The sequence below is a fragment of the Oreochromis aureus genome, linkage group 11, assembly GCF_013358895.1.
Source record: "Oreochromis aureus strain Israel breed Guangdong linkage group 11, ZZ_aureus, whole genome shotgun sequence".
In the NCBI taxonomy this organism is placed as follows: Eukaryota; Metazoa; Chordata; class Actinopteri; order Cichliformes; family Cichlidae; genus Oreochromis; species Oreochromis aureus.
Window position 1 is genome coordinate 24,492,841 of NC_052952.1, and position 133,634 is coordinate 24,626,474.

The following is a 133,634-nucleotide window of genomic DNA, read 5'->3' on the forward strand; positions in this document are numbered from 1 at the left end:
AACCACACAGAGCAAACTGGGGAACACTGAGGTTTTCCATGTGTTTTGTGTCTACCTGTGTTGTTTTCCTTTCCTCTTTTGTGATATCTCAGTTGGTTTATTAGATGTAAAACAGGCGGCGGAAAATGAAACTAAAACTTTTGCTTTCATTTTGTTGTAAAAGAAACCGAGTTGTGCATCCTGACCTCATCCTAGTTTCAGCCAACTGCTTGTTTAAACTGTGCAGTCTCCATATCTGATCTGTTTATTGTAAACTAGAAAATGTTTGGTGTCTTGTGATATGTCTATGACGTGTTCTCTCTTTAAAATTAAAGAAATATTTTTTGTCCAAATTCCATTCCCTGGGATTGTGTTTTATAAGACTTATATGTCTCACATAAATAACTTATGACATTGGTGCCTTTCACAGTTTTCTTCAACACGTCGTTTCTCGAGTAGTAAATTATTATATTTAGAAGTGTTTTTGTAATTATGTTGTTAGAAAAATGGAAAGAGGCCAGTTTTATGTGTAAATCCCATTTTGAGTCACATAGGTCTTTTGAGAAATACAATAGACACACATACAAGACAATGTAAAAATGTACAAATTAATCTTCCAAATTCTTTTTCATATTGGAAGACATCCCATTATTTTTAATAATATCATACTGTGAACAATCTCTCTCATCTTTAACATCTAGTTCTGCTTTAAATATAGACCTAGAAGATCCAATATATTTTTCCTGCTTTTGCATAATATATTTTTATCTGTTGTTATACCCTGGACAGGCCACCACTCAATCATAGGTTCAGTAGTTGCCTGAATAAGAGACAAACAACCATTCACTCTCAGATTCACACCTACAGCCAAATTAGAATCAGCAGTTAACCCCACGCATGTCTTTGCAGACACTAAGAGATCAAAAGTCTACACAGAAAGGCCCCAAACTGAAATTTGAATCCAGGACTGTGCTGTGGGGTAATGGTGCTAACTACCACTACCCTGTTAATATAACATAATATAACAGATTGTGATTTTTTTTTCTATATTTTTAGTTATTTAGGGGCTCCATTGTGTAGTGGTTTCCACTACACACAGGGCCTCCAGGATAAAAAAGAAAAAGACAAATCTGGCAAATCAAAAATGTGGCACTGCTGTGACAAATCCTCATGAACAACGGAGCAGCTTCAAGTATCTTCTTCCATATTAGTTTTGTGCATATTTTACTGTTTGTGTGCTGAAAGGAGGTGCTGTGCTCCCGCTAATATCAGAGGCTAACAAATGAATGTAGGTAGTACAGCTACTTTAATTAACTTCAGTTTAGTTACATTTATATATTACAACGCTGGTACAAAGTTGCAATGATAAAGTCCAAGCACTAAAACTTTTACAGTGTGTTTATTAATATGATTATGCTGCAGTACTCAAAAGGTCCATTACATGTTTGCAATCACCTGGATCGTCGTCCTCATTAAAGTCACTGTGGATTAAAGATACAACTGGGCTCTTTACATTCCTCTAAGTTTCCTGCAAGTCTGGAAGCATGACTGTAAACAAATATTGAATGTGAACAGGTGTGCCACCATATGATTGATGATCCATGACCTGCTCACACTGAAGTTTTGTTATCTTGAGATCATGTCAGGCCTCTATCAGACATGTCTGTTTCTTGTCCTTCTGGCTCCCTGCCAAGAAAGAAGGATGACGCCACCTGTTTATGGGAAAAGTGATTTCTCATAATATGGGTGCTTTAAAAAAATCATTTCTTCTTCTTCATTAATATTTTTTATTTCTAATTTTTACTTTATTATTGTTGTTTTTGTTGTTCTCATGTACGAGATCTGAAGTGTACTTTGTTTTTCAAAAGTATCATATGACTCATTTGTTTTTAAAAGTGCGACAGAACTTTGCAAATGATTAATTCAAATCATATTACAGCAGATATTTGAATAGACCACGTGGTCACATGATAATAGTGGTATAAAAATATTGATGTACATGTCTGATGGGTAGTTTTATAATTTATTCAAACCAAATGGCGAAACATGATCCCTAGTCCCTACCTTAGATTTTAATTCCTTTACATTTGATTAACTAGCCAGCTATTGGCTACTGTTCAGATTTTTAGAAATCTGCTAATTAAAATGTATTTAATGAATCATTTATGTCAAAAATGTGTAGGTTAACCCACAAGGTATTACATACACTGGTTGATTTTAGACTCACATTGTCACCCTTAGCATTAAAATTGTGTATACAAAAAACATAACCAACTCCATGATGCAACTATAATACAATATTGGTTTGTAAAGACAGAACTAAAAAAAAAAAAAAAACCCCAAAAGACACAGTTCAGTGGCACAGTTCATCTAATGTCTTTTTTTTCTTTGTAGGACTGTGACTAGTGATCAGTAATAGAGAACTAAAGAGTTAAGTTTAGTTTCACAGTGCCACTCACACTCACCTTTAAGAACTAGAAATGACCTGGACATCAATCACATCTTCTGTTTGGCAAATGTATACGACACAGGTTTGCTCAGGTCCTGAACTTCGCCCAACCACAGCTCAAACAACGCACCTGCTGTTTACTCAGTGCTATTGGTCACTGCATCACAAGTTGTAGCATTTAATCCATAAAGCAGTACAAAATGCATGCAGAGGGTTTTTGATCAACCATGAAAGGCTTCTGACAAGGTATGGCTAGAAATCTTGACCTAAGCACACTGAAATAAAAAGACCAGCAAAGTAGTGAGTCAGGTGTGCACACTGAAACCAGGAAAGAAGAGAAACTCATAGTCTAAGCGTAACTTGATATTTAAGCATAGGTGTATATAGGAGTAGACAGTAATGAGAAGGAACAGCTTCAATCTTGCAAAGAAAGAAAGAAAAAGAAAACAACTACCATGATCTATTGTCCATTCATGCCCACAATTTGTCATTTTGCTGATTGGCCATTATCAGACCTTTCTGAAAAATTTGACAAGCAGGAACCCCAGATGACCAAGAACGACCTTGGTTGTTGCCATATGCCAGTGTATAGGGAACTGGTCATACAATGGACAACTACAAGTCACTGGAAGAAAATGGAGAAGAAAACTGAAGGAATTTTACTAATTGTCGTCCTGGCTTTGAGATAAGATAAGCCCTATTATACTGATGAATCTGTAATCATGACTCAATCATGGTAAATGGCCTGCATTTGTATAGCGCTTTACTCAGTCCCTAAGGACCCCAAAGCGCTTTACACTACATTCAGTCATTCACACACACATTCACACATTCACATTTTATTCAACAATCATGTTGAATAAAATTGAAAAGTCAAATCAATTTTTTTTTTTTTTACTCAGATTTTCAGGCTTTTTCTGCTTTGGAGAGACAACCTTCCATTAGCCATGTTTTAATTGAGAACACAGTGACACTTCTTCTGGCTCTGTCTGCAATGCTGAATAGTGAAAGGAAGTAGGAGAGTCCCTCGTACTCACTTGGCTTGTGAACAAGGTTGCTGTGTTTTTTACGAATCACAGTGGGAGGGCGTCTGTCAACAGCCTCACTAGAGCGCTCACCCTCTGATCCACCACAATGGATGACTTAGGTGTCTAAATGGTGTAGAGTAGTGACCCACAACTTAGGGTCAACACTAGCGTCAGGGCTCTACATGAGAACAAATAAATAAGTGCTGATGTTGGGAGAGATTGGGTGCAATGTTGGGAGACACATTCTAGACTTTCAAATGGTATTAATTATGGTTTGAACTTTGTAGCTTCTGCCTAAACATCAGAAACTGAAACACAAGCATTTTAAGTGAATGTGAAATTATATTATGAGCATAAGTAGTGCATTTCTTTATTTAATCACATTTCTGTTTTGAGGTGACAGACTGGGAGACACTCTGAGGCCACGTCCACACTAATGCGCTTTCGTTTGAAAACGCATCATTTTCTCTCCATTTTGGCCTCCCGTCCACACTGAGACCTTTGTTTTCACCGAACGAAAACGCAGCGTTTTCAAAACGCTCTCGAAAATGCATACTTTTGAAAACAGTGCTTTCTCGTTGCAGTGTAGACAGCAAAAAGGGAGACTTTCGAAAACGATGACACATTTTAGTCATATGTTGCAGTCAAAGATAGCGGAGTGTATTATACAGCAGTTGTTTTGTTTGCTCTCAATTTTGACAGCCCTATTAAAGATTAATATCAGTCTGTACATGCTCCAGATAGCTTTTCTTCAAATTCTTTAATTCTCACTCGCTTTTGCAACTTTGTACTTTTGTGTTACTCGCAGCAACAACGCCACCTCATTGTTAGTCCATTTAAAAAACTCGGTGCTTTTCCTCAAAATTTTGCCGCAACGTTTCAAAGGTCGACTCTTCTTGCATTTCACGCATGCGCAGTACTGGAACGTAAGCGTTTTCAGCCGTTTCAATGTGGATGCGCAACTCTGTGAAAACGACTGAAAACGCTAGTGTGGACGCGGAGCGTTTTCAGACGAAAACGCCGTTTTCAAATCTATCTGGGCTAGTGTGGACGTAGCCTGAGCCTCACGGTGAGGACATCAGTGGGTTTACTGGGTGCACCTGACTCCATTGTTACAGCTGGGACGGTCCATGTAGTTACAAGACTAGGGTAACTAAGGATATCAAAGCCCTCCTCAGTGACAAGAAGAGGACCTTCAGAGCGGGCAATAGAGAGGAGGTAAGAATGATTCAGGCATCATTGAAGGGTTAGATCAGATAGGCTAAGGTCAATTACAGGAGAAAGCTAGAGTGGAAATTCCAGCAGAACAGCATGAGAGACGTGTGACCGATAACCTTCCTCAGCACCATATGGAAGCTCCTGTCAGGCATCATGGTGGCTAAGAAGAACATGCTTATGGCTCAATATATGAGTGGGGCACAGAAAGGGATTGGCAAGAATACCAGAGGCGCTAAAACACCAGCAGTCGCCAGAGACTGCAAGACTGGGCTGACCAGCCTGTGCACTGCCTGGATTGATTCCAAGAAGGCCTATGACTCGATGCCCCACACCTGGATCCTGGAATGCCTAGAGCTATACAAGATCAACAGGACCCTAAGAGCCTTAATCAGGAACTCAATGGGGATGTGGCGTACAACACTAGAGGCCAACTTCAAGCCCATAGGACAAGTCACCATCAAGTGTGGGATCTACCAAGGAGATGCTCTGTCCCCACTGCTGTTTTGCATAGGCCTGAACCCCCTCAGCGAGATCATTGACAAGACTGGCTACAGATACAGACTATGGAATGGAGCAGTTGTCAGCCATCTCCTGTGCATGGATGACATCAAGCTGTATGCCAAGAGTGATTAAAAAACATAAACATAAAACATAAAAAACATAAAAGACCAGAAAGTATAGTGTGTATATTTTTTAAAAACTGAAAAAAAACTAAAAAAAAATACAAAAAGACAACACACATAAAGTAATTCATGTTTTTGCATACAGTTTCTTTAATGACCATTTATTTTGATAATGCTTTGATATTTTATAGAACGAACAAGGAAAAGTAGGTAAGTTCTAATATTTGTTATTTTCCACTATTATTATTGAGTTAAAAAAACAAAGCAAAACAAAAAAACCCAAACATCCAAACCTACATGTCTCTGTGTGAAAAATGACAGCAGGTCTTCTTGGTCCAGCAAAACTGTCCCAGGCAATCACACCACTATATTTTAGTATTGGTATGACTTTCTTTTCTGAAAGGCTGTGTAACTTTTACACCAAATCTAATGGGACACACACCTTCTACAAAGTTCAGCGTTTGTCTCATCAGTTCAGGTAATATTTGCTCAAAAGTATTTGGAATCATCAAGATTTTTTCTGCCAAAACTGAGACGAGCCTTTATGTTCCTTTGGCTCAGCAGTAGTTTCCGACTAGGAACTCTACCATGCAGGCTTTTTTTGGCCAGTCTCTTTCTTATGGTGGAGTCATGAACAGAATCAGAATCAAAATGTCTTTATTGTCATTGTCGCAGATTCAGCGAAATTAAAAGTGGTCTCCAGTCAGTGCATGATCCATAAAAATACGAATAAAAACAATACATTTTAATAAAATCAATAAATAAAATACTTGAAGTGCTAATAAGAATAGTATGAGCAGACATTCACATACACACGTCCACACATGCCTCAGTCAGTGCATAGATCATTTCCAGAGTGGCGTGATGGACATTTTTTTAGTAGCAGCATTCAGACATGTCGCGGTTGGGTAAAAACTGTGTTTGAGTCTATTTGTCAACCCTGACCATTTGTCAAATGTAAAAGTTCACCAAGCAAACAGACTCAGAGATATTCTTTTGGAAGATTATCTAAAAAGGATGACACAGCTTTTCTTGTGCTCTTCTGAATAGAGACCTCTGATGTTGTGCCTGGAATCTGCTGGAACTAGTCTCTCAAGTTTAATAGTTACAGCTCACAGCATTCCTATTACCTCTGGTACCACTGTGGACCGACAACTCACATCCTACTACAATGTGCTGGATAGTCTCCAGGACATCTTTGCACAGCCAGCCTATTCGGTTCTGTCAGCTGTCTTAGACTCCTGCCTCTATGGATCTGGTGCTTAGAGCCTATTCTTGTCATTAGTGCCTCTGTGCTGTCCTTTAGGCCAACATTTTTTAGCCACTGTTGGATTTCCTGATGTCAGCTACATCCTATGTTGTCAGTGGTACATCATATCCAGGGACTTGATCATCCATGATTATTTCTCCTCCTCATCACCATTTGCCTTCAGCCACCTAAAGTACTTTTGGAAAAGAATTCTCAGGGAACCAGATGAACTTCTCCAAGAACTTCTCCATCATCCTGGATTATGGCTCTGACACCCAATAATCCCTTTTTCTCCCTCTGTCCATTGTTCATAGAGCCTCAAGGTGCCTGACTTCAACTGGACACCCCAGTGCATTGTGAGCAATTTTTTGTCTTGACATCAGTGACATATATCCTCTTCTGTGCCCAGCTTATTATTCCAACTAGATATCTGGCCATTAGGATGTATGTATTGAAGGCTTGGATCTTATCCCTACCATTCCTCTGGCTTCTCAACCACTGCCTTACATTTTGGAGGTATTTGGTTGTCATACTTTTCCAGACTTGTGCTGTCAGGCCTTCATTGAATATTAATACTGTAGCTTCTTCATGCCTGAAAGTCAGTGTTAGATATCTGCCTTTGTGATGTTCTGATGGTAAAACTTGGGTTTTGTTTTTGTTTTTTTACATTTTTCCTAGATTCAACTAAAGAAATGGGAACAAATTATGTGTTTGTGACTAAGTGTCTAAAAGTAGAATTTCTGGCTGGTTCTTTGCTAAGTGTAGACAGCACTGGTTCATCCTTTGAGTTAGGTGCCTCATAATGCTGAATGGTTTTTAATCTAGTGGATTAAAAAGTAAACACTCCTTTAAAGAATGGACAGGTACAGTAATTGTAGTGAAAAGCTCTAAAAGACTTTCAGAAAGCCTGGAGAACTGTTGCTCAAGACCACTTTTTAAAAAAGGACAAAACAGTTTGACTTCTTTGGAAACAAAATCTAAAGACGTGAGGGATGACTTAAGATGTTTGCACAGTACTGTCTACATGGCATAGATTACAATGTTTTTTTCCATTGTACTTATACCAGTAACAGACTGACAGCAACTTTTACTGCTTGTCTTTGCCCTTGTTTCAAAAGCCCCACCTATCTGAGCAATGATAATTACTGAATTATCTTAGTGTGTGACAGCAGGGAAGACTCATCTACTAGTGTCAGAAAACCTCTTGACATAATAAAAAGCTTATCATTGTGCTGCCATCAGAAGTTGAATTAGATATATTTCATAATTCATACTCTATCTTCCATGTAATCAGGTTCAAAGTGTCAGTCATGGGAGAAATGTTTTAGATTCACGAGGGCTAGAAAAGATAAGATAAATACAATATTAGCTGAGAACAGAAATATATAGTTGGATGTTGCATTATTACTGTGTCACTACTGATCTGCAGGCTTGTTGAGAGTAACCAAAAGGTCCAGGTATTTCTTGGTGAATATTTTAATGCAGAGGTTATTTAGAGCCAGAAGGAACCAGAATTAAAAGACTCCTGTGAGACAGCGCCATCTAGTGCTTTGAGGAGTGCACTATAAAAATCTTCAATTTCATGCAGCTTTTGACTAATCCATGCATTCATACAAATAAAACCAAACAAAAAAAATTAATACAATCAAAAAACAACAACAACAGAATCTAACCTATTCTTTGAACTCTATTTGACCTCTTCCTCGCTTGTTTCAGGAAACTTCCACCTTCTGCTGATTTCATCATCAAGTGAATTCCAGTATTAAACAACATCAGTTGTGAAATCAAAGTGTGACTGTAACCTGCACTGTTTTAACAGATTTAGTAAATGATTTAAAACTTCCTCCCAGTAACTCACAGCTGTTATAAAAACAAAGAAGGTAAAGCAACCCTACAGCAGAGTCAAACATGGCGAGTGTTACTGTGACATCCTGTTGGAAGAGTCTTCTGCTGGTGGCACTTATGGGTGAGAACATTTCATTTGTCTTCACTGTTATTACTCTATTATTATTCTTTTAAATGCTGACTATGAACATGAATGACAATAGTAACAAAGTAACTGATACAACAGCTAATAAGAGGCTCAAGAATGCAGGTCTCTGTGCTTTGATTCATATTTTATTATAGCAGATGTTTATCACATTTATCCCTACATAACATCTTCTGAGTGTAAAGATTTTACCTCGTGATTTAAGAATACATGGAAGGAACAAAGTGAACAAGGATTGAAAAGTAGCTTTTTCTTCATACTATGTGATCCTGTTTTTGAGGTTGTTGTGCCCAAACTGTGGAACAGCCTTCCTCAGTCACTCAGGTCGGCTGACTATGTTAATTCATTTAAGCGACTGCTGAAAGACAGTTGCTTCTTTAACTTTTGTTTTCTTAAATGTAAATTATAATTATTATTTGTCTGTTAACAAATCTGTGGAAGCAGCAGAACTTTTCTTTTCAAATGTGCTCTGAGAAAAGATGTTTGAATACTGTCAATACCTTCTACCACGTACATGTAGGTTAAGAACTACACTTGACAACTTTGAGTACCTGCTGATACTAATATAAGTCTTACATCATCTTTTTCTCACACTCAAGTTTGGACACACATTTGATCCATTATGGAGTAATGGATTACATATAATTTAATTCTCAGATTGAGTGAATCAGTGATTCTAACCAGTATTGTACCAGTATTGACACAGAGTGGCTTTTACTGGTATGTGTTACAGCCATCCTGACTACTCTCTCTCTCAGGTGTACCAGGTTTGGGGATCACCGTGGAGATTTCTTGGACTGGCAGGGTGACAGCTGGTTCCCCCACTACTTTCACATGCTCATCTAGTTGTTTTCCAAACTGCATCTACACCTGGTCCTTTAATGGCAGCACAGTCAATGGGAGCACGTTAACTTGGACACCAGATGGACTGGATGATACAGTGAAACTGCAATGCACTGTCTTAGATCTACAAACAGGAGAGTACTTAAGTACTGACGCCACTGTAGAAATTATAAGTGAGTACAGCAAGTTAAATGTTACATAAATATGGTGGAAAGTAACAATGGTAACTTTAATTCTGTACTTTTAAAATGTACTTTGGATAAAGGAGTTTTGAAGAACAGAAATGTAGGTAATGAAATTAAGCTGAAATTCTTAGACCACATGCGCGTCTGCTCAGTAGCTTCACGGCCATTTTCAAATCATTAGCTGAGAGGCGACAGGCATGCTTCCTCCTTCCTGTTGGGATTTGCCTCTCACATGCTGTCTGTCTCCTACAAAATACCAGAAAAAAAGGACCAAGCAGCCAGAGTCAGAGGAATCATTACAGCACAAATAATTTAAATGAATCAAAGTAAATTCACCCTCAGATTTCAATAATATGCTGTTTAGATTTTGAATATTTAAACACATTTAAAGCCATTTCTTTGTCTTGATGGAAGGAACACAGTGTGTGTATGGGTCTGAGTTACACATAATTAGCATACATTACGTGGACAAAACTAGTGTGCCACCGATACATTACACCTACCCGTAACATGAGGCCCTGGGCATGCAGTTTTTCAGCTGATGCTAATGCCAAAGGAGGTTTAAAACTCTGCAGTTATTGAGTCAGGAGGGAATATCTAAGAGGAAGGAAATTTCATATATTAACTTGTAGCAATGGTGGCATCTTATTACACTATCTCATTCAAATTCAGTGATGTTTGTAGAACAACACATTCTTTCACAAATATTTGTAAAGGCAGACTGCATGGCTAGGTGCTTGACTTTACACACCTTCGTCAAATGGACTGAAAACCTAAATTCAAAGATTAAGGGGTGTGGCCTAACACTACTGTCGATATTTTTATTCTCCCTTTATCAGTTAAAAACGTTTTTTTCTTTTTTACAGATCAAGTGTCTGTACAGGTCAGTCCGCTGAACACTGTCCCATCTCTCAACCAGTCACTAAATCTCATCTGCCATGATGCCAGATTTGGTGATCCACAAGGTCTATCAGACCTGGTCTGGTATAAAGATGGACAAAAGGTGACCCTGCGTGAAAATATGTGGCTTCAGCAAAACAACCTCACACTTCACTTTGACTCACTGCTGCCTTCTGATGCTGGTTTCTACCAGTGTCAAATTTATCTGCCTACATCACAGACAAGAGTTGTCAGCCTGGGCTATCTGTGTTGGCTCAGCTGTAAGTACAAGGATACAGAGAGACTGAACCAAAACAAGAAAGGCTGTATTTTATCATAACTGCAACAAGCTTTCTTATCTTTTGCAGATGATCAGTGGAACGTCAGCATTAGTGGACCTGACACTGTGTTTCCTGGTCAGTTAAGTGAGTTCACCTGCCTGACCAGCTGCACCTTAAATGTGGAATGCACCGTCACGTGGAAGTTCAGGGGAGGTTTCCCTGTTGGAACCTACCTTTCCATCAATAAAAATGTGGTCAAGTGGACTCCTTCACTACCTGGGACTTTTCAGAACTTCACCTGCGTTGCAGAGAATAAAGCTGCTGGACGTTCTGCTGAGGCCACCAAGATGGTAGAAGTTAAAGGTACACACACCTCTTTAGAGCTTGCTTGTTGCTACTCTTACTGCTAAATCAGTTTCAGTTATTTTCTTTTTCTCCAAACAGATATCTGGCGAACAGATATCCCAATCTCTGGATCAGAGGCGATGCAGCTCAGTGGACTTTTTGCAGGAATCCTCAGTCTGGGACTGTGGGTCCTCTAGGGTTGGGCTCTAGAAACAATTTACTTATATTCACTTCAAAGAGATAGTTCATCCCAGTATCAGCTTTATGCCCAAATAAACACATGACTACACCATGGATTATCATAGAATAGTTACTACAACTAAATGCAGCTGATATCTACTCAACTCAGACTTACACAGTTTTCGTGTGAATATTTTCCCTGCTATTTATTTCTGCAGCAGCTTATTCTTTTTATTATTATTCGTGCAAAAGAAACATATGTGATGTCAATTGTTAGAAAAGTAGAAGCAGTAGTTTTTACTTATGAATTATTGTAAAACATATGAACACACATATGAAAAATAAATTGTGTGCGTTAAGTCACAGTTGGAGTTGATTCCTATTTAACAATTAAAGTTGACACATTATTTCCTTTATGCTCATTTATAGTCTACGTTTTAATTATGACCACAAGGTGTCACCAAAAACACAGAAGCACTGGATTTCAACGACAGTGGAACATAAAATGTAAAATATTTCTATGAATGATATTGCAATAAGTACTCTGACTGTTTGGGGTTTTTTTTCAAAAACAAACTTCAAGATTTATTAAAAATTATTTCGCTGGAATGTAACTCCTTCAGTGAGAAAGGATTTTTGTGAAGTCAGCTTGATAAACAAATTGTGTGACGTCCATCCTGCGCACATGTGGTCAGTGATTCAACAATCTGTTTCATGTTCCTTTGAAACTGAACAATTAATGCAGAGAAGACAACCACACTGAGCAAACTGAGAGCGACTGAGTTTTTCAGGTGTTTTGTTTCTACCTTTGTTATTTTCTTTTATTCTTTTGTCATATCTCAGTTGCTTTATTAGGCGTAAGAATAGGTGGGGAAAATGAAACTAAAACATTTGCTTTCATTTTGTTGTAAAAGAAACCAAAATTTGCATGTTAACCTCATTCTAGTTTCAGTTGAAATGCTGCAAACTCTGTAGTATCTCTGTGTGTGTGTGTGTGTGTGTGTGTGTGTGTGTGTGTGTACATATATATATATATATATATATATACATATCCTGTGTTTAATTATAAACTAGAAAATGTAGGTTGGTGTTTTATGTTATGTCTGTTATGTACTTTCTCTTTTAAATTAAAGAAACAAAAAATATTCCATATTGGAAGACATCACCATTAGGGATGGGTATTGATAAGATTTTAACGATTCCGATTCCATTTTCGATTCTGTTTAACGATTCGATTCTTTATCGATTCTCTTATCGATTCTCTTATCGATTCTTGTTTTTAAAAAAGGAGAACACTAAGGTCGATTAGCTTAGAACTGTTTTATATCTTCTCTTTCAACAAGATAGAAATTTAGGAGTAACATGGCCTTACAAACCCAACAGTGAGATCTTAAGAGATCCACAGCCTACGGCTCTTCAATGGGGTGTCACAGGGTCCCCGGGGAAAATTGTAAACGTAAAATAATAAAATAAATATTCTTCTGTAGCAATAACAAAGTATAACATAAATTATTCTGTAGCAATTACACAAGAATATCCAGTAATCCAGCTGCCCCTCTGTTGGTCTTCCTTGGTCTCTTGTGTTCTGGGGGCCTCTGGATGTCTAGAGTTTTGATCTCCTCCATACCTGCGTCATGCCCTGGAGGACGGGGCAGTGGCCCCCCACACCCTCTAGCAGATCATTACATGAAGGAACCTTTAAAAAAAAACAAAAAAAAACAAGCGCGTTCATGCTCACAGGTGTACACACAGGTGATCACACACAAACTACACCCTTTTTGGCTCTTACCTCAAAGCACACTGTGCGCTGTCGATCTTACGTGCTGCACAATAATGTCTAACATTTAGTATTTACTGTCATATTCCCATAGATCATTGTGATGTTGTTTATTACTCTCGTTTTCTTCTGCTTGCTTTCTTTTCTTTCTCAACAGGTGATCCAGATGATCGATATATGTATTTTTTTGTCTGCTTATTCTGTTGGTTTTGGTTTTTGCCCTTTTTCCCCGTCCCTCTTCCCCGCTGTTTTTCTTTCCTCTTTCTTTCTCCCTTTCTTTCCCCAGTTAAGTCTGTCCCGTATTCAGCAAGTGAAAATAAAATAAACAATAAAAGGTGAATCAAATGGACCATTACGGCAAGGCTGGGATGGTCAATTTGGTAAAGTAAATCCGTTGGGCATCTTTCTTCGCCTTTAGACAATAATTCTGATGGCAAAAGAACCAAACGGGACAGGTAAAAAAAAAAAAAAAGAATATCCAGTAATGTCCCTGTCTACAATTAAACACATTCACTTACCATCTGCTGTGGCAAATGGCTGCAAGGTTTTGACCATAAACTAGTCACTGCTCGGTGACATTCGGGCCTGAAAAGAGACGCTACCGGTAGACTGCAGCGACAACTGCCAGCGAGCGCCAGCCAGACTCTGTCTGTCTGTCTCATCATGGTCACCTAAATGCACAATGGCAGGTTTTGTAATAAAGCAGATCGCGCTAACATAATATGCACTGTTAGTTGATTATTTACCTGCCGCATTAACGGGAGATGACGTGCAAACGTTACCGCTGCTGCTGCTGGGTTGAGATTCACGAGTCCGGAGCGGAATTAAAGACATTCATTTAAATTCATCGCGTGTTTTGTGAGCAAATGCTTTTGCATATTCGTAGTGTTTCCTCCCTTAATGAAATATCTACTTTGCAAGTATTGCAAGTTGCCCTGTTGTCATCCGTTCTCGTAAAGTATAAACAAACTTTTAAGCGTTTGAGCCACTTAGGTGCCGTGTTTCCTGCCAGGTACGCTCCGACGCTCCGCAACGTGGTGACGTCATTCGGGGCGACTGGAATCGATACGGGAATCGTTTGCAAAAATGGCAAACGATTCCAAGGAATTGAAACAGTGGGAACCGGTTCTCAACAAGAACCGGTTTTCGATACCCATCCCTAATCACCATCATTATTCTCATATTACTGTGAACACATGTCTATCATCATCTAGGTCTGCTATTATTTTGCAATTTAGATATTTTTTCCTGCTTTTGCATAATGTATTTGTATCCATCCATTTTCTTCCACATATCCAAGTCAATGTTGCTGGAGCCTATCGCAGCGGTCAGTACACCCTGGACAGGCCACCAGTCAGTCACAGGGTGAACACAAAGAGACAGGAAATCATTCACTCTCACATTGACACTTACGGACAATTTAGAGTCACCAGTTAACCGCAAGCAAGTCTTTGCATGTCTTTGGACCCGGGGCAAACTCAAGCAGACACTAAGAGATAAAAAATCTACACAGAAAGGCCCCAAGCTGGATTTGAATCCAAGACTTGCTGTGGGTTGACGATGCTAACTATCACCCCACTGCACCTGCCTGTTGATATAATATATTGTTAGAGATTTTTTCTCTATTTTATCTTATTTAGGGGCTCCGTTGTGTAGGGGATTCCGCGTTTGTCTAAAGTACAAAAGATCCCGGGGGCATCCAGGATAAAATAGAAAAAAAAAATCTGGTAAATCAGAAATGTGGCACTGCTGTGACAAAGCCTCGTGAACAAGGGAACAGCGGACAGCTTTTAGTTTTGTGCATTTATTCTTTGCTTGCTGAAGGGAGCTTCTGTGCTCCCAGTAATATTAGAGGTTAACAAATGAATGCGTGTAGTACGGTTAATTCAGTGGTTAATTTTATATATTACAATGATGGTACAAAGTTACAGTGATAAAGCCCAAGCACTAAAACATTTACAGTGTGTTTATTAATATGGTTATGATGTGATACTAAAAGTGTTTAGGTTCTATTACACACTTCCATCCATCTGGATCACTGTCCTCAATAAAACCACTGTGGGTTAATAATATAACTGGGTTTTTTAACTTATTCCCTGTACGGGGGCCTTTGTCACTGTGTCACAGGGCCCCACAGGGCCCCACAGGGCCCCACAGGGAACGATTCTGGCTCCGTTCCTCTTCACCATCTACACTGCAGACTTCTCCCACAACTCCACCCAGTGCTTCCTGCAGAAGTTCTCTGATGACTCTGCAATAGTCGGCCTCATCACTGATGGGGACGACAAGGAGTACAGAGGACTGACCCAAGACTTTGTGGACTGGTGCCAGCTGAACTACCTCCAGATCAACACTAATAAAACCAAGGAGCTGGTGGTAGACTTCCGCAGGCACAAACATCCTCCAATGCAACCACTAAACATCCAAGGTATGGAGATTGAGGCTGTGGACAGCTACAGGTACCTTGGTGTTCATCTGAACACCAAACTGGACTGGACTCATATTTCAGACGCCCTCTACAGGAAAGGGCAGAGCAGGCTGTACCTGCTGCAGAGACTCACTCCTGAAGACCTATGACTCTGTGGTGGCCTCAGCCATCGTTTATGGTGTGGTCTGCTGAGGTGGCAAGATCTCTGCCGGGGATAGGAAGAAACTGAACAGGTTGATCCGCAGGGCCAGCTCTGTTCTAGGATGCCCTCTGGACCCAGTGGAGGTGCTGAGTGACAGGAGAATGGTGGCTAAGCTGTCATCCCTGTTGGACAACATCTCCCAGCCCATGTAGGAGACTCTGACAGCCCTGAGCAGCTCCTTCAGTGGGAGACTACGGCACCCACGGTGTGGGACGGAGAGACTTCGCAGGTCTTTCCTCCCCACTGCTGTCAGACTCCACAACAAAGACTTTAACTGATCAAACACACACACCCACACATGTGCAGTAAGACTAAGTGCAATACTCTTTTCTGACAAAGTTGTATTTTTACTCAGTTGTATATAGCATTTGTATTCTATTTTTAACCTATTGTAGATGTTATTTTATTTTATTTTATTTTATTGTATATAGTATTTTATTTTATTTTACTCTATTCTATTCTGTACAGTTGTGTACACTATATTATTCTTATTGTATTCCAGTGTTCTCTAATTTTTGCTATATAACTTTACACTGTCCACTTTTTGCTGTGACAAAACAAATTTCCCACGCTGTGGGACTAATAAAGGTTATCTTATCTTATCCTAGGTTTCCTGCAAGACCTTGAAGCATGACTGTAAACAAATATTGAATCTGACTAGGTGTGCCACCCAAGGATACATTATCTGCTCACACCTGCTCACATTGAAGTTTTTTCGGGGGGGGGTTGAGATGATGTCAGGCCTCCATCAAATGTTTCTGTTTCTTTCCCATCAGGCTCCGTGCCAAGTAAGGAAGGATGACGCTACCTGTTTATGGGAAAAGTGATTTCTGATAATATGGGTGCTGTGATATAAACTCCTCATATGAGGGTATCAAGCAGAAGCTCTTCCTCTTCCTCATGAACATTTATTACCATTTTCTACTTATTTATTGTTGTTTTTGTTGTTCTCATTCTATTTACATGGTCTGACACTTACTTTGTTTTTCAGATGTATCATACAATATACTTGTTTTAAAAAGTACAACAGAACTTTGTAAATGATGAATTCAAAACATATGACACCAGATATGTTTGAATAGACCACACAGTCACACGATGACAGTGATGTTAAAAAATATTAATGCAGAAGTCTGACAAGTAGTTCATACCTTATTCAAACCAAATAGTGAAACATGATTAAGTACCTAGCTTAGCTTTTAATTCCATTACATTTGATTGATTAGCTAGCTAACTATTGGCTATTGGTTATGTCAAAAACTTGTAGATTAAACTACAAAGTATTGCATTCACTGGCTGAAATTAGACCCACCATTTCACCCTTAGCATTAAAATGATGTGTACAAAAACGATTACCAAATGCAGGATGCAGCTATACTACATCATATTTGTTTGTAAAAACATAAGGTTTTTTTTATAAAACTCTGGCATGGCTCATCAAATGTTGTTTTTTCTTTTCTAGGACTCTGAATAGTGATCAGCAATAGGGAACTAAAGAGTTAAGACTATAATTTCATGTCAACAGGGCCCCTCACACTTACCTTTAAGATCTACAAATGACCTGTACATCAATCACATCTTCTGTTTGGCCAGTATACACAGCACAGGTTTGCTCAGATGCTGAACTTCGTCCCGTCATAGCTCAAACAATGCACCTGCTGTTTACTCAGTGCTATTGAGCAGGGCATAATGGTTTGCCTGTGCTTCACATCCAACGTGGGAAAGAGTGTGTGAAAACAATTGGTTGTCTGAAATAATACAGTTTTCTGGTCTAACGCACAACACTGCACATCTTGTTCTATGTCTCTTAATTGTTAACTTGATGACTGTAATGGGTCACTGCATTACAGTTTGAGGCATTCAGTTCAAAAAGCAGTACACAATGCATGCAGAGCTTTTTGATCTACAGTTTGAATGTAAAGTTTATGACAGCGAAACTTGACATAAGCAGAAGTTGTATATCAGGTTTGCACATTGAAACCAGGAAAGAAGAGAAACTCATAGTCTGGGCCTGAGCAGATATGTAAGCATAGGTGAATATAGGCGTAGACAGTAAAGAGGAAGAACCATTTCAACCTTACAAAATGTGGATTAAAAATCATTTTGCTGACTGGCCATTATCAGATCTTCACCTAGGATGGAAATCTAAAAATTTTATCACCTTTCTGAGAAGTTTGACAAGCATGAAACCCAGATGACCTATAACACCTGCAGATAAGACCCGTGGTTGTTGCCATATGCCCATGGGTAGAGGGCTGGTCATACAATGGACAACTATAATTGTGGAGAAGCAGCAAATGCTGAATAAAATTGGAATTCTGTTCATTACATCAGTTATTTGTCTTTCTCAGGTTTGCAGGCTTTCTGGCTTTTGCTGCTTTGGAGATCCATGCCTTCCATCAGTCCTGTTGTAATTAGGGACGCGCTGACACTTTCTCTGTCTCCATCTGCAGCGAACAGTGGAAGCAAGCAGAAAAGTTCCTCATCCTTACTTGGCTTGGGAGCCAGGTTGCGGTTTTTACAAATCACAGTAGGAGGGCGTCTGTCAACATCCTCACTGGAGTGCTCACCATCAGATCCATCACATCTGTCCCACAACTTAGGGTCAACAGTACCTTTACAGTTCTAGGTGAGAATAGATAAATAAGTGCTGATGTTCAAGGTTGGGAGAACCATTTTTGTAGAATTTGAAATGGTTTATTAATAATGGTTTGAAGTTGGTAGTTTCTCACCAAACATTATAACTGAAACAAAAGCATTTAAGGTAAATGCGAAAGTATAAAGTCTCAGGGAAAGGTTGGGAAAAAAGAGCTTTTCCTAAAGTGTTTTTTATTTGTACTTTTTAGTATTAGCATCATTTAAAAAAAAGTTAATCATTTATTCTGAAACATTTCAGCAAGTCACTCTGACACTTGAACCCTTCACCCTGGCTTTCATGCATTATATTTATTACTGACTTTTTATTTTAGGAATGCTGAAGTATGCTTTGAATAAACTGTGATCAGTGTTGAGTAAATACTATGAGATGAAATGCATGTGGGTGTTGTACAAGAAATGAAATCATCTTTTGTGGAAGTCCAGTTTCTGATAATGTGACGTAAGGAAAAAAAAAAAGAAAAGTTTTCTAACCTTAAATGACTTTAAATGACACAGCAAATTGTGTAATGTAAGGCAGAACAAGGATAAATCATATGAGCAAATAAAGGCACCATAATGAATGACATATTCAAAAAGCCAAAGCAAACTTAAAAGAAACTGTGAACACTGGCTAATTCTTACAGTTCTGTAAGGTGACCAAAAACATTTCGACACACTGAGGGTAAGCGGGATGGAAAAACTTGAAAAATATGCTGATTAATTGTTTGCACTAAACATTTTACTGGAGCAGGTTTCTGTTGTAATGAAAAATGATCCCAAAATAATATTGGAAAAGGTTTAATGGAATTCAGGAGGCCCCTGTCTCGTGGTATTTGGACTAACAACCAGCAAAGAGGAAAAACAGCCTGTTCCTTACCGTATGTCTACGTGCTTTTGCTGTTTGTTGTTTTTGGTGTCCTGTTCATCACGTTGCAGTGTCATCTAGTTTCTGCCTGTCCACGTGTCTGTCCAAAGTAAGTATGTTAGTATGCTTCTTTTATCCCAATTGTCATTTCCAGTGTTGAGCAAGTTACATTGAAAAAGTAATTAATTATAGTTACTAGTTACTTCTCCAAACTGAGTTAGTAACTGAGTTACAAGATTCTAAAAGTAACTATTGCTTTACTTTAAAAAAATGTTTAACCCTCAGGGTATAATTGGCCATTTTTAACTACTTTTGATTTTCCCTCCACATTTCACCTTTAAAAACTATTTGCTTTGCCTTGTTTGGTATCATCCTTTTCAGCACAACCTCACGTGTCTGAATTTACAGTTATGTTTTCATTTTGACATACTATATTAACACAATTGATCTAAAATCAGACAAAAACATAAAATCAGAGTAGAAAAAGTTATATTTTTTACATTTTTTTTACTGTAACAACCACGTTTAATGAATCATATTTCATAACTTTAAATGCAAATATAAATTGTCAATTTTAAAGTCCTATGCACAAGTTTTGCAAACAACAAAGTTATTTGCATCATTTACCTTTTACCTTGATTTTTTTAAATAACCATTTCAAACTATTTACAGAACAATCAGCTGTTCTGCATTCAATAAGATGCCACACAAATGATTTGTGCCACTCCCAAAAAATAATTTCTGTCCACTATAAAGAAGAACATCACAGCATGATACCTGCAGGTCTGACAGCAGCAGGTGTATCCTCCTTTTTCTACCTGGAGACAGCAGTCGCCTCATTGTTCTGACACACAACACAAAACTATCCACAACACACCAACTACACAAGACAACACATTAACTACACACTCCAAACACGCTAAACGTCACAAATCTCACATCTCAAAACTCGCTCTCTCTCTTTTTCTGCTGTCTTTCTCTCTCTCTCTCGCTCTCGCCGTCACTCCTAAAACTTCCCCTGTTTGTGTTGTTGTTGTTGTTGTTTTGCTCATAAGCAGAGAGTGCTTGCTAGCGCTGTCCTTAGACAGTAAACGTGACGAAACTATTGAGGAAAAAACGCCGCATATATCATGACTCTGGTTTTACGTGGCCCATCAACACAGTTTATAAACTGGTATATATCACCTTGTTGCTTTGTCTTTAAGTGGTCATATGATTGGCTTACCACGACTACTTTATTCTTCCTCGGTCAAACAGCAGCAATCATGCGATTGTTTTGCCCCCTTAGCTCCAGGTGTTGTGCTACACAGTGATCGTGATTACCGTCCGCGGGAGCGCGCGCAGCTGCCTAAAGCTGTACTTACGTAGTCAGCTACTTCCGTGCAACTGATATAAGATGTGGTAAGCTGAACACAGCTTCAACCGTCTGTATGTTGAAAAATAGTAACGGGCCGCAATTTCTTGTTAGTAACTGTAACGGCGTTGTAACGATGGGAATATTAATTACTTAGATTACTTGTTACTGAAAAAAGTAACGCCGTTAGTAACGCCGTTACTTGTAACGCATTCCCATCACTGGTCATTTCCATGCAACAAGGTTAATGATACGAATCTGCTCAGACCGCACCTTTTATTTGAGTTTACATGTTGTTTGCATCTGGTTATTTGCAGGTGCTCTGGTTTCGTCCCTCAGTCAAAAGATGCCTATTTGGTTAATTGGTAATTTTAAATTGCCTGTCAGTATGGGAGGGTGTGGTTGTCTGCTTTGTTGTGTTAGCTCTGTCATGGTCCTGGGTGTAACCCACCTCTAAGTGAGCTGGGATAGGCTCCAGCCAGAAAATGGATGAATATATAAAGCAGAGAACTTCAGCTTGTCACAGTTTCTTTTTGTTGTAGTTAAAATTTTCAGATAAGGCAATTTGAGAAACAATGTAGGGTATTTAGACCAAAATATTTTGATACTTATGGCAGGGGTTATATATAATTTTTTTATTAATTATTTTAAGTAGGTAATTAAAGCACAAAAATAAATAATCAAATAATAAAAGAAATATATTTTTGTGCGTAAAGTTTTTGCTTTGTTTGTACTGTATACTGTCCTAAAACATCATGGCTAATGATGGTATTAGTTTAGGAAACAATGATGGTGTAAAGTACAGTCATCGTTTAGTTATATCAGTTATATTAAATTATATTACATTTACCAAAACGGAACCAAAAAGGAACATTTTATGTTTAAGAATAATATTTATAAGTACTGTTTGTAAGTACTGATGTATTGTATCATATTTAATAATTAAAATTAATATAATAAAGTGGTCTAAGAATAACTAGAATTAACATTCATTACAATTAATACACTCTAACTGTATGCTTACTGCAAAACCTCATTGTCATGAAATACATTTGTAAACATTTATTTTCATCCGTTTGGCTACCACAGAATGAATTATACATGTGCTGATCAGTGTGAACCCAAGAGTCTGAATGAATTCCACAGCTCATCAATCATCAAGTGCTCAATCTCATTCTCCTTCCATTCTCTTTCTTTTGGATGAACAGCAGCTTTGAGGTTACTTCCAATCACAGAGCTCAGCTCACTGATGAAAACGCTCTCTGTAATCAGTGTAACCTGCTATGACCATGTAGTAAACTTTACCATCAGCTGTGAGTTGGGCAATAGCATATTCACTACTACTGCAGTTTTATATAGTAATATAATCATTGAGCTTCAATACACAATTCTTATTTTTCTGTATGTCTCTCGTCTGCCTAATTGTGATTGCTTTTCTCAGATGGACGAGATAACATAGCACTCAAAATGAACAGATCAAACATTTTTCCTTTTTAGCTGGATCCAATCTGTCCGCGGTCTGTTCTGCATTCTCCAATCCTTCAGCTCAGTTTTAGTGGGTTTTCAAAGGGCTTATAAACATAACAGGCCCATTACTGGAGCTGTTACATGTCAGCAAAGACCAAAGTGGTCCATATTGCTGTCTGGCCTTCAACAATCACACCAACATAAGAAACGACATCACCGCAAATGTGCTCATAGCAAGTGCATTTGTTACTATTACAACAGCAACGTCAGTACTTCTTGGTTTTGTTCCAAACTAACTTTGTTTTGTTTTTTTCTCAACACAAACTGTATTCACTGTGGAGCACTGCCTTCCTTTGCTTTTCACAGATGATAGCACGTTCACTGTGATGGACCGAGCAGCGAAGGAAACTTAGGCACAGGTTAAAGTTAAAAAAAAGAAGAAAAAAAAGGATTTTTTTATTGAACCCCCAAAAATAATTGGTTAAATCATGTAAAAAGAATAGAAGTCTTGGGCCCATAAAAGAGGTCAAAATAACAGAACTCTACTCAAAGTTAACACACAATACTGATAACTCAAACAAACTGAACTAACTTAACGAGACAAAGGGGAAACTTAACAATGGCTGATCAGCCCACAAAAACACAAAAAGGGGTAAAACACACAAAACCTAACTGAAACTAACACAATGAACTCCAATTCCCCCCCATGGTCCTAAATTATGAAATGAGCCAATTTGCAGCTTTCCATCAAGGCTTGCTCCGCCCCTTTTCCACCTGTTGGCTCCTCAATCAAGGGATGGGAGCAGCTGCAACTAAAGTAACTCAGAAAACAAAGATTAAATTATACGTAATAGTGTAAACTAAAATGTGCACACTTATTTTAGAATACTGTGTTATATGGATATGTGAACTAATTCTAAACCAAATCCAGTTGTTCATTGTCCTGTAATTAATTCCTATTTGAAGAAAGACAAATGTGAATGTGATGTTATGTATAAGCCTCTACACTAATATGGTGGCTATTACCACTGTGTGGCTGTAAGTGCAGCCATCACATTCACCCTAAGCACATGAGAGACACAAAAGGGTCTGGAGAAGCTGTGGAGAGTGTTATGCTGCCTGCAGCGTTGTTCAGTATGACTGGTTTGGTGGTGGGTCAGCAATGGTCTGGGGAGGCAAATCCATGGAAGGAGACACAGACCTCTAAAAGCTAAGCAACAGCACTCTGACTGCCCTTTATGTAACAGGATGAAATCTCAGCAAAATGGACTGTCCTGCTGTACTGATAGGTTAACAATTTTACTTTCCATCAAACAATGTGGCATCCCTCAATTATAAGTGCATTCCCCAGTCCATATAAGCAAAGATATCCAGCATTATCCCCCCCCTCCCCCGAAGAACTGCACATCATGTCCTTTCCAGTCTATATATAACCCTCTCTGCAATATAGGGTGTTTGTTCTCATTTTTATGTCCTACCCTCTCTGCTTTTTTTCAGCTCAACTCTCATTAGTACAGGGGGATTTGCCTGGCCCAGTGAGCTGCGGTCAGTCCCCTTTGAAGCCTTCCTGAAACTGCAGCCTCAGTTCATTCTAATACCATCTGCCATTATCTACTAGAAATACTGTCATACCTAAATTAGGATGTGACCTCAGCTAGTTAATGCAACACCCTTGTTTTTGTTATAGCCTTTAACACCACATGTTATTGAGTGCTCCAAAAAAAGAAAAGCAGACATCATGTATATTGAAAATATAAAATTGAGCTAATTGTCAGAGGTATTTGTGAAAGTTTTTTATTTTATTTTATTCTAGTCTTATGGGGGAAAGAAAATTGTAATTTTGTTTACAGATGAATAGGACATTCATCCCGTGTCTCTTTGGTTACTGTAAACAAAGTAGGAGAAGGAGACGATCCAGTTTAGTGAGACAGAGAGTCCATTGTCCTCTACAAATTCTTTAAGTTTTGATATTCGGGGTGCAACTCATAACCAAATAATCCAAACACAAACCTCTCCATAAGAAGGTATTTACAGATATAGATTTGGATGGATCATCATAGCTGAATCTACAAATGCTTAACCCCAAAATTCGTTTTTATTTTGTCCAATTCAGTGGTTTCCATCTCTATTGTGGGAAGAAGTGACTCATCTTTTTTATGAGAATACTAAAATGACGTTCAGAGACCATCATTCCACAGATTTGGTTTGCATTCTAGGTACAGAGTCATGTGTTAAAATTATAAACGCTCTCCACATGTTTCCTTGGTTGGAAAAAGTTGCAGAACAACAGTATACAGTAAATGGACACTCATAGGTGTGCACCTGCAAAGCATCAATATAACAGGGCAAAACAAAGGCGTGGTCATGACTGTGAGGTGGCATGATGATGGTGAAAGCAGGGGAAGGCATTTGCATCAAGAACACAGAGAGCTGCAGTGTTACAGAGTAAATATTAGCTGATTTGAAGGCAGGTAGCAGAGAATATCACAGGATTTTATTCGTCAAAGCCAGATTCAAGTTTAGGGAAAGGATACCAAGGAGCTTAATGGAGTCTCCAGTGGGGTTCATCCTATTCTTGGCTGCAGTAACCTTCACAGGTAAAACTGAATGATAAGTGAAGTTCAATGAGAGTTTTATTGACTATTAAAATAACTACAGGGTCAGAGAATTAGACGATTTATAGACCCTAATATAAATTAAAATTCTTTAAATATACTACTTTGACATATATCAGTACCTTTGTAACTACTTCTGTCCCAGTGTGTGGTGACAACTACGTGGCGACTGAATATTTTACTTGCTTTCTCTTTCTAGATGTGACACGCAGTCAGACATTATATGCCTCTGAGAACCCCGTCGCAGTGGGAAACAATGTTACACTTAGCAGCAATCGCAATATCAGCTCAGGCGGATGGCTATTCAACACCCGCCAAATTGTGATAACACTAAAAGGGTTTGTTGCTATTTCCAAAACTTGGGAAGACAGAGTATTATTTGACCAAAGTACTTCATCACTGACCATACTCTCAGTAAAATTGGAAGACTCTGGAAACTACACACTGCAGGATGTAATCGATGGATTTATTTCTCAGTTAACACTTTCAGTTGAAGGTAAGGGCTCTCTCATTTTTCTTGTCACCAGCACAGATTTCAAGAAGATTTCACTTCCTACATTATACTTCTTGCAAGATTTCTGTATCATTGTCATCATTATTATTATTATTTTTAATTAACTTTGTTGGGATTTATGAAAGAGGCATTGCTAGAGTCTCTTGGTTCCATTATGTTAAGGAGAAAAACAACTCACACTATCACATTGTAGATATATCTCTCTGGAAAAAAAGGAACAAAATTACACTATAAATTTTAATAACACTATCAAAAATATGTTGATCTTGATTTTCAACAATTGTTACAACAAATGTTAACAATTACATTGCCTACAATATATATTTGTAAAAAAGAAAGTAAACCCTCTTTCAGGTTTTACATCAATCAAATAAAAGTTAGGGTAAATACAAACTCAGAACATGACATAACACCAAGTCATTGTTTAACAAGAATTTTAAGAAGTAAATGCAAATAAAAGTATATCCTTGATGAACCAGAGAATTGGACTGACCAATCAACAGACCAGTACTGTCACCCAAGGAGCCCATTTTTTATAAGACTGTTTTGTTTTTATTTGTTTTTATCTAGAACCTGACTTTAATTCAACATATGGGTCACATTTTCATATATATTTGGTGGAGAACACATTTCTTAAATAAAACATGACAAATGCCTTGTTATTTTATTCTCCGCAGAGTCTGTTTACGATGTGACCATTCAGACAAGCACAACCAACCTGGTGGAGTTCAATGACACAGCAGTACTCATGTGCGGTGTGTCCAAAGGCACATCCCTGTCTTATCAGTGGTTCAATGGGAGCTCAATGATCACGACCAATGAAAAAGTTCAACTCAGCAGTGGAAACACCATTCTCACTATCATGAACGTGACCCGCTATGATCAAGGACCGTACAAGTGTAATGTGTCTAATAATGTCAGCAATGACATCAGCGCCCCTGTGAATCTGAACATCAACTGTGAGTTCTAACCAAAAGACACCAATACATGCATACAATCTATAAAACAATCTGCTATCCCAACAATAACCTCTAAAACAATTTATGCCCTGTTCTTTCACCAGACGGTCCAAGTAACACGGAGATGACAGTCATGCCCCTTATGAATATATACAAAGGCGGATCTAATATCACACTGTCGTGCTCAGCGGTCTCCAGTCCTCCAGCAATATTCCAGTGGATGGTTAATGGAGTGTACCTAAACAAAATTGGACCAAAGCTTGAACTAGAGAAAGTTAACGAGAGCATGTCAGGAAATTACACATGCCTAATTCACAATAATGTCACATTCAGATTCAGCAGCCAAACAGCAACAATCCAGATTGTGGGTAAGTTTGGTTTGGTACCTGTTTAAAAATTTACTTTGTTTTACTTTTTACTTTGCTGCTTAGATCTGCTGAGCTGGTAGACCATTAAGACCAAAAAGAAAGAGTTGTGGTTTGTGCCTTTTCCTTTGTACAGTGCAGAGGAATTATCTAGTTGAACATGCCATTATTTTCAGGTCAAATATTTGAGTGAATTTAAATTACTTACTAAACTCCAACAGATCCTGTGACAGCAGTCGTGGTGAAACTTATCAACCCAGCAATATTTGGTGAGACATTTTCTTTGAGCTGTGAAGTGACGGGACCTGTTGACATCATTCATTGGTGGAGAAATGATCAACTTATTTCTGCTGACAATAAAACAAAGTTTGACACGGGCAACAGGAAACTGACTATCAGTTCAACCCAGCATTCAGATGGTGGAGATTATCAGTGTGAGGCTTTCAATTCTGTAAGCAACCAAACCAGCCATCGCTTCACAGTCACAGTTTACTGTAAGTATTTGTATCATTATCAACATAACGATTATCACTGTGATGTCAGTTCTGTATTATCTGAATGCCTGTAGTCACATAAGCATTTTTCAGTGAAAGTAATTTGTGGTGTTCTTTATGTGTTTAGATGGACCAGAGATAGCAAATGTCATGGGACCAAATTTGGCAAAGGCAGGAGACTACGCCACATTCACCTGCAATGCAACATCTAATCCTCCCAGCAGTTATGAATGGTACTTTGAAAATGCTCTGGTCTCCAACAAGTCAGAGTATGTCACACAGTCTCTGACAACCAGCATGAGTGGAAAGTACCTCTGTGTGGCCTTCAACAGCATCAGTGGCAAAAACAGCACTGCCGACATAATGCTTACTGTTGTCGGTAAGACTTACGTGACCTTTTTTTTTTTTGGGGTGTACACAAAATAACTTTTCATTCATAAAAAGGAGACAGGTAGAACTAAAGAGCTATTTTGTGATTTGCTTTGTTTGCAGAGCCGCTGCAAAACATAATAGTAGAAGCACCAATGATGCCTGCCGAAGAAGGTTACTCCTATAACTTAACATGCAACACGGATGTACCTGCTGATTACATTTACTGGATGAAGAATGAGGAGCCATTGAATCAAAACAACAAAATAGTTTTCTACAATGATAACAAAACACTTCACATCAGAATGGTGGAGCGCTATGATAATGCCAGATATGAGTGTATCGCCATTAATGAAGTTTCAAGGAACAAGAGCACTCCTTACATGCTCTTTGTCAACTGTGAGTATAATATTTAGAGATTTTATGCAGTTGAGTGTCATGTTTAAATGAACAATTTTTAAGTTTTACATTTGTAGTTGTTTAGATATTCATCTATCTCCTTTTCTGTTACAGATGGACCAGAAACACCTTTTGTTTATGGGCCAGCTTTTGCTGAAACAGGACATCAAGCTGTCTTCAACTGTTCTGCCGAGTCAGTGCCTCCCAGTACGTTCTACTGGTGGTTCAATGGATCCATTGTGGCCAATACATCAGAGTATACAATCAACATGCTTTCAGTAAATATGAGCGGAGAATACACCTGTATGGCCATTAATAACGTGACAGGAAAAAACAGCACAGATTCCACGACCCTGACAGTGATTGGTATGAAAACTTTAGGATTCAGAGGAATTAGATGAAACATTTTTAACATATGACTCTGGCTGCTATTGTGTTCCAAGAATAAAGAACACTAAAGAAATCTTACTCTCTCAACTCTCATGTTTTGTGTCTACAGAGGCCATAGAGTCAGTGATGATCAAAAACACGACAATTCCAATCAACACTAAAAACTTTACTCTCCCCTGTGAGGTTGTTGGGCCCTATGACACGATCTACTGGATGAAAGATAACATGATGCTCAACATGGACCCCTCTAATGACTCACATATCTCCTATTACATTGAAAACAACATGCTGCACTTCATCCCAGTGACAACGTACAATGACGGGATATATCAGTGTGTTGCTTCCAATAAGGCTGGCCAGCTAAAAAGCCTCCAGTACAGACTACTGGTGAATTGTGAGCATGACAGAAAGCAATGAAAAGTGTTTTTTGTATTTTTTTTCGAAAACTAGTTTTTTTAAATTTTGTACTCATTTTCAAATGCTACACACAAATTGTTTTAATATCTACATCCCTGAGAAAATGTTTGCTGTAAGGAAGATCCAAATGAAGAGTCATGATATTTTTTTTAGCAGTATTTAGACATTTTGGGGATTTAAATACTTAACAAAGCAGCCTACATGTTTTTGGGTTGATGCAAAAAATGTATTTAATTTATTTTCCTTCTTAGAAAGAGGAATGACAGCTAAATAGAGAAATTAAGTGTTATGTGGTTTGCTTTGTTTGCAGATCCAATCCAAAATGTAAAATTAAATGGACCAGTGACCTCTGTCAAAGAAGGTTACGCCTATAATTTGACATGCAATGTAACTGGACCTGCTGACTACATTTACTGGATGAAGAATGGGCAGAGACTGCATGAAGACAACAGAACTTTTTTCCACAAGGATAACCAGACAGTTGAGATTAATCCAGTAAAGCGATATGACACTGGAAACTACTACTGTTTGGCTATTAATGCTGCTGGAAACATGTCCAGCGCTCTTTACATGCTCGTTGTGATCTGTGAGTTTGATATTTTAAGGATTTATGCAACTGAGTGATATGATTTTAACATTTCAAGATTCAAAATATTTGTTGCAAATCAATTATCTGGAAATTCAGTTATGTGAAATACCAAAAGTTCAGGCACAGAAAAATTATTTACAAATACATAAAACATATCAATATTGTATGAAACTTGACAGAAGGTAGTATATAAAAGATGATGCACAGATGTTAAATTATACTTGCATGTCTATGTGCATGTCTGTTGTGCGCTTGGGGGTTTTGAAAAAAGAAAGTGTTCCATAGCATGCCAGTGTGTGATTTATCAATGTTATGTCTATAACCAGAGGACATCAGGGAGAATAGGCTGTTGTGTGGCTGTCGTGGGCCATTTAAAACTCACCGAGATGTGCTAAAGGACGGTGTTGCCTTTGCTAGTGCGGTTAACATACCAGTTTTGGAGTATTGGAGGCCTCATACTAAAGGTTAAATGTGTGCACTGCTGGACCTTTTTAACAACAGCTTTGATGTAAGTTACCTTTGTCATGTCTTTCTGACTAAATGACTGTTGTGTTGTTTGTTTTGTTTGCAGATCCAATAGAAAATGTGGAAGTAAAAGCACCAATGACACCAGCCATAGAAGGTTATTCATATAACTTAACATGCAATGTAACTGGACCTGCCGAATACATTTACTGGATGAAGAATGGGGAGAAACTGCATGATGACAACAGAACTGTTTTCTACATGGAAAATAAGATGCTCCACCTCAGTATGGTGGAGCGCTATGATAATGGAAACTATTGCTGTATGGCTATTAATGCTTTTGGAAACATGACCAGCCCTACTTATAACCTCATTGTCAATTGTGAGTATATTAGAAAGAATAGAATGTATGCTACTAAGTGGTTCAATATCAATGGTGCATCACCTTAAATTAGGTAAATCCATTGTATTTTGGTTCTAAAACATGGATTCTACAAAAAGGGTCTGTTCATAATGTGCAGACTTGCTTCTCATATGCCTAACCACGATTGCCCGATTGATCACTTTTACAAAAAGTGCACTTCAATTTGTATTAGCTTCACATTAATTATAGATTATAATTTACTTAATGCAGCAATTTTACAAAGTCAGCTTTCATTGAGAAAGCACTGGTGTTGCATGCTCTGGTGTGGATAGCAATCACACTACATGCTGAACCGTACCCACACAGCAGTGAAAAACATAATGACTTGACACACAGGTGACCAATTTCATTATAAAACTATCAAAGAGTATTTCAGTCTTGCAACTACAATGTCTCTTAAGACACAGCAGTCAACACAATAAATATACAATGAACTGCACAGCTGACCAGAACCTATCCAAATATGGATAATACTTTACCTAGCTCAAAAGACAAATTTGCATGCAATATAGTCAGGTAGGCTACTCTTTTGCATTAAAGGTAGGACTATGAAATTGCTTCATAATGTTAAATTGCTCGGTAGTAGCTCATACTAAGTCAAAGCGTTATCTTTACCTTATAATACTCCAGTGTTGCTTTGTGCTCAAAGGTTTAGACAATAAATTTCCTCAGGAGGGGCACAGATATTCAAAACATCTGTAAGAACATTCATCAGGGACAGGTGTGTCAGTCTCTTTTGCATCATGCTGATCCATCACCACATTTTTAACCGCAAGTTGAAGAATTATACTTGCATGAGTCCAACTTGAACTTTGTAGTTAACAAAAAAGTTAACACTCTAGATTCTTACTGTTAGAGTAATCTATCCTTTTTTGCTGTTACAGATGGTCCAGAAAAGCCCATTATTTATGGGCCAGCTTTTGCTGAAATAGGACGTCAAGCCGTCTTCAGCTGTTCTGCCATGTCAGTGCCACCCAGCCAATTCTTCTGGTGGTTCAACGGATCAATTGTGTCCAACACGTCAGTGTACACAACTAGCCTCTTGTCTTCCAACATGAGCAGAGAATACACCTGTATGGCCATTAATAATGTGACAGGAAAGAACAGCACAAACTCCACTACGCTCACAGTTGTTGGTATGAACACTTTAAGATTTTTGGGAAATGTGTTGCACATGTGGCTCTGAAACTGATCAAATGCAAATTCTTATTGTGTTCTTAAAGTCTAAATATTTCATGGGGATGTACTCCAGTCAAGATGTCATGCTCTTTTGTGTTTAACACCTTGTATTGTGTGTCTACAGAGGCCATAGAGTCAGTGATGATCAAAAACAAGACAATTCCAATCGACACTAAAAACTTTACTCTCACCTGTGAGGTTGTTGGGTCCTATGACACGATCTACTGGATGAAAGATAACATGATGCTCAACATGGACCCCTCTAATAACTCATATGTGTCCTATGCTACTGAAAACAACATGCTGCATTTCACCCCAGTGACACTGGACAGTGATGGGACATATCAGTGTGTTGCTACCAATAAGGCTGGGGATCATGTGAGCCCCCAGTACAGACTGTGGGTGAACTGTGAGTGTTTGTTGAGGACTAGTTCTAAGAAATCAGTCATTTTGTCAGATTTTGTGCCAAGAAAACAGTATTCATAATTTTGCAGTACATTATTCAAACTAAATCTTTCTTTTTCTAGATGGCCCACTGGGACTGACCATATCCCGTGCAAGTATGTTCATGTACGTGTCCCTGACATGCCAGGCTGATTCTCGACCAGCGTGTGACTTCTCCTGGTTCTTCAACAATCAGTCAACACCTCTACAGAACACACCTAGTATTGTATTCCCTGCAACCAGCCAGAATTTTGGGATTTACACATGCAAGGCATGGAACTCCGTGACTAATATCACAATGTACCAAAATCTTAACGTCACAGGTGAATAAACCACACATCTCATCTCTACTCATTTCTCTTTAACAGGTTCTTGAGCAAGGGGTATTTTACTATAACCTATGACCTCATTAGAAAATAGAGGTGAAATGTACAAAACATTTTAAGACGTTAATGTCAAAAGGCTTCTTCGTAGTGTAGAACATTAAAAAAACTATGATGATCACACCCATCTTATAAAATTGGCCACAGCCAGTGCTATAAGTCTGCAAATGTCCTGTAAGTGTTTTTCTTTCTTTTCCAGTCCTAACCTCAAACATGTCTCTTTGCTTGTCATATTTTCCACCCCCAGCTCACGCCCCTGCCATCCACTTCCCATACCAAGGCAGCCTGATGATGATGGTTCTGTTTGCCTTTTCTGCGCCTGTGTTGTTCAACTGAGTTCTCCACACTGTTAAGTCTTCTGAGAATGAAAGGCTTCTTTTTCTCTCCCTGTTTTTTGACAACAATCTTCTTGCACAATGATTAGGAAAACATAACGTAGTCCATAATCCTAATGTTAGACATACACATTATTTAATTAGTGCAATGCCTACTTTTTATGTTCAATATTATATCTATTAACAGTAAAATGTAGTTTCGCTAGTTTTAATACTGTCATTGCAATCACTCCCCTGGAGCTAGTTCAGTGAATACACTTGAATAGTTTCATAAAGGGAAAGCAAGGAAAGTGTAGTCCTTACAAATTATAATCACTGTGAGCATTTAACCATGGTAATAATATATGTACGTGGATGTTTTATTATACCTTGATTCACCTTATTTGACATGATTACTTTTTTTTAAAATGAATGAAAAAAGACAACATAATATATTTTTTGGAGATTTTATTAAGTGGGATATTTAAAATAATAATGGTCCCATTCAGAAAGTTATAGTGAGTTCAAATTCCAGTGATAAAATTTCTTTTACACTGCATTTGTAAAAAATAATATGTGTATGCATAGAAAATAAGATTGGCAGTCTTACAAAAGCATGCATGTGTAAGAATGGAGGGCTTCTTTGTGTTGCTCATATGGGCACGGAGGGGTTGAAGGATTTATTCATCCTTTGGCATATCTTCATGTTCTTGAACTTTTCAGTCTTGCAGTGTTTTTTCCCTTGCGGTTTGAATGAATCCAGAAAGATAAAGCAATTGGACACAAAAAAAAGAAAATGAATGAAAATTTTAAATCAGATTCTAGAATAATTTAAAATGTGTAGCTTCTATCTGTAATCACACTAAGTCATGATAATAAAGAGAATACAATAACTGATTTTATCACTGATTTTTCTCATCATTTTATTCCTTCCCTATTCCAAAAATCTTAGACGTTATAGGCAACTTACACTTTCCAATGTGTCCAGCAGTATTCAAGCAGTTGCAGGCTTTGTTCATCACACCCATTTCCTTCCCTGAGTGACATATAATAAAAGAAGCTGAATGGGTTAGAAATACTGTATTTTTCTAAGAGAGAGGATGTACTTACATAAAAGTGATACATGTAAAAATGTATACATTCTTCGGTAAAATTCGCATGTCACCTTTACAGGTGCAAGGTCTTTTGTCCTGTCTTTGGATTACTGGACGTGCAGTTGTAAGTAGTTCTCCAACAGCAGATCCTGTAGCACAGTTTATTATAGAAATAACTTTAAAAGATTTATAGTAACAATTTTAATACAGTAAGTATTTAGATACAAACCTGTAACTATCATTAAAGAGCTTGTCTCGTCAAAATGTGTTTAGAAAATAATCTCACATACCGTCAGTGAATCCGCTGACAACCAGGCTCTGTTTCTTCATCTCATGAACACCTTTAACAAATGAAAAAAAATAATAGAAAAGGAGACTTCAGAATAGGGTGCACAGGGTACAAAAAGATTTTTACGAAGTATCATACTATACCTTGGATGCAATCAGTGAATATTACCAGCCCAATAGCCAGCGGCAAAAGCACCCTGGGTCCCATGTTGGAGAAAAGGCAATTCAGTTAACTCGGGGAAAGAAATCCTGCTTGTGCACTGACTTCAGTCCCAGAGAAGGAATGATGGGGTTGGTGTTCCGGCTCTTTATAAAGGATGATGGTGATGAAATCATAGCTGAAGCACATTAATCAACTGGCTGAAAAAACTATTTTACGGTGTGTGGCAGTGACTGACAGAATGATGTACACTTGCCAACAGATAGTGGTTTTGAGTAATGGCTTTTTGCTTTTAGAGAGATTCACAGGGTTACTGTGATGCGGTAAAAAAGCATTTGAATGTCAGATGTGCCCATCTGATAGTCTCTAGTTAAACTTTCCTAATAGGAACCTAATACATCAATACTCTTTTATTATGTGATTATTTTACATTATTGTGCATTTTATATACATTTTATCTTTTTACTGCCTTTTACTGATTCGATAAAAAATGGGATCATATTGTGTCTTCAGGATATATCTGTTACTCTCTTTAAAAAACTGGCTGGCTGCTATCACTTCTGTCAGCATGACTGCAACTGATACATCACTGTTAATATTAAATCATGTTTGCTAATGTCAAGAAGAGCTGTAAGTGCTCTGCTTTTGTTTCATGTGTGATGACAGTTGGAGAAAGGATCAGATTCGTGGTAAAACTCACAGACCAGTGGTAAGGACAAAGTTAGACTTGTTTGCCTTCCTCAAGTTTCTGAAACGTGCCTCTGCGCTCACAAAATATGCGTGAGACAGGAACAAAACAAGTCAAGCAAAAGTAATAAATCTCTTTTACACATCTAACAATCTATATGTACTCTTGATGAACCCAAGGCCTAAAAATGTAGCTCTGCACCAGTGGTACTCAACACACAGATCCAATCAATCTTGTTTTGATATTTAATGCATATCTTTCATCACTTACACAGTTGGCCATCCAATTGTTCATGTAATGTAGCACAGTCCTCACACAAGAGGCCCAGAAGCATGTTAGTGTGAAGTAAAGCCTTTAAATATTTGAAGGAGCCATTACAAAAGACTTCTCAATTCACAGACATCTAAATGTATCAGCACAGCTTCTCGACCTACTCAAACACATCTATCCTTGCAACGAAACAGTCTCTCATATGAATACACTGTTGTTGTTATGGATAAAGGAAAAGATACAAGGGCATTAATGAGATAACATGATATGCTGAAAAGCAAGTAAACTGTAACGGTCAATTGTTTGCAAGTGCAGACAAGCAAAAAAACAAACAAAAAAAACCCCAAAAAACTTTGGTCCTTCAAATGAACAGGTACAAAAAAGAAACCAAACACATCAGACATCGCAATAAAGCTATTGCCAAATAAAGGTAACCTGAAGAACAGTGAAATTGAGATGATTTACAAGGATCTTCTAAGAAGGGCAGTTGTTGTATCTTGTACACAGGCATATTTTGGCTTAAACCTGATACATCCTGCATCCTTTTCCAACAAGCTCCTGTTCCTAAAGTTCAAGAAAGTGCAACCTGTTGTGTGTGTGAAGGATTCATGAGCTATAGCCAAAGGGATAAGATCTGCAGCACAGCAAGCCTTTAACAAGGTGCATTCAGCGGTTTGACCTACAGGATGTCTTCCTTAGAATATAAAGCTGCTGCCTACCTGTGAAATTTATTCATGACCACTGAACATCTGGACTGATGTGTGCTCTAACAGCCATCTCTTCACGTATAGTTGAAGGGTGCTTTATGGTCAGCGCATTAGTCGTGTCGTTTGAAAACAGTGATATCACCACAGCAGTCACCATTAATACTGGTGCTTAGAGCTCAGTTACCCGCTACAGCATTTTCTAAAACAAACTGTCATCACTGAGATAAAACCTCCACATCAGCCCTCTTTAAGAGTAGAAGAAGCTCAAACCAGAAGCTGAGTTTTTAAGAAGTCTTTTTGTCAAGCTGTTGGAGCATCTCCCTCTGTATAATTTGGGAATTACCGGCCATGGTGCAAATGCCACCCACACACAGGTAAAAAAATTGAGAGGTGTGCGACCGGCTAAAATGACACAAAAACTTGCACCAGTGGATGTGACATCACTTTTAGTGAGCGGTGCCAATCATGAGGGCAATAATGGACAGTATAATTAGCTCATTATTATTCTCTTAAACCAGAGGGTCCCCGGATGACAAACAAAATTGTTCAATTGTATTGATTCTGTGTGTCAGAGAAGCTAATGGAACAGGTGCAATATTGGGAATGGAAGTAGGACTTTGTCAATTCATATAAACAAAAACGGTATGGTCACATTGTCTTTAACAGTGGTCACCAACCCAAGCCTTGAAAAGGTCTTCCACAAATAGTTTATGCAGCTCTTAGCCCTTAATAACTGATTCTATCCATCATTACACATCTTAATAATATAAGTGCAATGGTTTCTTGAAACAGGGACAAGGACCACTGTGGTAGTGTACTTTTGTGACCTAGATGCTCAGTTGTCAGTAGGTTCACCTAGCAGGGCCTTGATATGGGCATGCAAGGGTTCACATACAGCTTGATATCCTTTTGGGGTCAGGTGAAGGTAGTCGTACATGTCCTGGTGGGAGATGCTACCATTGGAGTGAACAAAGCCGGGGTCTACATTGAAGAAGGAGGCATGAGGAAGAGATGTTAAGGTGTCCTTTACTAGCTCGTTCACCTCGGCATTTCTATCCCGTAGAGGGTTTGGCATTTTTCCTCTGGGCAGTAAACTCTGGAAAACAAACATTAGCATACTTATTTTTAAATGTTTCATATACCTTTTTTCATAAGTTACTCATCCACGTGTTAGCTGAATTTCCAATTAAGTTTCTGTCCCCAGTACATATACAGTAAATTAATACAGTTAAACCTCAGACCTCTCTGAAGTACAGCTTTTTGCCCCCCTAACATTCACCTGACCAGGTAGAGACTCTTCTGGTTTACTTTAAACTACATATCATATAGCACAAAACCTTGTGATCATATAGCACAAAAACAGATTTTCCCCATTTCAGTTTAGTTTTCATTGTCTAAAAATCTCCAGATTTAGTATAGTTTTCTTTAGCTTCAGTCTTTTTTAAAGAGTTAGCCAATCTTCTTCTTTCTGATATCCACAGTTAATTAACTAGTTTTTATTAAGTTGTTGTGCTAGTGATCTGATGATACAATTTCATTTCATTTGAGTCAGTTGATTTCCAGTTAAACAGATTTTCAAAAGTCTGCCCAAAATATTTCAGTTTCAGTTGCTTTAATAGCATCAGCACCAGCAGCGATTGCAGCTTCTACACAGCGCCTACCAAGATGCTATTCTCTGCAGACTCATTGAAAAGCATGTCTGTAGAGTGCATGCTACACTGTTTTTCCAAATGGGCCTACAGTGTATATTTAAAATGCTTCAATATACTACGTGAAATTGCTCACAGATAATCAAAGTTCCAGATGATGAAGAAGTATCCATAACTTTATACTTCACCTCATTTCAGATAGCTAAGATGCTGCTAAAAGGGGTGACATAGCACTGTACTTTGATGGTTGAATTAACTTCATTAGTCATTGTCAACAAACATGCGGGTGAGCAGATTAACACCCAATACAAGGAATGCATTACGAAAAACACCTACAAGTACAAGCGTGTGGGCATTGGGAAGCTTGTTCTTGATAACTTGGATAATAGCCAAGATGCCTCCACAGATCTGTTCAGGAGTGTGACCGTGATTGTTAGTTCCTACCCACAGCACTACGACCTGCAACAACAAAACACAAAGCAATGCATGACTGAACACATGTCGCTGATATTTTGGCCCAATGTACCTGGAAGTGGGATTTTAACACAGAGTTGAGCACAATCAGTCTTTTGTGTGAATAAACAAGCATGATCATGTTCTCTATTTCTGGCACTGTTTTGAACCTTTGGGCTGATGTTATCCAGTTCACCGTTGCTCAGTCGCCACAGCACATGTTGTGTTGCATCACCACCCACCCCAAAATTAAGGCAATGGAGAGGTGAGAACAACTGACGCCATATCTGCAGACAAACCACAATAATATTGCATTCACATGTTGCACAACAAGTTTTCACACTTTGAAAACATTTATGAGAAAACATAAATCAGTTACATAATGAACAGAGGCACATATATGAATGCAATCTTTGTTTTACCCCAAACTCGTGCATGAGCTGAACAAGAGAGTCTCCAACAAACAGGACATCAGGTTCTTTGTCTTTGCTGTCGGACACAAACCGATTGTGCTACAAAAAGAAAATGTAAAAGATGCAAACTTTTAGACATATATATACATTTTTTTTTTTTACTGCAGTACCAACCATGCACAATATCCACATATATTGGAAGATAAACTTTTTAAAACCTTGTTTTTTTTTTTTAAGAATCAGCATGGTATGTTTCCTTTGATTTTCTGGTGACTACTGACATTTGTGTTCATTTAGAGACATGCTTTAAAATAACTACCCAAATGACTGCCGGTGGCAATGCCAAAAGGCTAACGAGTGGCGAGTCTACTTTCTAGAAGCACTTTGGTATCATCACAGTGCAGTCTTGAATGTAACACCAGCAATTTGTTTTTTACATGAAAGTCCAGGTACAAAAATGTATTTAGAATGTGCTGTTATCTGGATAGAGAAAACTGAGCATATTTTTCTAATGTTTTTTTAAAATCAATTAATGAAATATCTATGTATCTCCCCATGTGTCTGAAAAAAAATACTAATTCGCCAAGACTTTTTTCTTTCTTTCACAAATTAATTGCAAAACTGCACACCCATCACAATCCATTGCATTTTTCATTTATTAGACAGGTCTGAATAATTTATGAAGGCCATTATTACAATAATATGTACTACAATACGTCAGTAGCTGGCTCTTTTCAACTATGAAGCTTCCCTTTATCTTCAGTGATTGCAAAACTAAACATCAGCAACGATGCAAACGGAATAATATAACACCGTACTTTATAAATCCTATAAATAATATAAAAGTCACACACCATAGACATCCATCGTCCATCTCCCTGCGTGTCTTCACAGGGAGTGGGTGTGGCGGCTGGGTTTGGTTCTCCTGCACTCATTCTGCTTTACCTGTGTTGGGAAAACAATCACACTGAGTTCTTCACACTTTCAGCAATGCACACAAACCAATTCATAAATAGCCCATAGCTCTGTTCGCTTGAGAGATCTGTGGAAGCTAACGAGGTTAGCTACAATAGCTAGCTCAACATGCTGGAACACATAAGAGATGTAGTTGAACCAATATAAGAGAAATTGTGAAATAAAATAGGCCTATACTCTGTAGAATGGAAAAGGGTAGAGATTTACATAAAGACTGCATTAAGAGGTATAACTTATCATAGCCTACCACTAAATCAAAAACACTGTTGTCCCCCGAATCACTTTCCGGAAGTGAGGTTCAGTATAGCAGAGCGTACCATTATCATGAGTGGTCAACAACATGCATGGTTTTAAATATTTTAATTTTCCGACGTTTCAACATATAAAATTGTGGTGTGGAACATATGATATGAGAATTCAAAAATAAAGGATTACATAAATAGAAAAATGGAGCAGAGTTGATACTGTGTAACCCCTCGTTTTGTGAACGTGGATTCGTCCAGCTCGTTGGCTTTCTTGGGCGTTACCACTGCGTGTAAAAAACGCAAGGGACTGCGTGTTGCCGAGCAACGATACATTCGGTGTGCGGTAAAAGTAAGCGGTTGTGAACGACTTTGGTAAGTGGAAACTACGTTAATTAATTATTTTTCCTTTTCATTGATTCTTTTTATCTCATGTATTTAAGGCTTTAACTGATTTACAGTTTGCTAAAGTTGGAAATACTTTGCGCTTCTAAGCAGCTACAGCTTAAACTTAATGCACCGCGTGTCACCTTAACTTAATTTACACCTGGGGATAGTAGGTGCTTGCTAATCTCCAAGTTAGCTTGCTGACATGATCCAGACATAAGTTGTGTGAATAAGTTGTGTGTATATATATAAAACAAGTTAATTTATCTTCAGTTAGTTTCCTCGTTTTAGTTCATTTTTCATTTAATTTTCAGTATTAATTCGAGCTGTTTTGAGTTTAAAATAACTGGGGTCAACCATCCAAAGTAACGAACAGTGCACACGAGAAGTGATGAAGCGGTTGTGGACAAGGTGGAGTGGGTGGGGACTAGTGTCAGGTGTGATTGGCGACATAAGAATAGAAGAATAGAAAAGGAAAATTAAGATGATGTTAGTGAGACTTGCGATGATGTATGGTTTGGAGACGGTGGCACTGACAAAAAGACGGGAGGTGGCGCTGAAGATTCTAAAATTTTAGTTGCGAGTGACTAGGAGGGACAAGCGAGGTTGAAATGGCTTGGACATATGGTGAGGAGGGATAGTGGACACAACGGGCAAAGGATGTTAAAGATAGGCAGAAGAAAAAGGAGGACGACTGCAGAGGAGGTTTATGGATGTAATGAAAGCAGCGGGTTGGTGTTACAGAAGTGGGATAGGGTGAGATGGAGGCAGATGTAGGAACGCCCAACAGGGTAAACAGAAGTATAAGTTCTAACTTTTTGTGTGCATACAGTATGAAGGATATTGTCCAGGGCTTTTCCCCCCAGACATTCAGAGTAAAAATAAGTAAATTCACATATAATATAAGCAGTACTTTTGACTTACAGTCATCTCAACACTGCAAGATTTTTATTATTATATATTTTTTTAAAGTTAGTTTTTTTTACACAGGATTGACAACAGATCATGTGAACTTGACAGGCAACTTTGATGGGTGTAGTCAGCTCAAGTCATCTTACTATTCAGTAACTATACAGTTACACACTTTATAAATCCTTACAACCATGCATGGACAGAGAAATGTAACCACAGCTATAAAAGTCTGACCTCGATAGGCCTATCTGCTCAGTATCTTATTTTTTCTCCGGTTATTTGAAATGTTTTTCTTGAAACCTAGTTTTCAGTGTGTACAGCTGCACACATATAGTCAAACTATTGTGTCTGTGACTGTAGCCTGCAGGAACAAGTCAAATAATACATTATTTGTTGGACTGATTTTGTGTCTGTAGTTTAATATGATTTAAAATGTTATGCAAATTAATTCCCTTACAGTTTAATTGCACTAATAATGTTAATGTAAAAGAGACATTTTCCAAATTTTATCTATCTCTGCTAAACTATGCCAAGTATGTTACATGCTTTCATATTATTTTTATGAATTGCTTAGAAAAAATGGCAAGTTGCATTATATATGGTCTACATGTTCAAGTCAAAGCCCACATGATCAGGGATTCAAATTTACATCTAGTCACTTTCACTGAATCATTGGTAAGTTGCTCTTAATTTTACTGGTAGAGTTGACCTCAATGAGCTGCAACCACATCCTGTATTATCAAGCTTTCTTTACTAACTGTGGTTATTTTTCTACAGAATAGGATGCAGCATGAGCCACGTGTGTGGTGAGACCTCTATAAAAAAGGAAAAGTCAACAATTTTCAACAAGATAAAAAGCGTTTCTTTGCAAAAAGATTCAGTGCTCTTCCCAGATATTCAACCCACTATAGTAAGGCAAATGAGGAGAAAAAAATGAAACGACTGAAGACCCGCAAGGAGAGGAGTCAAATAAGAGGTGGCTGGAAAGAGACTTCAAAGATCAAGTCAAATCACCATCATCATCACCATCGCCATCGCCAAAGCAACTTAGATATGGCACATTTGCATAACTGCTGTCATGCTAGTTGTCATTGTTCTTCAAGGAGAAATCCACCATTTCCAAGTATTGTTCCCTCTGTGCAGGAGCCCAGTATCATCACAGACGGCCGCCTGACAGGACACCATGGCCTGTTTAACCATGAGGTGAAGTCTATTGATTTTGAACGCTTGCTAAGTGAACAGCCAAAACTGGAGGAACAAAGAAAAGAAAAGAACACTGTAATTTCACATTCATCTTCAGCATTGCACAATTCTGCTCCAATGTCTACTGATGGTTTGTTGGGAGCTGATACAGATGTTGGGAGCTGTGTGTCATTCAGAAAAAATACAGACCCTGCTTCAAAAGACCACACTGACTGCCAAGAGAAAGAAAAGAAAAACATGCAGTTTGATTCAAAGCAATCAGATGTCACAACAGAGGAGAAACCACAACAACACCTCGCTCTTTCATGTGAAAGTTTTCAAAGCAGCCACTCGTCTAAACACAGCTTCCTCGATGTACTAACAACAGAAACCAAGTGGACATGTGTCGTGTCTGAAAACAGCAGAGAATCACTGCTGACTCCAGTTGTTGACAGAGACAATATAAAGACTTTCAACACAAATGTAAAAGAACGTGTGATTTCTACTCTTGTGCAAACCCCAACTCTCAGTTCAGCCAACAGCTGTGAGATACAGGACAGAACGCAAGATCCAAAGTATGTAATGAAGTTTGTCAGTGCAGTGGCAGCACGTTTGTGTCACCATCTGAAGCTTCCGTCAATGAGCAGGAGAGACGTGCTGTCAGAGAGCAGGGAGGTTCTGTTGAACTCTCTGAGGAAAAGGCATGGACCGTGGCTTCAAGAGAACCTCCTTAGACTTCAGCAACATCGTAGCTTTGCTGTGCATCCCACAAAGAAAGCCCAAGATCATGATCAAGAGCCAACCAGGAAAAATGAAGAGGATCTCTTTGCTGCAGGTGAGCATTAAAATACATTTCCCCATAATATAATGGAAAGCGCAGATTTGTTCAAGATCAGTGTTTTGTTTTTTTAAGTGACAACTATGTGTTGTACTTTATCTATCACTCTGATAGGGGAGATATTCTGGTGCAGGTTGTAACTGACTATGTCTAATGATCTCCGTTTGACCACAGCTATGCTGGTTGACATGGTAATCATTTTAACTGTGTAACTTCCAGCTGATCAAACATCTGTTTGATAGATGTTATTATATTGTGATACAGATTATATGGTCAAAATCTGCTCATTTTAAAAGTGTTTATGGAGTATCTTTGCATTCATTGTTACTTATAAGTACTTAAGTATAAAAGTGTTTGTTAGTAATATATTGCCAAGCTGATTGGTAAGAAATATTTAACTTCATACATTTTCTTTTGTTTGATAGCTTGAACATTTACACTGTTTTTTTATGTTAGTGTATTTTAACCATTTAGTCATTCAAAATAAATTAAACTAGTGATAGTGCATGCTGCATCCTGTATGCTCACACACATTATTTTGTTCTTATGCACACAATACAAACACAACTTAAATATACCAATCGAGAATGCACACAAAGTGTTTCCCTTATAGACTGACCATGACCTCCACCTACATCACGTTTACCCGTTGTCACTTTTTCTCCCCGTTTCTTTTAGTGTTTTTGTGCTGTCATGTACTAAAGAATTTACCCTTGCAGTAATTGTTACTCCCCCTCAGCCTTTAAAATGTAGTACAGTTTAAAGGTAGACCTTGTGTGTTCGGTTCAGATTTAACTTTGGCAGAGAGTTGTTGGTACTCCAGCTAGGACCAGCTTCTCTACCATCAGACTAACAGATGTTTAGTGTAAGTCTGCATCTGTCTATCTATGGTTTTAGAATAATTAACATTTCTTGCACTTCAATGAGTTGTCATTACCTCACCACTGTGCTCTCTTATACTTGTCTGTCGTTGCGCCACCTCTTCCTTCTGTCGAACAGACGTGCAAAAACAGTTACAGAAGAGAAGTGAAACAATGAAAATATTTTTTTCCCCTTAAAAAATGACTGGATAATGCCTTCTGTGCTAAAATAGTTGTAAAGGTTTATTTCCTGTTAAATATCTTTAAACTAATATTTCTGCCGTTTAAAAAAAAAAAAAAAAAAAAAGCAAAAACATTTATCTCAACTCCATGTATTGCATGACAAAGATATTTTTTAATAGGTATCTGTTGTTTGAAGATGGGTCAAAAAAATCAAACCTATCCTTAAAAGTGTTTTGTGTTTGTTTTATGTCAGGAGATGAATTTATGTAAAGAAGAAAGAATACAGAAAAGACACAAACCATCAATTTGGTTTTTACATCATTTTATGTGGTTATTTAAAAAAAAAAAACAGAAGTAGGCATGACATACCTACATTTTTTTCAGTTTTGTTTCCTTATTTTTAGATACCTCTTTTAATATGCCAGCAAATAGACATGCCAGCTGGAAGACCAGTCCACAGCCACACTGCAGTCAAAAACAGGTGAGGCCCTCAGTTTACATTGTCACTCCTACTTAAGTTATTTTCAGATTCCTATAATATAAGATTCTCTGATAATAAATGATGATTCCTTATGTTACATGTCAAGGTTACTGAGTGGCTGGCGAGCCCTGCGGATAGGGCCGACAGTGTTTTGGATGATATCCTCAGACCAAGTCTCTCTCCTCCATTGTTCATGAACTTTCAGACCTGTGAAGCTCCAGAAAGCATTTTGTTTGCTCCTTCTACCACTTTATGCCAGAGAGAAGTGGCTTCTGTACCTGAGATCTGGCAAGGTGGTTTAAATTGGTCAAAGAGCAGAAATTCAGCTATGTTTGGTTCCTTTGAAAATAGCTTCATGGACCAATCCAGCTTATTTGGAAACAGGAGCCTACAGTACTCTGGCAGCAACCCCCAGCCTTTTTTTCCGTACCAATTGCAGCTGCCAGATACATACACAGGAGAGCCAATGCACATTGCCCAGCAGGAAGACCCATTTGGAACTGACAGGTACTCGTGTGTTCCCTCTTTTCCTGCCCCAGTTCAGCATCAGAGCAATCATTTCCAACCTTCGAGCCAGTTCAGTCACCCTTCAGCTTGTTCTCCTCTGAAGTCCCAGCACACTGGTATGATGCACTACCCTCCGTCATTCATTCTTGAGAGAGACCCTGCACCTTCCCTTTCTGCTTTCCTGAGCCCTGAGCAATGGTCCTTCCCTCCTATGAGACTGTACTAATGTGTGGTAAAGCTCTCCATAGAGGCATGGCTATCAATATTTCTATGACTGATTAAAGTACAATTGTCCTTTAATTTATGCACTTCAAGGTTTTTGTTTAGTCAGTGATAAACACGTTATGTTCCCATATTAATATAACCATAGCATTAAGCATAGATGCAATAGCTATCCACTGAAGAGTAGCCTGTCTTCTTCTATTGTCCTGTTTTTGCTGAGTTAAGTAGCCATGCAATTATGCATCATTTTCAACCTTTTGAAGCATTTATGTTTATTTTTGACTTCTGTACAATTAAAAACACAGATGTTATAATGGAATATTATTTGTTTGTGAAAGTTGTGCATCCCTTTAAATGCCAAACAGTAATTTAAAAGAAATTTGTAGAAATTGCATATATACGTCAAACACTGCAAAACATAAAATTAACAAAAGCTGCTCTTACATTTATAACACATTACATTGTATTTTACAACATCATTTCAAGGTTAATTGAGTAAAACAACAAATCACAAATTCTTTTTTTTTTTTTTAAGGTTGCAAGTAAAAGTTTTCATCAGATCTCTCTTCCTTAAAGTCTTCAGCTTCTTTGCTCTCATGAGTTGCAGAACATTCTTCTGTCTCTAGTCTGGTCCCTGTTTTTATTGCTCTACGTAGCTGATTCCAGAACAGTTCCTGCGCCTGTGTTGGGTTAGTACAGTCTGAACCAGGCCACTGCAGGTAAGTCTTTTTTAACATAACTTTCCTCATGCGATGATACGAAGACAGCTGCCTCTCAGAGATTGGCTCCAGAAAAACGAGCAGGAGAACATCTCTGTGCTCATCAAAGAGTCTGTAACTGGCGAGCTGGATTTCCAGAGAACACCACTCACTTTGCAGAAAATTCCTGCTCACCACACAAATGGTTTTCCGGCTACTGTATACAGCAGAAACAATATTGTCCACAATATCACGGCCCAGCTCAAAGTCCCTGTGGTGCAGGCAAAGCTTAAAAGATGACCCACCTCCCTCCAAGTTGGGTAACAATTGGTCCATGACCCATTGTTCATCAGATGAGTTATAGGAAATAAATGCATCATATTTACAATTCTCCTCCTCCTCGTGGAGTCTGCTCCACTGCTCGCTAAACCAGGCCCGAAACACATAGTAGCTGTACTTCATTTTCCAGTAGAGTTTAACATAGAATAAGGGAATGATTGTAAACAAGAAGATTGCAGCTGATGTGCTAAAAAACAGGTACATTCCTATATCTCCACGACAAACTTTAGTGTCAAAATTGTGAAATTTGAGTTTTCGATTGTGTTGGCATGACAGGTTGTACAGGTACACCACCTGAACATCTGTGTTATTCTTTGTATAATTTTGCAAAGGCCCGTTGTTGCAGGTGCAGCTTACAGGATTATCTCGTATGTCAAGGTAACGAAGCATAGGTAGACCCATTAATGCGTCTACAGAAAGAGTCTGCATGGCATTGCGGTTGAGCTGCAGTGAGCGTAACTGTGTAAGATTCCCAAAAACCTCTTTGGAGAAGTTCTGAATGCCCATATTTTCTGCAGCCAATCTGGTCAAATTTCTTAGATTTTTAAAGACCCCTGGTTCTAATTTTTTCACCCCAACACAGCAGTTATCCAGTGTGAGGAAACTTAAGTCTGTTAGGTCATCAAAGGTATCAGGAGCAAGATGGTATATGTTATTGTTGGTGAGATACAAAGATTTCAGTGAGTAGAGGCCACGTAGTAAAGTGCGTGGTAAAACGGTGAGTCCGTTAGGTCGCTGCCGATCTAATTTCAGATCAGTCAGTCTGCTGAGATTCATGAATGGTGACTCATGAGTTTCTGTTACGTAGCAAATCTGATTACTCTGTAAATCTAGCACAGTAAGGGTGTCTTGAAATGCATGGTATAAGACAGGGTCAATGTGTTTTAGCTGGTTTCCATCTAGATAGAGCTTGGACAGGCTTTTTAGTCCATCAAAACCCGATTGCTGAAAATGGGTAATCTTATTACCTCCAAGATCCAGTGTATTTAAAAATTTCAGGTTGAAAAAAGTCCTTTTGAAAATGACAGAAATGCGGTTGTTGCGAAGGTTAAGAATTTGCAAACTGACCAGATCTTCAAATGTGACATTGAACAAATCGGTTAAGAGGTTATTGTCCAAACGAAGTGTCTCGAGCTTTTTTAGTCCCTTGAGAGCGTGTTTATGGAGAAATGCAATAGTGTTTATGTTAAGTTGTAGCGTCCTGAGATTTGGTGTATTATAGAAAGCATAAGGGTCAACTTTTAAGATGCGATTGTAACGATAACTCAGATTTTCCATTTTTTTTAAACGAAATGTTTTGTTTGTTTTACAGTATTTTAGGGAGCAGAGATGGCTGTGCTCTGCTTTGAAGTCTTCTATGTATACATGTCTTTCAAGAAACTCAAGGCAATATGTGTTCTTTAGGTTGTTGCGGGATAGATCTAAAGCCCCTGTGATATTAGGACAATAGGACAGTGTGTTATTTGTAAGTTTCCTAATCCCATTATTACCCAGGTTCAGATTTTTAAGATTTTTCTCTTTCAGCCTTTTTTTCAACAGTATGCATAATTCTTTGAGCATGCTGTCATTGTTCAGTCCTGTACCAGAGAAATCAACATGACTTGGATTGATGTTGCTAATGTTTAAAAACTCCACTATTGTTACATTTGTTGAATGCAAAAGCAAATAATTTATAGTGCTCAAATCAATTTGATCAAAGGCTTTTGTAGGCAGCCGAGAATTGTATGACAAATCTAAAATGTTGATAAAGCTGAGAAATGAAGGTTGACATCCCAGCGTTAAAAGATTATTTTTGCAAACATACAAAACAGTGAGGGACTGGGGCAGTGACACATTTGAGTGTTTGAGAGAGGTCAAATTGTTAAAGCAAAGATCCAGTGTCGTCAGATTTGTCAGATGTGCCACAGACTTAGCAATGCCTGAGAAATCTGACAGAGAGTTTTGTCTCAGGATTAAAGTGTCTAGCTTGAGAACAGATGAAAAAATATCCTCGGGCAGCTGCTTCAATGCATTGTTGGCCATGAAGAGGGAGGTGAGATTCTGCAGGTCCTTAAACAGAGAAGGGTTGAGCTCTGATATTTTGTTTAATGACATGTTTAGAGTCTTCAGTTGATACAAGCCTTGGAAAGCTAACTGACTGATGGTTGTCAAGGAATTATTAGCAATTCTGAGGTGCTGAAGGTCTGCCAGGTTACTAAAGCTGTTGTTAGGAAGGTGCGTCAGACGAGTTCTTAAAATGGTGAGATTGATGGCAGATGGTGGCAGGTCGCTGACAATATCAAAAATATTCATTGCATTTCGATGTATGCAGTTGAAAGTTTTTCCATCAGAATCTGCTTCTGCAATGCAGTTCCTGAAGCTGTAACTACTGATGAGTTGAACAGCTGCAAGAACAATTGTAACTGACAGCAGCTGATGAGTTAGGTTTCCCATTTTGTGTTGTTGCAGTGCAAAGAAACAGTCCTTTAAATAACTTCTGTCGGCTCGTTTTGTTTGTTTAAATATTAAGTTGAAAACGTCTACAAGGCCTCTGGGTTTTTCATCAGGTGAATGTGGTACAGGAATCTGAGAATAGAGAATACTTTCAAATCAGAAAAAATTCTAATATCAGAATGCAAATTCTTGCTTAAGGTACATCATTGATGTTGTCAGCTTTCTCTTAAAATCTGACAAGTACATTTAAACATTACAAAGAAGTAAATTGACAAACTAGCGTTTCATATCTGATTGATTTTTAATCATTTTTAAAATTTTGTAGAAACAGCACACAGGACAACTCATCGCGGCCAAATTATAACAAATAGTTAAGTTGTTTTATATACAGGACTACAAGTGTTGCTGGAGTTTTAATGCCTTCAACCGGCATTTTAATTTAGACTTAGTATTTTTATAATTACTTCACTAACCCAAGCTCAGATTCTTACCTGTTCTTGTTGCTGTTAGCGTTTCTTACTAAAAGCAGTTGCAAGTCTCTAGGAATAGTCTCAGCATAAAAGAATCTTCTAATCCTGAGGTGTGAGGAGCATGTCCCCGAAGAAATATATACGATGAGAACAACTTTGTTCCTCTTTTCTTATGTTTTCATATCCCCTTTCATTATAAATGAATGTTCGCCCTTCTCCTCTTTAGGGTTTCTCTCACGTCATTGTGGTCCACACAGTGCACAATGTTAAAAAGCAACGAATTCATAATTTAATGCTACAGGAATGCAATATAGGGCAAAAATCACAATATCAATAATTTTAGGACGATAACAAAATGCATAGAAAGAGTTGAGAAATAATTATGTATTTTCATATGTGTTAGTTTTAATATTCACCCTTTACAAGCATAAATTCTTGTAATTTTGCAAATAAGATATCATTTATTTCCTTTCCTTAGACGATCCCAGGAAAACTGATAACGTCACAATACGTGAAGTTAATCTAATTCATACTTACTTAAATTAATGCCTTCTCAGACAACTTTTTTTAGGTGGCCGCAAATACACTGAGTCAGAAAGAGGAAGCTGTCTGTAACAATAAGATGTATAGGAAGAGTTGCGAAATAGTTTTCAGAAATGTTTCACATCATGTGTGCCACTTTTAAGATTCACCCTTTATAAGCATAACTTTATAATATTGATATCCTTTCTCAAACTTGCCCAGGAAAACTGAAAACATGTCCCGATATTTGAAGTTACACTAATTTGTACTTACTCAGATTAATGCTTTTCGCCTCACCCTGTGCCTTTAGACAGCTCTGAAGTACATGGTCAGCCAAAAATAAAACGTTCAGTCAGAAAGGGGAAGATGTCGCCAACTTATTCTTCTTCTTTCATAATCCTTTACAGCTGTGTTCAACTATTTAATCACAACACATTAATTCCAATAGTTTTATTGAAATATTGTTTTTGAGTGGATATACAATTTGCATTCAGACAAATCACTTATTATTTAACACAATTATCTTAAACATTAAAAAAAGAAAAATATAACGTGTAAATTGTGAACATTATTGAATTATATTGTAGGTAGTAAAACAGTTCTCAGAAATGATTACATTTCAAAAGAGATCCATATATTTATTGAATAGTTATTTGAGTTTACCAACATAAACTGGTTGATTTTTTTAAGGGTATTTAAGAGCCACTCATGCTGCAATTCCCACATATCCGTCATTATTTTGTTGCTTTGTTGCACAAACTTAGTGTCAGCACAATGAGTCGCTGTCGAACTTTGAGTGAAAGATGTGGGGTTTTCAGCCTCATTCCAAGCCTCCGAGCTCACATGTCAAATATAACAGATATACTATGTAATCCTATTAAACTATAGAATAAAAAAGGAAAAACAAGAAGAAAATGTCAGTTTAGTCCAATTATCTGACTTTTATTCTTATCAAATCCTTTAGCTTTACTACAATGTGTCTATGCCATTTTTTTTATTTTCATAAGATACGGAAACTGAAAAAATACATTTTCATATATTATTTTACTTGGATACTTTGAGGATATCATATCATATCATATATTAAATTTTCAGTTTCCTCTTATCTTCTGCTCACGTGCCATCTGACATAATCCACATGCTGGAATGCAGGCCATTACTAACCAGTCGTCACACACAGAGCCCTGAGGAAAAGCACAGTCACAGTAAACTGGTGACAAACATCATCATATCTTTTTTTACAGAACCTTATTTAGAGTGCTGGGATTTGAAAAATGTAATATAAAACACCATCTAGATTTCATCATGATTAGAATTCTAGTCTTCTTGTTTAATAAATGATTAGACATCTGCAGCACACTTACACCAATGTTGTATCTGTTGCGTATGCTTGTCCGTAAAGCAATCAGGGCGCCAGGAAGGCAGGCCAGGCAGCAGCTTTCGTCGCTGTCCTGAGCCACCTTACAAGCCAGGATGCAGGGAACGAATGTTCCACAAAGACCTGGAGGTGAGAGGTGTATCATCATATTTCAGTTCATGTTACACTGTTGGTAAACTTCAGCATCTTCCCACAAAACTCATATAGACACGTACAGATGCCGCAGTCTTCACAGCAGTCGCATGCATTTGTACTCCACTCTGACGACCCAGAGGTCACCGTGTACTGTGTGACGGTCACCTGAGGTTGTGCATTTATCACGTTTGTCTGGAATTCCATGGCTGCAAGCAGAAGGAAACACACTTGGAGCAAATTAAACATGAAGTTCACTTACTTTACCAGTTTACTTCCTTGTTTATAGAACTTTTGAGACACTTTTACATGGTTTCTTTATAACAAATGTTATATATCCAAATCTGTGTTGTGAAAGCTTCTTAAAATTTTATTCCAACCAAAAACAATTAGATCTTTCTTGATTAGGAGTTTACCCCAAATCAGATATAAAGAAAATCAGTTAGTAGGATGAGTTTAAACTACCTTGATTTGTAGGAAAATTTGCTGTCCACTTCAACTCTTGAACTGAGTATCTGGCTCCTGGAAGCGAGGTCTGAAATTGAAGACTAGGATAGGGTTCACAACCACAGCTCTTATACCCAGTGGCACGGTATGCATAGGTTGTAGTTCAGTTTCTATGCTGATATGAGATGGCAAACAATGACCAAGTAAACAGGCCTGAATGTCTTGTAAAGGAAAAAATGTTTGGTTTTGGGGCGTATCACACACCTAAAACGGTGCACCTAGAATGATGCAGGCTTTATCAGCATAATAGCACTCGAGGGACAAAGCGGGAACTTATTGTACATTTACATATCAACAAGGTTGTGACTTCATGGCAGGTGTGGTGTGTGTACATAACAGGGGACAAGCTGAAAAAATTAAATGAACTGTGACGTTTAAGCACATACTCTGTTGACTACACAAAGTGGCACTCCGTATGTACCAGTGACTCAAAAAATTACTCATGAAAAGCACGGAAACGTTATGCTTGTATAATACAATTTAGCAAAGTATTTCTGACTTCTAGACTCTTCAAATACCACTTTTGTTGCTGTTCGTTATGGGTTTTTTAAAATAAAAAAAATGTAATAAATCTTCAGTTTATATGTACAGTACATTACATTACATTATTAATCAATGCTTCAGTCTTAAATATGACTAACTTATCTCTGTTAATCAACTCTGTACCACAGGCCTTCAATCTGGCAGTAATTAAACCACTACTTAAAAAGCCATCACTTGACCAGCTTTCTTGGCCACTCCAACCTTCCTTTTATCTCAAAAATTCTTGAAAGAGTGGTTGTAATGGTAATGCTAAATGGCTTCTTTGAAGAGTTTCTGTCAGGTTTCAAAACTTTGCAAAGTAAAAAAAATAGTGTTAGTGAAGGTTACAAATGATCTGCTTATGGCCTCTGATAGTAACATCATCCTTTTGCTGTCAGAGGCTATACTTCAGTGCAGCATTCAGTACTGTTGACCACAATATTTTATTAGAGAGATTAGGACAAGTAATAGGTATTAAAGGCACTGCTATGCAGTGGTTTGAATTTTATCTAGACTCCAATTTGTTCATGTAAACCTTCACAAACCGAAGTTTATTATGGAGTTCCACAGGTTTTATACCAGGACCAGTTCTGTTTACATACATGTATATGCTATCATTAGAAGGCATAGCATACATTTTCACTGCTATGCAGGTGATCCCCAGCTTTATCTAGCCCTGAAGCTAGATAGCACACACCAGTTAGTTAAACTGAAGGAATATCTTAAAAACATGGATGACTTCTAACTTTCTGCTTCTAAATTCAGGTAAAACTGAGGACATTGTACTCAGCCCTAAAAATCCTAGAAATATGGTTTCTAACCGGACGCTCTGGATGACAGTACCTTGGTCTCCAGTATCACTGTGAGGAATCTTGCAATTGTTCTTAGCGAGAATATGTCCTTCAATGCGCACATTAAACAAATATGTAGGACTGCTTCCTTCCCTTTGTGCAATATCTTTAAAATTAGAAACATCTTGTCTGATAGTAATGCTGAAAAATGACTTCATGTATTTATTACTTTCTGGCTGGACTATTGGAAATCATTATTATCAGGCTGTCCTAAAAATTTACTGAAAAGTCTTGAGTTTATCCAAAATTCAGCAGCAAGAGTGCTAACAGGAAGCAGAAAGAGAGAGTGTATTTTTCCTATATTATCATCTCTTCACTGGCTCCCTGTTAAATCCAGAATCAAATTTAAACTCTGTCTCCTCACATACCAGGTCTTGCATAATCGGGCCCCATCTTACCTTAATGACCTCATTCATACACCACTCTGCATTTAATTATGAGCTGTTATTAATCTCAGGCTCTCTCCTACACTGTGTCTTTGTCCTGTTTTTCCCTCCTCCCTCCCAGCCAGTCGGGGCAAGTGGCTGCCCCTCCCTGAGCTTGGTTCTGCCGGTGGTTTCTTTCCATTAAAAGGGCGTTTTTCCTTCCCACCATCGCCAAGTGCTTGCTCATAGGGGGCCATCAGATTCTTGGGGTTTTCCCTGTATTATCGTATGGTCTTTACTATATTACAATATAAAGTACCTTAAGGAAACTGTTTTTGTAATTTTGCACTATATAAATAACATTTTTTGAATTGAACTGAATACATTAGTTGACATGATGATTCAGTGTAGTAATAAAAAAATCTGAAATACTGGAACAATATTGTCTCTTCATCACAGCACTGACAAGTTCGTTTTTTAGGGCTTTCTAAAGTCATTGATCAGCACTTGGACCAAGAGGTTTTTGACAAACTCCTCTCCTCACATCAAATTTGTCCCCATACATCCTCATCCTTTACACTGAACACTGAATCTCTTTGAGGTTGCTGAGTTCGCTTCTTTACATAATGCACACCGGTAATGGTACACCTGTCCACTCATCCAACATCATTATTTAATCTGCTGATGACACAATTGTAGTTGAGCTAATCTCAGGTGAAGGTGAGTCAGCATACAGATATGAGATATGCCCATCAGTGTGGTGTTCAGTGAGCATACTAGCTTAGCACACCTATAGGACTAAAGAGTTGATATTGAAATACAGGAAAAGCTTGACTCAAACCCAGCCTTATTTTGTATTGACTGTGGAAAGCTTGTGAGTTCCTCAGTGAGACTCCACTTTCTGCTGTTATAACATAATTCACATCAGTGTGGTATGCACGCTGCTCTGTGGCAGAAAAAAATGGTGCCGCAAGCACTGCTGGAGAAAAAACCACAGGTTGCTATCTGTCAACCCTAGAGGACATTGCCACCTCAGACCAAAAAAAACGTCATCAGGCACTGCTCTCATTCCAGTTAGGGACTTATTCTTCGTCTAAAACATGCACCTCTAGATTGAGAGACCCTTTTTTTTCCAAAGGCTATCTGTGTTCTGAACACTTGCATCCACCAATAAATAAATACACGATAACTGACTCATGCTGCTACTTTTTTATTTCAATAAAGCTGCAAAATACAAGTGTAAAATGTCACATTAATAAAACACTTTTTTTTTTTTTTACATTGGGTCACATGAGAAAAAGTTTGAATTTAAACATGGAAGCATAGTGTTTGAGGGGCTGTCAGAAGAACAAAGGTGTGTGCCTTTGTCTTTACTGCAGTAGCGTATATACAGATATGTTATAAGTAAAAAAGTATTGTTTTTATTTCAAAGTTCTAATTTAAACATTTCTACAAGTAAGATACAAAAACACGTATGATGTTACACAATAGCTTAATTTTCCAGGAGACCTTCGGTTGAGACAGATGTAACCACAACAGTATTCAGTTCCTCTCAAACGAATGCACTGGTCGTTTTTCAAAAATAACACTTATAACGTGAGGGGATATGGCTCACTCAGACTATCCAGCCTCTGTCTAGTTTATGACTCATTTCTTAACAGAATTTTTCAACTTGGATTTGAATGTTCCTGAACCTGACTATGCAATTATCTACTGCTTAAACATACTTTTTTTTCACGTTTTCACTTTAGTTTAAAACTTGTGGACTGACTTTCACCATCAGTGGAGTCTTTTAGTGTCATTGGTGCCCAAACCTCATAAACTTTTAAAGTTTTTTAAAGTTTGCATAGAGACATCATCTGCAGGAAATCATCTCTACCACAGTTCAAGCAAACGATATATTCTGATGCCATCCCCTTAACCCTATGTTTAATTTAACCGCAAAGATAAACGCGAATAATGTCATATCCTGTCTTCTTTTAAAACCTGCACAATCATTGAGCCTTCAGTATCTCTTTCACCAGCCTGCACCAGCTTGTATCCTGTTTTTATAAAAGTTCGGAAGGTAAGCTCTATTCATATATATACATATATATATCCAGCTTTAGTAGTTTTAACTGAATGACTTTAATTATCATATATAAGATTCTCAGTCATCCATTGGGGATATATGGATTTAAATCTGGGACTCTCAGCCATTTGACCTAGAACTGAAGAAGCTTCTTTGATGAGAGGTGAAACATCTTCAAGCAACTTAAAGAAGTCCAGACGCTTTTTTCTTTGCAAACTCCTTTGACTTAATTAAGTCACCCACTGCTTCCTAACACAAGTTTTTTAAAAGTATTTTCATCTTAACTCACTTTAAAATTTATATATTTATACCCTGTGTGTCAGTCGAGTCTTTTAGTATTTAGCATACTAATTTAGTAAAACAGTTTTAGCATTTATTTCTAAATGCTAAAACTTAGTTTTAGCATTTAGAAATGTTAAAACTGTTCTCGGAAGTGAATTTATTTTTAATTCACTTCTTGTTGATCTCGCTGTGTTATTATTGTGTGAATGCTGTAAAGCATTCGCACTATTGAGTTCCTGTTTCTGTTTGTTTGAAGTACCTCTAACATTGTTTCTGCACACAGTTTATGTCCTATTGTCATCCTTTAAACCAGGGGTTGGGGAACTCGAGGCCTCAAGGGCCGGTGTCCTGCGGGTTTGAGATGTGTCCTTGATCCAACACAGCTGATTTTAATGGTTAAATTACTTCGACGTGTCTTGAAGTTCTCCACAGGCCTGGTAATGAACTAATCATGTGATGCAGGTGTGTTGACCCAGGGTGATATCTAAAACCTGCAGGACACCGGCCCTTGAGTAATATATGTAATGCATATTTATAGAGAGATCTTATGTTTTCAGTGAGGGATGGGTTGTTTTTTTCAGAAGTCACCAATGTTTGAAATCACTAAATAAATCTTATAATGCAGTCATGCTGAGCTCTAAACAGTTTTATATTTTCACATTCTGACATAGTAAATTCACAAAAACTGGAAAAGAAAAATACGCCTGAAGAAACAAACAAACAAACAAACAAGTTACTACATTGTAGGTTGAGTGAAATGCTTGATATGTCAAAGCAAGTTGAACTTGCAGCATAGTGGTGAGTGTAAAATTTGTGCCAACAAAGCACTTTCACTTCTCCTTTAGTTGTGGAGGATTTCTTTGCAAAAACAACTTTCTGCTTTTTTAAGCCTGGCTATATATTGTTTTTTACTTTATGATATGTAATCAATTTATGTTTTCAAAGAAGATACATTTTCTTCTAAGTTTTCTTTGCAATGGAATATTTTTCATATGAAGCACAGTAGTCATGCTCAGTCTGTCTGGCCGACGCTTACAGCTAGGTGGAGACATGGATTAAAAATATGTGTAAAAATTTTCCTGAAACAGTCATCAATTCCCACTTTAGCTATGTTTTCATCTGTCTAAAACTGAAAAAAAAAACAATCAGTTCCTGAAATTCGTACTTCTTCTTTCTGATCCTCTGACATCTGGCTACGGCAAGATGTGAAAAGGGATGTTTGGCAAACGTGTTTATGAGAACAGTGTACTCTCATCTCCCTTGGAAGGTTTTAGGTCTTCTGCTGGCTCGCCGTCCAATCCCAGATTCAGCCATGTCAATCACAGTGAGTGGGGATTTTTTTTAAAATTTAGTTATTAATTTCATTTAGTTATTTAGTTGTTATGCATAATTGTTCATTAGGAAACACAAAGTGTTATATGAAACTTGTCCAAAAGCCAGTCTTTTTTTTTTAATTACCCAGGTCTTTGAAATATATTGATGAATTCTGTATCTCTGTCTTGTCACAGGAGTATGATGATTATTATGGAGAAAATGGGACAGACTACAGTACAGATTCTGTTGCATCCCCGTGCTCACAGGAAGACATCTATGGTTTTGCAGAAAAGTACTCCCCTGTGGTATACAGCCTGGTGTTCGTCTTGGCAGTTGTTGGCAACGTGCTGGTGCTGTGTGTGATCAGACGCTACAGAATCTCTCAGAGTGGTGGAGCTTGTGCCTTTTCCTTAACAGACACCTTCCTCCTTCACCTGGCCATTTCTGACCTTCTGCTGGCCTTCACTCTGCCCCTGTTTGCAGTGCAGTGGGCTCACCACTGGATGTTCGGCTTGGCTGTTTGCAAGATCTCAGGTGCTCTCTTCTCCCTAAACCGGTACAGTGGCATCCTCTTCCTGGCCTGCATCAGCTTTGACAGGTACCTGGCCATCGTTCACGCCATCAGCTCAAGTTGGAAACGAAGCACATGCCATGCTCAGTTTGCATGTGCCATCATCTGGGCAGTCTGTCTGGGCTTGAGTGGAATTGACATTTACTTTAAACAAGTGGAGATGATACACATTGTCGGTCAGCAGAGGGGGCCCGTGTGCCAGGTGTGGTTCACTGAAAACCCTTTACAGTGGCAGGTGGGGCTGAAGTTTGTCAGTGTAGTTCTGGGTTTTGGGGTTCCCCTCCTTGTTATGCTCTACTGCTACATCCGGATCTTCAGGTCTCTGTGCAATGCCTCTCGCCGCCAAAAGCGCAAGTCTCTCCGCCTCATCATCTCCTTAGTGTCTGTATTTGTAATCTGTTGGGCTCCATACACCTGCTTCCAGCTGGCAGATAGTCTGCTAAAGCTGGGTGTGTTAAGTGAATCCTGTGAGCTTGGCTATGTGCTTGACGTTGGAACTCTGATCACTGAAAGTCTGGGGCTGTCACACTGTGCCCTCAATCCTCTGCTGTACGGCTTTGTAGGAGTGAAATTCAGGCGGGAGCTAGTCAGAATGTGTAAGGGGCTACTGGGACAGAGGAGCTGGCTGGCAATGGAAGGGTGGCGAGAGCGAAGGCTTCGAAAAGCCACGGGATCGTTCAGTTCTGCAGAGAGTGAAAACACCTCCTATTCTGTCATGGTGTGATTTTAGTCAGAGATACATAAAGAGAAAGGAAGATGAAAATATATTTTTGTGGTTTTGGGTGTGAAGATTGTATAGTAAAGTGAGGTGAAAACTGAAATAAAATGTTCTCAAAATTATTTGCTACATGTTATTGGTGCTTTGCCAAGTTTTTGGAAGTCTGCAGTTTGTATTGTTTTGATTTCTTTTGTGTGTGACATGAGCCATGGAGTAAAACCAATTGCAAAATGCTGATGGTGTCACAAAATATTTCTTGCTAACTTACTGTGAAATTTTTGATTTCTACATACTCCTAAAAAGCTTGATCAGCAGTATTGGGTAAAGTTTGCATAAGTACTCAGAGTCAGATCTCATGTATTTATTCCCAGTAGATTGTAAATTTTAAAAAGATTTTAAATTTATGTCGTAACATGTATAAATCAATCATCCTGTTTGTGTGCTTTAAAATGTTTAGTGTGGCATAAGATGAAATGGTTATGGCTCATCTTAAATTTTGTATGCATCATTGAAACGCAACTTTTATTTTGACTGATGCCGAATACTTTTGTATTAAATGTTTTAAAGAAAATTATTGTTGAGTTGTCTTTTATGTATTTTTTCATTGCTTCCCTACAGGTTTACTTTTTGCCAGGAATGCCATTAACCTCTTTAATCTCGCATGACAATACTGAAAATACCACAAAGCTAATAAACATTATGTTTTGTGCAAGAAAGCACTCTTGGCTGGAAAGCTGAAGGTTGACAGAGCTCACTTCCACGTGCGACTGGAAATTCCAGGAAGACAGATCTTTGTTTGTCTTGCTTATTTTTTATTATAGAAAACTGCATGTGGCACCATGGTGTAGTGGTGAATACATTTGCCTGACATGCAAAATCTCCCCAGTATGTGCCTAGATAAATGGTGGTGCATCAGGAAGATTATTTGCCATAAAAATAAAAAAAAAACCTCTGCCATATCAAATATCACATATGCAGACCCACTTTCTGTGTTGAGTCTTTCAGAAATAAGGGAGCAACTGGACGTAACATCTATTTTACAGAGAACTTCGATGACACACATTTTGGAGCCAGGTGGTCCGAGTTTGACGACAGAAAGAATTTTCACAAATGAGTGACTCATTAGCTCTAAGCCATTGCAACACAGCTGCACTTGCAACATTTACTTGAGGCACACTGTCAAGTTTAACGGAAGATTAACTGTCAAGATAAGAACCTTAACCTTCATAAACCACACTGGTTGCTAAACGTGAAAAGCCACTTACAGGTAACCATGCATTAGTCAACAAATAATAGAAACTGTAACTAAAACATCAACTCTGATCTTTCATGAGCCAAATCCGAGGAGCCGTTACTAGACCCGACATTTGTTTTAATAAGAAGAAAAAGTACCAAAAGGTTCAGAAACACCTTATGTTTGATAACATCATTAATTTAAAAAATATATATTTATTTCAAAAGTATTTGTGTGGTTGTGAGATTTAAATGTGAACAGATCTGACCTTAAAGTACCTTTAATGAAAAAATTTGATGTACATTAAAATTAGACAAAAAAGACAAAAACATTTGAATCTACTTGAGAATTACACATTTCAAAGTCGACAAACTTTTAAAGTGATATTTAGTACACTGTGTGTCTATTATTTGAAGTTAATTTAAATAACACTTACAAAATAGTGGCTGTGTTATGAGACCTGCTTGTTTCTACGAAGACAGATGGCCTTATATTACATTACATTGGCCAACTGAAATGAAACAACACACGAGTGCTACATTAAGTTAAACCGTATGTTTACAATACGGTACAACATGATTTCCTGTTTTGGACCTTTCTATTAGAAAATCCAGACTTCTGCATCAGTATGCAATGTCAGACATAAAATAATACAATAGAAAAAACACATATAAAGTCTGATTACATGTAAGAGGATTGCCCTCTGGTGGAATCTGATTAAACACCAGTGTAGATTAAAATAATTTGCCTGGTGATTCAATAATATAAACAGTGGTGATTATAGAGTCTTGTGGAGTCCTAAAAAAATCACAGCACGTCCTTTCATCACCTTTACATTACTGTGCAAAATTCTTAAGCCTTTGCTTCCAAGGAGTCAGACTTTGGACATGTTTACTCATTTTTCATTTTTCAGTATAGTCCTTGTACCTGTGTCATGGTCTCCTGGTCCTTCTCCAGTTGGAATAATCTGGCAATCTCTGTTGGGCTCACTATGGTGGGTAGGCTACTACTGATAAAGAGGTGATTTCAGATTTACCTGCGTGCTCTCTTTTTACATGCCCTCTGCTGTCAAGAGAAGGAGTTGTTTAAAAGGGAGAAGTCAGGAATCAGCTGTTTTGATAGAATTTGGAAACAGAGTTTCAGAGGAGACAGAGCCACCAAGAGAAGATCACTCACCTGCCCCACTGCCAAAAGCCTGACTCATGCTAAATTACACAAGAACTGGACTGAAAATCAGTGGCAATGGGTCTTATTGAGTACGGAATCCAAATTTTTAAAATGTGGTTCAAATTACCATAAAGTAGTACAGTCCAGCTTTCTATGCCAGGTAAGATAAAGCACATTTACTATCATATCACTCAGATTTTGTATTTCAAAATCAACGCCTTTTGACATTTCCAATGTAAAAGCCTTCAAAAGTCTTCAGGTCTTTAAATGTGGCAGAACTGAGGAGGGAAAAAGCTTCTCAAACTGCAGAGCTTCATGCGAAGTAAGTACATTTATTTGGATATGTCTCAATCAACCTTCAATAGTTACTGACTTTTATAAAGTATTTTAAAGTTATGTTAAAATACTTTATAAATGTTTTATTTGCAGCAAAGTAAGTCTGTTTGCAGTCTTTTTGTATCTGTTTGAATTCCTATGCGTGCACATTTACTGGAAACAGTTGCCCTGAACACTTCTGATTTTATAGAACCTTTGATATTTACTTCACAGTGAGACTGTTTTATAGATTACAAATGCCTATATTCTGCCTAATCCTGCCTCACAGTGCCACCATCTCGAGAACTTACTTGAGTTTTACCCAGAGACAGTGAAACAGAGGAGTGAACGACCTATGTCCTATGGCACAAAGATTGTGCCATAGTTCACACGATGTGATGTCAAAATCATAAAAATTACATATGGTTATGGGGATGAGCAATTAATGTCCCATGGGGCCACATGAGAAAATGGGGCTGCTATGAAGAGCTGCTTGAGTAAGCTGAACTCTGTTCTGCTCATTATTAAGTTTATCCCTTTATAAGTTTATTCGTGTGGCCCTGCACAGCAGTCCCAATTTGTTATGTAACAGCTGGGGGAAATCAATTGCTGAGCCCTGTTCGCACTGCAGAAGTTATGTTTTTAAGTTTACATTTTACAGGCAATTACTGTATTTCTTGGACTATAAAGTGCACTTAACCCATTAAATCCCAAATTTTTCCCTGGAAAATAAGTGCATGCATTTTACTCCTTAAAATTCCCCTACACACAATATGTTTAATTTTGTTAATGTAATAGGGGGTTAAAATGGCAACAGTTGTTGCTTGTGGGATTAAATGGGTTAAGATCCTTTAATTTTCTAAAACCGCTTGATGTATTGTCAGAGCATTACAGCTACTGTAGTCAGGAGCCTCATAGAGTAATACATACTGTGCTTCAACATAATATTATTGTGTGAGTATAAATAGTTTTTTAAGAAGCTGCTTACTCACCATTTCTTCTCCTTTCCAAGTTTCCCTTGCTTGTTTGTTTGTTTCTCACTTTGAAACTCACTAGAATTGTACAAACTCTGTTTTTTGCCTTGTACGCTGTATTTACATTGACATGTTTGCACATGATTGAATTTATCACTGTTTACCTTTGCTTCAGTTTCATCATTGGTCTTTGACTGTGAACTTAATGTAATTAGGTTTACTTAAACAGCATCATGCACCCCACTTGAAAAGGGATTGAGTGGAGTCAGGATTCTGCTTCAGTTTTAGGTTTGTCAGTCCTGACCCTCCTCCCCATCTCACAATTTTACAATATCAACAGCTCCCTCTAGTGTTAGCGGCTCTTATTGTAGTGCTTTGTCAGTTTTGTGCCCCTCAATTTGCCAGGTACAGGTTGTTAGAAAGAAGCAACTCTGAAGTGGGTTTATGGGACCTTTTTTCGTCAAAGGTATAGGTCTCAGAGATTGAGCCTGTGTAGAGCCCTCTCTTTTTGCAGACTATCTTTAGTGTTTTTAGTTGAAGCTCTTGCAGCAAGATCTTTTCAGTGAAGCAGTGAAGTTGTTTTTGACTTGGATTAAGTTTGACTGTGCTCCAGTATTTCCCGTTGAATCCAGATCCTTGGCTGAACATGCAGAACAGGGTCATTGTGCTCAATGGGATGAGATAGCAACACCCTCTGAGCATTAAGACACTCATAGGAAGACGAGGGGATAGCACAATATTTTATCTATAAAAATGAATTTAGTCTTTAAGATTGAAAGTAAAATCCTCGTCTGAGGGTGCTTTCCAAAGTATTATAAAATCAAGGCTATAGCCTCGTGTGGGATCCACATCCCCAAGAAAACCTGTTTTTGGTTTTTGGTTTTCAAAAACAGCCTGGATGTCTAAACAGGAACAAACTCAACTTAATTAACCTGGTTCGACACATAACTGGAAGCTTATATAGGAACTGCTTTCAGTCAGTCAGAATTCTCTGTAAAAGCACCTGAAACATGAAGTTTTTAACTGCTGATTGTTAAAAAAAAACATTATTTACAACTGCGTTGCTGCTCAATTAATCAATAAAGCTTGAACATTAAAAATTCTTCTGCAGCCCCCACCCCCTCCTTTGTTTTACTTCATCAATTTCTACTATGGATTTTGAGATAAGTTTTTCATTATGTTCGTCTGTAGATATTTTCAAAGGTTTGCATTTGCATTGTGTTTTCTTTTCTTGGTAAATTTTACATTATTTTCACCACAAAGATGATGACAACTCATTTTTCTGCCATCTTTCTGGCAAATAAAGAACATTAAACAAACTAGTCAACAGGCTTCAAATAACACCTGAATCACTGAGACTGGTACACCTCATCAAATGAATTTACCAACTGTTTTGAGAGCTTTTTTCTAAAACTCCTTGGATAGCTTTCAACAACAAGTAAGTCAATTTTCAGTGAATAGTCACCCAAGAGTCCTTTAATTGGTCTGTTAACCCTGTGGATGTACTGTAATATTGCAAACAGAATTGTTTATGCATTTTAACATTTCACACAAAAACATAAATAAATGTATTAAAAAATACATTGATCATGTCATCTTGTTTCTATTACAACACTGTCCAGAAATCGGAAAAGCGAAATATTATAACCTGCCAACAAATGCAGGTGTGAGCCCCAAATAGACAAAATAATTTTTGTCCTGTCACGTTCAACTGCTGGTGCACTAGGAAGTACAGAAAACAACAAAATAAACAGTGCTTATTGCAGATTATCTAATATACAAACATACTTTGTATGTGTGGCTGTTAATGTTTTTGTCTTCATGTCCATTTACATGCTATTCATTACAGCCATCCTCAGATAACAAGGGAGTTGCAAGTTTCTACGTTTGCTTGAGGCTCCCTGTCAAGCTTAATGGAAGATTAACTGTCAAAAACCAAACGCTGACTGCTAAAATGTAAAAACACACAGCTGGGAAATAACAAACAGAAAGTTTTGGAAACACCGGGTTAATCTTGTGTTTAATAACTGCATTATTTTTATCTAAAACATTTATTAAGTGCCATGGTCCTTGGTCTTTGACCCAGTGTTTTGAGTTTGTTTTTCTTTGTGCTTAGTTAAGAGTAGTCTTATTTAAGATTTCCTGTGTTTTCCCAGGATAATTCCTCCCTCCTTAATTATTTCATGTGTTTTTAAGCCCGCGGATTTCCTCAGTTATTGGTTGGTTTTACTTCTGTCTCCCATGCTCTGCTCTAGTCCTGCTGCCAAACAGCTGCATATTACATAAAGAAAACAAAGGCTAACACGATAGACAGCTGAAACTAAAATAAAGTAAAGCTTCACTTTCTGTTTTGGACCTTGTTAGAAATTCCAGAATTTTGTGTCACTATGGCAATTTCTGACATAAAATAATGAATTACATGAATGACAAATAACAAATATTAATAATTGGCAATGAAGTGGCATTTTTGAGAAGAAATTAAAGTGTTTATAACTCTTTATGTGCATGAGGGGCTTTAAGCTACCAATCTGTGAGTGGGGGTGTGTCTATGTTAGGAGTTTCCTATGGGGAGATTTCAGAGAACTGACTTCACTTTCTGATCTACAGCTTCTGAGGCACTGATGTATTTTTGTCTGTTCTGTTTTTGTCTCCACAGTATATGGACATGGCACAGCTGCATGTGGAAACTGACGGAATCTTAAAGTTGGAAGACTATTTGGAATATGGCCAGAACAACACCCATGATTATGATTACGATGCAGCAAATACAGTGAATAGCCCTACAGTGTTTACAGTGTTTAACAGTACAGTGGATAATGTTCCTGTGGAAAGAGGCAGTGAGGCAGTGTGGGTCCCTGCTCTGTATGCTGTAGTGTTTTTTATTGGAATCCTGGGAAATATTATTCTCCTGACAGTTCTGGTTCAAAAAAGGAGACTGTGGAGCCTATCGGACACCTTTATTCTCCACCTGAGTTTTGTGGATGTCCTCCTCCTGTTGATGCTGCCCTTCTGGGCTGCACAGATGACTCAGCTTTGTGACTGGTTCTTTGGGACTTTCAGCCAGATGTTTGGGGTTGTTTTCAAGGTAAGAACCAGATGTTGTGTGAAACAGAGACTGAAAGTGAAAACAAGACATTTTCAGTGAAGCTGTGACAAAGCTGAACAGAGTCATTGTACAACAGTATGACAGTGACATCCACTGAGTATGAACAGAGTCATTGTTCTCAACAGTATGACAGTGACATCCACCGAGTATTTAAAATTTTCAAAGAAGAGAACAAGATTAGAAACAGAGGTTTAGAGTAGGACAGAAGTGAAAGGGAAGAAATGAAGTGTAATTTTTATAGATGTTAGAGGTTTGTGTCTTACACTAAAAGTTTTCTCTATCTTCTTCCAGCTCAACTACTACTGTGGGATCTTTCTGCTGGTTTGCATCAGTCTTCAAAACTACCTCTCTGTCATCCATGACATCCAGTTGTATTCCCACGAGAGGCGCTGGTTAGTTCATATCAGCTGCCTGTTAGTCTGGCTTATCTCTGTCCTCCTCACTGCACCTGACTGGATTTTCCTGGTGGGTAAAAATAATTACACAGAAGATAATACTTGTGTTAATATCTACCCTCAGTCTGGAACTGACTGGCAGTTGTGGTCACGCCTGCTACACCATATATTTGGCTTGGTGCTACCTGGAATCATGTTGATGATCTTTTGCTCACATATGCTACGGCGGCAGTGCAGCTGTAATGGCCTCCCAATCCAGAGAAATATCACCGTCATCCTGTCTCTAGTGGTCATATTCTGTCTGTGTTGGATGCCGTACAACTTCATACTTGCTTTGGACACTCTCCAGGACAGACTTCAGGATCCTCCTAACGATTCACATGAAAGTTCTGAAAGTTCACTAAAAACACTTCTCATGGTCACCTCTGCTATAGGCAGCCTTCACGCCAGCCTGAGGCCTCTGCTGTATCTCGGCCTGTGTGGAAACTTCAGGCAACACTTACTGGCCATGCTGAGATGTAATAAAACTGAACCAGAAAGCTCACTTTGGGATCTTGGTGTAGGCCAGAGACAGCAGCCTGATCGCGGTCAGGTTCAGCAGGAAGAGCTGGAAAAGATGATGGCTGTAGAGAATCAGTCAGCTTAGTAAAGATGAACAGACAGAAATGCCCTCTTGTGACTCAGATGTGAGCAAAATACTGTTACACTCCTGACTATGGATTGACAATTAATGAATTAACACTTTAATGGCCACACCAAGAAAAACCATTGAAACTGTTTTTCTTTGTATTTTTTATTCCTTTGACCAAGAATAACAATAATTCAAACTGAATTTAAATAGACGCCTCTCCCAAACGGTTACCTCTAATCAACGTAATCGATGTAACACATACCCTATCTATGTTTTCATCTTGTTTTGCTTTTCCTTTCAGCTGGGTTGCCACAGCAGATTATCTGCTTTCATTTTTCCCTATCCTCAGCATCCATCACTGTCACACCAACCCTCTTCATCGTCTCTTTCACTACATCCATAAATCTCTTCTGTGGATTGCTCCTGATTGGCATCTCCACATTCAGCATCCTTTGTCCAATATATCTCCAATCTCTCCTCTGCACATGTCCAAAGCATCTCAACCATGTCTCTCTTTGTCTACAAACTGGTCAACCTGAGCCATCTCTCTGATGTACTCATTTCTAGTCTTGTTCACTCAAATGAAAATCTGAACATCTCCAGCTCCTGTCCTTTAGTCAGTGCTGCCGAGTAGCCTTCTGACTGAAAGTAAAATCAGCATAAAGGAACATGTTGACTTATTTAATTGTTAATTTGTTATTTTAATTTTATTTTTGCTTTTAAGATTTTTGCTTAAAATGTGTGTTTATGTCTAAAACATTTTTTATAATGTTCCACATGTTCTTTATACAGCTAAAACTTTTACATCAGCAAAAGTGCCATTTATTATTCCGTCATCAACAATATACAGTATTTCCAAACTACGTACATTATTTTCTTCCCATATATAGTAAAATGTACCAATTATCCATATAGTTGATAGTAAATTTTTTAAGAGTTGGTTTTAAATGTGCCAATTTAAAGAAGTGTTTGAACATGCTAAATGAACTGTGTAAATCTCTGTAGATTGTGAATTTCAACTTTGAAAGATGTAGTGCTTTGTGGATAGTTTTTAAAACAAACTCTTTAAGAAATTTTGTGAGGAAAAAACTGCAGTGAATTTAATTATTTCATTAATTAGCAAAAATGTATTTATCTTTTAAAATTGAAAGTAAAAATCCTCATTTAAGAGTGCTTTATAGAAGTATTCCAAGACAAAGTGTATGGTCATGGTTGGCATCCACATCGTCTGGAAATCCTGATTTTTCCAAAAGCAGCATGGATGTCTACACATCAACAAACTCAGTGTAATACACTTGAGTCCCCGAATAAAACAGATGGAGTTGTATACCAGTCTTATTTAAAGGATTGCTTTTATTCAGTCACAGTTCTCTGTAACAGAAAGCATTACAACATTAAAACATTCAATTTTGTACCAGTCACTAGGAAACTGTTACTTACTCTGTACTCTACTGTAACTTTGTACTGTCCACTTTCTGCTGTAGCAAAACAAATTTCCCACATGTGGGACTAATAAAGCTTATCTTATCTTATCTTACACTCATACTGATCAGTATTCATGCTCTTTGAACTTTTCCACATTTTTCACATTGCAATCACAAACCGAAATGTATTTTATTCAGATTTTATCTGATAGACCAACATAAAGTGGTGCAAAATTGTGAAGTGGGAGTAAAATGATACATGGTGTTAAACATTTTTTACAAGTACAAATTTGAAACATGTGGCATGTATTTGTATTCAGTCCCCTGAATCAATACTTTATCAAACCACCTTTTGCTGCAATTACAGCTGCAAGTCTTTGCAGGTATGTCTGTACAAGCTTTGCATATCTACAGACTATATTTTTTGCTCATTCCTTTTTTTCAAAATGTCAATAGAAAATTGTAGTCAGTATAATCTTTTAATAATATAAGTTTGCATATGATAGAATACTGCATGATGACCTCTTTATAACTCAGACTGTTTTGATTCACTGTGACCCGTTATCATGCAGGGAAGGAGCAGTACCTGCTAGATAAGAGCTTAATGAGCAGTTTCACTTTGTACCAGGTAGAGGAGCCTCTCCTGGCACACGCACACACGCCACACACACACACACACATATATCCGCACATGCTCACGCATCAACATTCCATTGAACAAACGTATTACTCTTCTTGTGTATAAATAAAGACCAGGGCAGTGGCAGAGCGCGAGTCTCGGAGCCCTCACTCCAGGTGTGAGTGCTCTGTGGCTGCCCTTGCATGCAAGTAAAACTGTGTGTTTCTCCTCTCTGATTCTCAGCTGAAGAAGTGTCTTAGAGTACATCTCTTAACACAAAATAGCTTCAGTTCGGTCAGACTGGATGGAGAGCCTCTGTTAACAGCAATTTTCTAGTCTCACCAGAGATTCACAATAGTAATTACATCTGGACTCCTGCTTGAGTCATAATCCTTTTGCAGCCTTGAACAGGTTGAACATCATGTGGCTGCCACCACCATGTTTGATGGTGGGGATGGGGTACAGTGTTAGTTTTCCACCACACAGCATTTTGCATGTAGGCATGTCAAGCCTGTCAGTTTAGGTGGATGAGCATGCCTTGGTAGTTTGCAGTTGTGCCACACTCTTTCCATTTTCAGATGAGGGATTAAACATTGCTTTGTGAGATGTTCAGAGTTTGGGAAATGTTTCTATAACCTATCCCTGCTTTAAACTTTTCCATAACTTCATCCCCGTCCTGTCTGGTGCATCCCTTAATCTTCATGATGCTTTTTGTTCACTGATGATGACCAACAAATCTCTGAGACCTTCACAGAACACCTGTATTTAAACTGAGATTAAAGTTCCTAACACTCTTTTCATTGATTACAAAACTCCTGAAGGCAAGGATTTTATTAAGAGGTAACAGCATAACGGGGATATGAATACTTTTTAAAACCACTGCTTAGTCACCCTTTGTTCTGCTTTCCTTGTTTTTACTTTTTGTTCTTAAATTTTTCTGCTGTTGATGTTGTTGTATAGATGTTTTTAATTATGTTTGTTTACATTCTTTGCCAGGTTTGCGTTTTAGGCTATATGTTTTATCTTTATGTATGTATGTAATAATAAGGCTCTCTTTTTTCAAATCTAAGCATTTTTTCACTACAAAGATAACTGAAGACTAATTTTTCTGTCAAAAGAAGAAAATTGAGCAAACTAGTAGACAGGCTTCAAGTTGCAACTGAAACCTGGAGACCAGTAGACCTCATCAACGAAATTTACCAGCTGTAAGATGTTTTAAATGGCTTGCTTCTAAAGCTCTTTGCGCATCTTTAACAACAAGTAAAGTAGTTTCCTTAAATAATTTTGGTCCTGTGGGTGTATTGTAATATTGGGCACAGACTTTCTGATTATAATTAAAAATATTACTCTGGTCTCGGTGTGTCCTTAAAAAGTCTGAAGAAACTGTACAAGAGAAGGCCTAAAAAACCTAAAAATCTAAATCAAATGAATATTATCCATGGAATTATATTTGTCATGACTTTTTTTTTTTATTATTTACGCCAGTGAAATAATTTCTGTTCACGGGCGCAATTTAATTCCTCACGTATAACTCAGTTTTCGCAGTAACCTGAAGTGGCCATTAAAGTGACCAATCACATTAGGACCCCGTCTTCCTTTGTGCGTCGCGTCCAGACAGTCAAAAGTTGTTTTTTCGCGAAAGCAGGATTTCTCGCAGAGAGCTACGCACGAAAGCATAAAACTGGTGTAGCGCATGCAAATCAGACAGTCTCGCGTGCGCAATGGCTTCTTTCTGCGCGTGGTTGCTGAGTACTAAACGTTAAATTTACGCGCAAGGAATTTAATTGCAGCCGTGAATTTAAATTATTTGCTTGGTTTATTTGTTATGGGATAAATATAATTCCATAGAAGTTCAGGAGAGAGGAACAACAGTGAATATTTACAGCCACCTGTAACATATATTTGGCATATTGGTACATCAAACAGCTAGACAAATGATACGTGATATGGGAGAAAATCCGCATTGGATATCCATTATGTAATGTATTTTGTTGTTTTACTGTAGCTTTGTGTCAACATATAGTGTTGTGGAAAAGTCTTGAGCCACCCCTCATTTCGTATATTTTGCTGCCAGCGAGCAACAGATTTTATGAGCAAAAGTTCTCCGGGTTTTTTGAAGGTCTGTCTACGCAGGTAAATATGTTGCAAAATGTGAGAATGTGTAGAAAAAAACGTGTTTTTTGAAATGTTCTTATCTCTTAGTTCTCGCATTTTGCAACATATTTCTCTTTGTATCGATCAAAGTTTGTCTTTGGATATTGGCTGCTTTGTCAGTTATTTTCAGCCCAGTCTTTGTACCAAACCATTTTCAAAGGAATGCATTTTTTTTTTTTAATTCAATTGATCCAAATTTGACAATTTTGATTAAAATCCAATTCCTCGAACGGGTGAAGTCAGGTGACTGAAAACGACTGTGCCCTTGCCCTGCATCCCATTTCACAAAGTCATGTTGTCAACAGCTCCCTCTAGTGGTAGAAGCTCTTTATGTGGGGTTTTGACAGGTTTTTTGCCCTGCACTCTACGTCAACCCAGGCAAAGCGAGAAACATCCGACCAGTACTGATCCTTTAACACTGATTTACTTGGAGTTGAAGGGGTAAGACATACTGAGGTCCTGCTTTTAGTATCATCGTTCCACAGCGCACAGAAAGCTTCTCAAACTCTGCAGCTGAAGCTCTTTATGTGAAGTAAGTGCATTTGTTTGCAAATATCAGGTCGCCTTTAATATGTATTTTAACACTATGAACATTTTACTTGCAGCCATGGAAGTTACTGATAATTCTGTCTACTGTCTGTTTGCAACAACTGTGTGCGCAAGCTTAGCGTTCCTTATCTTTAACTCCTGACTCTTCTGGTTTTGTAGAAGCTTTATTTTAACAACCGTAAAAAGCAAAGCTGGGAGGCAGTTTTATAGATTAAAGATGTGTGTGTGTGAGTGAGTGAGTGAGTGAGTGAGTGAGGAGAACTGTACTTTCCGTTTATGTCAGCCCCACAATTGCCAAATCACCAAATCACAACATGTGAGCTGTTGTATGTTTGTGCATTTACTATAAGCTGGGCTTACCAAAGGGAAACGGAGTACTGTTGTACTTTCCTTTTATGTCCACTCCACGATTGCTACATCACACCATATGAGTTGGGATGTGCTTGTGTATTATAAAGGCTCATCTGGGCTTCCCAAAGGGAAATGTCAGGGAACTGACTTCACTTTTACCCGGAGAGAAAGAGAGAGAGAGGAATCTATTCTGACATAGAGTTTCTGAGGCACTGCAGCATTTTTGTCTTCTCTCTGTGTTTCAACACTTGTGTTTTGACTTTTTGTTTTTGTTCAACAGAACATGAATATGAGTATGGATGATCTGGATGTGAACAGTGGAATTGACTATGACCCAAACATCACCTATGACTATCCAGGGGATGAGTCTTTTGTGAAAAGAGGCAGTGAGGCAGTGTGGGTCCCTGCTCTGTATGCCATAGTGTTTTTTGTTGGCATACTGGGAAATATCATTCTCCTGACAGTTCTGGTTCAAAAGAGAAGACTGTGGAGCCTATCAGACACCTTTATTCTCCACCTGAGTATCGTGGACATCCTCCTCCTGTTAATGCTGCCCTTCTGGGCTGCACAGACAACTCAGCTTTGTGACCGGTTTTGGGGAATTTTGAACCGGGTCTTTGGGGTCGTTTTCAAGGTAAGGGCCAGATGTTGTGTGGAACAGAGACTGAAAGTGAAAGTAAGACATTTTCTGTGAAGCTGTGAGAAAGTTGTTTTGCCTTGGATTATATTTGGCTGCACTCCATCATTTCCTGCTGTTTGTAGATTCTTGGCAGAACGTGCAGAACAGAATCATTATACTCAACAGTATGACACGTGACATCCTCTGAGTACTTAAAAATGTTTAAGATGAGAACAAGATTAGAAACAGCAGTTTAGAGTAGGACAGAAGTGAAAGGGAAGAAATGAAGTGTAATTTTTATAGATGTTAGAGGTTTGTGTCTTACACTAAGTTTCTCTATCTTATTCTAGCTCAACTACTACTGTGGGATCTTTCTGCTGTTTTGCATCAGTCTTCAAAACTACCTCTCTGTCATCCATGGCATCCAGTTGTATTCCCACGGGAGGCGCTGGTTAGTTCATATCAGCTGCCTGTCAGCCTGGCTTATCTCTGTCCTCCTCACTGCACCTGACTGGATTTTCCTGGTGGGTAAAAATAATTACACAGAAGATAATACTTGTGTTAATATCTACCCTCAATCTGGAACTGACTGGCAGTTGTGGTCACGCCTACTCCACCACATATTTGGCTTGGTGCTACCTGCATTCATGCTGATGATCTTCTTACATATGCTATGGCAGCAGTGCAGCTCTAATGGGGCCCGAATGCAGAGAAATATCACCGTCATCCTGTCTCTCGTGGTCGTATTCTGTCTGTGTTGGATGCCGTACAACTTCATACTTGTTTTGGACACTCTCCAGAACAGACTTCAGAAACATCCTAACAATTCACATGAAAGTTCTGAAGGTTCACTAAAAACACTTCTTGTGGTCACCTCTGCTATAGGCTGCCTTCATGCCAGCCTGAGGCCTCTGATGTATCTCGGCCTGTGTGGAAACTTCAGGCAACACTTACTGGCCATGTTGAGATGTAATAAAACTGAACCAAAAGGCTCACTCTGGGATCTTGGTGTAGGCCAGAGACAGCAGCCTGATCAACAGCAAGAGCTGAAACAGATGACGGTTGTAGAGAATCCGTTAGCTTATTGAAGATGAGCAGAGAAACATGCTCTCTTCTGACTCAGATCTGAGCAGCATGTTGTTTCACTCCTGAGAGGATGTGAATTCAATCTCATATCAAGGCATGGAGGACTTTATTCTGTGTAACTGACAAGTAGATATTTATCTACAAAAACTACTTTCACATTTCACTATAATGCTAAGGTTGTGGAGATCCATCATGGTGACACATACTCATCCAAAAGCACAAAATGTATATCTTTCTTATTATTTTAAATAAAAATATATAGTTTTTTTTTATCAATAGTGAAATATCTGTGTTGTTAGTGAACTGATTTCAACACATTTATCATTAAGCTAATGCTGTAATCATTGAAAGTCGATATAATGCAAACTGTTATCTGTGATAGTATTATTGACTTCTTACATTAAACACATAAACACATTTTGTAACTTTATTGCCATAAGTTTCATGTTTCTTTTTATGTCATTGGTGGGCAACTCCAGGCCTCGAGGGTCGGTGTCCTGCAGGTTTTAGATATCACCCTGGGTCAACACACCTGAATCAAATAATTAGTTCATTACCAGGCCTGTAGACAACTTCAATGTTGTGGAGGTAATTTAGCCATTTGAATCAGCTGTGTTGGATCAAGGACACACTGATCCAACACAGTGGCCATAATTTCAGCATCACATGTCATTTACTTTCTTGCAGTATGCACTGTAAAAAATCTCTCTGCATGACGTATATATCTCTAATATATATTCTGCAGATTTGTTTTGTTGTTATTTGTTTCCATATATACCAAAATGTAGCAAATATCCATATTGATTTTTTATCCATAGTTATTTTGTTGTAGTTTGTTTTAAATAAAGCATTTTTGAAGCACAATGGAGACATTGTTCAAATGAACTGTGCATAGTAAATGTGAATTTTGAAAGATGTTTTCACTTTTACGACGCTGACTGTATGAAGAGTTTTTAAAGACAAAATTTAATTATATGAAAAATAAGCATTTTGTCTATGAAAATAAATTTAGCCTTTAGTATTGTAAGTAAAATCCTCACCTGATGATACTTTCCAGGAATATTCCAACTATGAAGGGTATAGTTCAGGGTGGGATCCACATCCCCTGGAAATCCTGTTATAGTTAAAAGGATGTCTAAAAATGAACAGACTTTAACTGAACTCACTTAGGTCTCCAAATAACACAAGTGGAGATGTACACCTCCACTTGTGTTATTTGGAGACGTTCAAAGGATTGCTTTCAGTCACTTAGAATTACAGCAAACGCCAATTTGTACTTTTTCTTCGTCAGTTTCTACTGTGGATTTTGTTATATGTTTTTAATTATGTTTGTTTGTACATATTTTTACAGGTTTGAGTTTTAGGCTTGATGTCTTACATATATGCGTATTATCAAGTTATTTTTTGTAAGTTTTAGGTTGTTTTCAACACAAAGATGAATGAAAGCCAATTCTTCTGCCATCTTTCCTCCAAATAAAGTAAATCAAACAAACTAGAGGCTTCAAACAGGACCTGAATCATGGAGTACACAGAGGAATTTACCAACTGTTCTTCGTTTTTTCAACTGTTGTGCACTGTTTTGATAGCTGTTTCCAACGCAATAGTTTTATCAGCAAGTGAGTCCAATTTCATAGAATGATCACCAAAGATTCCTTTAATTAGTCTGTTGGCCGTGTGGGTGTACTTTAATGCTGCAGCAGACTTGATTGTGCTAGGTTTATGTTACACTGCTAATAAATGCAGTGTAACATACAGAAAACAACAAAGTAGCCACTTCTTCTTTCAGGTTATCTAACACAAAAAATATACAAACATACACTGAATGTGCTGATGTTTTTGGCTTCGTGTCCATTCATGTCCGTTTTGTAGGCTTGATAAGATTTGTTTGATATCAAGGGGGGTTGGAGGTTTTGGCAGATTGACCAGAACACAGAGACCTGGGAATGCTCAGGCACCGATACCGGAATTCCACACCCACGAAGGCATACAGAATTAGATATTGTGACCGAACAAGCTTTGTTGCTTGTGTCAAAATGACATGTTTCCAGAGTGTGATGTTGTACAGCGTTCAACAGAGGAAGAAAACCACAACGGCTGCCATGACAATCTTAAAAGCTTTCTGCTTTTTAAAGCCCTAAGTACCACGCCACAGCTGATCCATGCTGCAGGAGTAACAGAAGATCATGATGGCTGAAGAAAGCTTTAAGACCACTATTTCATAATTCAGTATAATTCAAGCTTCCAAGAATCTACTGCCTGTTGGCCAAACTTGGGATAGCTGTGAACACACTCTTTTCTACCTCATCTTTCATCCAACACATCTTCTAAAAAATCCAGTCAAAGAAAGGAAGAAGCATCGACTGGCCTGAATGACCCAAGGCTTCTTTGGAAATACATCTGGGTAGTGTGGATGATGGACAGGTAGCAGTCCAGACTGTTTCAAACCAGGAAACCCATAATAGAGGCTGATCTAAATGTACCAAGAAATAAACGCAACCTCTGCTAAATGATACAGGTACAGGTCCAGGCACTTTCAAAGCATCTTCACTCCAGCACAATACTTACTGTAAAAACTGTTCCAGTGACGTTTCCTATTGCTACCATACAAGTTTACTCCAGGAAACCCTCACACAGTACAGTATGCAGATGACAAGGTCATTTACCAGAAAATGTCATTGACAGAAAAACACAATTATTCATTTCACTAATAAAATGTAGGAAGAAGCAACAAGGTGTTGGTAGCGAATGGCATCTATTTTGCTGTTGTCTACTTGGGGGGAGGGGCAGCATCAGTGACAGAGATGCCATCAGGATCAAGAAACTAATCTGCAAGGCCAGAGTCATCATTGGTCAGAAATTGGAGGTTTCTGAGTCAGTGAGGGACACGAGGTCACTGAACAAACTGCCCTCCATCATGGACAACCCATCACAACTGCTCCACTCCACACTTCTGAGGCAGCAGAGCTCCTTCCCCCTCAGACTGATTCAACCTCACTGCCATAAAGAACACTACAGGAAATCATTCCTACCATTCTCTATAAAGCTACAGTGGCTTGCAAAAGTATTCGGCCCCCTTGAACTTTTCCACATTTTGTCACATTACAGCCACAAACATGAATCAATTTTATTGGAATTCCACGTGAAAGGCCAACACAAAGTGGTGTACACGTGAGAAGTGGAACGAAAATCACACATGATTCCAAACATTTTTTACAAATAAATAACTGAAAAGTGGGGTGTGCATAATTATTCAGCCCCCTTTGGTCTGAGTGCAGTCAGTTGCCCATAGACATTGCCTGATGAGTGCTAATGACTAAATAGAGTGCACCTGTGTGTAATCTAATGTCAGTACAAATACAGCTGCTCTGTGACAGCCTCAGAGGTTGTCTAAGAGAATATTGGGAGCAACAACACCATGAAGTCCAAAGAACACACCAGACAGGTCAGAGATAAAGTTACTGAGAAATTTAAAGCAGACTTAGGCTACAAAAAGATTTCCCAAGCCTTGAACATCCAACGTAGCACTGTTCAAGCGATCATTCAGAAATGGAAGGAGTATGGCACAACTGTAAACCTGCCAAGACAAGGCCGTCCACCTAAACTCACAGGCCGAACAAGGAGAGCGCTGATCAGAAATGCAGCCAACAGGCCCATGGTGACTCTGGACGAGCTGCAGAGATCTACAGCTCAGGTGGGGAATCTGTCCATAGGACAACTATTAGTCGTGCACTGCACAAAGTTGGCCTTTATGGAAGAGTGGCAAGAAGAAAGCCATTGTTAACAGAAAACCATAAGAAGTCCCGTTTGCAGTTTGCCACAAGCCGTGTGGGGGACACAGCAAACATGTGGAAGAAGGTGCTCTGGTCAGATGAGACCAGAATGGAACTTTTTGGCCAAAATGCAAAACGCTATGTGTGGCGGAAAACTAACACTGCACATCACTCTGAACACACCATCCCCACTGTCAAATATGGTGGTGGCAGCATCATGCTCTGGGGGTGCTTCTCTTCAGCAGGGACAGGGAAGCTGGTCAGAGTTGATGGGAAGATGGATGGAGCCAAATACAGGGCAATCTTGGAAGAAAACCTCTTGGAGTCTGCAAAAGACTTGAGACTGGGGCGGAGGTTCACCTTCCAGCAGGACAACGACCCTAAACATAAAGCCAGGGCAACAATGGAGTGGTTTAAAACAAAACATATCCATGTGTTAGAATGGCCCAGTCAAAGTCCAGATCGAAATCCAATCGAGAATCTGTGGCAAGATCTGAAAACTGCTGTTCACAAACACTGTCCATCTAATCTGACTGAGCTGGAGCTGTTTTACAAAGAAGAATGGGCAAGGATTTCAGTCTCTAGATGTGCAAAGCTGGTAGAGACATACCCTAAAAGACTGGCAGATGTAATTGCAGCAAAAGGTGGTTCTACAAAGTATTGACTCAGGGGGCTGAATAATTATGCACACCCCACTTTTCAGTTATTTATTTGTAAAAAATGTTTAGAATCACGTATGATTTTCGTTCCACTTCTCACATGTACACCACTTTGTATTGGTCTTTCACATGGAATTCCAATAAAATTGATTCATGTTTGTGGCTGTAATGTGACAAAATGTGGAAAAGTTCAAGGGGGCCGAATACTTTTGCAAGCCACTGTATCTATCTGTGCAAAAAAGCATTCTTTTAGCTGAAAACTTGACTGAGCTCGCTTGCAGGTGTGACAATAAATTCCAGTTGTTGTTGAATTCTTTATTATAGAAAATTGCATGTGTCGCCATAGTGTAGTGGTTACCCAGTTTTGTTTTGTTTTTTGTCTGTCCCCAGCCCGAATGGGACAGGAGCATCAGGAAGGGCGTTTAGAATGTAAATAAACCAAACAAAACTGCCATATCAAATAATCAGATACACTTGTCCTGATGACTCTTGAGGAAATAAGAGAGTGTGTGAAAGAACTGTCTATATTATAGAAAATTTCACTGACACATACACTGTAAAATTTCATTAGTTCCCAGAACTTAGAAAACCTATGCAACTCGTTGCCTCAAAAAAAATTGAGTAAAGCTTACTTAAGATGACTAAGTTAGGGCAACTAATTGGTTTTGAGTAGCTTGGTGCTGAGACGGTGTGGGTGTAATGATGGAAAGAGAAACAACTTAGTCAAGAGTGACTCATGACTAAGCCCCTGCAACACAGCTGCACGCTTACTTGAAGCATCCTGTCAAGTCTAACAAAGGATTAACTGTCGAGATAAAAAAAAAAATATATCGAACTGTCAAAAACAATACAATGATTGCTAAATGTGAAAACACAGACTTGGAGACAACCATGCATGAATCAGCAAATAGGGAAAACTGTAACGTCTTTCTGCCTCAGATATTTCATGAAAGAAATGATTCAAACTCCAAAGAGCAGTTAATAGAAGAAGTGACAATCCAGAAAGGTTTAGAAAGACCTGGTTTAATCTGTTTAATAACATCATTATTTGTATGAAAAATATTTATTTTAAAAATCTGCATGTGTTTGCCAGGTCTAAATGTTAAAATATCTGACATAAAGGTGTTTTAAACTAAACCAAAATACTTTGAAGTACATCAAAATGTGCCAGAGACATTATGCTGACTACCTAATAATTCCTGAAATGAAATCTATATGAGAATTTCAAAGGACAAAGTCTGCAGACTTTTTAAGTGGTCCCTAACACGCTTTGTCGATGTCCATTATTTAAGGTGAATTTAAATAATACTTCAAGATAAGTGCCCAAATAAATCAAATGATAACTGATTTGTGAGACTCACTTCATTAACAGATGTCTTTGAGCCAGTGTTTCCTTAAGACTTTTCTTATTTATGATTTCTTGTGTCTAGTTAGATCTCACAACTGCCGACCCCATCTCACAATATCAGAATATCAACAGCTCCCTCTAGTTTTCAGCAAACAAACGAAGACGTTTGTTTGTTGAAATCTGGTAGATCAAGCCAGGCATATGAACTAGTAACACGGAAGTGTCGTGACGTGTTTTTTCGAAACAAACCACCTGTTTTTTTTTTATTAAAGCCGGATGTCACAGAGGCTGAGCCAGTGTAACGCGTCTGTATGAGCGGTACTAAACCACAGAGCCTCGTCTTTTTGTAAACTTATCTTTCTTTGAGATTTTTAGTCGTATCTGTTGCAGTTAAATTGTTATAATCCAATATTTTATTTTGAAAAACAACGAGGTGAGGCGTGATGAACCACAAAATCCCAGTGGAGTAGAAGTTAAAGTGTTTATAAGTCCTTTCTGTGCATGAGAGGCTTTAAGGTACGAGTCTGCATGATTCTGTCTGTGTTATGAAAATGACTTTTGGGAGCTCAGCTTTTCTTATCGTCTCCTTTACCAGGGCCCTTGTTTTTTTTTATAGATTTTGTACTCTCAGCACGTGCGAGTTGTCTGTATTACAGTTTTATGATTCCTAAATTTTGAGCGCAAACGCAGCTTCCTAAGAGATTTCAGAGAGATAATGTGTCTCTTCACCTGAGCATCATCGGTCCACAACGCGGAAAAAGCTTCCCAAACTCTGCAGCTGAAGCTCTTTATGTGAAGTAAGTGCATTTGTTTGCATATATTAGCCCTCATGCAATATGAATATATATTGACTTTTGTGAAGTGTTTTAACGTTACGCATATTTTTCTTGCAGCAATTGAAGCTGCTCATAATTATCAGGCATGTCCCTTTCAGTTTCTTTTTGAATCAGCTGGCAAAAACTGTATCGGCACGCTCAACGTTCCTAATCTTTAACTCTTGACTGTACTTTATTTCAACAACATTCAATAACAAAGCAGCGAGACATTCTTTTAGATTTTAAGTGTGTGTGAGAGAGAGAGAGAGAGAGAGAGAGAGAGTGAGTGAGGGAGGGGGGGGCGGACAACGGAGTACTGTACTTTCCTTTTATGTCCACTCCACCATTGCTACATCACACCAGATGAGTTGGGATGTGCTTGTGTATTATAAAGGCTCATCTGGGCTTCCCAAAGGGAAATGTCAGGGAACTGACTTCCCTTTTACCCGGAGAGAAAGAGAGAGAGAGGAATCTATTCTGACATAGAGTTTCTGAGGCACTGCAGCATTTTTGTCTTCTCTCTGTGTTTCAACACTTGTGTTTTGACTTTTTGTTTTTGTTCAACAGAACATGAATATGAGTACGGATGATCTGGATGTGAACAGTGGAATTGACTATGACCCAAACATCACCTATGACTATCCAGGGGATGAGCCTTTTGTGAAAAGAGGCAGTGAGGCAGTGTGGGTCCCTGCTCTGTATGCCATAGTGTTTTTTGTTGGCATACTGGGAAATATCATTCTCCTGACAGTTCTGGTTCAAAAGAGGAGACTGTGGAGCATATCGGACACCTTTATTCTCCACCTGAGTATCGTGGACATCCTCCTCCTGTTAATGCTGCCCTTCTGGGCTGCACAGACAACTCAGCTTTGTGACTGGTTTTGGGGAATTTTGAACCGGGTCTTTGGGGTCGTTTTCAAGGTAAGGGCCAGATGTTGTGTGAAACAGATAGAGACTGAAAATGAAAGTAAGACATTTTCTGTGAAGCTGTGAGAAAGCTGAACAGAGTCATTGTACTCAACAGGATGACAGTGACTGAGTATTTAAAATTTTTAAGGAAGAGAACAAGATTAGAAACAGCAGTTTAGAGTAGGACAGAAGTGAAAGGGAAGAAATGAAGTGTAATTTTTATAGATGTTAGAGGTTTGTGTCTTACACTAAAAGTTCTCCCTGTCTTCTTCCAGCTCAACTACTACTGTGGGATCTTTCTGCTGGTTTGCATCAGTATTCAAAACTATCTGTCATCCATCCGTGGCATCCAGTTGTATTCCCACAGGAGGCGCTGGTTAGTTCATATCAGCTGCCTATTAGTTTGGCTTATCTCTGTCCTCCTCACTGCACCTGACTGGATTTTCCTGGTGGGTAAAAATAATTACACAGAAGATAATACTTGTGTTAATATCTACCCTCAATCTGGAACTGACTGGCAGTTGTGGTCACGCCTGCTACACCATATATTTGGCTTGGTGCTACCTGGAATCATGTTGATGATCTTTTGCTCACATATGCTACGGCAGCAGTGCAGCTGTAATGGCCTCCCAATCCAGAGAAATATCACCGTCATCCTGTCTCTAGTGGTCGTATTCTGTCTGTGTTGGATGCCGTACAACTTCATACTCGTTTTGGACACTGTCAGGAACAGACTTCAGGATCCTCCTAACGATTCACATGAAGGTTCTGAAAGTTCACTAAAAACACTTCTCATGGTCACCTCTGCTATAGGCTGCCTTCACGCCAGCCTGAGGCCTCTGCTGTATCTCGGCCTGTGTGGAAACTTCAGGCAACACTTACTGGCCATGCTGAGATGTAATAAAATTGAACCAAAAGGCTCACTCTGGGATCTTGGTGTAGGCCAGAGACAGCAGCCTGATCGCGGTCAGGTTCAGCAGGAAGAGCTGGAACAGATGATGGTTGTAGAGAGTCAGTTAGCTTAGTGAAGATGAACAGAGAAACATGCTCTCTTCTGACTCAGATGTAAGTAGAACAACTTTACACTCCGGAGAGGAAGTGAATGGAGTTTCATGTCATGAGTTCAAGGGGTGGAGGATGTTATTCTGTGTAACTGACAAACAGATGTTTATATATAAAAAAATGACTCTCACATTGCGGACATGCATCATGGTGACATATGCTCACCCAAAAGGATTAAAAGTAGATATCTGTAAGTATCTCTATGATCAAGACGACGAGCTGAAACAGATGATGGCTGTAGAGAAACAGTCAGTTTAGGGAAGATGAACAGAGAAACATACTCTTTCATGAGAGAGCTCACATGTGAGCATGATGATGTTACTGTCATGGTACTGGGTCATTGACCCACAATTTTGAGTTTATTTAGGTCCATGATGTATTTTGTAGAATGTGTTTTTGCATCGTTTGGTCTTGTTCTTTCTTTATAGAGTTATTGCCATTCTTATGTTCAGTTTGAAGCCCTGATGCTAGTTTGTAGTCTATTGAGTTTTCTTTTTCCTTTCGGATCCTGTTTGCCTTGGTATTGCCTCTGTGTGTCCTCCTCAGTATCTCCTGCGTTATTTTGCCTCCCAGTGGAGTCTGTCTTGTCTTGTTTATTTGCCTGTTTTGTCACGGTCCCCGTGCCTCACCGGCTGATTCCATGTTAGGCAACATGTCTTTGTTTTTGTTCTCTCTCTCTCTCTCTCCCCCTCTTTCCCCTGCCACGGCGATGCTCACTGCGGGCTCCGCACCTGGCCCACGCACCTGTGCTCATCATCACACCTGTCACTGTTTACTACAATCAGAAGGGCTTTTTAAGATGGCAGACCTACACTACTCGTCGCTGGAACGTTGAGTCACCCGCGTTAGTGCTTCAGCAATCTGCTTAAGTCAGTGAGTTTCCCTGTGATGTAGTGCTAATTGGATTTTCTGTGTGTGTGCATAGATTCCCCCCGGACCCGTCCCTGTACCCCCGAGTGAGCGAGAGAAGCGACTGGTGGAAAAGGAGTGGGATTGTTGGGTGAAAGAGCAGAGTGTGGTTTTGGACCCTTCCCCTTCCCCCCTGGAGCCCCGGACCCCTTTCCCAAGCACCTTGTATATATATTCACCCGGTGACACCACAGTTTCTGCAAAGGTCTCCTGGTCTGCGACTGAGTCCGTTTACAAAACCGTGTCATGTTTCCCCAGGCATGTGGGCATCTGTGCGTGTGTCTGGTTTCCCTCACCCTCTCTGACCGTCACTCTCTCACCCTCGTTCTGTGTCTCCCTAGTCGTGTCTCTGAGTTTCGTCTCCCTTTGCTTACATGTCCTTGTCTTGTTCTCTGCGTGAGTGTAACTTCCTGTTTTATTTTGACAGTACCTTATCTCATGTGTGTTATGTTCAGTTTGGCTTCCCTTGTTTTGTTAGTCAGATTTGTTCCTGATGTCTTTCCACCTGTTGTCCATCGTCTCCTTGTATTTAAGTCCTCAGATTGTTTCTGTTTGTTGTCAGTCTTTATGTTGGTCCTCCTGTCATGGAGGCTGAAGGGCAGCACTGGTAGTCGCCAGTATTTTTAGTTCTTGATTTCACTGTTGCAGCATGGATACTGGGAATGTGCAGACAGGACACCGGATGACAACAGCATGTAGTGTTGTTTGTTTTTGTTGGCAGATTTTAATCCTGCTCTAAATGTGTCTTATGCTTAAAACTGAGGACTAGCAATAAAATAAGTCTTCATTTAAAATGTTTACTTTTTTTTAATTTACGTAGCAGATTTTTGCTCAAAATGTGTGTTTATGTCTAAAACATTTTTTGTAGTTTTGCACATGTTACAGTACACATTTCTAAGATTTAACATTTTTTACAGTGTTAAGTTTTTTGTTTGTTTTTGGGTCAGTGTTAAGTTTTTTGTTTGTTTTCCTGACTTTTCCACAGAAAAGTCAGGAAAGGTAGCTGTGCAAGTGGCTACTTTTAGCATCACACCTGACACCGTTTCTCCCAGAATGCACTGTTCAGAAAGATTCTTTCTGTGTCTCTAATATATCTCTTATGTCTTCTGCAGATATGCTTTGATGTTAATTATTTCCTATATACCAAAATGTACCAAATACTTGACAGTTATTCTGTTATTGTCAGTCTTATACATATTTTTGAAACAGTGTGCAAACATGCTAAATGAATTGTGCATACTAAATGTAAATTTAAATGTGAATTTAGTGCATAATTGTGAAATAAAAGGAAAAAGATACATAATGTTCAATGGTTGATGTGTATTCGACAATACATGTTTTGATTCTGGGGGGGGGGTTGGTTTTTTTCTTTTCAGGGTCCACAACCAACCTGATGAAGCTCTTTGTTTTTGTTAGTGAATTCTTTATTATAGAAAATTGCATGTGGCTTCATGTTTACCTGACGTGCAAAAGAGCCCCAGGTTGGTACTGTCCCATGCCTAGACACGATGGGACAAGTGCATCAGGGTATTTGGCATTTAAACAAAACAAACACGTTTTAAAAAAAAAAAAAAAAAACTGCCATATCAAATACGCAGATCCACTTGCTGTTATGGCCCTTTAGGAAATAGTTGTGTGGGAAAATATTATCTATATTATAGAAAACTCCCTGACACAAAGTTTGGAGCTGAGATGTTCTGGGTGTGATGATGGAAAGAGAAACCTCAGAAGAGTGATTCAGCTCTAAGCCACTGAAACACAGGTGAACTCGCAACATTTACTTGCAGCGCCCGTCACATCTAACAGAAGATTAAATGTCAAAATACACACTTAGAGGTAACCATACAAAAATTGAAACTGTAACTTAGACATCAGTTCAGATATTTCATGAACGATATCATTGCAACGATCCAGAAAGGTTTGGAAACACCAGGTTTAATATTTTGTTTAATAATGTCATTATTTTTTGTTAAATATTTATTTCAAAAGTATGTTGTATGTTGCTGTCAAGTCTTAATGTGAAAATATTTATCTGATTTTAAGGTGTCTTAAATTAGATTAAAGACTTTGAAGTACATCAAAATTAGAGAGTGATAAAGACATTATGATGAACACTCAGTAAATCCTGAGTTGAAATCAATGGGCAAAGTCTCCAGACTTTTGAAGAGGTCTTTAGCATGCTGTGTTTATCGCTAATATCCAAAGATGATGATGGCTCACAGGTGAGACTTTATTTCAATAGCCTCCTAAAACCCGTAAGAAAAGCACATTGATATTTAGACTTTTTTTTTTTTTTTTTTTTTTTAGATAATTTGTATTTTGTGGTTCAAAGAAACATGTTGCATCTTTTTCTTTTTCCAAATTGTTATTTTTTGAATCTTCTGTACCTTGTAGCTGACATCAGGTCTGGCTTTATTACCGAATTATGTCATTTAATTACACCTCAAATTATTTTTGAGGGGATTTCTTTACTCGTTTACTTAGAATGGTGAAAGTGTAGTCATACTTAGTGTTGTCAGCAAATGAGGTGGAGGACGGTCAAACATTAGAGTAAGAAAATAAAGGCTCAGAAGAGGACGTACCAGCTTTTGAGCCTGAAAAAAGGGAACATGATGGCCTCCAAAGTCCATTGTGGCTAAGAAGCAGTGTACAAGCTAGGGCTCTGAAATTGTGACGTTTGGTTTCTCAACTGGCATATAGGCACTGACCTGTGCAGGGAATCAACCCAGTTTCAGTAAAGTTGAAAGTTAACTGACAAAGACAGGAGGCTCACAGTTCAAAGCACTTTTACCATATATCCTGTTAGGTCTAATTGTTGAATGTTGCCATTGTGTTTCTTAAATTTGTACAGTCTTAGTTCAAGCAGTATTATCAAAGCCATTCCTTTGATCCTGAGCACCTCTAACCACTTTGTGTTGGGGGAGGTTTTATTGCAGATACATCCTATCTGGAAGATCTACTTCCTTTGATGTAAGCTTCCTGCGTTTACGACCCTTTGGTCAGCAGGAGGTCTCTCACACACACACACACACACACACACACACACACACACACCTGCATATACATACATACAGTGCCTTGTCTTTGTAACCAAAGGGGTTGCGAGGGAGGTGTTTTGTAAACTATTGTTTGAAGTTTGTCAATAAAAGCCAGCGAGAGGAGGCCCTCATCGGGGTCACTTCCATGCTGGACATAGACGAGGCCTCCCTTGCGCAAGTAATCGATCGATCGCTGACTGTCTTGTTTTCATTCATGATGAATAAGTCTCTAGAATTAGCGGGGTTTGTGGGAACAGACCCAACATATCCTGTTAATCAAAGAGGATAAAGGAAGCAATCAAACTCTTAGCTGGTGTGTGTGTGTGTGTGTGTGTGTGTGTGTGTGTGTGTGTGTGTGTGTGTGTGTGTGTGTGTGTGTGTGTGTGTGTGTGTGTGTGTGTGTGTGTGTGCGCGCGCGCGCGCATGTGAGCCCTACAATCAATACTTGTTATTATGGATGGTATGAGCGCCAGCACATTGTTCCTGCTAAGGCACCTTTTCCTCTGAGCTTTCACCTTCCTGCTCTAATGCCTCGCCTTCCTCTACCTCATGACAGCAGTAAGTCTGACTCCCCTTCCAAAGTTTCAAGTAAAATCTGCTTCACCCTGCCCTCTGCTTTCTGAAGTGAGGACTTATAGGTTGGAAACGATGGTACATTTCTGAAATCCTATACATAGCTACTAAGAGTTTCAAATTGAAGAAACAATTTGAGTTTTGACAATAGAATCATAATATCGGCAAAACAATGTATCTGCTTCCCTTCTGGAGATAAAATGTGCATGCTGCAATTCCCATCATTTTGAAAAGAAAGTCTATGTAGTCTGTTAGCTCAACCCCCACAAATGTGTTGTTAATTGAAAGCCCTGGATATCACATTGAAACTACAGTAGGATTCATAGATCATATAAATGTCCCCAACAGAGGACAAAAATTAAATTCTGGGTTTTGGAGGATAATAAATGTGAGCATAATTTATTCTCAGAAGCCACTATAACTAGATAAAGTTAAGAAGACAGAGGACCACACATTGAACAAATGAAATGGAACACACTGAGTGCTGCATTGAGTTAAACTTAATATTTACAGTAAAGCTGGGATTCCTGTTTAGAAAAAAAACAGACCTTTGTGTCAAAATAGCAAAGTCAGATGTAAAATAGTCCAACTAAATGAATGAACAAAGATATGGTCATTCATGAACATCACCAGGCTAAAAAAAAAGATAAAATACTCCTGTAAAGACCATATTACTACATACGTACTTACATGCGCATCATCACACATAGTTTGATTGCAGTGGAGCGCCCTCTGCTGGATTTGGGTTAAACGGCAGATATCTAAATTTCTTGTTTTTAACCTTACACGTTGTATTAGCATGTTTACTCATTGACTTATTTCCCATTTTTCCAGAAAAAAAAATTAAAAACGAAGAAAGTCTTGAGAATTTTTCAAAGTATTGAATGTTATAAATATTCTGACACCTGCACCAACAAACAACAGCTGCATTCGTCTTGGCCAGGGACTGCGGAAAATGACTTTTGAGATGGTCATGTTATAAATCAGTTTAATTAAAATAGCTAATATGAAACTTACATTAGTCTCTCTTTCACAATTAAAGTTAGATTGGCATCATTTAGCTCTCTACTTCATTCTAATTATCTGCTACACTCTTAGTTTTGTTTAAATAGCATAATTCTCACTTTAAAAATGAATGAGTGGACTTTGGTGACTCCAGCCGGCCAACCCATCTCACAATCTCAACAGCTCCCTCTAGTTTAGCAGCTATTTATGCGATGCTTTGTCTGTTTTGTTTCCTTCTTTTCAGAAGCTTGAATCAAGCCAGGCCTCTAAAGGCGAGACACGGAAGTGAGTTGGGGGGCGACCTTCAAAACAAACCACCTGTTTTTCACATTAAACACGGAGGTCACAGAGACTGAGCCACTGTAGCCACTGTAACGTGTCTGTATGAGCGCCACAAAACCACAGAGCCGAGTCTTTTTCTCAAATTCTCTTTCTTTTGGATTTTCAGTTGCATCCGCTGTAGTATAATTATTATGCAGTATTTTATTTTGAAAAATATAATATTGTATTTCGCCAGAGTATTTGACTGAAGTGGCAATTTGCGAGCGAGGTGACGTGTGATGAACCAAAACAAGTCAGTGGAGTAGAAGTTAAAATGTTTATAATTCCTTTATGTGCGTGAGAGGTTTAAAGGTAGCAGTTTGTGTGCGGGGCGTGTCTCTGATAAGCGAACTACTGTGGTGAGCTTAGCTTTGTTTTTCACCGTCTCCTTCTAAGTTGCTCGCCGGAACGCTTGTGTTTCTGGATCAACTCTCAGCGTATTATTCTGTAATTACAGTTTTATGGTTCTATAATTTAACTGTGTTTGGTAGCTATAAAGAACGCTATCGCGCGTTTTTCAGTTGTACTTGACAGGCGTCGGACAGCTGCGGGAGTTCGTCTGTGCTCCCTCCAAAAACACCCGACCGGTAGTCACCCTTTAAAACTGAGTGACCCGAGGTTAAAGCGGTAGGTTATGCGCGGGTCCTGTTTTTAGTATCATCGACCTACAGCGCGCAGAAAGCTTCTCAAACTCTACAGTCGAAGCTCTTTATGTGAAGTACGTACATTTATTTGCATATATCAGCCCTCCTACAATATATCTTTTAACATTATGAATATTTTACTGGCAGCCATGGAAGTTACTGATAAGTTACTGTCTACTGTCTGTTTGCAATAACTGTGTGCGCAAGCTTAGCGTTCCTTATCTTTAACTCCTGACTCTTCTGGTTTTGTAGAAGCTTTATTTTAACAACGGTAAAAAAGCAAAGCTGGGAGGCAGTTTTACAGATTAAAAGTGTGTGTGTGTGTGTGTGTGTGTGTGTGTGTGTGTTTGTGTGTGAGTGAGTGACTAAAGAGAACTGTACTTTCCGTTTATGTCAGCTGCACAATTGCTACATCACAACATGTGAGTTGTTGTATGTTTGTGCATTTACTATAAGATGGGCTTACCAAAGGGAAATTTCAGGGAACTAACTTGACTTTTAGCCAGAGAGAAATAAAGAGAGGAATCTATTCTGACACAGAGCTTCTGAGGCACTGCAGCATTTTTGTCTGGTCTCAGTGGTTCAACATTTTTGTCTTCACAGTTCACGAACATGGGTGATCTAGTGGTGGATCTACATGGAATATTTGAAGAGAACGGCACATCTACCGATGGTGACTATGACTATCAATATCCAGGGGATGAGTCTTTTGTGAAAAGAGGCAGTGAGGCAGTGTGGGTCCCTGCTCTGTACTCCATAGTGTTTTTTGTTGGAATCCTGGGAAATATTATTCTCCTGACAGTTCTGGCTCAAAAGAGGAGACTGTGGAGCATATCGGACACGTTTATTCTCCACCTGAGTATCGCGGACATCCTCCTCCTGTTGATGCTGCCCTTCTGGGCTGCACAGACAAGTCAGCCTTGTGACTGGTCCTTCGGGATTTTCAGCCAGATCTTTGGAGTCATTTTCAAGGTAAGGACTAGATGTTGTATGGATCAGATAGAGACTGAAAATAAAAGCAAGACATTTTCAGTGAAGCTGTGAGAAAGTTGGTTTTGTTTTACTGTACTCCATCATTTTTCTGCTGAATTTAGTTTCTTGGCAGAACGTGCAGAACAGAGTTATTGTACTCAACAGGATGACAGTGACATCCTCAGAGTATTTAAAAATTTTAAGGAAGAGAACAAGTTTAGAACAGCGGATCAGAGTAGGACAGAAGTGAAAGGGAAGAAATGAAGTGTAATTTTTATAGATGTTAGAGGTTTGTGTCTTACACTAAGTTTTCTCTATCTTCTTCTAGCTCAACTACTACTGTGGGATCTTTCTGCTGTTTTGCATCAGTCTTCAAAACTACCTCTCTGTCATCCATGGCATCCAGTTGTATTCCCACGAGAAGCCCTTCTTTGTTCACATCAGCTGTCTGTCAGTCTGGCTTATCTCTGTCGTCCTCACCATACCTGACTGGATTTTCCCAGGGGCTAAAAAGGACTCCACAGAAGAGAAAACATGTGTTCACATCTACCCTCAGTCTGGAACTGACTGGCAGTTGTGGTCACGCCTGCTCCACCACATATTTGGCTTGGTGCTACCTGCGTTCATGCTGATAATCTTGTCATATATGCTATGGCGGCGGTGCAGCTCTAATGCGGCCCGAATGCAGAGAAATATCACCGTCATCCTGTCTCTGGTGGGCGTATTCTGTCTGTGTTGGATGCCGTACAACTTCATACTTGTTTTGGACACTGTCAGGAACAGACTTCAGAAACATCCTAATGATTCACATGAAAGTTCCGAAGGTTCACTAAAAACACTTCTTGTGGTCGCCTCTGCTCTAGGCTGCCTTCACGCCAGCCTGAGGCCTCTGCTGTATCTCGGCCTGTGTGGAAACTTCAGGCAACACTTACTGGCCATGCTGAGATGTAATAAAACTGAACCAAAAGCCTCACTTTGGGATCTTGGTGTAGACCAGAGACAGCAGCCTGATCACAGTCAGGTTCAGCAGGAAGAGCTGGAACAGATGACGGTTGTAGAGAGTCAGTTAGCTCAGTGAAGATGAACAGAGAAACATGCTTTCTTGTGACTCAAATGTGAGCAGAGCAACTTTACACTCCTGAGAGGAAGTAAATTCAGTTTCATGTCATGAGGGGTGGAGGACTTGATTCTGCATAACTACCAAGCAGATGTTTATATATAAAAAATGACTCTCACATTCCGGACATGCATCATGATGACATATGCTCACCCAAAAGGGTTAAAGTAGATACCTATATTTTATTTTTTGAATTATTTAAAATAAAAGTATTTCGTTTTTTATAAATAGTAAAAAATCTGTATCATAATCGTTGAAATTCAGTGTCATTCATGCAAGTTGTTATCTTTGGCAGTGTTATTGACATCATATGTTAAGCAGTCCCAAACAGTTTATAACTTTACCACCATTAAAACCATTCACTGTTTAAGCTTTCTCTATCTGCTCTCTTTGAAGCAGTAAATCCCGAGATTGCGTAATGACATGTCAGTGTGTGATTGCTTTGCAGTTAAGGAATTTCCCCTCAGGCCAGTTTTACTTAATTTACAAAATCATTGTTTCTGGGAATGTACAAATGTGACACAGGAAGAAAAAAAAAAAAGTGGTGATGTCATCAGTCAGGTGGCAGAGCACAACGGTGGAGGAGGGGTGCTGCACCCTTTTCATAGCTTTCTATTTACAGTCATCTGAAGACGTGTCTGTTTGGTAGCAAGAACTGTGTGAGGCTTTGTGAATAGAGCCGGCTGACAGAAAACCAGCAGACCAGTATGTGGGAGAAGAACAGAAGTTAGAGAAGATAAAAACTTATTGTGATGATAGTAGTCTGTGTTGTGCTGCACACACACACACAAGCCTGTGGTTTTATGCTTTCACACTGTTCAGCACATCGTGACCTGCCATGCTTGCCTGGTTTCAAATCCTAACAATCTTGAGAAATGTAACTATTTCCAGAAATAAATGTACTTTCAGTACTGAGTGTTCTTCTGAAAACTCGCTGTACAGTAATTTCACACTCTGAAATATTCAGTTTCCTTGTTTCAATGCACTCCTTCCTCTGTTTAGTGTTTTGTGACTCTAGAGAGGCTGTAAGAGTGCATGATGCAATAAAAGAAATGGTGGTTGTCGAAAGCAGGAGAAACATTCTTCATGTTTAAGATGTGGTTTACAGTTTTCAGCTGCACCTCAAGCATTATTTCCTGCTTCAGCTTATCTGGCAACTAAGATAGAGAAAACCATCTAATCAGGTCTTTTCTTTAATGAGTAACAAATCTGGTATCAGCATCAACATAATCTTTGGGAATAGAGTCCAAAAGAGAAAGAGAAACTCTTTGTATACAACTTGATAAAATGTAAGCGCACTTAGCAAAAATACTAAATGATTAACACATATCCAGGGCTAGTTGACCCTGTTTGGCTGTGTTTGCAGACAGTGTCTTTAAATGTGTTTAATCCACCATACTCTGTTGCTTTAAGACTGAAATGTTTATAGTGTAGACATAATGACTGTGGTTGGGATGATCTTTGCACTGCTGCCATCAGCCTGCTGTTGTCACATATTTGCCTTTCACGTAAATTATGAAAACAAAAGCAGTCATGTCATTGTCCACATGTTTGTCTGAATGTCGGTCATGTGCATGTCAGTTGATTTGGAGAAGTGAGTCACATGTGACATTATATCTCATTGTTTCCATCTGTTACGTAAGATCCCTGTCACCGAGCCAGTGTGTCTACCGTTCATTTTTATGGTTTCAGTTTCCAGTTAAAGACATGTAAGCTGTTTTTACAGAAACTGTTGCATGTGAGTTAAAATTTTTCTGTATCATTCTTACATGCATTCTTCATCTGTTTGCCAAAATAGGTCATGAACTTAACTTAAAAGCTTCTCTTCGGTTTACACAGGCCATTATAAAAATTTAATATATACAGAAAAAAAGAAGGAAGAAATAGACCAAAATGTTGCGCAGTCTTCTGTCACATCAGTTGACATGTACTGAGTAAAGACTTCATGAGCAGAAGACAAACAAGTCACACAGTGGTTTCATAGTGTGATTTCAATGCTGCTTTTTGTTTAGATAATAAGATAAAGAGATAAGATAAGATAAGACTTTATTGATCCCACGACGGGGAAATTTTTGCGTCACCTCAGCTCAGGTACAGATATCAGAAGGAAATACAAAAAAAATACAAATAAGTACAATCAATGAAAAAGTAAGATAATACACTATATACAATGGTAGCACACACACTGCTTAAAGCAGGTAGAAATAAGCAAATAATGCATGCAATAATGCAGCTTTTAAGTCTTTGCAGGCTCCTCTCCTGCACTGAACTCTGTACTGTAAACATTAAATATTGGGAGTTGTTTTAATAAGCAGAGTAATGGTATGTGTAAACAGGAAAGTTCCCTTCAGCTGAATAAGATTGTAGAGCAGCATATATACTGACAACCAATAAACTAGCCAAAACAATAATTTACTCATTTTTTGTTCTTTTAAAAAAATGTTTTTTACACATTTATTTTGTTAGCAATTGTAACGGGTATTTCTCTGATTTTACTTTTTATTTATTTAGCAAGAAAATTGTTATTACCACAAATATAAACTCTGGGAAATAAAATTCCTCAAAAAAGAGCCAAAAGGTTTTACTGAGGAGTAGCATTTTTGATTTAACTACCTATAAACTCACCAACAAACATGTTCACCCATTTAAGGGTGAACATTTTACATTTTTATTTTACTTTTGCTTTGAAGTTTTGTTCAAAATGTGTGTTTTATGTCTAAAATTGCCTTTTAGAAACATGTTCTAACACCTCAGATTTTGAATTTTCCAAACTGTTAAGTTTTTTTTTTTTATATAAAGCTCAGAAAAACAGTTTGTTTAACATAAAAACATTAAAATAGTAGAACGTTGTTTAACAGTAAGAGTAATGGTGGCTTTCATTATGGTCTTAAAATCACCACCAATAGACAACATTTCCAAACTGCATTATAGGCCACAGAAATTATGCAATCCCACACACAAAAACAGCTGAAGTAATTCTGGGAAGTAATTATAGACCTATGCATGCATTAATTATACTTGTATAGGAGAGCCACAGAGAGTCAAGTCAGAAAAAGTAGCAGTGCCAATGCCTGTAATTTAAGCCTCACACCTCATCTTTCTTGCGGTGTGGACTGGAAACAATCTCTCTGCATGTCTAATATATCTCTTTAAATCCACTACAGATTTGATTTCTTGTTAATTAATTCCATATATTTCATAATGTAGTAAATATTCATATTGTTTACAGTTATTTTGTTGGTTTGTTTTAAAATGCCATTTTGAAGTAATGTAAATAATGTGCCTAGTAAATTTGAATTTTGAAAGATGTGGTGCCTGAATGTTCATTGGGTTGACTTTTGCTATGTCGACTGTGTGAAGTTTTTGAAATAAAACTTCATTACATTACAATTTTTGTGCAAATAAAAAAATATTTGTCTATAAAAGTGAATTTAGCCTTTAATCTTGAGAGTAAAATCCTCATCTAATGGTGCTTTCCAAAAGTATTCCAAGATCAAGAATATATATCCCTGGGTGTAAATCCTGATGTTTTCAAAAGCAGCCTATATAAACAGGAACAAACCCAACTTAAAACGACTGAGTCCCCACATAACACCAGTGGGTCCTTCACATTTAAAGAATTGCTTTCAGTCAGTCAGAATTCTCTGTAACATCAACTAAAACTTTACACTTTGTCCCAGAGACTACAGTTGTGATCAGAATTTTATATAAATTCATCATAAGCATGAACTTCACAGTAATTTTGGGCTTTTAATGGTTTCTTTCAACTGTTCTTTTTCCAGGGATTAAATAGCTGTACAGTATACATCATTAGTTACTCTGAAAACATAAGAATTGTGTGCACAAGTTTGAATTCATTTTGGATTTTCTCAAATCTACACAGGGTCAAAAGTATCAGTTCAAATATACTGTAACAAGGCTCCATGAGCCACCATGAGTTCCCCAACAATTATTGTGTACTTACTGTATGGTCTTTATCTTGGTATTTCAAGTGATGACGCAACTGCTCTTGTGATTTAGGTTTGTACATAAATAAAATTGAACTGATTTTGCATGTCTCTGAGTGAAATAAATATTTAAAGTCTTACAACCCAGTGACTTCAACTGAGGACATAGTCAGGAAGAAATACTTCAAGGAGCTCCTTAATCTGACTGACATGCCTTCACTAGAAGAAGAAGAGTCAGGGGAAAGGGGGAACGGCTCATCTATCATAAGTTTGATGATTTGAAACATTTAAGTGTGACATGAACACTGTTTCCCTACGCTGGAGCTGACGCCGGAACTTCTCACTCACAAAGGCATACAGGATGGGATTGAGGCAGCATTGAATGAAACCCACACAGGTGGTCACTGTCTTTGCTTTCTCCAGAGATGTTTTGCCTGAACAAGTTTCTGTGTTGCTGTCAAAATGAAAGGTTTCCACTAAGAGTGTGATGTTGTACGGGGTCCAGCAAATAAAGAAAACCACCACCACAGCCACAATAACTTTAAAAGCTCTCTGCTTTTGAAGGCTCTGGGCTCCACACCTCAGCTGATGCAGGATGCAGGTGTAGCAGAACATCATGATGGCTGATGGGAGTGCAAAACCCACTATGAGATAAATCATGCGTGATGCCAATCTCCAATAATATACTGCATTCTCACCAAATTTGTAATAGATGCGAACACACTCTCTTCTGCCTCGTCTCTCATCAGATATTTCTTCTAACAAGATCCAGTCAGTGATGGAGAGAAGCAGGGAAAAGAACCACACCATCAGGCAGCTGGCCTGAACAACCCAAAGCTTCTTCCTTGAGTACATCTGAGTAGCATGGACGATGGACAGATAGCGGTCCAGACTGATGCAGGCCAGGAGAAGGATCCCACAGTAGAAGTTAATCTAAAGAAATCAATGAGAGACAACAAACCTCTGCTAAATTAAGTGAAAACACAGATATTTTCACTGCATCTTTACTTCAGGACAATACTTACTGTAAAAACACTTCCAGCGATCTTGCAAAGAGGAGTACCTAATGTCCATCCACCACTTTGGGCATACTGTGCAGCCCAGATGGGCAGCGTCACCAGCATCAGTATATCTGCCACTCCCAGGTGGAATATGAACGTATCTGTCACACTCCAGGTCTTTCTACTCCGAGCCAGTATTCCCAACAGCAATCCATTCCCAAGCAGACCAACAACAAACACCACAGAGTACAAAACTGGTATGAACACAGCTTCAAAATCGACAGTCTCGGTCAGGCTGCAAATATCACCCCCTTCATAAGAGCCGTTCCAGTCTGAATAGTTATAGTTTTCGTAGAAATCAGACCAGTCCTCCCCTGTCACTGTAATCTTTCCATCTTCCATCATCTGTGCAAAGACGGAGAAAAGGCCGTTAATTTTATTTTCCCTTAATCATCTGACTTGTGAAGTGGCTTTCAACCACATTGTCGATCAGTCAGTTGGTCTGTCATCAGTCTAAGCAGTGTGTTTGTTGGATTGTTTTTGTTGAAAAGCAAAATTTATGTTTTCCTTTTCTGTATTTAGTTAGTTTCTTAATTCAGGCCTTTTTAAAACATTCACATTCTAAATAGGTTGCATGTGAGCTAAGGGCTTTATAACAAAAAGGTGAAGCTGCTGCATTAGATATTCATTGCCTTCCAACTAAACTAGTTGGAGACACTTTCATTTTTTTTTCCAGGTAAAGAACACAGTGTTTTTTAATAGATAACATGTGAGGACAGTGTGAAATACCACAGAAACTGGATAAATTACACTTTGCTTTGTAAGGTTTATAATTTTATTTTTGATGAACTTAATTACTTGCAGTGGCGGTCCTAGCCTGTTCGGCGCCCTGGGCGAACACTCCTCTGCCCCCCCCCCCACACACACACACACACACACACACACACACACAAAACATATTAAGGATTGTACATTAACATAAAACTGTTGTACACACACATAAGGAGAGAGAGAGTATGCATAGTATGCAAACGGCTATAATGTGTCATACAATGAGAACAGAACAAATCAACAATTGACAATGACTAATTAATATTATAATGTATTGTTTGGAGTTTAGTTTGTTACTGTTACTATTTTTACCATTTCTTCTTGGAGCAACTGTAATCCACATTATTTCCTTATGGGATTAATAAAGTATTGTGGCGTGTTGGGGGAGCAGCTAGTTCTCTCCCATCATGCCTTGGGACATGTGCAGCTGTTTAGATGTTCTTGTTTTATTGTTTATGTTTACGTTACTTTTAACTGTTACCTTGAATGTTGTGTTTATGCTGCAGTATAATTTCAATGACAGTTATTGTTGATGAAAGAATGTAGTACCATGAGTGAGTTCAGGCTTGTAGTTATTGACCCTCTGAAGCACAGTGTGGTATAGGAAAGTATTTTAATAAAGAGTTCCCCCTACTAGCTTGGGGTTGAACAGCAAGCTCAATCTCTCTGTGAGCTTCTTTGTTGAGATTTCCCTGCATGCCACAGTATTCTGATTCTGATTGTTTCAGGATGACCTGCCATTATCCAATGACACCTCTGCTTACCTGTATCTTTTGCTCGTTTCTCCTCCTTTTCTTTTCTCTTTTTTCTAAACTGAGCACCTGATGGCTTTGAACTTTTCTTGTCCATCTTCCATTGGTTTTAATTTTGCACTCCAGTATGAACACAAATCCCCCAACCCGAGGATCACCACAACATAACCTAATAGACCTACACCTTAGTTCACAGATTCACTTTGTCTAGGGTGTATTTCTGGGATTTCACACAACCCAGGATTCAAATCATGAATACATAATGGGCTTGGATTTACAACATTATGAAGGAAATGTGCTGTATTTGGAAGCAGCCGGCCCCTCCCCTTTCAACAGGTTGTGTATGAGACTTTAAATCATCAAACTGTAAATTTTAAATTGTTATTGATCCCTTTACCCCGAGTCCTAAAGTGTGTATTTATTTTCTTTCTCTTCTGATATTTATTGTTTGTTTATTTGCACTGCTGTAACTGGAGCCTCGTCGTCTCGTCTCTCTATATACTGGACTGTATATAGCGGAGATGACAATAAAGTTTACTTTGACTTCAGCAGCGCGCAGGCGTACCGAGGGCTCTCGCGCTCACTTTTCGTGTATAGAATTTCGAAAAAACATCGGTGCAAATTATAAGTCTGTATCATGATGTCTGGTGTTTTCGTGTTTGTTGGTTTGTTTTTATTTTGTTTTATTTTGCGAGTTGGTTATTAAATGCTGCTCCAGCCAGCCAGAGAATCCCCCGCCGCCCCGCCCTCTCCTCCCTGTGCCGCAAGCAGCAGGCGCACCTCGCAAACGGAGGGCGCCCTTACTCCCAGCAAATGGGCGATAGAAAACCGATCGGTGCCTACGACATTCCCAATATGTGCTGGCTGATGTCGGGGCAGCATGAGTACGAGCATTTTTTTTTATTTTTTTTTTGTCGATGCCCGTGATGCCGCCCCGGGCAACCGCCCGTGTCGCCCGTATCTAAAACCGCTACTGATTACTTGTACCAATCAACATGAGGCAGTGTCAGGCATTTTAGTCATACTATTGGTTTATTTTTTAATTTATTAATTTATTTTAACTGTTTTGTATTCAATCTTCTTCTTCTTTTATTTTCTGGTACAATTTAGGGAAGAGAAACTGAAATACATCAACCAAGAGGAAGCATGTAAATTCACATTTTGCAACAAATTAAGAGTCAGAAGGATCTAGAGTGTCATAAACATAATGTCATAAACGTACTGAATGTTAAAAAAAAATATGTTATACAAAAATATCACCCTTCACGTCACATCACAGTTTAATATGCTGTAGTTTGTCACTAATAACTAAAGGTGTGTATACAAACAGAAAAACAAACCAACTGAAAACAACACCAAACAACCTTTCTGTGTCAAAATTCAATTATTATTTAGTAAATTCTTAAACTCATAATTAACATATAAAGAGAGTGGTCAGTGTAGTTAAAATGCATAATATGGTGTTCACCCAAATTTTAGACTAATGACATACTCGTGAAAAATGTGAAATAGCCAGCATAGGATGATAAAATATATATAAAAAATATATATCAATAATAAAATGATATAGGCATAAAAATAAAAACATACCAAACTAGAAGTCTCTGATATCGTAGATCATAAGAATCTGACCAGTAAAAGAGCTCTACCTCCAGCAGTGCCGATAAAAGCATCTAAATCAGCTAAAGAGGAAGCTCGCACAAACACTAAAAACAAAACCAAAAAATACCTCCTCTACCTTGTGCTGTGTATGAAGTTTGATGTTTTTTTATAGAAAATCATTAATGTTGTTTTGAAAAAGTATTTTTGTGAAAAATAATAATAACTTTAAAATTTCAGTTTTACTTTTTATTTACTCTTTTTTCCAAGACGCTGAGAATTAGGTTTCAGGCCTCATTTAAAAATGTAGCTTACATTTTTACAGAGCTATAAAATAATCCTGATCTGTCTAAATACATGAAATGTAACTGCACTTCATATATTTAAATTGTGCATTTAAGATGTCTGGAACTAACTACAGCAGAGATAACTGAACCCATTTATAAATTTGCTGTAAAACTACAATTTTCTCTCTCCTTGTTACCCTTCTTTTTTTGTTAATAAAATGAAGATAAATATATGATATCAACTTTTATGGAATCTGTGTGCAGGTCGTGGTTCCACTTTAGATTTACACATTTCATAACCCTGTCAAATAAAGAAAATTTAACAAATTACTCAACTGGTGTCAAATGGAAACTGAAACCTAGAAACGAGTAGTGCTAATCAAAGAAAAGTAGCAACTGTTTGATGGGTTGCTAAGCTATCTTTCGGTTTTGATAGCTGCCCTTGTATAACTTTAACGATGATTAAGTCCGTAAGATTTCTTTAATTGGCCTTTTGGTTCTGTGAGTGTACTGTATTAAAAACTGACTTGTTTGTATTATTTTTAATAATGATTCTGTACACATATAAAATATAAATCAACCTACAAATAAATACATGTTGTATAAAACCTTTTAAGGTAAAATAGTAGCTCTCCACAATAATAAAGCATGTTGCATGTTTTGATGTTTTTGACTTCGTGTTCGCATATGTTAGTTTGTAAGCTCAGTCAAAATTAGTTATTTTTGTCTTTTTTAGAGACACTATATTGCCAAAAGTATTCCCTCACCCATCTAATTTCTTGAATTCAGCTGTTCTGGTTGCTTCCACGGCCACAGGTGTATGAAAACAGGCGGGCAGACTGCTTCTACAAATATTTGTGAGAGAATGGCTCGCTCTCAGGAGCTCAGTGAATACCAGTGTGGTATTGTGATAGGATGCCACCTGTGCAGCAAGTCAAGTTGTGGAATTTCCTCACTTCTAAATATTCCAAAGTCAGTTGTTAGTGGTATTATAACAAAATGGAAGTGGTTGAGAACAGCAGCCACAAAGAGGTAGCCCACCTAAAATCACAAAGTGGGCTCAGCAGTTGGGTATGGGTTCGTGAACCTTCTGCAGAATCAGTCAATATAGACCTCCAAACTTCATGTGGCCTTAATATTAGCTCAAGAACAGTGCGTAGAAAGCTTCATTGAATGTATTTACACTAGTGTGAAAATATGTATATGATGAAAAACTTTACTGAATAAGCATCTAAGTAAGGTTGTCACACTTTCTGTAAATATTCCTGTAAAATCAAAGACTAAACCTGAAAACAATTATCAGTTTAATTTAGTTAAAAGTTGTGCTTCAGAATTATTATTTTTTTGCAAAAAACAAATAGCATTTTTCGTATATTTCAGTGTCAGCCTATAATTTTAGTCCATTGCAGTTACTGGGTAATAACAAATGAATGAATGGATGAGCCATAATATTCTTCAGCTTAATGCTGATAAACAGAAGTAATCATTTTTGGTCCCAAAAATGAAAGTCAATGAAATTCAATACAACAGATCATTTGAAAAAAAATTTTTTAGCATAGTTATGGATGCTGATTTTAATAGCCATACAAAGACCAATACGAAATCCACTTCCAGCTTAAGAATAGAATTAAGAGTCTTGTGGCAAAAAAAAGATACTAAAATGCTTATTTCTGCATTTATTTTTAGTAAGATATTTTTTGTAATTGTTGTTTTTATTGGTTTTAATTTAACTTAATGTATAGCCAAAATGCTGTTGCTAGGTTTCTGACTAACACCAGTAAAAATTGATCATTTTCAAATAAATTTTAAATTATTGTACTGGCTTCCTGTGTGTAAAGGGATTGATTGTAAAATACTGTTAATGGTTTATAAAGCATTGAGGGTATTGGATCTAAATATACTGCTGATCTACTTGAAGTTTGTGAGGCTCTTAGGTCTTCTTAGGTCTAGAACCAAACCAGGTGAGGCAGCGTTTAGTACTTAGGTTTCTCAGTTGTGGAATAAACTTTCTCAGCTTCTGTTGCTGACAAAACACTGGATTTTTGCACTTGCCACCCTGCAGCCCAGAGACCTGAGGATGCTCAGAAACTAACAGCAGAACTTTACACCCACAAAGGTATACAGGATGGGATTGAGGCAGCAGTGAATGAAACACACACAGGTGGTCACTGTCTTTGCTTTCTCCAGAGATGTTCTGCCTGAAAAAAGTGTATTATTTCTTTCAAAATTAAACACTTCCACTAAGAGTGTGATGTTGTACGGGGTCCAGCAAATAAAGAAAACCACCACCACAGCCACAATAACTTTAAAAGCTCTCTGCTTTTGAAGGCTCTGGGCTCCACACCTCAGCTGATCCAGGATGCGGGAGTAACAGAAAATCATGACACCGGAAGGAAGCACAAAGCCCACTATGAGATAAATCATGCGTGATGCCAACCTCCAATAATATACTGCATTCTCACCAAATTTGTAATACTCGTGAACACACTCTCTCCTGCCTCGTCTATCATCGAACACATCTTCTAAAAAGATCCAGTCAGTGATGGAGAGAAGCAGGGAAAAGAACCACACCATCAGGCAGCTGGCCTGAACAACCCAAGGCTTCTTTTGCGAGTAAATGTGCGTAGCATGGACGATGGACAGGTAGCGGTCCAGACTGATGCAGGCCAGGAGAAGGATCCCACTGTAGAAGTTGATCTAAGAAAATCAACGAAAGAGGAGTACGACATACTTTGAAACCTCTGCCAAATTAAATGAAAATACAGATATTGTCTCAGCATTTTTACTTCAGCACAATACTTACTGTAAAAACACTTCCAGTGATCTTGCACAGGGGAGTACCAAATGTCCATCCATCACTTTGCATATACTGTGCAACCCAGATGGGCAGCGTCACCAGCATCAGGATATCTGCCACTCCCAGGTGGAGGATGAAAATATCTGTCACACTCCAGGTCTTCCTACTCCGAGCCAGTATTCCCAACAGCAATCCATTCCCAATTAGACCAACAACAAACACCACAGAGTACAGAACTGGTATGAACACAGCTTCAAAATTCACAACCTCAGTTAGGTCATACATTTCACTCCCCTCATAATAGCTGTTCCAGTCTGAATAGTTATAGTTTTCATAGAAATCAGACCAGTCCTCCTCTGTCACTGTAATCTTTTCATCTTCCATCTTCTGTGGACAGACAGAGAAAAGGACGTTAATTTGGTTTGATCATTTGATGTGTCAAATGTTTTTCAACCACATGATGGTACCATCAAACTATACATCTGCAGTGTTTTTGCTTGTTTGTTTTTGGTTACACAAACTAAAAGCAAAAAATAATGTACTAATTTTCTGTATTTAGCTTAAACAATTCAACTAAATTTTCACTACAATTTTATTTTTGTACTGCCAAATTCACAACAATGGTTGGCTTTAAGGCACTTTATATAGTAAGGTAAAGACTCTACAACATTATAAAGAAACCCCCAAGAATCAGACAACCCAACAGGATGAAGCTTTTGGCAGAACCGGGCTTAGGTATTGGCTGCCATCTGCTGTTAACTGGTGGAGGTGACGGGAGGAAGACAAGACAAAACACAGGACATTTAGGTTTTCTTAAAATCTCAGCTATCGGATTATTGCATCAAGACAAAACTGCTCTATTAGACATCCAGTGCCTTTCAGAGAAAGTTAGTAACACTTTCCAAATATTTTCCAGGTAAAGAACTAATACCAACTACAAACTATAAAGCATGGAAAACCACAGAACCTGCATATGTCACATTTTGATGTGTGGAAGCCAGATTGTAAACTCAAGAAACAGGAGATAAGCAAAACATCAACTTTAATGCTGGTAGTTTATAGGAAAAACAACAGAAAGTACAAAACACTTGCAGAGAATGGCACATGACAACAGGAATCTCTTAGGAAACCACGCAGCAAGGAACACACAACCATATGGGACAACACAACAAATGACAAAGGGAGACCGAAACAATATTTACAAACACACAGGCTAATGAAGGGAGAGGTAACAGGTGGGAAGAGTGCTGACACTGATCGGGAAATGAGACAATGGTTCTGATGTACGAACTTGACACAGAAAGACATAAAAACAAGCACAGAGACATGACTGAAGGAACAGAATGTGTTTACAAAAGGGAACTAACAAACCTATTGGCAACTTCAAGCTAAGCAAGGGCCTAAGAGTTTAGATTAAAAAAAAACTCATAAGGACAGGGAATACAAAATAACTCAACTTGACTATTTAATTTATTTCAATGCAATTTTTTTTAAATTTAGTGTTAAAATTTGGAGAAGAAAAATTAATGTGCACATCCAAGAGGAACCACATGTAATTTCAGTTTGCAAGAAATTAAGAGCCAAGAGGTCTTAATCTGAATTTTAATCCTCTGTGACTTAATGTTATATCATGAATCATTCTTTTGTTAAAATAAATGATCCAAAAGAGTAGCACATCCATATGGTCTGTTACCATCAATTAAAGGTGTGTCTACAAACTGAAAAACAAATGAGCAAATAATAAAAAGTAAAACAAGTGTTCATCCTCAAAACTTTGTATATTTTTTAATTTTCACATTTGTTTGTGCAGAGAGGGGAAAAACCTGCCTAGTGAAAAAGTGCCGATAAAAAGAATCTAAAAACACGAAAGAGGAAGCTGACATAAGACTCTGACGCACAAACCAAAAAGAAAAAACAAAACATAAAAATCCCCATTCCTCCACCTTACAGGGTGCCTGTTTCAAACTATATACCAGTTTTTTGTTTGTTTTAATTGTGTTGGCGGGCCATAATGACCAGATTAACTGGTGTCGTGATTAACTGGTGACGGTGTTCCAGATTAACTGGCGTTGGTCGAACAGATGTGTGGTAGACTTGCTTTTCAGGAGCCGTTACCGGAAATAAACGGTGAATATTTCATCTGTTACATTTGTGAGGTTGCCCTAAACACAGTCCGTTATTCTTATTGCTCTTGACCAATAAAATATCGAAAACTAATTCGAGTTTACCTGTTGATATTTTCACGCACGAGGCGAAAACGGCAAACAAATATACGTCACCACGACGATGCTGTTCACAGGACCGAGAAAGTTGATCTAGATCTAGTCTTCGTTATTATTCACGCCGCATTACTCCGATTTCATCGTTGTCGCCTCACAACTAAAGCGTGCCATTCTCTTTGCGCGCACTGAAATGTAGTCGAGTCAACTAGTGCCACCTGTGGCCAAGTGCCATAGTCTACAAACAGATTAATTTATGACACACAGCTGCCCCTGGCTTTATCGCCACATTGAGTAGTTCCGCCACTAATACTTGGAGCATTCAAATCGACCCACAAACATGTTCACATATGCAATGGCAGCAATGTGGATTGTAAATACTAAAACCAGTTATTGAGCATAGACAACAGGGATATTTTTTCTGTTTATACATAACATATATAACATCTGTAGTGGCCTTCTGTACAGGGGAAGACATTGTGTGGTACCACCAGTTGCGGTCCTAGCCTGCTTGGCGCCCCGGGCGAACACTCCTCTGCCCCCCCCACACACACACACACACACAAAACATATTAAAGATTGTACATTAACATAGAACTGTTGTCAGAAAAAAAAAAAAAAAATTGCTCGTACTCATGCTGCCCCGACATCAGCCAGTGCATATTGGGAATTGCACAGGCACCAATCGGTTTTGTATCGCCCATTTGCTGGGAGTAAGGGCGCCCTCCGTTTGCGAGGTGCGCCTGCTGCTTGCTACACAGGGAGGAGAGGGCGGGGCGGCGGGGGATTCTCTGGCTGGCTGGAGCGGCATCTAATAACCAACTCACAAAATAAAACAAACAAACAAACAAAAACAAACAACAAACACGAAAACACCAGACATTATGATACAGACTTATAATTTGCACCGATGTTTTTTCGAAATTCTATACGCGAAAACTGAGCGCGAGAGCCCTCAGTGCGCCTGCTCGCTGCTGAAGTCAAAGTAAACTTTATTGTCATCTCCGCTACATACAGTCCAGTATATAGAGAGACAAGACAACGAAGCTCCAGTTACAGCAGTGCAAGTAAACAAACAATAAATATAAGAAGAGTAAGAAAATAAATCTATACTTTAGGACTCGGGGTAAAGGGATCAATAACAGTTTAAAATGTATAATTTACAGTTTGATGATTTAAAGTCTCACACACAACCTGTTGAAAGGGGAAGGGGGCGGCTGCTTCCAAATAGACCACATGTCATTCATGATGATGTAAATCCAAGTCCATTATGTATTCATGATTTGAATCCTGGGTTGTGTGAAATCCCAGAAATACACCTTAAACAAAGCATATCTGTGAACTAAGGTGTAGATCTATTAGGTTATGTCGTGGTGATCCTCGAGTTGGAGGATTTGTGTTCATACTGGAGTGCAAAATTAAAACCAATGGAAGATGGACAAGAAAAGTTCAAAGCCATCAGACTCTTGGTGGCGCTGTCACTTGGTGTTCGCTCGCTTTGTGGTAGAGTATCACTTCCTGTTCCTGCTCAAACACAGTGGTGTTTCTGAGTAGCTTTTCTGCTTAGCAATTTAATTTAAATCTTTTGATACATCCCTTCTTCATAGTATAATCTTAACGTGCTTCATCTGAATCACCCTTTCTGTGTACTCACTACCTAATTTGTAGCCAGAGTATTCACTCACTGTCTCTTTACTGTTTCGCTAGCTTAGCTTAGCTCGTAGCCGACTCGTTAGCACCATGGCTACTTCACCTGTCCCTCCTGCACTTTCCTGCTCATTGTGTCAGATGTTTAGTTACTCCTCGGCCTCCTTTAGCAGTAATGATACCTGTAACAAATGTAGCATATTTGCAGCTCTGGAGGCCAGGATTACTGAATTGGAGACTCGGCCGCACCCTTCATTCACCCGTAGCTAGCCAGGCCCCTGTAGCTGGTGCAGCCGAAGATAGCGTAGGCCCCGCTAGCTGTTCCCCGGCAGACCCCAAGCAGCTGGGGAAAGAGGGCGGCTGGGTGACGGTGAGGAGGAAGCATAGTCTTAAACTGAAGCCCCAGGTACACCACCAACCTGTTCATGTGTTCAACTGTTTTTCCCCACTCGGCGACACACCCGCCGGGGTCAAACTCTGGTAATTGGTGATTCTGTTCTCAGACATGTGAAGCTAGAGACACCGGCAACCATAGTCAATTGTCTTCCAGGGGCCAGAGCAGGCGACATTGAAGGAAATTTAAAACTGCTGGCTAAGGGTAAACGTAAATACAGTAAGATCATAATTCACGTCGGCAGTAATGACACCCGTTACGCCAATCGGAGGTCACTAAAATCAATATTGAATCGGTGTGTAACTTTGCCAAAACAATGTCGGACTCTGTAGTTTTCTCTGGTCCCTCCCCAATCAGACCAGGAGTGACATGTTTAGCCGCATGTTCTCCTTAAATTGCTGGCTGTCTGAGTGGTGTCCCAGAAACGAGGTGGGCTTCATAGATAATTGGCAAACCTTCTGGAGGAAACCTGGTCTTGTTAGGAGAGACGGCATCCATCCCACTTTGGATGGAGCAGCTCTCATTTCTAGAAATATGGACCAATTTATTAAACCCCCAAAATATGACTATCCAGAGTTGGGACCAGGAAGCAGAGTTGCAGTCTTACACGCCTCTCTGCAGCTTCTCTCCTCCTGCTACCCCCAAAACCCATCTCCATTGAGACTGTGTCAGCTCCCAAAAGACAAAAACAAACTAAAACCAGCAATAAACAACTTAAACATAAAAACCACAAAGAAAGAACAATACAGTATCCACATCTGAACCAAAGAGTAAAACAGTGAAATGTGGATTATTAAATATTAGGTCTCTCTCCTCCAAGTCTCTGTTAGTACATGACTTAATAATTGATCAACAAATCGATTTACTCTGCCTTACAGAAACCTGGTTGCAGCAGGATGAGTATGTTAGTTTAAATGAATCAACACCCCCGAGTCATTCTAACTACCAGAAATCCCGAAGCACAGGCCGAGGGGGCGGTGTGGCAGCTATTTTTCACACCAGTCTATTAATTAACGAAAGACCAAGACAGACTTTTAATTCATTTGAAAGCCTGATGCTTAGCCTCGTCCACCCCAGCTGTAAAACTCAGAAACCAGTCTTACTTGTTATCATCTATCGTCCACCTGGGCCTTACACAGAGTTTCTCTCTGATTTCTCAGACTTTTATCTGATTTAGTGCTCAGCTCAGATAAAATAATTATTGTGGGTGATTTTAACATCCATGTAGATGCTAAAAATGACAGCCTCAACATCGCATTTAATCTGTTATTAGACTCAATTGGCTTCTCTCAAAATGTAAAAGAACCCACCCACCACTTTAATCACACTCTAGATCTTGTTTTAACATATGGCGTAGAAACTGGACATTTAACAGTGTTTCCTGAAAACCCTCTGCTGTCTGATCATTTCCTGATAACATTTACATTTACAATAATTGATTACACAGCAGTGGAGAGTAGACTTTATCAAAGTAGATGTCTTTCTGAAAGTGCTGTAACTAAGTTTAAGAATATAATCCACCCACTGTTATCATCTTCAATGCCCTGTACCAACATAGAGCAGAGCAGCTATCTGAACGCTACTCCAACAGAGGTCGATTATCTTGTTAATAATTTTACCTCCTCTCTACGTACGACTCTGGATACTGTAGCTCCTGTGAAAACTAAAGCCTCAAATCCGAGTACCTGACTCCGTGGTATAATTCTCAAACACGTAGCCTAAAGCAGATAACTCGTAAGCTGGAGAGGAAATGGCGTGTCACAAATTTAGAGGATCATCATTTAGCCTGGAGAAATAGTTTGCTGCTTTATAAGAAAGCCCTCCGCAAAGCCAGAACATCTTACTATTCGTCACTGATTGAAGAAAATAAGAACAACCCCAGGTTTCTCTTCAGCACTGTAGCCAGGCTGACAAAAAGTCAGAGCTCTACTGAGCCAACAATCCCTTTAACGTTAACCAGTAATGACTTCATGAACTTCTTCACAAATAAAATTTTTATCATTAAGAGAAAAAATTACCAATAATCATCCCACAGATGTAATATTATCTACAGCTACTTTTAGTACCATCGGTGTTAAGTTAGACTCTTTTTCTCCAATTGATCTTTCTGAGTTAACTTCAATAATTAATTCCTCCAAACCATCAACGTGTCTTTTAGACCCCATTCCTACAAAACTGCTCAAAGAAGTCCTGCCATTAATTAATTCTTCGATCTTAAATATGATCAACCTCTCTCTAATAATCGGCTATGTACCACAGGCCTTCAAGGTGGCTGTAGTTAAACCTTTACTTAAAAAGCCATCTCTAGACCCAGCTGTCTTAGCTAATTATAGGCCAATCTCCAACCTTCCTTTCATATCAAAAATCCTTGAAAGAGTAGTTGTCAAACAGCTAACAGATCATCTGCAGAGGAATGGCTTATTTGAAGAGTTTCAGTCAGGTTTCAGAGCTCATCACAGCACAGAAACAGCTTTAGTGAAGGTTACAAATGATCTTCTTATGGCCTCTGACAGTGGACTCATCTCTGTGCTTGTCCTGCTAGACCTCAGTGCTGCGTTTGATACTGTTGACCATAATATCCTATTAGAGCGATTAGAACATGCTGTAGGTATTACAGGTACTGCACTGCAGTGGTTTGTATCATATCTATCTAATAGACTCCAATTTGTTCAAGTAAATGGAGAGTCCTCTTCACACACTAAGGTTAAATATGGTGTTCCACAGGGTTCAGTGCTAGGACCAATTCTATTTACATTATACATGCTTCCCTTAGGCAGCATCATTAGAAGACATAGCATAAATTTTCACTGCTATGCAGATGACACGCAGCTCTATCTATCCATGAAGCCAGGTAACACACACCAATTAGTGAAACTGCAGGAATGTCTTAAAGACATAAAGACCTGGATGGCCGCTAACTTTCTGCTTCTTAATTCAGATAAAACTGAGAGGTTATTGTACTCGGCCCTGAAAATCTTAGAACTATGGTATCTAACCAGATTCTTACTCTGGATGGCATTACCTCGGCCTCCAGTAACACTGTGAGGAACCTTGAGTCATTTTTGACCAGGACATGTCCTTCAATGCACATATTAAACAAATATGTAAGACTGCTTTCTTCCATTTGCGCAACATCTCTAAAATTAGAAATATCCTGTCTCAGAGTGATGCTGAAAAACTAGTTCATGCATTTATTACTTCCAGGCTGGACTACTGTAATTCTTTATTATCAGGATGTCCTAAAACTCACTGAAAAGCCTTCAGCTGATCCAAAATGCTGCAGCAAGGGTACTGACAGGGACTAGAAAGAGAGAGCATATTTCTCCTGTTTTGGCTTCCTTCATTGGCTTCCTGTTAAATCCAGAATTGAATTCAAAATCCTGCTCCTCACATACAAAGTCTTAAATAATCAGGCCCCATCTTATCTTAATGACCTTGTAGTACCATATCACCCCATTAGAGCACTTCGCCTCTCGCTCTGCAGGCTTACTTGTTGTTCCTACAGTATTTAAAAGTAGAATGGGAGGCAGAGCCTTCAGTTTTCAGGCCCCTCTTCTGTGGAACCAGCTTCCAGTTTGGATTCGGAGACAGACACTATCTCTACTTTCAAGATTAGGCTTAAAACTTTCCTTTTGCTAAAGCATATAGTTAGGGCTGGACCAGGTGACCCTGAATCCTCCCTTAGTTATGCTGCAATAGACGTGGCTGCCGGGGATTCCCATGATGCATTGAGTTTTTCCTTCCACTCACCTTTCTCACTCACTATGTGTTAATAGACCTCTCTGCATCGAATCATATCTGTTATTAATCTCTCTCTCTTCCACAGCATGTCTTTATCCTGTTTTCCTTCTTCACCCCAACCGGTCGCAGCAGATGGCCGCCCCTCCCTGAGCCTGGTTCTGCCGGAGGTTTCTTCCTGTTAAAGGGAGTTTTTCCTTCCCACTGTCGCCAAAGTGCTTGCTCATAGGGGTCATATGATTGTTGGGCTTTTCTCTGTATTTATTATTGTGCTATCTACTGTACAATATAAAGCGCCTTGAGGCGACTTTTGTTGTGATTTGGCGCTATATAAATAAAATTGAATTGAATTGAAAAATCAGGTGCTCAGTTTAGAAAAAAGAGAAAAGAAGAGGAGGAGAAACGAGCAAAAGATACAGGTAAGCAGATGCATCATTGGATAATGGCAGGTCATCCTGAAACAATCAGAATCATAATCAGAATACTTTATTAATCCCTAAGGAAATAATGTGGATTACAGTTGCTCCAAAAAGAAATGGTAAAAATAGTAAGAGTAACAGATTAAACTCCAAACAATACATTATGTTACAGATTTTAATATTAATTAGTCATTGTCAATTGCTGATTTGTCCTGTTATGACATTATATGGCTGTTTGGTAGCTGTTTGCACACAATGCATACTCTCTCTGTCTTCGTGTGTGTGTGTGTGTGTGTGTGTGTGTGTGTGTGTGTGTGTGTGTGTGTGTGTGTGTGTGTGTGTGTGTGTGTGTGTTTGTGTTTCTCTGGTGAAATTCAGTATGGTTCCGACAACAGTTTTATGCTAATGTACAATCCTTAGTATGTTTTGTGTATGTGTGTGTGTGTATGTGTGTGTATGTGTGTGTGTGTGTGTGTGTGTGTGTGTGTGTGTGGGGGGGGGCGCCAGAGGGAGTGTTCGCCCGGGGCGCCAAACAGGCTAGGACCGCCACTGTGCACAAGTCTTAGCATTGGATCGTTTGTTGTGTTTGTGTGTCCTTTAGGTGCTCTACTGTCTTTAAAGTGAAAAGGCATGCAGGTTAGCTGAACTATATGTTTTCTGGTGGTGCATCTAGGTGATCTTTGAAGCAATAATGTCGAGGTAACCAATTTAAGGTTCTTGGGTACTGATTTGGGTATCTTACACACTCAGTTTCTGCACCAGAGCTTCTCTCATCACAGGCACAACATAGCTGGGAAGGTCATCTGAAAATATGCCACAAGGAGGATATACATATAAATATTTTAAATGAATATTCAATTGCAATTTTGGGGGTATACCTGAATTTTGGAACACAGAGAGCGCTGTCCAATCTTAGCCTGCCAACCCCTTCTTTGTCAACAGGGTAGTGTATTGTTGTCCCCGATAGAATTTGTTCTGCAAACTGACATTTTCTGTTAATTAGAATCTGTGTTTAATCAAGTACAATACATGATGACCATTGTAGCTACCTTGCATACAAAGACACCAGAGGATGTAACGTCCTGCTCCTCGGGGTGGGTGACAGTTGTGCTCCATTTTCCATTAGCTGGACATTACCTCCTATTCAGAGCTCTGTACAACTTCACTCATTGCAAAAGCCTCATGTAATTCACATGTACAAGTTAATCTTAACCAAACAGTAGTTGTTTTTCTTAACTGTTTTTGCTTACCTTGTTACATTCTTGAACTTTGCCATTTGTTTTTCTATTGCCCCAAATGGGTCAACAAAGAGAACCCTCATCTTTTAGATACATGATCTTCAAAAAGAAAATTAATGGAAATAATATTAAATCTAGTCATTTCATTTACAAGTCTCATGGTTGTGTGATTTCTTACAATGAGTGCCCAGTGTCTGTTGTGGCAGCTGGGGCAGTCTGCTACATCATACTTTAGAACAGGGATGGGGGGACTCCAGGCTTCAAGGGCCAGTGTCTTGCAGGTTTTACATGCATCCTTGATCCAGCACAGCTGATTCAAATGGCTAAATTACCCCCTCAACATGTCTTGAAGTTCTCCACAGGCCTGGTAATGAACTAATTGTTTGATTCAGGTGTGTTGACCCAGGGTGATATCTAAAACCTGCAGGGCACTGGCCATTGAGGCCTGGAGTTCCCCATCCCTGCTTTAGAAGATTCAGCTACAAAGTGAAGATTTTGAAATTAAATTATGAATAGCCTAAATTGGAAGTTTTAAAGCCAACTCAGCTTGTTCAAACCTTTTGTGGACCCCTGCCAAACTGATGTCATGAATAAGAGTCCAAAATTAATGCAGCATTTTTTGCCCCACCAGCATCAAATTGGTATTTATGATCTAGAACACGGGTGTCAAACTTCAGTCTTCTACGGCCAGTGTCCTGAAACTTTTACATGTGTCCGCGCTGCAACACACCTGAATAAAATTAATAGGCCATTGGCAAGACTATAGAACTTCACTGCATGCTGAGGTGGGAATCCCTAACCCTACTCAAGTAAATTTGAATAAACATAAGTAAATGTAACTGTTTGGAAAAATGTACTTCTAAAAGTACTTTTATTGCACCATGTATATTCACTCATCAGCTGTTATATAGCTATAGAGGCTATAGAGTTGAGCCATTTGGTTTTATAATCTTACTAATGGCCTCTAAAGGTAACCACTAATTTAGAAAAAAAAAAAAAAGTATACATACCTCACTTTCCAACTCTTTCCAGGGGCCAAGTCAACAATGTTTTTGAAAATAACTTATATGGACCAATCTTTGATCCACAACACCTTTCTTTTTTCTCCAGCCCAGATTTTTCTATCCTAAAACTATCCTCTCCCCTTTTTGCTTTTCTCTTGCGATCTTTTCTTGGCTGTTTTTGACATTTTTAACTTCGGAGTACACCACCACCTGGGATTTTAGGCCCTCACAAACCTCTTCATTACAAATTAGAGTACAGACCCTTTCTTCTGTAATCTACCAAAATAGAATGTATCCAGTTATGGTTACTCAGTTTCAAACATTCTCTTTTTAGTACATTACAGCATTTTACTTTGTATGCCTTTGGGGATTGCTGATAGATACCTTGCTTCTCTGCCGAACATCAGGAAATAGGGACTGCGTTTTGTATTCAGCTGTTTTTTGTCCAGACATGGTGGACTGGAGAAATCTGTTCCAGCTCTTTGACTTGTCAGTCACCAGTTTATTGAGCAATCTGAAATTTGGTAACATGCATTAATCAGTTTTGGGAAGTAGTTACAACACAAAATGAAAATGGCAGTACTGTACGTCTGGATTGTGTCATTTAATTTTTCCACAAGGCCATTTATTTGGTTGGGGATGATATGGTGAGCAGAGGCATTTTTTGATGCCTCAGGTTTCACACAAGCCATAGCGGTCATTGAAAAGCTGAGGAAATTAGTCATCACAGCTGAAATTACATATTTGCTTAATTTATTATTACCATACCTTGTTGCAAAACTCTGAGCCCTGGTCTGTTAGCAGTCTTTGTAAAAAGAAATCAAGATGACAATCGATGACCTCATCTGTTTTACTTTTTAGTGTGTAGGCCTTTGCCCATTTGGTGACATAATTAACCATGTATTTATTGATTACCACCATTTGTTAAGGTTAGTTTACCCACAAGATCCATCCCAATGAGCACAAAGTGCTCTATGACCTACCAGGGGCGGATCTAGAAAGGTGGCATGGGGTGGCAAGTGCCACCCAAAAATGATCCCTTGCCACCCCAAGTGCCACCCCAGTTTTGCATATGACAGTGTTGTTTATTAAAATAAGATAGCATTAACAGTTTGAGCGTAGTTACAGTCAACAGTGAATATAAAAGCTAAAACTGAATATATTGCATAGTGTTCCCCCCCTCCACCATTAACAAATGGTTCAGCCCATAGCAGGACCGGCTTTTTTCTTGTTTTCAGTAGCAAGCGATGCTTATGATTGTGCCAGAGCACATTTTGAACAACACCATGGGAATTTCGGATTTTACACATTTGGTTGGATGTTACACTCTGGAAATGGAAGGAAGGTGAGTGTTATTAACCCTCTGTGGTCCACGGACACGCTGCACCTCCAAATCACATGACTATGTTAAGCTGACATAACAAGCTGCAGCCACGCTGAGTCTCTATTTCAGCCCAGATTGAAAGTTCTGACTTCAAAGTTTTTAAATTTTAATTATAGGCCAGTAAATCCAGAGTTATGATAATATATGTAAGCCACGCTTTTTTCTAAATACTGTCGTCACGTTTTTGTGTGTGTGTGTGTGTGTGTGTGTGTGTGTGTGTGTGTGTTTTAAGCGTTTTCTAAGGACAGCGCGAAAACAGTAAAGAAAGAAAAAAAGCCACCTCTTTCCTATCGGTGGAAAAATGTACCATGTCGACCAATTTTTAAAAAAGTCAACACGTGGGATTTTGTTGTTTAGGAAGAGGGGAGAGTTTTGGGAGTGACTGTAATGGCAACGAGACAGAGCAAGCGAGTGAGAGAGAGAGTTTTTAGATGTGGGAGATTTGTGATGTTTAGTGTGGAGTGTATACTTAGTGTGTTGTGTGGTCTTGTATAGTTGTTCTGTTGTGTAGTCGTTTTGTTTTGTGTGTCAGTGAGGGCACTAATGAATGTCACTAAGGCACATTGCAGTGTAAACACTGTCACTAAGTAGAAAACGTGCGGAGTGATACACCTCCTGTTGTCAGGCCTGCAGGTTTATCCCTGTGCTGTTCTCCTCTGTCTTTTGGTGGACAAACTTTTTTTTTTACTGGCACATCATTTGTGGGGCATCTTATTGCGAAACCTGATTGTTCTCTCATTTTAGTTTTAGTAATATTTTTAAATGGTTGTACAAAATGCAAAAAACAGCAGGTGTATTGGCTGCATTTTTAGATAAATAGTTGTATATGTTTACAAAAGTACATTTTATATTTGCATTTCAAGTTATAAAAATTTACTCAACATGTCTGTGGGTTTTTTTTACAGTAAAAAAATACTACTAGGATTTTAAGTTCTTTGTGTGACTTCAGATCAGTAATACTAATGCAGTATGTCGGTGAAAAAATGACTAAATTCAGTTGAGCTGAAAAGAATGATACCAAACAAGGCAAGGGGGAAAAAATAAAATGAAACAATTTGAGGGTGAAATACAAACGTAAACTCAAAAGGAGTCAAAAATGGCCGGTTGTATTTCAGACCTCAGTGGGTTAATCGAACAAATCATGAAAAATTAGGTTTAAATTTTTGTTCATGACAGTGCAGATTACTGACATTTTGTGTAATTTAAGCTGTAACAATGTGATTGTTTTCTAACAAAAAACAGTGTGAAACTTAAGTTAGACTTGTGTTTGTAAATGAACCGCCCCATGTTGTGTAGCTTTCTGGATTTTATACTTATTGGGCTACATATTTATTTATTATACAGGCTATACAGTACATAAGATCAAAACTCACATGTTTTATATAACTAAAGTGTGTAATTATGTGGGCTACAGACAGTAATTAAGTTATAGACTATATTTATATGAAAAACGTGTATACTTACTGCATTTGAATCATTTTAACCATATGTAACCACCTGCATATGTGTTTGGGGGAAAAAAAAGGCTTTGATTTTGCCACCCCATTTGATTTCTTTGCCACCCTCATGCCACCCTAAGAAAATTTCTCTAGATCCACCCCTGTGACCTACTAGGAAAAAAGACACGTGTGTTATATTACATTTGATGTATTTAAGAAAGTTTCAGGTGTTCTACTGTCTGCGTTAGTGTACCTCTGTTGGAATGCATCATTTTTTTCTTAATATTGGCCCGCTTACACTGTGTGGGCACTGAACAACCTATTGACAAATGGACTAACAAGAAATTCTTAAAAACATTAATGTAAATTTATACCTGCTTTTGACAACAATCACGACATTGATTCACCGCTGAAGGCAGTTTATGTTTCATGTGTTGGAATGATCTTACCTGAAATGCTTTATTACTTAGCCTTATATTAATCTCATATTAATCAAAACTGCCATATAATCATATGGAAGTAGTGTTAAGTGGACACAGCCCTGAATAATAAAGGCATTGCAATAGGTGTCCTTCAGTCGTAGGCTCTTGCCCATGTTTGCCTGTAGAGCAGTAGATAAGAGGGAACCATCTTGTAGTGGAAAGTTACTGAAATGCTGTTGTTTAGACTAGAATAGGGTGCCCGGTAATAAAACTGTCAGGTGCCCGTCATCATTTTGAGATCCGCGGCAACATGTCTTGCAGGACACATCTCCCTTCTAGAAGTATTGTGAAAGTGAAATAAAGTGTTAAATGGTCTACTGAGCAGTGTTTTGTCTTCCATCGGATGCCTCTGAGGAATCAAAAGAACTCGGTGAAGTGTGATATTAATACATGTAAGCACCACAGAAAAAAATAAATAAATAAAAACACACCAAAACCACACACCCATGTTTGAGCCTCATAAAATGTATTTACCCATTTTTTTAATATCGCCCTCCATGCCAATGATACCGTGCCTTTATGACACTGTGGGTCTTCTCCCATCCACAGTGTCCACCAAAAGGGCTGGAATGAAATTCACTTGCCTTTTTGGCAGAGCAGACTACTCTGCTCCAAGTGCTCAGATCTATTTTTCTTCTGCCTGCATACATAATACAGGTCTAGTTCTAGATTAAGCATGTAAAGGCAGAAAAAAAGAGGGATCACGTGAAAGCGGGATACTACACTGAGATAGTTCACATGACATAATCCATTGTACTCACCCTTTATTATGAAGGTCTCAGCTCTTCTCTTCATTTTAAATCTTTCTCTGCTGGTTGACCCCCTCAGGACAGCAATTGAGGAGTTTCAAGTTCTTAAGCTCCCAAGCTCACAATTTAAGGATTTCCCTTAGCTACACATATCCACTTAATTAACAAACCTGATAACCTACCTACTCCACTGCACCACAAACACAAACTCAAAAGCACACAACACAAATCAAATGGCACACCTCAGTCACTCACTTTCTTAAATCCACTCATTCTCACAAGCTTTACTCAGTCACATTTGCTATAGTGGCTTACTAATCACTGTGTAACTGCTATTTTTTTCACAAAACCCACAAATGGTTGTTACATTCACCAAGGTTATATAGACCCTATATAACTACCAGTTCTCTCCAGCTGTACTGATCGATTATTGGTTCCAACTGTTCCTAACAAAGAGTACATGATTGTCCCCGGTGACTACAACTGTGATATACAAACTCACTAGCCCATCATTTCTGATGAAATGTGGAGAAAAAGGACACAGGCAGACTATGCTGACAGAATGTGATGAGACAATGCTCGTCAAATATTACTATCTAATATATTTGTTAAATGCATATTTCTTTGTTGTGGAATAAGATAAATGAAAGGAATTGTGATTTCTAGGACGCTGTGTGTATAATAATCCGAAAATAAATAAACAAATGCATTTAATTTAGCTGATGGTTTATTGGGAAGACCGGAAAGCACTAAAAGTTACAAATGTATTGTGCATGAAGCGGGAATTAAGATGTGGTGACAGAACCAGGTGCAAATGTGTGTAACAAGTTAATTGGGTTGTAGTCTATGGCACTTGGCCATAGGTGGCGCTAGTAGACTGAACTGCATTCAAGTGCGCACAAAGTAAACTGCTCGCATTAGTTTTGAGGCGACAACGCTGAAATCAGAGTAATAAAATGAATCATGAGGAAGACAAGATTCTGTTTTGTGAAGAGCATCGGTGTGCTGACGCATATGTGTTTACCGTTTTCACATTGTGTGTTAGAGTATCACCAGGTAATATTTTATCGGTCAAGAGTAATAACAATGTTTATTAAAAAGTTTAAAAAGTGCAGTTTCAAAGTGTTTAAATTAACACCACAAATGTCATTGATGAAATATTCAGTGTTTCTTTTTGTTTTGTTGGTAGCAGCTTCTGAAAAGGAAGTGTAGCCTACCAAACATCTGTTTGACTGCCACCAGCTAATCTGGAACACCTGCCTCCGCCTTGTGTCAAAGGTTCTGACCAACACCATGAAAAATTGATCACATTTACCAATTTTTAAATCATTGTAATGGCTTCCTGTGTCTGAAAGGATTGGTTTTAAAATACTGTTAATGGTTTATAAAGCATTGAGGGTCTCGGACCTAAATATACTGCTGACCTACTTGAAATTTATGAGGCTCCTACGTCTGTTAGGTCCTCAGGAAATGGCTTACTTACTAACGTTCTTAGGGCTAGGACCAAACCAGGTGAGGCAGCATGTAGTATTCATGTTTCATAGTTTCAACATTAGTTAATTACATTTGAATAATTACCAAATTTTCTATTTGCCTGCTGGACTGTGGGAATTTTTCATTGGAAACAGATTTTATTATGTTTTTGTTTTTTGTTTTTTTAATATTTGAACATTTTGCACAAAACATAAATCAATATACCCCAAAAAAAAAATAGTATAAAATACAAGCTATTGAAAACACATTAATCTCAAACATATTAATCTCTTTACACTTATGATTATTATGCTCTCGTGGCTTATTTCTATTACAATGCTGCCCGGCAATCCGAAAAAAAAGGAAGACATTTCAGCTGCTAACAAATGCAGGTATGAGTGGCAGATTAACAAAATTATTTCTGTCAAGTCACGTGCAACTACAGAAAACAACACAATAACCACTGCCCGTTTCAGCAATGAAACACAACAATAGAAAAAAACATACTGTATGCTCTGATGTTCATGTATTTGTCTTAATGTCCATTCAGCTTAGTTTGTAAGCTTGATCAGATTTGTTGTTTTTGTCTTTCTCAGATAGCAAGGGAGTGGGAGGTGTCGGCAGACTCGGACCACATGGAGCTTCTCCTGTTGCTGACAAAAGACTGGATTTTTGCACTTGCCACTTTGCAGCCCAGAGACCTGAGGATGCTCATGAGCTGACGGCGGAACTTCACACCCACAAAAGCATACAGGATGGGATTGAGGGAGCAGTGAATGAAACACACACACTTGGTCACTGTCTCAGCTTTCGCCACAGATTTTGTGACAGAACAAGTCACATTATTATTGGAGCAATTTATTGTATCCACCAAAATCGTAATGTTGTATGGCGTCCAGCAAATAAAGAAAACCACCACCACAGCCACAATAACTTTAAAAGCTCTCTGCTTTTGAAGGCTCTGGGCTCCATACCTGAGCTGATCCAGGATGCGGGCATAGCAAAATATCATGCTGGCTGAAGGAAGTGCAAAGCTCATTATGAGATAAATCATGCGTGATGCCAACCTCCAAGAATCTTCTGAGTCCACATCAAATTTACGATAGTTGTGAATACACTCTCTCCTGTCTTGTCTATCATTGAACATTTCTTCTAAAAAGATCCAGTCAGTGATGGAGAGAAGCAGGGAAAAGAACCACACCATCAGGCAGCTGGCCTGAGCAACCCAAGGCTTCTTCCTTGAGTACATCTGTGTAGCATGGACGATGGACAGGTAGCGGTCCAGACTGATGCAGGCCAGGAGAAGGATCCCACTGTAGAAGTTAATCTAAAGAAATCAATGAGAGATGAGAAAGGCATACTTTGAAACCTCTGCTAAATTAAATGAAAATACAGATATTTTCACTGCATCTTTACTTCAGCACAATACTTACTGTAAAAACACTTCCAATGATCTTGCAAAGGGGAGTACCAAATGTCCATCCATCACTTTGGGCATACTGTGCAGCCCAGATGGGCAGCGTCACCAGCATCAGGATATCTGCCACTCCCAGGTGGAGGATGAAAATATCTGTCACACTCCAGGTCTTCCTACTCCGAGCCAGTATTCCCAACAGCAATCCATTCCCAAGCAGACCAACAACAAACACCACAGAGTACAGAACTGGTATGAACACAGCTTCAAAATTCACAACCTTAGTCAGGTCATAAATATCACCCCCTTCATAAGAGCTGTTCCAGTCTGAAAAGTTTTCAAATAAATCAAACAAGTCCTCCTCTGTCACTGTAATCTTTTCATCTTCCATCTTCTGTGGACAGACAGAGAAAAGGACGTTAATTTGGTTTGATCATTTGATGTGTCAAATGTTTTTCAACCACATGGTGGTGCCACCAAACTATACATCTGCAGTGTTTTTGCTTGTTTGTTTTTGGTTACACAAACTAAATGCAAAAAATAATGTACTAATTTTCTGTATTTAGCTTAAACAATTCAACTAAATTTTCACTACAATTTTATTTATGCACTGCCAAATTCACAACAACGGTTCCTATTAAGGCACTTTAAATTGTAAGGTAAATACCCTACAATAATATAAAGAAACCCCCAAGAATCAGACAACCCAACAGGATGAAGCTTTTGGCAGAACCGGGCTTAGGTATTGGCTGCCATCTGCTGCACACAGGTGGAGGTGAGGGGAGGAAGACAAGACAAAAGACAGAACATTTAGGTTTTCTTAAAATCTCAGCTATCGGATTTATTGTATCAAGACAAAACTGCTCTGTTAGACATCCAGTGCCTTTCAGAGAAAGTTAGTAACACTTTCCAAATATTTTCCAGGTAAAGAACTAATACCAACTACAAAACATAAAGCATGGAAAACCACAGAACCTGCATATGTCACATTTGAATGTGTGGAAGCCAGATAAACTCAAGAAACAGGAGATAAGCACAAACATCAATTTTAATACTGTTAGTATTACAAAACACTTGCAGAGAATGGCACATGACATTAGGAACCTCCTAGGAAACCACACAGCAAGGAGCACACAACCATGTGGGACAACACAACAAATGACAAAGAGAGACTGAAAGAATATTTACACACACAGGCTAATGAAGGGAGAGGTAAGAGGTGGGAGGAGTGCTGACACTGATCGGGAAAACAAGACAATGTTTCTGATGTACAAACTTGACACAGAAAGACAAAACAACAAATACAGAGACATAACTGCAGGAGGAGAATGGGTTCTCGAAAGGGAACTAACAAACCTATCGGCAACTTAAATCTAAGCAAGGAACTAAGAGTGTAGATAAAAAAAACTCATAAGCACAGAGAATACAAAATCACTCAAGTAACAAAAGGCTGGGAAGGCTGAACATAAATCCCATCTCAAAACCAAAAAGAAATCGTGAACACACACACACACACACACACACACACACACACACACACACACACACACACACACACACACACACACACACACACACACACACCATCATACTATCACAGGATCCATAATATTTTGCTCTGTAAAGTTTTCAGGCATCTGAAATGTTAATTTATTCTTTATGGGGGGGTTTTCCCTTTAATTTGTTTTACATTCATTTTAAAAAATCTAGTGTTAAAATTTTGGGAAGACAAATTAATGTGCACATTCAAAAGGAAACACGTGTAAATTCAGTTTTCAAGAAATTAAGAGCCACAAGGCTCTAAACATTAATCTGAATTTTAACTCTCTGTGACTTAATGCTATATCATGAAAAATTAATCATTCTTTTGTTAAAATAAAGGATCCAAAGAGTAGAATCACATCCATTACGCCCTCATGTTTAAGAAAATGTCAGCAACTTCTTGAATGATAAAAAAAAAAAAATATTGTAACAAACTATCACGCTTTGAACCACAGCGCATTTTAACACGCCGTGGTATGTTACTGTGAACTAAAGGTGTGCCTACAAACTGAAAAACAAATAAGCAAATATTACAAAGTAAAGCAAGTGTTCATCCTCAAAAGCCAATTTGTGCTCATTTTGTAAAGTGATAATCACATTTATTTGTACAGATATATGTAATGTGATGTGCGTGAAGGCAGGTGGACAAAAATTCTATAATAATGAACTCCACGAGGAATCAAAACTAACTAGTATACAATGATAAAACAGTAAATACATTTTAAAAAAGATAGGCATGAAATAAAAACATACCAAAGCAGAAGTCGTTGATATTTTAGATCAGAGAAATATGCTCAGTGAAAAATACCTCTACTTCCAGCAGCACCGATAAAGGCATCTATTACCACTGAAGAGGAAGCTGACATAAGACAGACTCTGACAAAAGCCAAAAAAACCCTCCCCCACCTTGCAGACCACATTATACATAAAAACTTTCATAAGCCTCCATCAAGACGTTTGAAAGTTTTACACAATCTTAGAGAAACCATAACTAAAGGTGTGTTGATAAATAATTTTGGTGAAGAAAATCTATTAATTTTTATTCTACTTCTTATTTCTTCTTTTTTCAAGACAGTGAGAATAAATTTGATACCTTATTTAAAATGTTAAATATATTTTTACACATCTATAAAATAATCTCAATCTGTAATTTTTGCCCCTCTGTTTAGCCAACATGAAGATCTGCATATGATAAGAACATTTACAGGGTAAGTGTGTAAGTAAGGCGGTTACACTTTCGGCAAACGTTTCTGTCAAATCAGAGACTAAACCTGAAAACGCACATCAGTTTCATTTGGTTTTAAGTTTTGTTTCAGATTCTTTTGACATTTAAAAGAGGTTTTGATTTTAGTCTATATGTGTTATCTGTATGTGAATAATATGTGTCCTTTTTTATTCATATTTTAGGTTGTTGTTTTAAGTACAAAGATTAAAGAAAATTAACTTTCATGCAATTTCTCTGTCAGATAAAGAAAAATTCATCAAATTAGTCACCAGGCCTCAAATAGAAACTGGAACCTGGAGACCAGTACACCTCATCAAAGGACTGTACACACTGTCTGATGAACTGTCTTGTAATTTTGATAGATGTTCCCAAAACTCCTTCCAAAGCTGTAAGAATAAGTACGTTTATTTCAATGAATAATCATCCAAGATTCCTTTAATAGGCCTGTTGGTCCTGTGGGTATAATCTTAAAAACAGACTTTAATATGATAACAAAGATTTATTGTGCATTTGAACATTTTACACATAAAACATAAATCAATATGCAAAATAAATGTAGCATAAAATACATGTTTAAAACATTTTAAGATACAATAGTAGCTCTTTACATTAATAATTCTCATGCTGTCATATCTTATTTCTATTACAATACTGCCGAGAAAACAGAGAAAGGAAATCTCATACACTGCCAACAAATGCAGGTGTGAGTTATTTCTGTTCTGTCACATTCAACTACTAGTGCACTAAGTGCTGTAGCAAATAACCAGTACTGATTTCAGGTAATGTAACACAAAAAATATACAAACACAAGTTGTATGCTCTGACGTTCATGTAATTGTCTTCATGATTGTTTAGGTCAATCAGATTTGTTGTTTTTGTCTTTCTCAGATAGCAAGGGAGTGGGAGGTGTCGGCAGACTCGGACCACATGGAGCTTCTCCTGTTGCTGACAAAAGACTGGATTTTTGCACTTGCCACTTTGCAGCCCAGAGACCTGAGGATGCTCATAAGCTGACGCCGGAACTTCACACCCACAAAAGCATACAGGATGGGATTGAGGCAGCAGTGAATGAAACCCACACAGGTGGTCACTGTCTTAATTTTTTCCAGAGATGTTGTGTCTGAACAAGTTTCTGTGTTGTTGTCAAAATGAATTGTTTCGACTAAGAGTGTGATGTTGTACGGGGTCCAGAAGATAAAGAAAACCACCACCACAGCCACAATAACTTTAAAAGCTCTCTGCTTTTGAAGGCTCTGGGCACCATAGCTCAGCTGATGCAGGATGCGGGAGTAACAGAAAATCATGACACCGGAAGGAAGCACAAAGCCCACTATGAGATAAATCATGCGTGATGCCAACCTCCAATAATATACTGCATTCTCATCAAATCTACGATAGTTGTGAATACACTCTCTTCTGCCTCGTCTATCATCAAATATTTCTTCTAAAAAGATCCAGTCAATGATGGAGAGAAGCAGGGAAAAGAACCACACCATCAGGCAGCTGGCCTGAACAACCCAAGGCTTCTTCCTTGAGTACATCTGTGTAGCATGGACGATGGACAGGTAGCGGTCCAGACTGATGCAGGCCAGGAGAAGGATCCCACTGTAGAAGTTAATCTAAAGAAATCAATGAGAGACAACAAACCTCTGCTAAATGAATTGAAAATACAGATATTTTCACTGCATCTTTACTTCAGGACAATACTTACTGTAAAAATACTTCCACTGATCTTGCAAAGGGGAGTACCAAATGTCCATCCATCACTTTGAGCATACTGTGCAGCCCAGATGGGCAGCGTCACCAGCATCAGGATATCTGCAACTCCCAGGTGGAGGATGAACGTATCTGTCACACTCCAGGTCTTCCTACTCCGAGCCAGTATTCCCAACAGCAATCCATTCCCAAGCAGACCAACAACAAACACCATGGAGTACAGAACTGGTATGAACACGGCTTCAAAGTCCACAGTCTTAGTCAGGTCGCAAACATCACCCCCTTCAACCCCATCGTAAGAGCCGTTCAGGTCTGAATAGTTATAGTTGTCATATAAATCAGACCAGTCCTCCTCTGTCACTGTAATCTTTCCATCTTCCATCATCTGTGGACAGACAGAGAAAAGGACGCTAATTTGGTTTCAGCATTTGATTTGTCAAATGTATTCTACCACATGGTGGTGCTATCTATCTATCTATCTATCTATCTATCTATCTATCTATCTATCTATCTATCTATCTATCTATCTATCTATCTATCTATCTATCTATCTATTTGTATGTATGATATTCTTGATGATCACATCATAAGCAGGTAAAAAAAACAGTTTGTTTTCTAAATAATATCATAACTTTAGGGACAGAGTGAAATACCACATGAACATACATACATACATACAACATACAAGTTTTGTAATTTTATTTTTAATTAACGGAATTTATTATCAATCAGTAAACAGGATTCTAAAGAGTACTATCACATCTCATCTTTACAAAACCTGGAAACTTACTCAGTGACAAAAAATATAATAGCAAACTATCACACTTCACACCACATCAGAGTTTAATATGCTGTGGTCTGGCAGTGTGAGCTAAAGGTGTGCGTACAAACACAAAAACAAATGAGCACAATGAAAGCAATGCAAACCAAGCATTCTGCATCAAAATTCAATTATACCCCAAAATGCTTGCTTTGTATTGTTTTCAATCCAAAACAATCTTTAATTATTTGTTAATTGCATATTTAACTGCATGCATTTGTGCACAGAGGGGACAGTGCAGTTAAAATGCTCAATGTAATGTGTGTACTGAAATGTAAGGAGAACTGAAATTTTACCACAAAGAATGACACATGCATGAATATGAAATTTAGCTAGTATAGGATGATTTTAAAAAGCATAAAATAAAAAAACATACCAAACTAGGAGTCTCGGGTATAGTAGATTACATAAATCTGCCCTGCGAAAAAGAGCTCTACCTCTAGCAGTCCCGATAAAAGCATCTAAAGCTACTACAAAGGAAGCTGACATAAGACAAAGGCTCAGGCACACAAACCAAAAAAAAAAAACCCTCCTCCGCCTCACAGGGTACGTTATGACAGTATGAAAACTCTCATAAGCTGTAAATAAGAAGCCTGATGGTTTACAGAAATTTAGTGAAATAATTGCTAAGACTGTTTTTTGAGGATTTTTGTAAAGAAAGTTTTATTTCTTTTTTAGTCTTTTTCATGGACGCTGAGAATAAAGTTTTATCCTTTAATTAAAAACAAATTGTAATTTCATTTCACTTGTTAAATTGTTTTTTTCAGATGTCTGAAACAAGCCTACAGTAGAAATAACTTAACATATTTATAAATTCTCTGTAAAACTGTAAAATTTTCTTTCTCCTTGTCGCCCTTCTGTTTATGTTAAAGTAAAGGGCCTTTACACCAATGTGGAGATATGAATACGTAAAAACACTTTCGGGGTCACTGTGTGAGTAACGTAGTCGCACTTTCCGTGAACGTTTCTGTGAAATCAGAGACTAAAAATGAAAACACTCATCAGTTTCATTTGGTTTGGAAGTTGTGTTTCAGAATTTGTTGCCATTTAAGAGAAACACATGATTTAAAAGAAATGCATTGTGTTGAGTGCTGAATTTGTCATATGTATTTGACATATATTACATGCAAATATGCTCTGATCCTGGACAAGCTCGGGCACATTTTTTCTGGCCTCTGATCACAAATGTTGATGGGGTTTTTTTAAGCTTTTTGGGGGGGGATAGACATGGGCTTAAGCTCTCTGTAACAACCAAAGATCAACCATCATCATGTAGTTTGACCAGATTTATTTCAGTGAGTAGTGTCTGATTTTCTTCTTTGTAGTGTTTAACTTGTTATGTATTATTCATGCATGCGCACATGTCCTCACACATCAGTTGAATGCTGTAAAACACTCTCTGGAATATGTTAAATTTATAAACTGCACATTTAGATTAGATGACAATGACATAGCACACACGTAATGGACTTTGCATACATCCATTTAGTTTTGCCACAAAATTGAAAGACAGTGTCATAAAAGTCGATCAAATATACTTTTCTGTATTGCTTTAACTGAATTGTGCACCAGTGTTTTGTTGCATTTATTTGCTTCAATCCTGAAAACTTAAAAACAATTCTGAAATGTGCTCAAGCGATCAAGAAAAACTGTAATAAGCACAAGAAATGCATGTCAAACGAACAACATACATGAAATTCAAATTTTAAAACAGTTTTCACAGCAAGAAATTACAATACAAATATTTTTGTAAATGCATTCTTCTTGTTACTCATGTCAGGGCGTTACATTCACACTTATTGCTAATTTAGAAAAAAATGTTCTCTAAAATGGCAACGGAAGATATACACATATAGAAATGCCCTTGGTGACCACTGATGTTCAAACCAGAAACCTTCGTGCAGTGAGGTGACAGTGCTAACCACTGCCCTACTACAGCACCCTTTGAAAGGTCTAATTTATGTTACTATCATATTTTTCAAAAGCAGACTCTATGCAAAGAACATAAAACTGACTGAATGTGCGGTGAAATAATAGTGTAGTCATGCTGTGCATCTTTTTGTCTTACATGTCTGTTTATGCAAACAAATCTCGCTCTGGTTTTATTAGAACAGTAGTAGTGAAGAGTGTTGGTGCAGAATGCATGCCCAGAGACACAGCAGCAATTGACACCATTCATATAAAGCTCTTAGACTACACAGTCTCATCAAAATGAATGAAAAAAACAAACTGAAATTATGAATGAACAGCTACACGTTGATAGATAAGCTCCTGGCATGTCCTAACAAACCAAAAAAAATAGTGTTTTATGACACTCATATCAGTGTTAAATCTCACTTTATCTCATTTTCAAGATCAGCATTTCAAAGATTTAGTTACCTTCCCCCAAAACCTCAAGATATTTCTCACACCTTTTTTTTTCACTGTATTGCTCATGCTTTGTACGCAGCCACCAAACATGCAAAGATGACACCTGTGACAGAACTTGGTTTCAAATGTCTGTTTCCCCTTACCATTTACAAAAGCTTCAGATCGTGTTCCTGTTGTTTTTCACACCTTTCCTCGGCTGGTTGTGCAGCTCTTATGCAATGTATCTTAGAGGCAAATGGAAATGCAAGCACCTGTCAGAGAAAGGCAGAAAAGCACAGCTAGAAAACAGTTCTGTTGTGACCCAGATTATCCATTTTACATCATATGAAAACAGCATGCATGTCTGGCTTTTTTGGTTGTGGGATGCAGTGGGATGCAGCATGCTGGAAACAGTGGGATTTAAACACAAGTCATTCAAATCTAACATAACATGACAACATTCTGATACAAACAAAAATATATAATATATACACACGAATACTATTTTTTTGTCTGTAAGAAACTCATTAAAACTTGTTTGTTCACCATAAAATCTGTGCTCCTAAACTGAGGTTTGTTTTTTTTAAGCTACAGTGAAACCATTGAGATGTTTTTTTGGGCAGTTTGAGGAACTGAGAGAAGAAAACTGGCAGTTTTAATTCCTAAAATCGTTTTTGTATTGCTAAGTTTTAGCAGTAGTGAATCATTTCTTATAGCACATAGGAATCACAGTTCCAGTTTACAGGTTAAATCACATCTGCTGACTGATGTAATACCTTTGGCTTCATGGGATGCTGATGGTGTGATTGGATGTAAGATAAGATTCACAGAAGATGAATATGCTTCTTGGCAAGATTGTTCTTTAGCAACTGTTTGAACATTTGCAGAATGGCTTCAACTTGAACCACCTCTTCCTTTTGCTTAGGCGGTTAATTTGACCACATTGTAGGTTAGTGTGCCACTAACCTGTGCCACTTGCTGAAAAAGGTTTCCGTTGTAATGCATGACTGTCTATGATTCACAGAAGGGTTGGGAAGGAAAGACAAAGTTCATATCTGGAAATCTATTTGAGAATCTAGATGCTAGTTTGGTGGTTTCAACACTTGAATGGTAAGGGGACCGGCTTAGCTACACACTCTCTATACGACTTACATTTAACAATGAAAACACTATAATTCGCCATAGGTGTGAATGCTACTTTGTTTTGTTTTTGCGAAACCGCTGCCATTATATAATGCAGCCACAATAAATTAATAAAACAGTACCCAATTTTAAATCCCTGAGTGATGGCAAAACAAACAGCAACAACAACAAAAAATGTCACTTGTGCAGGTTCAACTTGTAAACAGAAGGAACTCACAGCACCTCTGTGGATTTCCTGTGTGACATTCAGTCTCAAAAAATATATTCACCCCTTTCAGCTGTTAAGTAAAATAGAGGTAAACAACAGTACTGATGTCACAACAAATATATATGTAAAGTTTATTTTGCAGATGAAAATCCACCACCCTGTCACAGTCATGAACTTAACATGTATTCAGAAGTGAATTATTAATGAATCTCATTGCTAAATGTTTGGTTTTAAAGCTGCATCCTTAAAAATGCCCAACATTACAGTTACCATCAAATCATTGCCATACACCCTACGTGATTGTCCATGATTATCTGAACCCTCTGGGCTGGCTGACAGGGAACGATCATGAAACCTTAGTAGCATCAGTCTAAGACAGTACTAGACAACAGAGAAAAAGAGTTGTAATGACAAAACAGTTAAAACTGGTTTGGTTTAACACATAAGCCTCATCTGAGCATTAATCACTTAGTTCTTCCATGTGCACACAGGAAAATCAGTCCATCACACTTTACTGCTTTATTGTGAGCAGAGTAACAAAGCTAAGTTGAGGAACTCCTCCATAACCTGGTGTTTGGTGGAGCACAGCACATTATTCTTGCTGTGTGCTCTTACTGATAGTCAGGCTTCAGCCTGATTGAGGAAGGCATCCTTCACCTGTCTGTGAACTTGGGATAACACAGAATACAAAGTTTTGCAATGTCTCAAAGTATCATTTTCACAGTGAATAGTGGGAGGAGGTGTTCTATGTGCATGCTGCACGCTCAACTCTGGGGGCCTCCTAGGCAGGAAATACAAGGTGCTGAAAGATCAGGTTGAGCTGTTTTCCTCTTCCCGAGCAGCAGGCAGCAGATTGGCAGGATTTTATAAAATTGCAGTGTTTGCAGTGATGTTTGTTCTAATGACCAGAATGATATTTGAACAAAAGGGCCAAAATCTTCTAATCTGTCACTGCCGTGCTTTGAGAGCAGCACATAAGGATCAGATTTGGTGCATTAAGCTGTGTGGCTGCTTCACGACACAACAGATTTCTAAAGTCTCAATAAGCATGTGCATCAAAAACTACTTTCGGTCTTTTCAAATTATGAGAGTTTTCATTAATACCAGCTAATCAGGACTGATTCAGGCTTAACCCCTTCAGGTTTAACTACTCTGAGGGCTTTCAAAAATTACAAACAACACTTTAGATAGCAGTCTAATAAAGTTATTTAAAAACAGGCAGACAGTAAAAAAGCCTGTTTAAAAGTTAGATTTTCTCCAGTTCATCAAGTGATAAAGTAAAATGTTCTCTCTCAACTTACTCTCACACACTGATAGAGTGAACTTAGTTGCCACTAACCTGTGGAGGAGTTACTCTCAAGTGTGAGCTCAGGCTGGAATACTATCATGTCCATGTGCCAAAGGCGTGGTACCGTCAACTTCAGGTATCAGATGAGTCAGAATAGTTGCACGTCTCTCGTTGTCATTCTTGTGATGATGCTGTCCCTGTTGAAGCATTCCCTCTTATAGCACTTAAAACAGATGCCCAGGTCATATCATCCTCATCCTCGGGAGTTCTGGCAAAGAGGCTGTAGCTTGGACAGATTGGTACAGGGTTCGGATCACCAGATGGAGCTCTTTGTCCATTTTCTCCTTTTTTCTTCTTCTGTTGGGTTCTGATGGTATTCTCAGTGTGAACGAGATGGTGTCTTGCCTTACATGGCTGCTATGGCCTCCCTGTATGCCCTCTCTCAATGCCCTGCCCCGATCTCATCATTGCCTCAATCACAATATTGTCTGTTGATGTTTGATGTAGGAAATTTGCTAGGACCTTTTGCAAGTGATGAGTCAAGACTTTTCTCGTGAGCTTCTCCTTTCCCTCTGTTCCCGCATTCTGCTTCATATTTCCACACATTCAATGTCTTTTCAGTTTCTTTTCTTCTTTATTCTATGATCTATTTTTTTCCTTCCAAATAAATTAGCTTATGCTGAGTGTTCCTCTCTGTGGAGGCCCGAAATTTTTTACCCAAACATACGTAACACTTATAGCACCATCACCATATTTTCCCCTCATATAAACAGCATCCACACCTTCAGTCTTCAATGGGGTTTTCTTTACCAGACCTATCCCCCATGCTCACAAATGCTTAATTTTATCTATCTGGCACACTAATTTCTATGAATGTCACCACAAATCCAAACTGTCTTTCGCTACAACCAGGCAAAACAGTCACAACAGCCTTAAACGTTCGGAAAACCCTTGTCCTCAATTTACTTTCCCATTGAGAAAGTACTCTTTGTTCCCCGAGCACTGAATTTACTCAGCCTTGTGATGACAAATCTCTAGACCAGAAGTGAGCAATCAGTTTTTGTGGGGGGTTTTGTTTGTTTGTCTTTTTCCCAAAAGAATTATCACAATGTATTTCACATATCTGACCTCTGATATGTGGTCCATTCCTGGATACACAATGGGACTACATCTGGGGTCTACAATGTTTGACCTTGTTGTGTCTCAACTATGGGAGGTAAAGCTAAAGTATGATCAGTCTCTGTCCATCTCACACCCCTCTTTCAATCAACCAAGGCATCTCAATTCTGTCAACAAGCTTGTTATAGGAATCTGAAATAAACCTCAAACAGTCAGTTTGAGGTTTAATTTACTTTGCAAAGGGATCAGTCAACAGCACAGCATGCATACTCCTGTCATGCATACATGACAGGAGTATGCATGTTCTTTGACGAAGAGGTATCGTAAGCCTAGATTATGTGTAGAGCTGTCTATCTGCCATGATCACAGTATAAAATCAGTGTGCAAAAGATACTTTACAGCTCAACATGTGGTATATCTGAAAGATCACGCTGAGAAAGAATAAGACTGTAGGGAGCTTCTCACTGTGTAGGTTCAGCTTTACACAGAGAAAAAGATCATCTTAAAATGTTCCATCACAGTATGCACTGGGGTATTAATAAAGTCTGTATGACTAAGCCCAGTAGCCCCTGGTTACAGTGGTTTAATATAGCATACAGCAAACAAAACACTATCTGAAGTTGCATCAGAAAGTGCTCTGACTCTTTCACTTTCTGCACAACTTGTCTTACAGTTTCTAAATGTCTCAAATTACTTGCCTAAATGGCCTAAAATTCATTAACCATAAATAACAATGAGAATAAAAAATTTTTTGCGTTTTTTATAGAATTTATTAAAAGTCAAAATATGAAATTGCTCACTTAATAAAAAGTTAAGACCTTTAAATTCACTAGTGCATATGAGCTGTACCTCGGAAATGCACACGTAGATTCGTGCAGTTTATCCCACTCAGTGTGGGGTGCTCTCGAGCTCTGTCATACTGGGAGGGAAATGTGTGAACTGGACTCTACACAGATACTCTGGGGGTGGAAACCTTATCTGAACCAGTCAAGGACAGCTAGAAGTTCCTGAGGTTACTTCAGTAATATCTTTTGCTTTGGGTCATTAAAATGCTGAAAGCTAAACCATTGCCCTATTCTCAGATCACATGCACTGTGGGAAAGGTTTTCTTTGAGTACCTCTGTGTGGGACTACATTTATCTTTTCCTTAGTTCTGGGCAGCCTCCTTGTGCCTCTGCCGAGGAGTGCTGCCATACTACAATGCTCAGGCTCGAGGATGGTGCTAGTCCAGGGGATATGCGATGCCTGGTGTTTGGCAAAAAAAGGTTCTGATTTTTCCTTGTGCGCTCACTCTACGTTTAAGTCAAACCCTCACCACAGTTCAGTTTCCATGCAGCCGATTGCCAGAAGAAGCAGAGAAATACTGAACCTCTATTACAGTGATGCGTTGGGCTCTTGATCACCTCCCTGACTCAGGCCCTTCTTGCTTTATTTCCCATTTTAGCCAAATGGTCAACTCTAGGTGGAGTCCAGTCCAGACACAGTATGTGATTTGGTTATGCTTTTGTAAAATAATTAAATTTTCCATCGCATTCAGGTTCTGGCATCTGTTCACAGCTTTATTAACAGCAAAAAGTATTTTTAATGTTGAGGTTGTCAGAAAAAGAGCATTAGTTTCACAGCAAATGCATGTTTGTTTGTTGGTTGGTTAACTGAGGACTTCCTGAAGCCTCTTTACAGTTTGTTGTCCAAAACCCCAAACTTGCACTGAATTGTTGCTACTGTGAGCTTCACTGTTTTGGTTCCTGTTTAAAACATTACCAAGATTGTTCAAAAGACACACACACACAAACCAAAACACACATTTTCCACACGCTGTCACTGTCCTTCTAAAAGGAAATTTTCTCTTTTGTTTGTTTTCTTGGTTTGATTTACTTTTTGGAACTACTTGTTGTTGCAGAATTCACAGTGTCTCTGAGTTTGGTAACTTTACTCTGCTCAGTGGTTTTCAAGTATCTTGAGGCAAAACACACTAAAGGTTAAACTGGATTATTCACACCTGCCAAAAACAAAACACCATATCTTACCCACAGAAGAACTGTGTCATCAGTTCTTCTCTTAACTGTAAGCACTTTTCTTAACACCATCATCATCACTTAATCATCAAATTTTCTACATTTCTGGTAACGGTCTCTTTATCGCAAATAGTCGAGTAAGTTAAAGGACGAGTTTAATTCATTTACTGACAAAGAGAGAAAACACACATTAATAAAAGTCAAAGATATTTTCACTGAAAAACTCTCCTTGTTATTTTTATTCAAATTTCCTGTGGATAATGCAGGAATATTCATTTCACCATGATGGAAGTGTAATAAAAATCAGATATAGTAAAAGCTTTTGTTCAGCTCAAGCATTTCCTTTGAGAAGCCAAGTTTCTCTCAGAAAGGATGGGTTAGGTTTCCTTTTCAGCTTGCTTGGCACCATGTCAGCCAACTTCTTCCCACAGTGGAGGCATTTGGGCTGAAACTATGGCCAAGCTAAAAACTCTATAGTTAGTAGAGTGTCTTGACTGCTTGTGTTTTGCTTTAAGCAAAAAGAAATTCATCCCCCACCACCACCACCACCACCCTCGCAGATTTTTGTTTTCCTCATCGACACCAGTAAGGGCCTTTGATGCATACTAATGGTAAATGCAGCGGCAGTTAAAGGGAAAGTTTACAAGATGTTGGTGAGATGGTTTGGAGATGATGGCACACATAAAACAGAAAGGAGGCGGAGCTGGAGTTGACAGCTCCGTTTAAGCATTTTGGAGACAAAGTAAGAAAAGCAAGACTGAGATGATTTGAACTTGTGCAGAGGAGGTATAGTGGATATATTGGGAAAATTATCTTAAATATGGAGATGCCAGGCAGGAGGAAAAGAGGAAGACCACAGAGAAGATTCATGGATGTAGCAACCCCTAGGGGGGCCAAGGGTAAGAAAGAAGGCTTTATGGTCAGTTGCAACGACAATTTATGGTTGACGCCACATTTCAAGGGGCACACCTTTGGGGAACCACTCTTTAACAATCACCACTCAGAGTACGACGTCACGCAGTGGTGCTGCAGTGCCATCTATTGGATACCCTGCTATCATCTCTCAGAACAGTGTTTTGTAAAACAAATCTACTGTATGATTGCATCAGTGTGACTAAAGGATTGATGTTCCAAATAACGCAAAGACTGTTTAATAAACTAAGATGAACAGAGGAAACCAGATTAAGTGCAAAATCCTGCTCCAGCTCTTTTATAAACTCTAAGCAGCAAACAGGAAAAAGCTTTAGATTCTTCACTGGCAAGTAAAAATAAAGAGAAAATTTACAAAAGCAATGTGCTTGTGTGCTGCAGTTATGTATCTTCATAGATTATGCTTGCCAGGTTTAAGAATCGGTTAAGTCACCTTAAGTTATTTCTGCTGCACAATGACAGCTGCTGTGTTATCTGAGCTTCCAGGGAGACATGTTGATACTCCAGGGTGTACATCAAAATATGAGGCAAAATGAAAGGAAACACAAAAAATAATAAAACCATCTCAAATAATATTTATTCATTATGACAGCCTCAAGTAGTCTAAATGTACAAAAACTAATTAATTTGGGAACTGCATAGTGGGCATGCCTTTTTATAAGTCTATGCCGTAGTTCATAGGTTTCATTTCTCCTTTCACTGGGGGGGAAACACCT

At 38.5% G+C, this 133,634-nt stretch overlaps 15 protein-coding genes across 33 annotated transcripts; 8 read left to right on the forward strand and 7 right to left on the reverse strand.

Annotated features, from left to right (window-relative positions):
* Window positions 1-8,391: 8,391 nt before the first annotated feature.
* Window positions 8,392-12,271, forward strand: LOC120442672 (carcinoembryonic antigen-related cell adhesion molecule 20-like). Of its 2 annotated transcripts, none has more exons than XM_039619608.1 (5): window positions 8,392-8,512; window positions 9,295-9,552; window positions 10,431-10,724; window positions 10,812-11,087; window positions 11,169-12,271. In XM_039619608.1, exons 1-5 carry the CDS (start codon window positions 8,455-8,457, stop codon window positions 11,264-11,266), a joined length of 984 nt encoding a protein of 327 aa, XP_039475542.1. In that variant the 5' UTR covers window positions 8,392-8,454; the 3' UTR covers window positions 11,267-12,271. The 2 variants fall into 2 exon arrangements, with proteins under 2 accessions (XP_039475542.1, XP_039475544.1); XM_039619610.1 differs by having other exon boundaries at window positions 11,184-12,271.
* Window positions 12,272-24,387: 12,116 nt separating this feature from the next.
* LOC116309508 (carcinoembryonic antigen-related cell adhesion molecule 5-like) lies at window positions 24,388-33,201 on the forward strand. Its single transcript, XM_031726121.2, has 15 exons — window positions 24,388-24,576; window positions 24,794-25,090; window positions 25,786-26,067; window positions 26,172-26,435; window positions 26,654-26,926; window positions 27,054-27,305; window positions 27,419-27,694; window positions 27,809-28,060; window positions 28,194-28,478; window positions 28,812-29,087; window positions 29,662-29,937; window positions 30,864-31,115; window positions 31,283-31,567; window positions 31,686-31,925; window positions 32,233-33,201. Exons 1-15 carry the CDS (start codon window positions 24,525-24,527, stop codon window positions 32,319-32,321), a joined length of 3,651 nt encoding a protein of 1,216 aa, XP_031581981.2. The 5' UTR covers window positions 24,388-24,524; the 3' UTR covers window positions 32,322-33,201.
* A 1,559-nt stretch (window positions 33,202-34,760) lies between these two features.
* On the reverse strand, window positions 34,761-39,298 carry pafah1b3. Its single transcript, XM_031726131.2, has 6 exons — window positions 39,244-39,298; window positions 38,876-38,966; window positions 38,031-38,120; window positions 37,779-37,895; window positions 37,492-37,614; window positions 34,761-36,602 (listed from the first exon to the last, which is right to left on the reverse strand). The coding sequence occupies exons 2-6, from the start codon at window positions 38,954-38,956 to the stop codon at window positions 36,342-36,344; spliced, it is 672 nt and encodes a 223-aa protein (XP_031581991.2). The 5' UTR covers window positions 38,957-38,966; window positions 39,244-39,298; the 3' UTR covers window positions 34,761-36,341.
* A 187-nt stretch (window positions 39,299-39,485) lies between these two features.
* si:dkey-250k15.4 lies at window positions 39,486-45,304 on the forward strand. Of its 3 annotated transcripts, XM_039619987.1 has the most exons (6): window positions 39,566-39,613; window positions 40,616-40,689; window positions 41,112-41,212; window positions 41,315-42,554; window positions 44,005-44,081; window positions 44,188-45,304. In XM_039619987.1, exons 4-6 carry the CDS (start codon window positions 41,471-41,473, stop codon window positions 44,812-44,814), a joined length of 1,788 nt encoding a protein of 595 aa, XP_039475921.1. In that variant the 5' UTR covers window positions 39,566-39,613; window positions 40,616-40,689; window positions 41,112-41,212; window positions 41,315-41,470; the 3' UTR covers window positions 44,815-45,304. The 3 variants fall into 3 exon arrangements, with proteins under 3 accessions (XP_031581984.2, XP_039475921.1, XP_039475922.1); XM_039619988.1 differs by lacking the exon at window positions 41,112-41,212; XM_031726124.2 differs by lacking the exons at window positions 40,616-40,689; window positions 41,112-41,212 and having other exon boundaries at window positions 39,486-39,613.
* Window positions 45,305-45,306: 2 nt separating this feature from the next.
* tlr21 (toll-like receptor 21) lies at window positions 45,307-49,618 on the reverse strand. 3 transcript variants are annotated; one of them, XM_039619985.1, is made up of 2 exons: window positions 49,546-49,618; window positions 45,307-48,412 (listed from the first exon to the last, which is right to left on the reverse strand). In XM_039619985.1, the coding sequence occupies exon 2, from the start codon at window positions 48,278-48,280 to the stop codon at window positions 45,341-45,343; it is 2,940 nt and encodes a 979-aa protein (XP_039475919.1). In that variant the 5' UTR covers window positions 48,281-48,412; window positions 49,546-49,618; the 3' UTR covers window positions 45,307-45,340. The 3 variants fall into 3 exon arrangements, with proteins under 3 accessions (XP_039475919.1, XP_039475920.1, XP_031581983.2); XM_039619986.1 differs by lacking the exon at window positions 49,546-49,618 and adding an exon at window positions 49,288-49,516; XM_031726123.2 differs by lacking the exon at window positions 49,546-49,618 and adding an exon at window positions 48,772-48,878.
* A 569-nt stretch (window positions 49,619-50,187) lies between these two features.
* On the reverse strand, window positions 50,188-51,467 carry cnfn (cornifelin). The gene is made up of 4 exons (XM_031726127.2): window positions 51,248-51,467; window positions 50,866-50,991; window positions 50,637-50,773; window positions 50,188-50,456 (listed from the first exon to the last, which is right to left on the reverse strand). The coding sequence occupies exons 2-4, from the start codon at window positions 50,987-50,989 to the stop codon at window positions 50,364-50,366; spliced, it is 354 nt and encodes a 117-aa protein (XP_031581987.1). The 5' UTR covers window positions 50,990-50,991; window positions 51,248-51,467; the 3' UTR covers window positions 50,188-50,363.
* Window positions 51,468-56,543: 5,076 nt separating this feature from the next.
* Window positions 56,544-58,554, forward strand: cxcr3.2 (chemokine (C-X-C motif) receptor 3, tandem duplicate 2). Its single transcript, XM_031726114.2, has 2 exons — window positions 56,544-56,704; window positions 56,889-58,554. The coding sequence occupies exons 1-2, from the start codon at window positions 56,615-56,617 to the stop codon at window positions 57,987-57,989; spliced, it is 1,191 nt and encodes a 396-aa protein (XP_031581974.2). The 5' UTR covers window positions 56,544-56,614; the 3' UTR covers window positions 57,990-58,554.
* A 5,729-nt stretch (window positions 58,555-64,283) lies between these two features.
* On the forward strand, window positions 64,284-68,716 carry LOC116309525 (C-X-C chemokine receptor type 3-like). 2 transcript variants are annotated; one of them, XM_039619151.1, is made up of 3 exons: window positions 64,284-64,758; window positions 65,071-65,761; window positions 66,107-68,716. In XM_039619151.1, the coding sequence occupies exons 1-3, from the start codon at window positions 64,333-64,335 to the stop codon at window positions 66,355-66,357; spliced, it is 1,368 nt and encodes a 455-aa protein (XP_039475085.1). In that variant the 5' UTR covers window positions 64,284-64,332; the 3' UTR covers window positions 66,358-68,716. The 2 variants fall into 2 exon arrangements, with proteins under 2 accessions (XP_039475085.1, XP_031582005.2); XM_031726145.2 differs by having other exon boundaries at window positions 65,071-66,247.
* A 1,646-nt stretch (window positions 68,717-70,362) lies between these two features.
* Window positions 70,363-74,100, forward strand: LOC116309489 (C-X-C chemokine receptor type 3-like). Its single transcript, XM_031726098.2, has 3 exons — window positions 70,363-70,534; window positions 71,183-71,536; window positions 71,872-74,100. Exons 2-3 carry the CDS (start codon window positions 71,186-71,188, stop codon window positions 72,607-72,609), a joined length of 1,089 nt encoding a protein of 362 aa, XP_031581958.2. The 5' UTR covers window positions 70,363-70,534; window positions 71,183-71,185; the 3' UTR covers window positions 72,610-74,100.
* A 4,605-nt stretch (window positions 74,101-78,705) lies between these two features.
* On the forward strand, window positions 78,706-83,361 carry LOC116309524 (C-X-C chemokine receptor type 3-like). Of its 3 annotated transcripts, XR_005614738.1 has the most exons (5): window positions 78,706-78,900; window positions 79,001-79,181; window positions 79,767-80,120; window positions 80,384-82,014; window positions 82,096-83,361. XR_005614738.1 is itself a non-coding variant. In XM_039619051.1 (4 exons), exons 2-3 carry the CDS (start codon window positions 79,770-79,772, stop codon window positions 81,131-81,133), a joined length of 1,101 nt encoding a protein of 366 aa, XP_039474985.1. In that variant the 5' UTR covers window positions 78,706-79,181; window positions 79,767-79,769; the 3' UTR covers window positions 81,134-81,173; window positions 82,096-83,361. The 3 variants fall into 3 exon arrangements, 2 of the variants coding, with proteins under 2 accessions (XP_039474985.1, XP_039474984.1); XM_039619051.1 differs by having other exon boundaries at window positions 78,706-79,181; window positions 80,384-81,173; XM_039619050.1 differs by having other exon boundaries at window positions 78,706-79,181; window positions 80,384-83,361.
* A 3,836-nt stretch (window positions 83,362-87,197) lies between these two features.
* LOC116309497 (C-X-C chemokine receptor type 3-like) lies at window positions 87,198-91,517 on the forward strand. Of its 4 annotated transcripts, none has more exons than XM_031726108.2 (3): window positions 87,198-87,269; window positions 88,264-88,632; window positions 88,961-91,517. In XM_031726108.2, the coding sequence occupies exons 2-3, from the start codon at window positions 88,273-88,275 to the stop codon at window positions 89,708-89,710; spliced, it is 1,110 nt and encodes a 369-aa protein (XP_031581968.2). In that variant the 5' UTR covers window positions 87,198-87,269; window positions 88,264-88,272; the 3' UTR covers window positions 89,711-91,517. The 4 variants fall into 4 exon arrangements, with proteins under 4 accessions (XP_031581968.2, XP_039474983.1, XP_031581966.2 ...); XM_039619049.1 differs by having other exon boundaries at window positions 87,199-87,463; XM_031726106.2 differs by having other exon boundaries at window positions 87,200-87,375.
* Window positions 91,518-91,653: 136 nt separating this feature from the next.
* Window positions 91,654-97,943, reverse strand: LOC116309523 (C-X-C chemokine receptor type 3-like). Of its 2 annotated transcripts, XM_039619053.1 has the most exons (4): window positions 97,871-97,943; window positions 94,722-95,102; window positions 94,395-94,629; window positions 91,654-94,319 (listed from the first exon to the last, which is right to left on the reverse strand). In XM_039619053.1, exons 2-4 carry the CDS (start codon window positions 95,100-95,102, stop codon window positions 93,952-93,954), a joined length of 984 nt encoding a protein of 327 aa, XP_039474987.1. In that variant the 5' UTR covers window positions 97,871-97,943; the 3' UTR covers window positions 91,654-93,951. The 2 variants fall into 2 exon arrangements, with proteins under 2 accessions (XP_039474987.1, XP_039474986.1); XM_039619052.1 differs by having other exon boundaries at window positions 91,654-94,629.
* Window positions 97,294-103,375, reverse strand: LOC116309504 (C-X-C chemokine receptor type 3-like). The gene is made up of 3 exons (XM_031726116.2): window positions 103,192-103,375; window positions 100,970-101,350; window positions 97,294-100,863 (listed from the first exon to the last, which is right to left on the reverse strand). Exons 2-3 carry the CDS (start codon window positions 101,345-101,347, stop codon window positions 100,255-100,257), a joined length of 987 nt encoding a protein of 328 aa, XP_031581976.1. The 5' UTR covers window positions 101,348-101,350; window positions 103,192-103,375; the 3' UTR covers window positions 97,294-100,254.
* Window positions 103,376-116,423: 13,048 nt separating this feature from the next.
* LOC116309503 (C-X-C chemokine receptor type 3-like) lies at window positions 116,424-129,857 on the reverse strand. 4 transcript variants are annotated; one of them, XM_039619047.1, is made up of 5 exons: window positions 128,906-129,857; window positions 126,380-126,487; window positions 123,042-123,431; window positions 122,195-122,949; window positions 116,424-117,721 (listed from the first exon to the last, which is right to left on the reverse strand). In XM_039619047.1, the coding sequence occupies exons 2-4, from the start codon at window positions 126,380-126,382 to the stop codon at window positions 122,215-122,217; spliced, it is 1,128 nt and encodes a 375-aa protein (XP_039474981.1). In that variant the 5' UTR covers window positions 126,383-126,487; window positions 128,906-129,857; the 3' UTR covers window positions 116,424-117,721; window positions 122,195-122,214. The 4 variants fall into 4 exon arrangements, with proteins under 4 accessions (XP_039474981.1, XP_039474980.1, XP_039474982.1 ...); XM_039619046.1 differs by lacking the exon at window positions 116,424-117,721 and having other exon boundaries at window positions 121,798-122,949; window positions 128,906-129,855; XM_039619048.1 differs by lacking the exons at window positions 116,424-117,721; window positions 128,906-129,857 and having other exon boundaries at window positions 121,798-122,949; window positions 126,380-126,672.
* On the reverse strand, window positions 117,711-120,969 carry LOC116309506 (C-X-C chemokine receptor type 3-like). 4 transcript variants are annotated; one of them, XM_039619043.1, is made up of 3 exons: window positions 120,914-120,969; window positions 118,583-118,954; window positions 117,711-118,476 (listed from the first exon to the last, which is right to left on the reverse strand). In XM_039619043.1, the coding sequence occupies exons 1-3, from the start codon at window positions 120,941-120,943 to the stop codon at window positions 117,742-117,744; spliced, it is 1,137 nt and encodes a 378-aa protein (XP_039474977.1). In that variant the 5' UTR covers window positions 120,944-120,969; the 3' UTR covers window positions 117,711-117,741. The 4 variants fall into 4 exon arrangements, with proteins under 4 accessions (XP_039474977.1, XP_039474978.1, XP_031581977.2 ...); XM_039619044.1 differs by having other exon boundaries at window positions 118,583-118,957; window positions 120,859-120,958; XM_031726117.2 differs by having other exon boundaries at window positions 120,859-120,942.
* Window positions 129,858-133,634: the final 3,777 nt, after the last annotated feature.

What these genes read in the sequence shown, in the direction of transcription:
- si:dkey-250k15.4 (XM_031726124.2), top strand. Translation starts at nt 41,471, where the DNA reads ATGAAACGACTGAAGACCCGCAAGGAGAGGAGTCAAATAAGAGGTGGC. An exon ending in AGAGGATCTCTTTGCTGCAG is followed by an intron (nt 42,555 to 44,004) that starts GTGAGCATTAAA and finishes CCTTATTTTTAG; the next exon opens with ATACCTCTTTTAATATGCCA. An exon ending in CACACTGCAGTCAAAAACAG is followed by an intron (nt 44,082 to 44,187) that starts GTGAGGCCCTCA and finishes TTACATGTCAAG; the next exon opens with GTTACTGAGTGGCTGGCGAG.
- LOC116309489 (XM_031726098.2), top strand. Translation starts at nt 71,186, where the DNA reads ATGAATATGAGTATGGATGATCTGGATGTGAACAGTGGAATTGACTAT. An exon ending in TCTTTGGGGTCGTTTTCAAG is followed by an intron (nt 71,537 to 71,871) that starts GTAAGGGCCAGA and finishes ATCTTATTCTAG; the next exon opens with CTCAACTACTACTGTGGGAT.
- LOC116309506 (XM_039619043.1), bottom strand. Translation starts at nt 120,943, where the DNA reads ATGCCTTTATCGGTGCTGCTGGAAGTAGAG. An exon ending in CGGTGCTGCTGGAAGTAGAG is followed by an intron (nt 118,955 to 120,913) that starts GTATTTTTCACT and finishes TGTCCACAGAAG; the next exon opens with ATGGAAGATGAAAAGATTAC. An exon ending in TCATTGGAAGTGTTTTTACA is followed by an intron (nt 118,477 to 118,582) that starts GTAAGTATTGTG and finishes TGATTTCTTTAG; the next exon opens with ATTAACTTCTACAGTGGGAT.
- LOC116309504 (XM_031726116.2), bottom strand. Translation starts at nt 101,347, where the DNA reads ATGGAAGATGAAAAGATTACAGTGACAGAGGAGGACTGGTCTGATTTC. An exon ending in TCACTGGAAGTGTTTTTACA is followed by an intron (nt 100,864 to 100,969) that starts GTAAGTATTGTG and finishes TGATTTTCTTAG; the next exon opens with ATCAACTTCTACAGTGGGAT.
- LOC116309524 (XM_039619050.1), top strand. Translation starts at nt 79,770, where the DNA reads ATGAATATGAGTACGGATGATCTGGATGTGAACAGTGGAATTGACTAT. An exon ending in TCTTTGGGGTCGTTTTCAAG is followed by an intron (nt 80,121 to 80,383) that starts GTAAGGGCCAGA and finishes GTCTTCTTCCAG; the next exon opens with CTCAACTACTACTGTGGGAT.
- tlr21 (XM_039619985.1), bottom strand. Translation starts at nt 48,280, where the DNA reads ATGGGAAACCTAACTCATCAGCTGCTGTCAGTTACAATTGTTCTTGCA.
- LOC120442672 (XM_039619608.1), top strand. Translation starts at nt 8,455, where the DNA reads ATGGCGAGTGTTACTGTGACATCCTGTTGGAAGAGTCTTCTGCTGGTG. An exon ending in CGCCACTGTAGAAATTATAA is followed by an intron (nt 9,553 to 10,430) that starts GTGAGTACAGCA and finishes TCTTTTTTACAG; the next exon opens with ATCAAGTGTCTGTACAGGTC. An exon ending in CAAGATGGTAGAAGTTAAAG is followed by an intron (nt 11,088 to 11,168) that starts GTACACACACCT and finishes TTCTCCAAACAG; the next exon opens with ATATCTGGCGAACAGATATC.
- LOC116309525 (XM_039619151.1), top strand. Translation starts at nt 64,333, where the DNA reads ATGGACATGGCACAGCTGCATGTGGAAACTGACGGAATCTTAAAGTTG. An exon ending in TGTTTGGGGTTGTTTTCAAG is followed by an intron (nt 64,759 to 65,070) that starts GTAAGAACCAGA and finishes ATCTTCTTCCAG; the next exon opens with CTCAACTACTACTGTGGGAT. An exon ending in GAGACAGCAGCCTGATCGCG is followed by an intron (nt 65,762 to 66,106) that starts GTCAGGTTCAGC and finishes TTTTCCTTTCAG; the next exon opens with CTGGGTTGCCACAGCAGATT.
- pafah1b3 (XM_031726131.2), bottom strand. Translation starts at nt 38,956, where the DNA reads ATGAGTGCAGGAGAACCAAACCCAGCCGCCACACCCACTCCCTGTGAA. An exon ending in AGCTCATGCACGAGTTTGGG is followed by an intron (nt 37,896 to 38,030) that starts GTAAAACAAAGA and finishes GTTTGTCTGCAG; the next exon opens with ATATGGCGTCAGTTGTTCTC. An exon ending in ATGCCCACACGCTTGTACTT is followed by an intron (nt 36,603 to 37,491) that starts GTAGGTGTTTTT and finishes TTTGTTTTCCAG; the next exon opens with AGTTTACTGCCCAGAGGAAA.
- LOC116309508 (XM_031726121.2), top strand. Translation starts at nt 24,525, where the DNA reads ATGGAGTCTCCAGTGGGGTTCATCCTATTCTTGGCTGCAGTAACCTTC. An exon ending in GGCTGCAGTAACCTTCACAG is followed by an intron (nt 24,577 to 24,793) that starts GTAAAACTGAAT and finishes TTCTCTTTCTAG; the next exon opens with ATGTGACACGCAGTCAGACA. An exon ending in CTTCACAGTCACAGTTTACT is followed by an intron (nt 26,927 to 27,053) that starts GTAAGTATTTGT and finishes TTATGTGTTTAG; the next exon opens with ATGGACCAGAGATAGCAAAT.
- cnfn (XM_031726127.2), bottom strand. Translation starts at nt 50,989, where the DNA reads ATGGAATTCCAGACAAACGTGATAAATGCACAACCTCAGGTGACCGTC. An exon ending in CTGTGAAGACTGCGGCATCT is followed by an intron (nt 50,774 to 50,865) that starts GTACGTGTCTAT and finishes TCTCACCTCCAG; the next exon opens with GTCTTTGTGGAACATTCGTT. An exon ending in GCAACAGATACAACATTGGT is followed by an intron (nt 50,457 to 50,636) that starts GTAAGTGTGCTG and finishes GCTTTTCCTCAG; the next exon opens with GGCTCTGTGTGTGACGACTG.
- LOC116309497 (XM_031726108.2), top strand. Translation starts at nt 88,273, where the DNA reads ATGGGTGATCTAGTGGTGGATCTACATGGAATATTTGAAGAGAACGGC. An exon ending in TCTTTGGAGTCATTTTCAAG is followed by an intron (nt 88,633 to 88,960) that starts GTAAGGACTAGA and finishes ATCTTCTTCTAG; the next exon opens with CTCAACTACTACTGTGGGAT.
- LOC116309503 (XM_039619047.1), bottom strand. An exon ending in TCAGTGGAAGTATTTTTACA is followed by an intron (nt 122,950 to 123,041) that starts GTAAGTATTGTC and finishes TGATTTCTTTAG; the next exon opens with ATTAACTTCTACAGTGGGAT.
- LOC116309523 (XM_039619052.1), bottom strand. Translation starts at nt 95,102, where the DNA reads ATGATGGAAGATGGAAAGATTACAGTGACAGGGGAGGACTGGTCTGAT. An exon ending in TCGCTGGAAGTGTTTTTACA is followed by an intron (nt 94,630 to 94,721) that starts GTAAGTATTGTC and finishes TGATTTCTTTAG; the next exon opens with ATTAACTTCTACTGTGGGAT.
- cxcr3.2 (XM_031726114.2), top strand. Translation starts at nt 56,615, where the DNA reads ATGAGAACAGTGTACTCTCATCTCCCTTGGAAGGTTTTAGGTCTTCTG. An exon ending in ATTCAGCCATGTCAATCACA is followed by an intron (nt 56,705 to 56,888) that starts GTGAGTGGGGAT and finishes GTCTTGTCACAG; the next exon opens with GAGTATGATGATTATTATGG.